Consider the following 101,859-nt stretch of genomic DNA (forward strand, 5'->3'; position numbering starts at 1 on the left):
CCTTTTGATGACGCAAAGGAAAATTCTGAAGAAGAGGACGGGCCAGAATGTCAAGAAAGAGGCATAAGAAGGCCAATACTACCCATGGCCTTTGGACACTTATCAAGAGGGGAGGAAACATCAAAAACTTCCCACAAAGTCGAGACGAGCATGAAAGACATCTAATGGTCGCCATGAAATACTTTAAAAAATGGGGAGAAACTTCAAACCAGCAGCATGTCATAAAAACCGACGCCATCAACTCCCAATCCATACACACAATGCAGGATAAAACCATGCACCTGGCATGTAATGACCCAGGAAAATCCACCTGAGAGATTAGGGGAATAGACCCATTTTTCCCAATAGCTGGCACAGAGACGATCCCAAAAGCAGAATCCAAGGATCGGGTAGAGGCCTTAATCTCTGACATGTTATCCGCAAAGTCGGACGAGCCAAACGAAGGGCGAGATGACCATCGAAAGGTGACTCGGAAAAAAAAACGAACCCATTAAGCTAAAAGAATTTAGCTCAGGCAATACATCCCAGCGCGAGATCCCGCCATATCAGCGCGAGTTAGGAAAGTCTGCTCCCACTAGGGAAGGCCTCCTCACAGTGATCACAAAATTAGGTGACTGAGCATGAAGATTGCTCAAACCAAATGGCGAATAACTAGAACGCCCATGAAACATCAAACGCCCACAAACATACAATGCTTAAACGACCTTTAAAATAGAAAGTTAGATTTTTAAGACAGGGTTCGAACCCCTACTTGTAAAAGGTCATAGAACCTTACACGAATGTACTCGGGGTTCATAAACTCTCTTTTGAGAATAATAAAATTACTCCTTTTGCACACTTATCTCTATTTTTCTTTGCTCACTTATTTTTATTTTTAATCGATGATTTACTTATTTTACTTACTCGCTTGTCTTTTTTAATTATTTGCTTTATTTTTTCTTTTTGCATTTTCATATAGCATAATCATACCACATTCGCATTACAACAAAAGCCTGTCAAGATTATGGCGGTGCTAGCCACACCTTCCATTCTACAACGATTGATGCGGGTAAAAATATCTAAGCTGCCTAATACGGAAATAGACCTAAAGCAATGCCATCTAGCCTTAAGATAATTCCATCACGATCATGAAGTCGGATGACGTCCTGCCATAACAGGAGATATCCAGATTTGGGGTACTTACCTTTGGCTAAGAAAAGAATCACCCAGCCGAGATATTTTCCTCCAAAGAATGGTTAACAAGCAAGTGACTCAAACATCTGATCACTAAACAAAATGGGCAAGTGTAACCTAAACTGGACACTAATAAACAACAAGCCCACGAAGGCATTAAATAAAGGCAAGAAGGGAAATATACCATCCTCAAAGTCAACCATTGTAAGAGATGCCCTATCCAATTAAGGGATTGATCACTCCTCGGCTTTGTCACCCATGGTTGGACCAACAATATGAACAAGACCTCCCACAAGGGCCACTGAATAAACAAACCGTACAACATAATTTAACAAAGGAAATTCTCCTCAACATAAACATTGTTTCTAAAAAAAAATACTATTGCCTCCCACATACGATGACTTATCAAAATACCAGTAGCAAAATAATGCCTCCAAAAAAAGGAGGAAGGATTTGGTTAGCATACTGACTAAGTCAAACCAGTTAAAGGCCTCCCGTAATGAGCACAAAAGGCTTACCAAACAATGTTTTCTTATGACATCACCTCGGAAAAAACACGAGGTTTCAACCCAAAAAGTGAGAAAAAACAAGAAGTCCTCGAAAAGACAAGGCCTACACGAGCCTAACAAGCTCATACCTCCTCTTTGCCAGGAACACCTTGATCAGTGTCCATCCGATCCTCGCCCTCAGCATCATTAGGAGCAACTTTCTCGGAATCAGATTCAACAGGCGGAGGTGGAGCCGTAATACTGGCTGCGGAAACTCTTTGACTCTCGTGAAGGACGACGGTTCTACAAGCATTTGTTATCATAACCTTGTACTCCGCATGAAGATTACTCATCTTCTGGTTCTTATCAGCACGTTCAGCCTCCAACTCTTCCTCATGACTATTCACCATCTCATTAAGCTCTTCATCAAGACTTTTCTTTGCTACCTTTACTTCTTCCAACTGCTTCTCCAATTCTGCATTGCGCGTACGAGCCTCTGCAAGACACACAAATGGAAAAATTTAGCATGAAAAATACTTGACAAAGATAAAATATATATAAAGCAAAAGATGCTAATAAGCAACCTTCATGGTCAATTAAAACATATGCCAGGGTCTGTTCCACTTGGGATTTTTGGCTATCTAACGCACTAATCTGTTCCTCAATAGGCGTGATGGCGGCATCACCTGCTGGACACGATAGAATATGCATATCACGATCCTTTTCAAGTTGAATGAACTCTCGTTTAAGACGAGCAAGTTATTTTATATCATCTTCCGCTTGCGCCAGCTGGGGCAGGTGATTGGACTGCTACTCGATAAGCTCGTCCTTCTGAGCTCGGAGCAGCTTGATCTCATCCAAGCGATCTACATCCACCTGCGTAGCCTTATCTAACATCACACGAAGTTCGACAATGCGATATCGATGAACATCCACATATGTCTGGAGTTGTGCATTTTCATGTTCCATGGAGTCAATCTTGCACTGACGAGAGCTCACATCAAGCTTTAGGTTGCAAAGTTCCCTAGCATGCCTATCACCAATATTATCTATCTTCTCCTCCAAATTTTTGACGATAACTATCAATAGAGGGACTTATTCAGAACTCTAAAACCTAATATGGAGTCGTAAAGTTTACGCAAAGAAGAGAGAAAATACCTTCCAACTCCTTATCCTAGCGATATGATAAGGAATCCTGCTTAGCCATTGATAGACACATTTTTGTGTCCGATTTGTCTCGATTCTATATGTTGTTAGGGCTCATGTTTGTACTTATTATGGTGTTTATTTGTTTGTAGGTATTTTTGGCCAATAAACATTTTTGGAAAAAATTGGCTCGGAAAGTTGTCGGAAAGCACCCGGAGGACATTTGCTATTCGGACTCTCACTTTGGATAAGGGGTAACCTAATTACTAAGGGGCATCCCATTTCCAGGAAGTTGCTAATCGCACCCCTACTCTAGATAAGGGTCAACCATCTTCAACATTAAAAAATCAGGTTTTTGGCGGGAAAAAAGTGCAGTTAAAGAGCAGTTTTGGAAATCGTGATTTGAAGGAGTTTGAGGTCGATTAAACCTCTGATTTTCATAGGATAGACTCCTTATGGGTCTAGGAATCTGATATGGGTGTTTAAATCGATTAGAATGGGCTCAATCGACGGATTTTTCTCACAAAAATAAAATATGGAAAGTCACGTGTGTGACCTGTTTTAGGGAATTTTAGAGAGATTAAAGCGCCGTAAACCTTCCCAAAGATTTGTATCTATCTAAGGAAGAGTTTAGAATAAAAAGGAAAGCTCAGAAACGCATAGAAATCATAAAACAAGAAATTGTCGCAACTTGGCCGTGAAGAGAAGGAAAGAGATTTTGGAAGATTTGGGAGATATTTAATCGATATTTTTTATATAAATAGATGTCTTGGGTCATATAGAAGAGGTGTCGAGAGTTTGGGAACCTAAGGAGAGCCAGAGAAGTAGAAATCAGAGCTTTACCAAACTCTGTTTCTTCTGCTGCTGCTGATGAAGAAGAAGAACACGAAGAACATTGACGCTCGGTAAACAGTCGCAGAACAATGTCGTTATTTAACAGCTGAAGAACATTAAGCTGTTCAGGGCAGTCTTATTTTAGGGTCTTAAAATCAGCGACAGAGCGACAGTTTTTCTATAACAGTTCCATTGTAACAGCTGTTTTGCAACACCAATACACTGTTGCAAACAGTCTGTGTTATTACTTTTCACTCTTTTAATCATCTTTTGAGCAACAAACACACATTTTGAGATCATGATTAATATGAGGAGCTAAACCCCATTGCTGAGGCGATAGAGGAAGCTATTTTTCCAATAAAAAGTGGTATATTTTATTTTATCTTTTTATTTGCAATAATTATATGATTATTTGCCTTGAACTATTATTGAATATGATTTTTATTTGAGTGATTGTGATCTATTTTGATGGAGTATGCTTAGTTTTAAGACTTTTGATGCTTCATACTTGGTATTTACAATTATTACTTTTTAAAATCTACTTGTTGCAATATTTTAGAATCAAATTAAACAAGAAAATTGCATAAATATAAGTATTGGTTTAATCACTTTGAACTTGGAAAATAGTGAAATCTTAGCCTCAGTGTTTTTTTTAGTATTGATATCATCCTTGATTGAGTTTGCTATAATTTTTAGTGAGTTTTCTATTTTAATATTAAAATTTAAGTCTAATTAATATCCTTCACAAGTCTGAGAATCGAACCACTTTTACCACTATCTACAAATCACATCAATTTTTGGCGCCGCCGATGCGGACTTGTTTTTAGGGTTTTAGATTAATTTTTTTATTTTTTTCCTTTTTTATGTTTTTGGTATCTATCTTGTGTCTACAGGTTCTGGATCATAAAGAAATTGAGCCAACGAGTTTGGTGATTTCATAAAGACTTGGAGCTAAAGATTAAAGCAAAAAGAATAGAAAAGAAGAAAATTTTATTTTATACAATTTTAGTTTAGAGTTTGTTTATTTTATTTAAAAAAAAACTGTATTAGGGTTTATTATTTTTGTAATTTTTCTTTATTTTTTTGGATTTTTGGACTTTGGGACATTATTTTTTTTTATTACCCTACGGAAGGGTACTTTAAATATAAACTGTTTGCAGAGAAGGAGGAAAATTACGATATTGTCTTTGCACCTTGGGTTCGTACACTAGACATCGGAGTCAGTGGCCCGAGTCGACTACAACCGATTCCTCCCCGTCTGGAATGGGAGGTAAGATTCTAAACACTCGCGAATCCCCTGTCAGCGAGTTACTGGACTCCTTCGTATGCATATATGTTGAGGACTGAATACAGACATTTATTTTTCTAGTAAAGGGCAAGGCCTGGCCATACAAGATAAGGGTTCGGATTCCATCACCGTTCTCTTCTTGCCCGCTTTAGGAACACGTAACCTACGCGAACCTAAGCCTAAAATTTTGACTAGAACGAGACCGATAGGGTAACGAGCTTAACAGGAAAGTCATTCGAAAAATATTGGTTACTCTTTTAAGCATACTTCGAAGTTCTTGACGGTTTCTGTAAGTTGAATGCGTGACTGCGCCACCTTGTAATACCGGTGAGTCCTTGGGTATCAAAGCTCCACCAAGCTTCCCTTGCCTCTATTCAACTTACGTTAACTCGGATTGATTCCATAGGGGTTTGCTTAAATTGTAACGAATTCCCGTTCGAAGGATTAGAAGCTGGTCTAGAAACAATCTAAGTGGATCCATCATGTTTTTTGTTTGCTAGAAATCAATAGGTTTGATTTGGTTGAGTCGGCCTTGATCTGTGTTTGCTTACCCTTCCAATTTAGAAAATTCTATTGTATGCCTGAACGTAAAAGAGACGCACTAGGTAGATTTGTTAAAGAGAAACCTAGTAGTTCGAAGTGTCTCGATTACCTTAATCTAGAAAGTCTGGCTTTTGAAGAGTCTGTTTTTGAACGTTCTTTGACTGAGGAGAGAATCCCTGTTGCTCTGATAGCGCCATAAATGGCAACTTTGAAAGCTTTGTTGAATCCAACTAGGACTACCCGTCCTTCGTGTATTAAGTTAGCTGAAATGGAGGCACCCTATGAACTGAAACTTGGGACCTTACAGATGCTCCCAATCTTTTTAGGGAAAGAAAATGAAAACCCTTATTACCATGTTAGGTATTTTGAGGAAATTTGTAGTACTCTAAGAATTAGAGGCTTAGATGATGATGCTTTGAAACTTAGGTTATTCCCATTTTTCCTGAAAGATAAGGCCAAGTCGTGGCTGTATAGTTTGGACTACGAGTCAATTGAGACATATGAACAACTTACATCTGCCTTTTTTAATAAGTTTTTCCCTAGGCACAAAACATCGTCTATTAGGACGCAAATATGCACATTTTCACAACAAGAGGGAGAATCTCTATATATGTATTTGGAAAGGTTCAATGATTTATTATCCCAGTGTCCTCATCATGGTTTAGAAAAGGTTAGGCTAGTTCAGATCCTTTATGAGGGTTTAGATTATTCCACAACGACCATGGTTGAGTCCCTATGCACTGGTGGGTTTTAAAACCAAACTGTTGACGCGGCGATGGAATTTTTTAATGAAATCGCCGAAAAAATCCAGCAACGGGAAAATAGTATGGCACCCCAGAAAACAAATCTTTTAAGTAGAGGAAACGTTAATAGGGTAGAAGGAGGCTATGAATCAGATGCCAAAATTGTTGTTATAGCAAAAAGGTTAGAAGCCTTAGAAGTGGGCCAGACTAGTGGTACAGTGGAGCCTTTTTGGGAAGGCCAGAATATTGAAGAGCAGGCCAATGCTCTTTATAATAACACTAGATTTGATAACCGTCAAAAGATTGACCCATATTCAGAAACCTATAATCCTGGTTGGAGAAACCATCCGAACCTTTCATGGTCTAAGGGCCAAAGTCAAGGTCAGTTTAGTAATTCTAATGCTCCCCCAGGTTTTGGCTATACTAAGAATCCCTCAGGACTAGATCAGTTTCAGAATCAGTATGATAAGAAAATCCTAAGTTTAGAGGAATCTCTCGCCTTGTTAACTTAGCAAACTGCAAAATTCCAGTTATCCGTAGAACAGAGTCTACAAGCTAGTAACAGGATAGGACAAGAAAATAGTCAGGCTATTTCCGAGTCAAAAACCCAGGTTGGTCTGATAAGTGATTCTTTGAGAGAAAAAGGTAAGTTTCCTAGTCAAACACAACCCAACCCTAGAGGAGTTCATGAATTAGGTGCAAAACCATCGAATCAATTGAATGCTGTTAGAACCCTTTGAAGTGGTAGAGTTGTATACAATAAGGTAACCATGCCCGATAGTGAACATACTGTAGTTCACTCCTCAGGATCTCACCTCTCAGGACCAGTAGCTGAAGAGATTGATAAAGTTTCTGTTGATGTGAATTCGGTTCCTGAAAGGTCTGATTTTAGGCCTAGAGCCCCATTTCCTCAACTATTAGTACAAAAAAAGAAGGAATCGAACTTTAATGACATAGTGTAGGTTTTTAAGCAAGTTACCATAAACCTTCCTTTATTAGATGCAATTAGGAAAATTCTTGCTTATGCCAAGTTCCTTAAGGATATGTGTACGCGAAAGCGAAAACTTAGCGTCCATAAGAAAGCTTTTTTAGCTAGTCACGTAAGTTCAATCATTCAGAACACCACAACTCCAAAGTACAAAGACCCAGGTTCTCCTACCATTTCTTGCATAATAGGTAACTTCCGGGTAGAAAAAACTTTACTTGACTTAGGAGCCAGTGTGAACTTACTGCCATTCCATGTATACTTACATTTAGGACTTGGTGAAATGAAACCTACTCAGATGACACTGCAGTTAGCTGATAGATCTGTTAAAATCCCTCGAGGTGTTATCGAGGATGTTCTTATTGAGGTCGACAAGTTTATTTATCCAGTGGATTTCGTGATCCTAGATACCCAACCTGTCCCTGACCCAGAGAACCAGATACCTGTGATTTTAGGTCGCCCATTTTTAGCTACGTCTAATGCGATGTCGAAATGGTGTGATGAGTTTATCTTTTGGCAATATGACTATGGAGATGAACATTTTTAATGCCAGTAAGCAACCTCATGAGATGGATGACACATGTGTTGAGGAGGTGAACATGATACAATCCTTAGTTCAGGAGTCATTACCAAACATCTTGTCTGAAGAACCATTAGAAAGTTGTCTATCCCATTTTGGTTTAGATTTTGACGACGATAGCACTATTGAACAAGTGAATGCTCTATTAGATTCTACCCCTGTGTTAGACACTGATAGATGGAAAGATAGGTTCGAACCGTTACCAGTTTCTGAGACCACCCTAATTCCTTCTTTAGAAGAGCCCCCAAAGTTGGACCTTAAACCACTACCCGATACTCTAAAATATGTGTTTTTAGGCCCATATGAGACTTTACCTGTAATTGTAGCTTCCAATTTGGATAGTGATCAGGAAAGTAGGCTAGTAAATGTACTTCAAGACAATAAGGAAGCTTTAGGGTGGACAATAACAGACATTAAGGTTATAAGTCCTACTGTGTGTATGCATCAGATTCATTTAGAGGAAGACTCCAAACCTTCTAGGGAGATGCAACGTCGACTGAACCCTAACATGAAAGAGGTAGTTCGAAAAGAGGTGCTTAAGTTGTTAGATGCGGGTATTATTTACCCAATTTCAGACAGTAAGTGGGTCAGCCCTGTTCAGGTTGTCCCCAAGAAATCAGGTATCACTGTAGTCCAGAATGATAATAATGAATTAATCCCAACCCGAGTGACCACGAGATGGCGTGTGTGTATTGACTATAGGAAATTGAACAAGGTCACAAGGAAGGATCACTTTCCCCTTCCTTTTATCGACCAAATGCTAGAGCGATTAGCTGGACATAGTCACTATTGCTTCTTAGATGGCTACTCCGGTTATAATCAGATCGTTATTGCCCCAGAAGACCAAGAGAAAACCACTTTTACCTGTCCCTTTGGTACCTTTGCGTATAGACGCATGCCTTTCGGGCTATGTAATGCCCCTGCAACTTTTCAACGTTGTATGATGAGCATATTTTCTGATATGGTAGAACGGTTCATAGAGGTATTTATGGATGATTTTTCAGTGTTTGGTTCATCTTTTGATGAGTGCTTGCATCATTTGACATTAGTGTTGACTAGGTGTAAGGAAAAAAATTTAGTGCTTAATTGGGAAAAATGCCATTTCATGGTTAAATCAGGAATTGTATTAGGGCACATCGTCTCTTCAAAGGGTATAGAGGTAGACAAAGACAAAGTTAACCTTATTAAGACTTTACAAGTCCCAAAAACCGTAAAAGATATTAGGTCATTCCTAGGGCATGCAGGTTTTTACCGTCGATTCATTAAGGATTTTAGCTTGATTTCTAGACCTCTTTGCAATTTGCTTGAAAAAGATGTTAAGTTTGTCTTTGATGATGCTTGTTTAGAGGCTTTTGAGAAGCTTAAAACTTTACTCACTACTGCCCTGATAGTCCAGGCACCTAACTGGAACCTACCCTTTGAGATTATGTGTGATTCTTCAGATTATGCTATAGGCGTCGTTTTAGGACAACGAGAAAACAAATTACTCATGTGATTTATTATGCTAGCAAAACTCTGAATGATGCCCAAATGAACTACACAACTACCGAGAAGGAACTTTTAACCATCGTGTTTGCCTTGGATAAATTTAGGTCCTACCTATTAGGTTCTAGGATCATAATCTATACAGATCATGCTGCTTTGAAATACCTTTTATCTAAGAAGGATACCAAACCTAGATTGATTAGATGGATCCTATTGTTACAGGAATTTTCCCCAGACATTAGAGACAAAAAGGGTGCAGAAAATGTAGTAGCAGATCACTTGTCTAGGCTAGTTGTTAGTTCCCCTAGTGATTCCCTTCCTATAAGGGATAGCTTTCCTGATGAACAATTGTTCTCTGTTTCCCAATCACCTTGGTATGTAAATATAGTGAATTATCTTGTTACTGGTCGAACCCCTCAACATTGGGGTAAGCAAGATCGTTCTAGGTTTTTAGCCGAGGTTAAGCATTTCTTTTGGGACGATCCTTATCTGTTTAAGTATTGTCCGAACCAGATTATTAGGAGATGTGTATCTGAGAGTGACCAGTCTAGTATTATCTCCTTTTTCCATGAACATGCATGTGGGGGTCATTTTAGTGCTAAGAAGACTGCTGCTAAGATTTTGCAGTGTGGATTTTACTGGCCTTCGTTGTTTAAAGATTCTCATAGTCATTGTGTTTCTTGTGAGCATTTCCAGAAGTTAGGAACCATTTCCCGTAGAAATATGATGCCTTTGAACCCTATTTTAGTGATTGAGGTCTTTGATGTGTGAGGCATTGATTTTATGGGTCCATTTCCTATTTTGTTTGGTTATCTTTACATAATTGTCGCTGTAGACTATGTGTCTAAGTGGGTTGAGGCGGTTCCGTGTAGAACGAATGACCACAGGGTCGTAGTCCAGTTTTTGAAAGAGAATATACTTACACGTTTTGGTACGCCGCGAGATATAATTAGTGATGGAGGTTCACACTTTTGTAATAGACTATTTTCTCTTTTAATGAAACAATATGGTATTACCCATAAAGTAGCAACCCCATATCGCCGTCAGACTAGTGGTCAGGTAGAGGTTTCCTATAGGGAAATTAAACGTATTCTAGAGAAAACAGTTAATCCAAATAGGAAAGACTGGTCGTCGAGGATTACTGATGCCTTATGGGCTTACCGTATGCGTTTAAGACACCCATTGGAATGTCACCTTGTCGGTTGGTGTTTGGAAAGGCATGTCACCTGCCTGTTGAGTTAGAGCATCGAGCCTATTGGGCTATTAAGAACTTAAACTTTTCACTTGACAAGGCAGGAGCTCAAAGAAAGCTTCAGCTCAATGAGTTGGACGAGATTCGTAGAGATGCATACGATAGTGCTAAGGAGTATAAGAACAAAATGAAACTTGTGCATGATAGGAATATTTTACGAAAGTCATTTTCTCCAGGTCAAAAAGTTCTTCTGTATGACACTCGTTTGCATCTATTCCCCGGGAAGTTGCGCTCTCGGTGGACCGGTCCTTATGTAGTCCGTACTGTTTTTCCTCATGGCGCTGTTGAGATTGAGACACCAGATGGTAGTAGTTCTTCGAAGGTTAACGGTCAGCGACTGAAGCCCTTTTTAGAGCCTTTTCCTACAGGTGATGTTGAGGAGGTCCCTCTGGAGGACCCTGTTTATCTTGATTGACCATAGAGGAGATTTTGTATGTTGTATAATATTTTTGTAGGTTTTTGGTTACACTTCACCCAGGTACTATCTTTCCGACTTCTCTCTTTACTATTTCCTCTTGTTACTTATATTTTTGGTACTGTTCTTTGATTAGAAACATTGAGGACAATGTTAGATTTAAGTTTGGGGGTGGGGTAGAACTTTTTGTTACCTTTTCGTTGCAATAAATAAACTCCAGAGCCTAGAAATATATCCCAATTAAGGATGGCACTAACCAATCTAAGTGGATGGAAGCATTTTGGTTGTATGAGTTGAGGAACCAATCTGACTAGATGGCAACATCTAAAGAGTCTATTCATAAAAGCACAGAGCTCAGGTGTTAGAAATAACATGATAGTTTCACCATATCTCGTTGAGTCCTTTTCACTTCTGTTTTTATTTTGTTTTGTTTTTAAACTATGTTTCTCTAGGTGATTAGGTGGGGCTCACGATTCAAGTTGTTACCAATGCTAGGGTGAATTAGAGTGATTGAGATGCAAAAAAAAAAGAAGGGATTGGAGCACAGCTTGTTGCCAGGCTTCCATCAAATAATTGTAAACTCCTTGTCGTTAATGATGATTAATAAACTTGTTTTCTTAAAAAAAAAAAAGAAGAAAAAGAAAAAGAGACCAGACCATCAGACCAACTGGAATAAATTCAATAAAGTCGACCACTGGAACCCTTGTATATGCCAGTTGTGTTGACCTAGAGTTAGGATTATCAATCACTGGTTCCCTTGTATATGCCAGTGTGTTGATATTACTCAGACTAGTATCTCAGTCCATTAGGATAGGTTCATTTTGGCAGAGGCCTTCAGACAGATATGAGAAACACCGTTCACCTAGTAAACATCAAAACCATCTATGTTTTTCTATATCCATCTTCTTGATCTATCCATGTGATTAGTTTTGACTCCGGATATTGATGTCCATAGTACGACTATCTGAGTAGAGCACTGTCACTTCATATGAATTTTAGTATGCTTGAGTGCAAACTCGTGTACAAAAATTGGAATTTCGCATCAGGGTACTTCCTCCTGTAGTCAATAAGTATGCCAACCAAGGAGATTCTTTAGTGCCTTCCAAGATTCTGTATAGATAGCTAGGGTCTGGAGTAAAAAGGTTTTGTGGGTATACCTCTGGTAAGCCCTCCGGAGACAACACTCTGTCACTAGGGACACCTAGGGGTTTAAAGTCTTATTGCATACGCTAAATGCAATCGACGATGCCTGCAACAGTGAGTTAGGATTTTATTTCTATTTTATTTTTGCTTGAGGATTAGCAAATAATAGGTTAGGGCTCATTTTTGTACTTATTATGGTGTTTTATTTGTTTGTAGGTATTTTTGGCCAATAAACATTTTTGGAAAAAATTGGCTCGGAAAGTTGTCGGAAAGCACCCGGAGGACATTTGCTATTCGGACTCTCACTTTGGATAAGGGGTAACCTAATTACTAAGGGGAATCCCATTTCCAAGAAGTTTCTAATCGCACCCCTACTCTGGATAAGGGTCAACCATCTTCAACATTCAAAAATTAGGTTTTTGGCGGGAAAAAAGTGCAGTTAAAGAGCAGTTTTGGAAATCGTGATTTAAAGGAGTTTGAGGTCGATTAAACCTCTGATTTTCATAGGATAGACTCCTTATGGGTCTAGGAATCTGATATGGGTGTTTAAATCGATTATAATGGGCTCAATCGACGGATTTTTCTCACAACAAGAAAATATGGAAAGTCAAATGTGTGACCTGTTTTAGGGAATTTTAGAGAGATTAAAACGCTGTAAACCTTCCCAAAGATTTGTATCTATCTAAGGAAGAGTTTAGAATAAAAAGGAAAGCTCAGAAACGCGTAGAAATCCTAAAACAAGAAATTGTCGCAACTTGGCCGTGAAGAGAAGGAAAGAGATTTTGGAAGATTTGGGAGAGATTTAATCGGTATTTTTGATATAAATAGATGTCTTGGGTCATATAGAAGAGGTTTCGAGAGTTTGGGAACCTAAGGAGAGACAGAGAAGAAGAAATCAAAGCTTTACCAAACTCTGTTTCTGCTGCTGCTGAAGAAGAAGAACGCGAAGAACATTGACGCTCGGTAAATAGTCGCAGAACAATGTCGTTGTTTAACAGCTGAAGAACATTAAGCTGTTCAGGGCAGTCTTATTTTAGGGTCTTAAAATCAGCGACAAAGCAACAGTTTTTCTGCAACAGTTCCATTGTAACAGCTTTGCAACACTAATACACTGTTGCAAACAGTCTGTGTTATTACTTTTCACTCTTTTAATCATCTTTTGAGCAACAAACACACATTTTGAGATCATGATTAATATGAGGAGCTAAACCCCATTGCTGAGGCGATAGAGGAAGCTATTTTCCAACAAAAAGTGGTATATTCTATTTTATCTTTTTATTTGCAATAATTATATGATTATTTGCCTTGAACTATTATTGAATATGATTTTTATTTGAGTGATTGTGATCTATTTTGATGCAGTATGCTTAGTTTTAAGACTTTTGATGCTTCATACTTGGTATTTACAATTATTACTTTTGAAAATCTACTTGTTGCAATATTTTTGAACTTGGAAAATAGTGGAATCTTAGCCTCAGTGTTTCTTTTAGTATTGATATCATCTTTGATTGAGTTTGGTATAATTTTTAGTGAGTTTTCTATTTTATATTAGAATTTATGTCTAATTAATATCCTTCACAAGTCTGAGAATCGAACCACTTTTACCACTATCTACAAATCACATCATCCATATCCAAGGCGAGGAGCGGATTCTGATTCTCTTCCTCAACAACTTTAGCTGGCTTCCTAGCAACACGAGCCTCGGACAACATCCCAATCCTCAAATTGTTGCTCTAGCAAAACAGACAACGACACCAGTTAGAAACTCTTCAATTAAGACAATCATAGACTATAAACATAGTCAAAATTTCACACATACCGCTTGCACAAGATGATGTTGAACGGTCTTAGACAAATAAGTTAAGATGAGAGCTTGCTCGTCCTCGCTCAACCGAGCATATTGGTCCGAGCACAAAGTTATCATCTCCTTGGACCAACCACCAAAAACATTGGGAGACGAACTAGAAGGAACCTATGGAGCATATGGAGAGCCACTATCAAAAGTACTTGGCACGCCAGTACCCCCACCGCGAAGAGAAGTCGCAGGAACAATATCGCCAGCACCACCCCCAACCCGAGCACCTGAATCGGGATGAACACCCCTGTCAGTGAGATTACTCGCCTGGGGCATCGTTACATTAGATATGATAGCATTACCATTGGGATTGGTAGGACCATCCAACATAACTTGGTCCAAATTATCAAAGAACGCATCACCAAGATACACAATCTCATTGTCACCAAACAAAGCACCAATATCAACTTCCAATGCATGCTCTGCAACAAGAGAAGTGGATGGGCCAGAGCCATCAACAACCCTTCTCCTCTGCCCATACAAAACTTCAAATGCTAAGGCATAAAACAAGGGCAAGGTATATATACGATAAAATAATAAAACAATATTTTCTACCTTAGCATCCTCAATAGCTCGGGCATCCTGCGATGAACGTCTTCGAGAAAGGACCCATCTAAGTTCCCAGGGCCTGTAAGGTGGCAGATGACTATGCATTTCAAGATACGCGGGAAGAACATTTCCGATCTCATCCCAGCCAAAGATGTAAGGCCCCGCAATAGGAAGAGGAGCTAAATACCATTTGATATCATGAGTCTTACGAAGTGTAAGATGGGTGGGATTGGAAGGATCCAAATCGTACATGATAGGATGACCTCGAAGAGGACGCCGAGATCTAGAAATACCAACCCCAAAGCCCTCAACATTATCGTACTGCTGGCACCAATAGTTCTCCACGAAAGTATCAGAGGTATACAAATCCTTTTAAGAAGGGACGAACTCATTCAACTCGTTCTCAATGATCTTACCTTGACTTCACCGAGAACATTTTCGGGCGATCCTATAAAAGTTTCCATTGGGATGGAATATGGATCGTTGGGGATTAAGCTTACAAAGCACCTTGTACTGGATAAGATCTAACGGGCAGTACAAGGGAAGGCGAAGGCCAGCATCGAGTTGACCCACCGCAACGATAATTTCGTTGGGACCACAAGGATTCTCTTCAAAGAGTCTCTTTAATAAGATGCCGGAATGACCCTCTGGAGTAGCAAAAGTGACTTGGAATCTCTGAAAACGATGCTTAGTCTTCGTTAACTCCAAAAAAGCGTCGTCATACATACCGGAAGAACAACCGGTACCCGAATTTCTCATCGGTCTCTTATCAGAACAATAAAAAGTAAACAGAAGGAGAGAATCAGAACAAACACCGGTGAAAACCGGCGAAAATGTCAAAAGGGAGACAAAAACGATAACGATGAACCCTAAAGGAGTTTCACAAGTTGAAAAACAATGGCAAGAACTATTGATGATCACACAAGAACTATAAAGTTCACAAAAACGACGTAAACCTTAGATGAAGAACAAAAGAAAAAAAAAACAATGAAGAAGGACCATACCGTCTTGGAGGTCGAGATGGAGAACTTCTCCCAGACATAATAAACTAATTCTTCTTTATAGGAGATAAGGAGTTAAGGAGGAACAACAAAACACAAAGACGAAAAGGAATGAAAAAGTTCTGAAATCTGAGAACAGATAATAAAGACATCATTCTCTTTTCCCAAAATATTTTATAAGAAACCAATGGACAACCAACCGGCGCCTCAAGTCCAACAGATAAGAGCGCAATAAAAGTGCAGACGTGGCAAAAATCACGCACGTGGTGATAAGGAAAGGGTGGTTACAAAGTTTTCTTCCCATCATGCCCTTGTCAAGTTTCAAAGAAAAGGAGAAAAATGTGAGGGTAAATTACCCAATGGCCATATGTCAACATCTCAAGGGATGACATCATGATAAGGTGTTAAGAAAGAAGCACCAGGTCATACTCCATAAAGTGGTTTCTTCTGAACCGAGATAACTGCTACAATGTTACATTGATGACGCGTGTAAGGAGTGGTCCAATCAACTCAGACGGTCATGTCTAAAAAGGAGGACTTCATTTAATGAAGGATCAAAAGAGATATGGACGAATCTACATCGTATCATAAGACTCGGGCGATCTATACTATATCCCAAGGATGAGGCATCACGAGGTCCCCAAGGAAGAGCAACCCGATGACATACAGGGCGAGGTACCTCGGAAGGAGAACCAAGCAGACCATCACGAGGGATAGTATAAAGTCCGTCTGAAGTAACAAGAAGATGTACGATAGATCCATCAGCTCAGTGAGACCATGCCTTCACGAGTCTAATTTGTATGTAAATACCATTCCATGCAGAAGGAGATGGACAACTTATGTAATCTTAGATGGTCTTTCTACAGAGAAATCCTGAGAGAGATCTAGATAGAGAGGGAGTTAGAAATCTAAGTGATATTTGTAGCTCTTTCAAGGGTAAGACCTTATAATCAATAAAGAAAACATCTTCTTTCCCGTGGTCATAGGTCTTCATGGACGAACCACGTTATATGCTTGTGTCAGTCTTTACTTTCATGCGATTTACATCTTTTTTATCGTTGAATCTTGAATGTTAGTAGTTTTATAGTCTTTAGATCTTCTTGGGTGCAGTCATCAGAAAAGATGCAACTAAAGTTATGATTCACTTGCATTATGAAGCAAAGTAAGTGTGAATTACAATGGTATAGCTTTTAGCGTAAAAAGCTAGGGTTTCATTGTGAGGAACAAGAAACAAGATTATCGTCTCGGGTAATTGTTGCGGTATAACCAATGATATGCTGGCATTCAGACAAAGTTGTAATCGTTTTTCTTCATAGTGAATTTGAGTTGGTGCGGCTCAAAGTGGACGTAGAAAATATATACACGTTGTATGTATTGTTGAATCACTATAAATTTTGTGTTTTGTTGGCTGATTTATCTTTCTCGTATTATTATTATTATTGTTTGTGCTTGATTTACTTATTATTCATTTTTATATCTCAAGATCTTGTTTATTCTCTGCGGTTGTCAGTGATCGATATAAATCATGACAGTATCTACTTACGACGATTCTGAAATCTTGATTAGAAACTGTCTAAATTATGATTATGGAAATAGAATTGGATACACACCGTATGTCCATCCTCCTCCTCTATTTATCCATACGTTCTATGTAACACGCGTTAGTTCCAGTGCCCAAAATGACAGCAACTTTCACTTCACATCACTGTCCATGTATATTGCTCCAAACATGCAAAGATGTGCAGTAAGCTACAAACATACGACCAACGACAGAACTTACCAGCGGCAGTTACTGAAAACATATTGAGGTCTAATCTTACTAGACCTTCTTCCAAACATGCAACTACATTTTCTCCTACCTGCACAAATCGCCGGTTTTTCGTCCATTAAAACTGACAAATTATAATGCCATTTTTACGCTAGTTGGTTAATTATTCAATAGTATGAGTTTGATGAAAGAAATAAGTAATGCGCACTGTATCTGAGATATGCAAGTGGTTTTACTACAATAGCTTCTTTCAAACAGGCAACTACATCTTTTCCTATCTGCACATTTCATCAAGTTTTTGATCCATTAAAACCGACAAATTGTTTAAGAACATCCACAGAAAAAATAAGCGTAATACGCACTGTATCTGAGATATTGAACCCTTTTGTCCATTCGATTAATGGCCCTTCATTAATAGCCGTCTGGTTAATAGGGAATCAAAATGTAAAACCTAGCTTCCTTCTCGTATCTCGTGGAATGTTGTATTTCTCATCGGCCTAATCATCGTTCAATTTACGAAAAAACTACCCTCTCTTCGGCCTAATCATCGATCAATTTACAAAAAAAAAAATATATAAACAAAATAGATTATCAATATAGGATTTCATGTCAACAGTATACTAGTACAACCGTTGTCACGGTCAGAGGTTCGACCGAAGAAGAATTTGAATATGGAGTTTGTCTGTGACTACTTTCTTCCCGTTTCAGAAAAAATTATACTTTCGTCTTGTTTCAGAAAAAATGATACTTTGGCGCTGTTTCAGAAAAAGTGATACTTTTGGCCCGTTTCAGAAACGGAGCGAAAGCATCAGTTTTCCTGAAACGAAATGTGAAAATATCACTTCTCCAAAAATTAGTCGATCCATAAACCAAAATATGGGTGCATGATGTGTTATGCATCCTTTATGGTGGTTTGCACAATGACTATGCATTCAATTCTTGAAAATTGTGCCTGAAAGTATCACTTTTCTTGAAACGGAGGGACTACATACATTTTTTGTCTTATTGATGCATGTACATACGTTCTATTAGTTGCAACGGAAAATCAGTTGATGCATTAATCAAAATATGACTACATAAAGTATTATGTATTCTTTGTGGTGGTTTGCATAATGCATGTATATTTAATTTTTTCTAAAATTGTTCCTAAAATGATAAGCACCTCCAAATTTTTGGTAAAAACTTTAAATTTGACATTGTTGTTTGTACTCATTGCGTAGATTTTTTTTTATAACCTTTCAACGAAATAAAATTTATAAAATTCCAAGACACGAATTTTTAGATATGTTATATTAAAGTTTGCTTTCCAATTATACCCCTGAAAAGATACTATACATAAAGAATTATAATACGTAATTGGACTAAAAGGAAGGGTATTATTGGATTTTCAGGTGCACACTATTAAAAAAACTCCAATCATTTTGTGTCAATTGATGACTTAGATTTTACAAAAAAAAAAATGGCCACATAAGGACCGACCGAGCGAACAAAGGTCCTGCTATACACGAAATGTCGAACAATATACGTTGAAGTTTAAAGTGACATGAAATACCAAATAATCCGAGCATAAGCAATCAAATGTTGGAATTAGAACATACCCTGTAGAAAAGCTATTAACATAACTGAGAAGCATCTTAAGATCACCTCCACCAGCAACTGAAAGTCCACCTCTCATTTGATCAATTATTGAATATGCAACCGTAAAAAGTACAATGAGAGGAGTTGCACAATCTGTCTGTAGCTTTTGGAGGATCGATTTATTGGCCATCCTTTATCTGCTTTGACCTTGTTTCAGGATCTAAAAACTGAACGAATTAGTGATTGTGCTGACAATGATCTTCTAGGTATGATCAGAATGAAGAAGAAATAGATTACTGGTATAGTCGATGCTTGGACAGAAAATTTTATAGATAAAATACATTTATTTATTTAACAACGTCAAATTATAGATCGTGGTTTGATAGTGCATGGACATAGTGCCCGCAGTTCCTTATAATTTACCAACATTGACTGTTGTTTAGTTTATGCATATCCATATGTTTAGTGTATAAATTTCTTCGTTAATTCCCATATAATCTAAAGCACGATATTTTTCGGAGATGCTCATGCCTGGGAGAACCACTTTGACTAAAGGAGACAACTGATCTGGTCAAATAATTCATTTCATGGCCGTTTCGATTCTTTCGAACCTTAAAGGCTTGAACCATCCACTATACAAGTCCCACGATGCCTGATAGATGTGTAGGTCAAATCTCAAACATTTCTAACCGTTGGTTACCCCAAAAGTATACCCAGCCGTCTATGAACTTAAAACCTTTTTCTTTCCTCGCGTTCTTCTTTTCTGGTTCAGATCTAAAAATTTTCTCTCTACAAAATTGTTCAAGAATAATGTTTTACCTTGGTAGTTTAAACACCATTCTTATCACCACTACTCTCATAATTCCTATGAATCTTCCAGAAAAAGAAGAGGTTGAAGCCCCTATCTTGTTTTTTCTGGTTCCGATCTAATAGCACGGTTATTTCTCCTCTCAAAACATAGTTTTTTTCCCTTTACAATTGCCTTGTAAGGAACTCTGCATCATCTATTTCACTGGTGACAGTTGCTGTTAGTTGAGGTAAACTCTAAATTTTTTTATTTCTTTTTAGAGTTTTTAATCTTTATTACTTGTCTGTTGTTTGATTTTAAGATTTTTGTGCTAAAGTACAATCTAATAATTTGCTGACTTTAACTTGTTGGACTCTATAATGATGCAGAAAACTCGTTGTGTGATAAAAGAATATGCCTTTTCTATTCCTCGTCTTTTCTGGAAATTTACAATCAAATTCACTGCTTATCTAGTATGAAAGTGGTAATGAAAGTGAATGGGTCTGTCTGTGGATGCTAGTATGCTACTTCATCTATTAAATATGGATCAACCAGTAGCAAGGTAAACTCTTCCTTTTCCTTTTTTTTTAAGGGTTTTTGATGTATAATTGCTTGTTCTATTTATTCAATTATTTGATTTTAGAGTTTCTCCAAATTTTGGTAGTGCTTATTAAAGAAACGATGGTGTTCTGGCCTACAATTTGAAGATCTTGAGCTTAAGATGAGGTTGTTGTGTGATGAATGTTGGTATTTAGCAGGAAAAAATAAAATTTATTGTCTTATATTGGTTTGGTTATTTTGTTTGGTTTTAATATGCGTAAATTTCAGAAAAGTTTGAAGTTATTTTGGTCTGTTATTATGATATGGTGATCAAGATTGTCTGCCTTTATACCTTTAGACGAGGAAACAGTGTCTCTCACTTCTTTATTTTAACATCCTTGTTTCGTAAATTAGACTGTATAGTGAAGATTAGAGACGCAAGATGCTGCTCAATTTTTTGTTTGCTTTGTGTCCTACTAGTTTAGACTAAATGCTGAAGGGTATGCTGTTTGATTAGTCTTTTCTTCTGGACCAAACAAGTCTTAATATTATCTAAAATCTTTTGAATTGCAGAACCTTAAGCAACGATGTTATACGCAAGGAACTTTTGGAGGCCAGCAACAGGGAGCGTGAGAGCAAATGATGGAGTGTGTTTACAGATTGGCATGGAGCTCTGAGCAATTTTTGAAACCACTGCTGGAACTTTTCAGACCTCAGTGGGGTTGTGATCCCGACTCGTGAGACTGTTACTTTCAATAATAATCCCCAGGGGCTGTTTCTGCAAGAATTCAACTGATTTGTGGATTCTGCAAACAAAGTAAATAAGACATCTTTCATATTATTTATGAGTTGTATGTTTCTTGGTTCTATATTACTTTCAGATTCTTTCTTTTTACTTGACATTTGTTCTGTTTTCAGTTTTGATTGTTGAACTTTACCGTAAACAAATGTTCAGACTTATCCATCACCTAGTGGTTAAAATGTTTGATTGTTGTGTTCCTTCCATTCTCATCCATCACATACTACTTTTCCTTAGCCTTTGCCTGTAAAAGACCCTTCATTCAAAATGAGAGCTTAATTAAAGAGGAAGTTTTTTGGCTCCCCAAGCTGGTCAACAACACAAAATGCTGCTATTAGAAATTGTTGCTTGCATTAGGTTTGCCTCAGCTATCTGCTGAGTGCAAGAGAAACTCAACTATATGCAATTGGAAAGAGTAGAGGAGTAGGTTACAAGTTCGTTTCTTGTGTTTTTATGCACTGATTAGTTTAGAATAAATGCTGAAGAGTATGCTGTTTGATTAGTCTGCTCTCCTTCAGTAAACAAGTCTAACATTATCTGGAATTGTTCGAATTGCAGATCCTAAAGTGACAACGTTACACACAAGGAACTTTCGGATGTGAGTAACAGGGAGCGTGAGAACAAATGAAGGAGTATGTTTATTGATCGATTTGGAACTCTTAGCAATTATTGAAACCTCTGCAGCTGCTTTTCAGACGTGTGCATTGTAGAACTGGGAAGCGAGTCTTGCCAGCAGAGATGCTGAATCCCTCTTTGATTTGTGGATTTTGCAAACTGACGTAAATAGCGAAACTTGCATTTTCATATTATTATGCAGTGGCTTATGAGTTAGTGTAAACAAATGTTCAGGCTTATGTGAGTCTCTGAATCCATTTATATATTTTTCCTAGTGATTGAAAATTTTGATTCTTGCGTTCATTTTATTCAGAGTTATCTGAGTCTAGCGTCAGGACTTATTGTGATATGATTCCTAGCCAAAATGTAGCACCACATAGAAGTATTTACTCTTGGTGGTGGAGAACAACCGAAGCTATGTTTGACTAGCGATTCAGCTGCACTTGGAGACTTTTATATTTGACGCAAAACTAACATCCGAATCTAGGGTTCATTTAAAAACAGATCAGTGATTTTTTAAAACCAACAGTTCATTTTATACATTGATAACCTTTAATTCGTAAATATAAGGTAAGTAAAATACTTAGCAAGTTCTGAATTCAAACTAGCTAAATTCACTGGTGAAACACTCCTGAAATTCTGAAGATTTACATGTGTTGCATATAATGCACCTAACAGGAGAACATGTCGGGATTATGTACTCTAGTATGACTAATGAAAATATGCAGCTGCTTAACAAGTAAAAACATGCATTTGTATAGGTCACAGTAAGGAATGATCCCATACCAATTTCACGAGTCGTCTTTTAATTCCAGCATTACTACTTCCTTGCCAACTTCACCTTCGGAAACCCAGAAATCAAATCCGCCAGCATTTCTAAGCCGTACCTTCAATTGCAAATTCTTAAACGCCTGCACATTTGTGTGCCAAACACCTACAACCGCATATCTACCATCTGAAGAGTACTTCTTTCCCAAAAACCACCTTTAACATTAGAATCCAATATTGCACACTCAACCAATTACCTTAAGCTAGTTAACTTCTCAGCATCGCCCTTCACCGATGCTGGAAACATGTGATGTGGAGTAAAATGAATGAAAAACTAATAAAAGAAGAGTGCACCAAGTTGATACTTCTATGCTGTAGTAGTAGTATTTAAAATGAAAAGATGGATACCAATCTCTTTAACTTCCTTCGGAAATTCTGTCAATACAACTTCCCAATAATTCTGGCGACCGGCATCACTTTAACAATTACAACTGCAACTAGTGATTTATTATTGACTCAGCTTTTTTACCCGTACACTTATCACTTATGTATCCACTAGAGGACAAAAAAGGGTCACTAAAACTTAATTTGAGTCACCCCTTATCCAAATATTTTAAATGGCTAATCTACCCTTATATAATTATTGATGATCTTAATTAGTTAGCGATAATCTTACTTAATTAGAGTTTAACTGTTTTTCTTTTCAAATTTTTTTTCTTTTTTTTTTTGCCCAGATTTTGGATGAAAAATCGTCATGGTATTGAAGTGTTAAAATGACAACACTAAACAGTCGTTAGCCTTTCAATGAAGACTCTAAATAGTCATCATGGTATTGAAGTGCTTAAATGATGACTCTAAACAGTCGTTTTGCCTGTAAAAGAGTCGTTATCTTCTTCGAAGAGTCACTAATGGCGGACCCTGTACGACTGTTTAGATTCGTCATATGTATAATCAATTCCCTAACGACCATTTGAAAGGGTTTTTAAAGCATCATTATTGTTTTAAAAGGGTCGTAATAGTATTGATTACGTATACGACGACTCCGAACAGTCGTTATTGTTTTCGAAGGTCGTTACTGACAGTCGTTAGTCTCTAAAAAGATTCGCTAATAAGGGTCGTAATAGTACTGAATACGACCATGACAACCCTTCATAGTCGTTTTTGTCTTTAAAAGGGTCGTTAATCAGAATCGTTATTTGAAGAAAAAAATTTAATCGAGGGTAAAATAGTATATTCACTGCATTTTATAACGCTCCCAAAAAAATTTGGGTGGGAACAAAATGGGTGAGGCCCCCAATTAATATTCATGGCCCCCAATCAAACTAGGTTATGTATCTCCCTTTTGATCGTATAATAAGAAAAATGTCAAAACTACACTCCTGCATGTAATGATTTCTTTTCTGGCCCATTAATGACATTTATGATAAGAAAAAAACTAGATTAATATTGATAAGAGTTAGAAACTTAGCATACATCCCATTAGCCCTCGACATAGAGTTTAGGGCAAAATTTCTGTCCATAAGGATTTCAAAAAAGAAAACTAGGCGGACAGCTATGACCGGTTGGTCAAGCAACCTAGCAAATGAAGCTACATTACCTATGGGAGCCGTGGGGATCCTGTCCTAAATACATTATAAATGAAAATTTTGATCTTATATATGGGAGGTTTGAGTATCCCATATGATAATATTTTAGATGTTTGATTCTGTCATACTTGTTGCAGAGTAATATTAGTTGTGAAGTAGCGGTGGAGCAAGATTATTTTCCCTCTTAAACTTGTTGTTTTTATTTATGTTCTTGCTCAAGTTTTTCAAGTGATACTGTTTGTACCCAGAAATATTTCCAGGCACAAAACACGATTAAACTGGTGTTCTTGACGAAACAGGATAAATAACAGGAAATAATCAAGAACAAACGACACTCGAATTTTAATGTGGTTCGGTATGATTTTCCTACATCCACGGACGAATCCCCGTAGGGAGAGATATTTTATTCATGTATGGATTACAATAATTTCTGATCTCTTTTTGATTTCTCCCCCTCATCAGGGTTACAATTTCCCTTATATATACAGTTGCGAATTTTCTGACCTCTTAATTGCGAAGTAGCATAAATTGAATTAAATTTCCCTGCACGCATGTTGTATTAATTCTGCACTGCATGTCTTCTGCATGCCTCCTGGAATTAATCCGCATGAAACTGCCCTTGCATGCCTCCTGGCATTAATTCGCATGAAACTTCCCTTGCATGCCTCTTTGAATCAATTCTGCATGAATCCTCCATCCATGCCTCCCTGTGTTAATTCTGCATGAAACTTCCATCCATGCCTTCCTGTGTTAATTCTGCATGATGGACTGACTAGCTGACATGCATAGTGGGCTGGCAGACTGGATTGACTGGCTGACATGCATAATGGCTGGCAGTATGGATGGATGCTGGCTGGCAGCACAGCTGGCAGCATGGGTAGAGACTGGATGGCAGTGTGGTATAGTACTTAACTGAAACTTGTTAGAAGCGCGACTGGCAACTTGACTTCGACAGTTGACCAATGGTTGACTTTGACCATTGACCTGGCATTGACTTCGTGAAGCCCTGGACTTGCTGGTAGCTACTTCAGTGGGTAGGCTGGTGGTAGCTGAATAGTGGCCCAAAACAATATTCTGGCCCAATATGTGGTATTTTTACTCATGGTACAAGCATCGCCCCCTCTTAACCTGCAACTTGTTGGGAGTTAAGAACATTTCATTTCCCTTGATCAATGAAAAAATTCTCCCCTAAGTGTGGATTATTGCTGCTAAAGTGATTGGCAACCTTCTCTTGCTGTTTGTGGAAATCAATATGCCCCCAAGAGTAAATTTCTTTTGTTGAAGCGTAAAGAAAACTGTCTTTGTTGATTGTGGAAATCGTAATCAAGTCACCCCCAAGTGAGGTTATTGTGTTTCGAAGATCGATGGGAAAAAGTTGAATATGAACCATTGTTGTATGCAAAAACAGGACTGAAGGCACTACACCAAATCAACGGTTTTGAGACATTTATATCCGTTGTTATGAATTTCAAAGACACATATAAGTGTCTCAAATCATGCATCCGGAATCGTTTGAGAGCCTAAAGCGACATTAATAAGTGTTTCTTAATTAATTTCAGCGACACTTATAAGTGTCTCTTAAAAATTTTAAGAGGCACTTATCAAAATTAAATTAGCTTTAAAAAATATCATAATTTTCCCGTTGGGAATTCCTAAATTCAAATTATTTCCTGCATATTGTAATATTTTGCACCCCAATAAAATAGTAATTCCATTCTCAATCAAAACACTAACATTTAATATCATCAAGGAAATAAATAAAAAACTAAAGCTGAAATACAGATGTTGAAAATGACTCATGCGACTTATCAGGAATAAAATATGTTGAACATAACCAGTAACAAAAAACTTAAATGCCAAAGACTTGACAATTCTCTAGTTTGGAACCTTGGTAGAATGAGAAATCCTGGATGATACATTGAATTCCTTGTTATCTCACAGCTTCCATACCTGAAAAAACAATGGAGTTCTATAAGAAACAATGACAAGTATGATTCATGGGCAAATGGCAACTGTCAAGAATCAACTGAAAAGAAATGAAGGGCGCCTGCTACAGTAAGTTTGACAAGATTTTAAGGGACATTTGCACGAATAATATCCTGATCCCTGAAGCCTAAACATCTATATGAAGATTCCTTGCAAGTTCATAGACCACGGAAAAGTTGTGAAGATTCCTAGCAGCTAAAGATACTAAAGGTAGAGGCGGTGCTGATTCGTTAACCTGTTTCATATAAATGTTTTGACAAGATTTTAAGGGACATTTAGTTATGTTTACTTACTAATTTTTATCCCACCAGTAGTAAGTAAAAGAGATTTAGGGATGAAGGTGCACCTGCTTCTGTTGACACACACAATTTATAGGAAAAGAATAAGTGGCTATATCAAGTCATATACATGTAGTTTACCTTGAAGATTGTTGCAGCATAATATAACAAATTTGGTTCCCTGTGATCTACATGTGAGAGTCATACATGAATATTATTGAACAATCAGGCCTTTAAAACTACAGAACATGAGTTAATGATGGTACCTAACCAAACCAGCACCAACAATAAGTGCTTTCAAGCATTTTCCTTCGAAAATGGCTCCACCCTCAGCCAACACAAACACCATATTGCAGTTTATCTTGTATTTCCCTTTCCCTGTATGACGCATAATAACGACCATCTTGGTGATGGGCGCACCACAACATTCCGATTCCATTAGCCAAGTATAATACTCCTTGGAGATAATCACACAAACTAAGAATTTATGAGAACTTGTAAAGTCATCTCCTACTTTTGTGATAGCAACAACTATATATGTGTACTACTAAAGACTAAATACTAAATAACTTCAAAAAATCAAGAAATGGCAAAAACAAAAGCAAACTGAATTCATATTTTGAGCGTTGGGACAAACAAAACCCAAGACGATATTGTTGACAAACAGGACAGACTTGAGAAGTTCACCTTTGTCCAGTACTCTTCTTCCACATTTCCTTTTGTTCATTCTTGCTTCTTTATTAGACCTTCCTGCTCATCTCCTCATCCGCCTATAAATGAATTATGTGAGCAGAGTTCAGCTCAGCAGTATGCAAAAATGAAAAAATTATATACGCCAAAAATAGCAAAAAAAAAATCAAGCTCACTGTAAATGTGTATTGCTACTTAGCAGAACCATAGATTTCTTTCAAAATACGACCTGCAACAGTTCTAGTTCCAAATGCAGGGCCAGTAGCACTCCTAGATGTTATGATAAAAGGCAGTGTAATCAAATTACAACATTTTGTTCAAACATTACGACATCCCCAGTGCAAGTATTACCTTCGCAATTACACACAAAGCTGGATACCAGACACTTCTGTACTCCACTACCATTTATGACCCTGAAATTACACAGTCAATAACTAAATCAGATTAAAACAACACCAAAAAAAGGTAAAATTAGATACCATGTTACCATTACCATCTTCATTGATAACTACATGGTACCTCAACTCTTCTCAGTATAGGCCATTATCCAGGTTGAAATCATGATACCCATGTCATGAAAGATACAAAAATTCAGTAAGGACCTGAATTTTTCTTGCATCTCACAAACGAAAACTGACAAATTTGGTAATAGACTAACTGGGACTATTGAATAACTGATTAAAGAAAGCTGAGAGTAACACTTCATCGTGAATGCATACCTCACGCATTAAACCCTGGACGAATGAAGCGAGTGCATAAGAAATGCGACAACTGAATAGTTCCATAATATGTAAGGATGAACAAATCAGGGGGACAATGAGGATTACAGGTGATTAGTCTCACTTGGAAAAGAGCGGACGATAACACTCCATGCCTTGACAACACAAATCCTGATCTTTTGTATAATCGCAAATGTATGTTGGTAATTGTTATTATCCTATACCAGCAAGCAGAGATATAATTTAGTTATGAAGAAAGAAGAAGCAATATAATTTGTATGCTAATCATGTCATTAAACTGTTAGGACAAGAGGGACCAAGACGTACGCAGAAAGAACATTTCAAGTAGATGCCTACAAACGAAGAAAGTCCTTGCTTGACGAAAACGACATAAGGTATGAACGAAGGCTCGATCCTCCGCAGCGCATAGAAGCAATCAACCTGAAAAGTAAACCAAAGCAAGCAATAAAAACATGTGTATAGGTATCCACGAAAGAAAGCATACAAGGATTAAAATAGAAAAGTTTCAGTACCACGAGCTAAAAAGGATATAGTTGAGGGTGGGTAAACTATATGTATAACCACCTATTTCACATGACTGGAAGAAAAATAACTTACACATGATAAAAGGACAATAATTACAACAAAATAATACCTGAAATCCAATTTTATCAACACCAATATCACCTTCCATGGACTGCTAAAGCAGAAAAATCAGTTTTCAGTTTCAAAAAATATTTTAAGACTGGTCTATACTGAAAAGACATCAATATTAAGTTGAAGCTTAATATATTAACCTCTTTCTCAGCTCACAAATAAAATCCAAGACTCAAAATCTTCAATGACAACACAAACAAGAAAAAATCAAAACAAATACTACCATTTTCAGTTGAAAAAAACGAAAATTAGATATGTAAACCCTTCAGAGACAGGACAGAAATTAAAAATCTCAGTTCATAAAATTGAAATTATAAGAATACCCATGCTCCAGAACTCTATGAAATCAACTAAACAATCACAGAAATTGTAAAATCTTGAGAGAAACATATCATACGAACTATATTTTTAACAGATTAAGCTAAAATCAAACTCAATTAATAAGGTTAGGGGTTTATACCTGAATCTTCTCTGAATCTTCTAGGTATTTGTAGCTCAATATTCTTCTGCTATTTCAAAATCAAAAGTTAAAAATCAATTTCTAGGGTTTATAAATCAGAATACACAGGTCTGTAAAATGAGTCTCATACCTGAGATTAGGTAATTCAAACTTAGTAAAAACGGGTATTCATTTCTGGTAACATGCTTAAGACGATTTTTGGTCGATTTAGGTTTGGAATTAGAATAAGAAGAGAGCTCTAGTTGGAATTAGAATAAGAAGAGAACTCTAGCAGGCTTAAAGCAGATTTTCGGTCGATTTAGGTATGGATCTGGCTTTGATATATGCTAAAGAGAGGCTTTGTATCTTCGTTTTTATCTACTTCCTCACTCGATTTCTCTCTGTTGGTTTTGAGTGGAGTAAAATGGAATATGAGATGGAGAGAAGAAGGAAGAAGATAAAAAAAGCCTAGCGTTTTTAGGGGCCACCCCAAAGGATTTAGGGGCCATCAATTTATACCCAGCCAAAGACTCTAGTTAAGGGGTACCCTATATGATATTGAAGTTACATAAATGCCCTTATGGTAAAACTGTATAAAAACCAAATCAAAAACAATTCTACTCATTTCAACTTTTCTTCTTCCAGTTTCCTATTATCTTCCGATTGTGGAAGAAAAAAAAAATTTCCACTCCAAAGTCAAATGGCCCCAATTAGGTAAGAATCTATCATTTTTGGGGTTTATTTCGCTTTAATTCGACGAATCGAGAAAAAATAATTCTAGGGTTTTCGGTTATTTATCCAGATTCGGGCGATATTCATGCTCCTTTACTTCCGAATGTAGTCGTGTTCTTCATTTCTCAAGAACATCAACAGTATTCGGGAGAAATATTTGATGGTTATCGGCCGAATATTGTTGGTCATATCTTTCTGGATACAAACTGGTAATAATCGGTAGTTTAATGAATTTTTTGGCTCCCGAATATATTTAAGTAGACACACAGTATTCGGAAGTACACTCACTACCGAATATATATATATATATATATATATATATATATATATATATTTTGAAAAAATCTCAAAATTTCTGATATAGGAAAAATCCCATTTTGGGGCCGGTATTTATTCGGAAGACAATATAATGTTATATACTTCCGATTATTTCAATTTCAAAATTTGAAAAGTATAAGTTTTTCCCAAATTCTGATTTTTGGGCCATCGTACATTCGGGACTTTACAAAACAATTATCATATGAATATAGAAGTTCAAAACAAACCACGCCTTGGCTCTAGGTGGTTCCAAGGTCCAATATAGAATGTTAGACAACCCATATTCGGAAGTTTGGGTAACTAATTATACTTCCGATTATTTCAATTTCAAAATTTGAAAAGTATAAGTTTTTCCCAAATTCTGATTTTTGGGCCATCGTACATTCAGGACTTTACAAAACAATTATCCTCCGAATATAGCAAGTTCAAAACAAACCACGCCTTGGCTCTAGGTGGTTCCAAGGGCCAATATAGAATGTTAGACAGCCCATATTCGGAAGTTTGGGTAACTAATTATACTTCCGATTATTTCAATTTCAAAATTTGAAAAGTATCAGTTTTTCCCAAATTCTGATTTTTGGGCCATCGTACATTCGGGACTTTACAAAAAAATTATCCTTCGAATAATATAGTCGTGTTTAGAAATACCAACTTAATCGGTAGATAAGAATTTAAGTTTGCCACCGAATGTCTTATTCGGAGGGAATACGTGTATCGTTAACAACCGATTGTAGTGCACCAATGATACGAAACCTCAACGGCCATATTTTCAGAAACCTCAACGGCCATATTTTCAGAAACCTCAACGGCCATATTTTCAAAAATTAGATCAGTTGGAACTCTAATCTATATAAGGAGGGTAACCCCTCTCAGTTATTATTGAGTAACAGATCTGAATGAAAAACCTTTTCAATGGCAAGTCCATCATCAATCGACAACATACTTCGAAGATGCAAGCGAACAACTACATCAATTGCAGCAAGGGAAGAAGAAATACAAAAAAGGAACAAACAACCCAAAAAAATTAAACCATCGTTAGTGGCAACGGAGGAGGAGGAAGAGGAAATCAAGGCTAAGAAGCGAGGTCAAGAACAATTCCATCATAGAGAAAGATTAAAACAAGTTGAGGAAGAGACGGAATGGATAAAAAATTATTACATTGTGAAAGATCTACCCAAAGAACAGCAGGACGATCGTATATTTTGGATTAACGTTTCATTGGGTCCTTTTGTTGGTAAGTACAAGAAGCCACGCCACAATTATGAGCCATCCCATGTTTCTTCAAGGGTGCACCATGTTATAAAATTGTGCACCGAGTACAACCGTATTCTTGCTAGGCACAGAGACGACAGGTTTGCGCACAAGATGCTTATTCCAAGTGGAGAGGAGAGTAATTTCTACATTTCGAAGCCGCGTTGATTGTTGCATCTCGGACTGGGAAAAAAGAATAACATGTGATGTTTGAGTGCTGTAAATTCAAATTTTTAATATTAATCGGCGGTTTGATAAAATATGGAATTCCCGAATATGATTAATCGTATTGAAGTGTTATAATACTGTTGTTCCGATTACATAGTTTCAAAAAAAATTATAATCGTGCCTCGAAAAAAAACGATCAAACATCGTCATCATCCGAGAGGATCAATTCGAGTAACTCAGTGGGAATGTTGTTGTCCATAACACGATCCCAATCAACCATGTTGGACTCATATTGTTTCACCCAATCCTTGCAATGGTTCATCGGGAAGTAATCGTGCCACTTACTCAACGGAGATAACGGACAATCTTTCTTTACTCTTAAACCGATAAAATGCATTTCATTCACAAATGCCATTACGATTCTTCTATCTTTAACCGACTCGTCGCAAGCCGTTCTTGTGGGTGCAAACGTGATGCTAAGTCCATACATAGGAGGAACAAAGAAATGTACCACGCAATTCAAAACGTCCGCTAGGAGATATCCAAATTTAGGCATTGTCATCCAATACTTGGATCCGATTGTCTTCAATCCCTTTCGACACTTTACACGCGCAACTAAGTCTTTGAACTCTTGTTCTTTGTCTTATCTATCTCCTCGCCTCATCATCTCCATATAAAAACCCTTGTCCTTCACTAGTTGTACCTCCATCTTATTTCTTAAATATTGGCATTGGGTGACATCTTCGATATCCGCCTCTCTAAAGTAACCCATTTGTTCCGTAGCAACGTGAAACCCACAATTTCCATCCCCATCAACCTCGTCGATCGACAAAACAAATGGAATGATAAGTGGAGGGAGTTGTTCCAAATACTCTTTGTATATTGTATATGTGGATCGATTTGGTCTTCCATTAAGATCTCTAGGGAAACGAAAACCTTTGTCCTCTTTTATAGTAAGAATTTCCATTGGTTGGGTTTGTTGCGAGGCGTTCATTTGCTCAACAACTTCTTCGACAACATTGGGTTGACTTACTTGAGAAGGCTCTGTAGAGATCTTTGGCCTTACTTGTCGGGTGGTTAGTCCACTTTGATCATTTCTTGGACGACCTCTTTTCTTAGGTTCCGGCTCATCTTCAAATTCGGCTTCCGAACACTCGTGCCTAGACAATATTCTTTTATTAGACAAATACTCCTTCAACTCTTTTCTTTGAATGGTCCTCGACACTTCGGTGTTCGGCCTACCGGTGTTCTTTTGCTTAATAGGTTCATCAACCTCCCTTAAACAAGGGTGAAGGGCTTCCTCCTTTTCTTCCCTTCTCAAGGTGTAGCCGTGTAACTCCGCTAACCACTCCGATTGTTGCATGACCGTTATACCATCCCAATCAGTCCTTTTGATCGTAGTTAGGGCCGACTTAATTGTAGACAAAGAAGACAAGTTGTGGGATCGTCCGCCTTTATTTTACTTAAGATCGCACTCGCTTTTTGGATCCGCATAGACCTCACCATCTGCATTTGATGTGGTTTTAACTTGGCAACCATTACATGTCCAATTAAATCCAACGAATCATCATGGTTGTGACAACCGTTATCAACTTTATACATTTTATACTCTTTACCTTTAATACCATCGGGCTTATAGAAGACAATCTTAAATGGGCATCCTATCTTCTTGGTATTGCTTCGGTATTTCCTATTCGTCTTCCGTATGTACTTACTATTCTTTCCCTCGTGACTCTTTCGCGTCCCACCTCGCTCACAAATCATTTCAAATCGAGTGTCACTAACATGATTATTTTGAACTACCACGCACATGTTATCTTTTGCCTTGTTCATAAGCCATTCCTTTGCCTCCTTCTTACTTCCAAATGTCTAAACGTGCATAAAACAAAACAAATCTAATAAGCATAACCATTTAACATATAAATTTTGAAAAAAAGAAAAAAGTAGTAATGAGTATACCAAATCGTTTGCATAGTATAGGGAAGTGTCGGGCCTCAAATAGAAGTCATCAACAAACTCTTCAACAGCCTGCATATGAAAGCAACAAGTTATTATACAATAATCGGAGGTTATTAAATAAGTCAAGCTTACGAATATTCTATATTCGGAATCCTATCGTTTACCCAAAACACCCGATCTATGCAAATGAATGTACATAGTTTACTGAGTGAAAAAAATGATATAATCGGAGGTCATTAAATAAGTCAAACTTCCGAATACTTTATATTCGGAATCCTATCGGTTACCCAAAACACCCAATTTATGCAAATGAATGTACACAGTTTACTGAGTGCAAAAAATGATATAATCGGAAGCTAAAATATATAGTAAACCAGCCAAATATAAATAACCGGGAGATAACTTTAATCGATAAACATCCTATTTTCAAGTTTTCGGAAATTTTATTTTGAGGCCACTGTTATATTCGGCAGTCAAATAATGTTAAACTATTACCGATTGTAAAGGATAAGAATATTGAGTTTTGAAATTTTCTGAGGAATTCGTTTTTGGGGCCATTCGGAGGTAAATAACTCTACATAACTACCGAATGTAGATATTTTTGGAAAACCAGTTTGGGGTTTATCTCATATTCGGCAGTAAACTAGTATCTTGGAACTACCGAATATACATATTTGGTACTCAGTGTGTTATATTCGTAAGTTTAATCTAGAAATTATCTACCGAATTTGGGTAGTTCATGGCATTCAATGCATGGAATAATCGGTTTTTCTTGTTTACAAAAGCACACAAACCATGCAAATCGAGTATTTTAGTTTCTTAACACAATACCTGTGTTTTACATGCATCGTTAGCTTCAATATCATGTGATTCTCCATTTTCTTCCATGAAAGAGTCGTCTAGGTTTTCCTCTCCACAAAAGTTTGGATCATTCAACATATACCCCAAATCGTCTTCTCTAAACGGTCGTGAACCCTCAACATTTTGTTCTTCGTCATGATTCTCACCTTCTTCTTCATATCCATCCATTTTTGTAGTGAAAAAAATGGTTTTTCCCTTTTTTCCTTCAACCTCCTCTCTATAACTCTAATAACTCACAAATGCAAAAGAAATGAAAAAATGAAACAAAAATCATTCTAATACTGCACCGACCACAATCGAAAGTATGGGAAATATTTTGGCTTCCGATTGCAATCGGAGGATAACAATGTTATCATATCCTCCGAATATATAAGGGTAATTTCGCCATTACGAATTACGCGAGATAAGGGCTGGCTACATTTTCCCTTTGGGCGACCTTTTTTGTTTTATTTTTGGCCCCTAAATCCTTTCGAGTGTCCCCTAAAAACGAGAGGTAAATTATGGGAACTAATTCTACTCATATGAATTCAAGTTTGAAATAATTCGGTATGAGACAAAGCTATGGGGGAAAGTGAGAGGAAGTAAATGTCAGAGGGACTAGAAAATCAGAAAAAGAGAGAATTTGGAGATTTGGAGGGAAATAAAATGGAATTAAAATGAAAAAGAAATTATAAACTATATAGAAAATAATAAAAGGTCTTATAAAATTAAATAATTTTAAGACACTTATATTAAGATTGAGACACTTGTAAGAGTAGTTGAAAAATAAGAATTAAAGCAACTCATATGTTTAGATTAAGACTCTTATATGAGTGGAAGCACTAAAGACATGTGTAAGTGTCTCGAACCCAAAAATCAATATGTCTCAAATCCGGCCATATGGTAGAGTGAGGCTGAACTGGTCTGCAATGGAAGCGTGATGCTGGTGCGAAATGGTGTTGAAAGTGAGTTGCAACTGTTGATGTAAAACTGAACTGTGGTAGTTGCGTAGAACTTGACTAGTAACTGTTGTTTGAAAAAGATGAGCTATATTTGACGTCACTCAGCTGGAATCTTTGTGAGCTGTGATTGTAAACGAAATTTGAATTTGCATACTGTCATTAATTTCCGACCAAAATAGGTAGTAGTAGCTGTTGGTATTAAGCTGCTTTCAATTACGGGTTGAGCTGCGGTAGTTGCGAGCGAAAGAGTGTGATCCTTTAATAGTTGAGATGGTAACAGACTTTGCATGTTGTTGGACCTCCAATGGTCTTGGTTTTGCTACTTGATATGACATCAATTTTTATATGTTGTCAATAGTTATATGAATCAGGATAGCAGCGATGTAGGTTAGATCGCAATAGTTGCCGCGGAATTGGATTGCAATGTTTGCGGTAAACTGGATTGCGACGGCCACAAAAAACTGTCCTCTGCATTCATGAGCAAAACTGGGTTGCAATAGCTTTGAGCAAAGCTGGTTTGTAGTAGCTGCGATCAGCTGGATTGCAGGAGCGGTAAACAGAGCTGGACTGCAGTAGCTTCGATTAACTGGACTGCAGCAGCAACGAGCAGAGATGCACTGTAGCAGCTGTGATCAGATGGACTGCAGCAGCTGCGAACATAGTTGGACTACAGTAGCTTCGATCAGCTGAACTGCAGCAGCGACGAGAAAAGATGCACTCCAGCAGCTGCGATCAGCTGGACTGCAGGAGATGCGAAGATAGCTGGACTTCAGTAGCTTCGATCAGCTGAACTGCATCAGCGAAGAGCAAAGTTGCGCTGCAGCACCGGCTAGAAAAGATGCACTGTAGCAGCTGTGATCAGCTGGACTGCAGGAGATGCAAACATAGCTGGTCTGAAGTAGCTTCGATTAGCTGGACTGCAGCAGCGGTGAGCAAAGATGCACTGCAGCAGCTGCGATCAGCTGGACTGCAGGAGATGCGAACATAGCTGGACTGCAGTAGCTTCGACCAGCTGGACTGTAGCAGCGGCGAGCGAAGATGCACTGCAGCATGATGGTATTTTTAATTGAGTTGTAGTAATAGGTTCGTTGAGACTTGTGAAAAGAATAGATTTTAGACTTATAAAACTTAAAAAATAAAGAAAACTTATTTCAAAATTGATTTCAAGGTATTAAAAATAACCAAGATACTGATTCCACTATTACACATGAATGAATGTGGTAAATAACCACAAACTCTAATTATCTTTTAAGTCCCTTTATTTCTTAACTCACAAATAATCAGGAAAAATTCTCAAATATTAATTGTATTTCTAAGCATATATTATAAATTGACTAAACAAAGTATAACCTATCAGATTGAATCACAACTAATTAAGAAAATTACGCAAATAATTTAAAACTCTGCAAAAGCAGTGATTGAGTGAATTATAAATTATAAATTAGAGAGAATAAAAATAGTTACCAATTATTCATGTGTGAATAGCTTCCTCATTGCCTTGTTTGTGGGAGAATTAGCTCATCATCATGTTGGAAACACACTCAAAATTCATTTTTATTGCTCAAAGGGTGTTTACAAAGATGAAATGGAGAAAAACTATTAAAAACCGGGTTTGTAACAGTTATAAGTGTTACAAACCGAACTGTTACAGAGAACGATATATATGAACTGTCACTGATGCTGTAGCATACGACCCTCACCCCTCTGTCTTTGTCACTGTTGATAAAAAACTGTCTCTGTGCATCTAAAGTTCTTCGTTTTCTTCACAACAGCAGAAATGGTGATTTCTGCAACTTGATTTTCTCGACTATGTGATGCTCTGTAATCTCCCCAAACTCTCTGTACCCTTTTTGCTCGACCCCAGCAACCTATTTATACACCTTTGTACCAAGAATAACTCCTCATTAATCCAAGAAATCTTCCCATTACTCGGCAGTCAATGAAAATATTCCCGAGAAGTTTTCTTCCCATTTTTGTCTTCTTCATGCGTCTGTTGTAGTCAACCTCCATCCAAACACTCTTCCACACATCCCAGCATGTATCAAACACGCTCAGGCCACAAGAACTCTTCCCAAACATAACCAAAAATCCCGTGATATCCTCGAGTAAATATTCTTCCCCTATTTTGCAAAGTCCACGTATACAACCCTTTTTTTTCACGTTTCTAAGCCTCATACAAATCCTGTTTTGACTAAACAAGATTATTCCAACTCATTCCTCCTAAAAATTCTCAACAGAACTCGTCAAAAATCGAAACAGGGAATAACAAGTTAACTGCATTTTCAAAACCATATTTCCCGCCAAAATCTGTGTAACCGTGAAGCAGAGGGGGTTGTCCTCAATCCAGAGGTGGGGTGCAAATAGTAGGTGCCTTGAGGGGTGTCCTGAGGGTGCCCCTTATCCAAACTGTGGGATTCCGAATATCAAATGTCCTACGGGGGTGCTCCACGTAATTTTTCGAGCCGTTTTTTTCCAAAAATATTTATTTCCCAAAAATACCTATAAACACACAAAACACCATAATGCGTACAAAATCGAGTACCAACAATACAGATAAATGAGGACAATTTAGACACAAAAATGTGTCTATCAAATACCCCCAAACTTATTATTTGCTAGTCCTCGAGCAAAAATAATCTAGAAAATAAAATGACTACACTTAGCATGTGCAGCAAGCCGTTAAACCGCTAGGCGGACCTAGCGGCTGAGTGTTGTCTCCGGAGGGTTTACCAGAGGTGTACCCACAAAACCTTTACTTCAGACCCTAGCTATCTACGCAGAACCTTGGAAGGCACTAAAGAATCTCATTGGTTGGCATACAAACATTGAATATAGGAGGAATTACCCTGATGCGAAATTCCAATTGTTGTACATGAGTTTGCACTTAAGCATACTAAAATTCATATATAAGTGACAGATCTCTACTCAGATAGTTTCTGTACATCATAACCGGAGTCAACCAATCACATGGAAAGATTAAGAAGATGGATAAAGAGAAAAATAGATGGTTTAAAGTGAATGGTGTTTCCCATATCTGTCTAAAGGCCTCTGCCAAGATGAACCTATCTTAATGGACTGAGATACCGGTCTGACTAATATCAACACAACTGGCATATACAAGGGGACCAGTGGTCGATAAACCTAACTCTAGGTCAACACAACTGGCATATACAAGGACACCAGTGGTCGACTTTATTGAATTTGTTCCGGTTGGTCTGATGGTCTGGTCTCAATTCTCAATTCTCAATCACCCTATTCCACCCTAGAAAAGGTAACAACTTGAATCGTGTGCCCTACCAAGTCACTTAAAAGAAATAAAAACAGAAGGATTAGGATTCAACGAGATATAGCGAAACTACCATGTTTTTTTTTTAATTCTAACACCTGAGCTCTGTGCTTTTATGAATAGACTCTTTAAATGTTTCCATCTAATCAGATTGGTTCCTCAACTCCTACAACCAAGATGTTCCCATCCACTTAGATTGGTTATTGCTAACCTTAATAAGTATAAATTTCTTGGCTTTGGAGTTTATTTATTGCAACTAAAAGCTAACAAAAAGTTTCTTCCCCACCCCCAAATTTAAATCTAACATTGTCCTCAATGTTTCTAATGAAAGAGCAATACCAAAAAGTAAGGTAACATGAGGAATCTGTAAAGAGAAAAGTCGGAAAGATAGTACCTGTGTGAAGAAAGAAATCAAAAACTACTATACAACATACAATCGCCTCGATGGTCAATCAAGGGTAAACAGGGTCCTCCAGAGGGATCTCCTCAACATCACCTGTAGGAAAGGGCTCTAAAAAGGGTTTCAATATCTGACCATTAACCTTCGAAGAAATACTACCATCCGGTGTCTCGATCTCAACAGCTCCATGAGGAAAGACAGTGCGAACAATAAAAGGACCCGTCCACCGAGATCGTAACTTCCCAGGGAAAAGATGCAAGCGGGTATCATACAGAAGAACTTTTTGACCTGGAGAAAATGACTTTCTTAAAATATTCTTATCATGCACAAGTTTCATTTTGTTCTTATACTCCTTAGCACTATCGTATGCATCTCTACGAATTTCTTCCAACTCATTGAGCTGGAGTTTCCTATGGGCTCCTGCCTTGTCGAGTGAAAAATTTAGCTGCTTAACAACCCAATATGCTCTATGTTCTAACTCAATAGGTAAGTGACATGCCTTTCCATACACAAGTCGATAAGGTGATATTCCAATGGGGGTCTTAAACGCAGTACGGTAAGCCCATAAGGCATCAGTAAGCCTAGACGACCAGTCTTTACGATTAGGATTAACTGTTTTCTCTAATACACGCTTTATCTCCCTATTGGAAACCTCTACTTGACCACTAGTATGTGGGTGATACGGGGTAGCTACCTTATGTGCAATACCAATTTCTTCATCAAAAGCCTAAAAGGTCCATTACAAAAGTGCGACCCTCCATCACTAATTATAGCTCGCGGTGTACCAAAACGTGTAAGTATATTATTTTTCAAGAACTCAATCACAACCCTATGGTAATTGGTTTTAACCGCCTCAATCCACTTAGAGACATAGTCTACAGCGACAAGGATGTATAGGTTACCAAAAGAATTAGGAAACAGACCCATAAAATCAATACCCCACACATCAAAGACCTCAACAAATAGAATTGGGTTCAAGGGCATCATGTTCCTACGGGAAATGGTTCCTAATTTCTGGCAACGCTCACAAGTAACACAGTGACTATGGGAGTCTTTAAACAACGAAGGCCAATAGAATCCACACTGCAATATCTTAGCAGCAGTCTTCTTAGCACTAAAGTGACCCCCACAAGCATGATCATGACAAAAGGAAATAATACTGGACTGGTCACTCTCAGGTATACATCTCCTAATAATCTGGTCTGGACAATACTTAAACAAATAAGGATCATCCCAAAAGAAGTGCTTCACCTCAGCTAAAAACCTAGAAAGATCTTGTTTACCCCAATGTTGGGGCATTCGACCAGTAACAAGATATAACAAAGAACAGTTGTTCATCAGGAAAGCCATCCCTTATAGGAAGGGAATCATCAGGGGAATCAACAATTAGCCTAGACAAGTGTTCTGCTACTACATTTTCGGCACCCTTTTTGTCTCTAATGTCTGGAGAAAACTCTTGCAACAAAAGGATCCACCTAATCAATCTAGGTTTCATATCGTTTTTAGACATTAGATATTTCAAAGAAGCATGATCCGTATATATTACGATCTTAGAACCTAAGAGATAGGGTCTAAACTTGTATAATCCAAACACAATGGCTAACAGTTCCTTCTCGGTATTGGTATAGTTCAACTGGACATCATTCAGAGTTTTAATAGCATAGTAAATCACATGAAGTAATTTGTTTTCTCGCTGACCTAGCACAACACCAATAGCATAATCTGAAGCATCACACATGATCTCAAAGGATAGGTTCCAGTTGGATGCCTGGACTATGGGGGTGGTAGTGAGTAAAGTCTTAAGCTTCTCAAAAGCCTTTAAACAAGCATCATCAAAGACAAACTTAACATCTTTTGCAAGCAAATGCAAAGAGGTCTAGAAATCAAGCTAAAATCCATAATGAATCGACGATAAAAACCTGCATGCCCTAAGAATGACCTAATATCTCTTACGGTTTTTGGGACCTGTAAAGTTTTAATAAGGTCAACTTTGGCTCTATCTACCTCTGTACCCTTCGAAGATACGATATGCCCTAGAAAAATTCCTGAACGAACCATGAAGTGACATTTCTCCCAATTAAGCACTAAATTCTTTTCCTTACACCTAGTCAAAACTAATGACAAATGATGCAAGCACTCATCGAAAGGCGAACCAAACACTAAAAAATCATCCATAAAGATCTCTAAGAACCGTTCTACCATGTCAAAAAATATGCTCAGCATACAACGCTGAAAGGTCGCAGGGGCATTACATAGCCCGAAAGGTATAAGTCTATACGCAAAGGTACTAAAGGGACAGGTAAAAGTGGTTTTCTCTTGGTCTTCTGGGGCTATGAAAACCTGATTATAACCGCAGTATCCATCTAAAAAGCAATAATGGCTCCAGCTAATCTCTCTAGCATTTGGTCGATGAAGGGAAGGGGAAAGTGGTCCTTCCTAGTGACCTTGGAAAGAAGCTTCAATTAGTGAAATGGATTCCGTTCAAGAAAACGGTACTTTTGAACTTGTAGATTTACCTCCAGGGTCTAAGGCCATAGGTTGTAAATGGATTTTCAAGAGAAAACATAATATAAATGGAACTATTGAAAAATACAAGGCTAGGTTGGTAGCGAAAGGCTATAAACAGATAGAAGGTATAGACTTCTTTGATACATATTTACCAGTAAGTAGAATTAGCTCCATTAGGATGTTGATTGCTATAGCTTCTGTCCATAACCTACAGATACATCAAATGGATGTAAAGACAGCGTTTTTGAATGGTGAATTAGATGAAGAAATTTATATGGAACAACCCGAAGGCTTTGTAGTTAAAGGTTGTGAGAAGAAGGTTTGTAAACTGAAGAAATCTTTGTATGGATTGAAACAAGCACCTAAACAGTGGCATGAGAAGTTTGATCATGTGATGATTTCTAGTGGTTTTAGAATTAATAAATCTGATAAGTGTGTTTATACTAAACTTGTCAAGGATGCCTGTGTGGTTGTATGCTTGTATGTTGATGATATGCTTATACTAGGTACAAACATGGATGTTATTAATACCGCTAAGAAAATGTTGAATGAGAACTTTGACATGAAAGACTTAGGCCCCGCTGATGTCATATTAGGGATGAAGATTAGAAAAACTTCTAATGGCTATAGTCTGAGTCAGTCTCATTATGTTGAATCCATACTTAAGAAATATAATCAGTTTGACTGTAAACCTGTCTGCACTCCATATGATTCTTCTTGCAAACTCATGAAGAATAAGGGTGTAGGTGTTAACCAACTTGAATACTCGAGAGTCATAGGAAGTCTGATGTATTTGATGAATTGTACGAGACCATACATTGCTTATGTTGTGAGTAGGTTAAGCAGGTATACTTGTAATCCAGGGCAGAAACATTGGGATGCACTTAATAGAGTGCTAAAGTACTTGAAGTACACAATGACCTTTTGTTTGAATTACGAAGGGTATCCGGATGTCCTTGAGGGATTTTGCGATGCGAACTGGATAGCATACTCAGAGGAGTCCAAGTCTACGAGTGGATATGTATTCACTCTAGCAGGTGCGTCTGTATCTTGGAAGAGTTCCAAACAGACATGTATAACTCGCTCAACTATGGAGTCGGAGTTTATTGCGTTAGATAAAGCAGGAGAGGAGGCCGAATGGCTAAGAAACTTTTTAGAAGATATTCCTCTCTGGCATAGGCCTTTGCCAGCTATATCTATACATTGTGACAACAAATCTGCAATAGGTAGAGCTAAGAATAGCTTCTATAATGGAAAGTCTATACATATGCGTAAAAGACATGATTCTTTGAAATTACTAATCTCCACAGGCGTTATTTCCATAGATTGGACAAGGTCCAAGGAGAATATCGCGGACCCTTTGACGAAAGGTTTGCCCAATGAGATAGTTAGTAAAGCATCGAAGGGGATGGGGCTTAGGCTCAAATAATTAAACTTGCCATGAAGGATACTCAACCTTGCTGACTGGAGATTCCAATAACAAGGTTTCGAATGAGACAACTAATTTATGGTGGGTAAAGGTAAACACTATAAGAGAATTTCATTCTCTGTCCCTTCCCTATGGTGTTGATGTGATAGTGTGACTGCATGTGGAGGATGACTTTTAGTTAAGTATTAATGAGTTCTATTGTTTCAATTTAAGATTGAAGTGGGGTGTAGCAATAAACACTCTTGATGGAACTCACCTATATGAATGAGGAAGTGGGTCGCTTCCAATAAGAATGGAGCCGATTCTCTAAAGCATTTTGAGAAACAGGATATGTCCAGGGCCAAAATGGACAAAACGGCACAAACTTAGCAACACTTGGAGGATATCATGCATGGATGTTATTAGAATTACACCAAACGCTAGCAGTTCAAGACATAGTTCACTGTCTAGCTAGTAGTTCCGGTAACTTCTCTCTAAGCAAGGTTCAAGACCTCATGGACACCTTTTCCTAAATGGTATTTTCCGTACTCTGATTTTTCGTTTTTTACCGAGATTTCATTCATGTGGGGGATTGTTGGAGAAAATGAGTTATTTAATAAATGATTTTTTGGTCTTGGTATGGTTTGATCTCATGACCTAAGGGTCTAAGGATACTCACTCATTTTTGAGTGAATGAAATGGAACCTTTAGTCCCACATTGTGGAAAACTAAAGAGGTGATCCACTATATTACCATGTTCTCATGGATATGTTGTAAAACAATGTGGGTGGAGCGGGTGGGGCGAAAAATACATGTTTCGACCCATGCCCATGCGCGTGTACCAAGCACCAAGTCCGTGTCTACTTGAAATTATTTTTTGCAAGTTTTTAACTTGATAAATAATTTATTTAAGAGTTTTATTTATGGAAAAATTTATTTTTTGTGTTTAATTGTTTTACAAGAAACAAAACTCGTTTTATAAGAAAAAACCTAAACCTAACTTGATTTGCAAGTTAATTTTCCTATAAATACAACTCGAAAATCTCTTTTCAAAATACACAAGCAGCGACCATCTCTAGGTCTTTTCTTCATCTTCTTGCTTTTATTTTCGTGTGGCGTTTTACTTCCATCCCCGTTGCTGAGTTTAAGAGTGGGTAACTTGTATTGTGCTAATACAAGTTATATCGGGCAGTCTTATCCTGGACACATCTTCACACGTTGGGGTTTAGCATTACTTTAAAGTATACCCGCGAACTAATGTGTTAAGGACAGCTTGTTGAACCTGTGATTCTGCCCTCATCAATTTGTTCGTGGTAGAGTTGTTTTATTGTTTGATACATCTGACATTTTTTCTATTGTTGCACGACACCAACAACACCTACAACCTTATACCTACCATGTGAAGACTACCTCTTCCCCACATCCCATTTCAAACCACCTTGTACGTTGGAATCCAATATTGCACCATCAACCAATTGTCTTAAGGTACTTAACTTCTCAGGGTCGCCCTTCACTGACGTCGTCAATCCCCTCTTGGTGGATAACATCAACCTCAGGTCCAAATCTCTATCAAGGCAAGATACATCCACTCTTAGGCACCTCTTCTGGTTTGCTCAAACTTGTGTATCGTAAGTTGCCCGGATATAACTCGGCATTTGATTGAAATAGATGATTTCGGATTGCAGTTGTCAAATACCTTCACATGGTAGTACTCCTTGGTGTGCTCAGAATCAACTCTGATTTTTGGAATAACTGTAGCAAGAATGGCTTCCATGTAAGAGTCAGGAAGGTTTGTCCAAAATGATCTTCCAACGCGACCAAAAGCCATTTCAGCATCTGCCATAGGCTGGTTACACCGCCTGAAAATTTCTTTCCATGAAAAAGGATTTTGCCGATTCTGACTATGAAAGTAGGCTTCAGTACTACACCAACCTCTCCTGAACTCATTTATTCTCTAAAATTTCCAAAAGAAGCAAGTAGCGCAGACCTTATGTTCTCAGTTATGGATACCCATGGAGTAGTTTGAACAAATCCTCCGTGTCCGATGGAGTTAGAAGCCAAAACAAATGGTTCACCTGAGCGTTTCCACTGAAGTGACTTGACAAGAGGAAATGGCTCCATCCGAAATGATTTTGCAGGGAGCTCATCACCATCAGATGTCGCTGAACCACATTCTATAAACCATTTAGATATGGAATCTTTCGCATAAATGATTATACCACCCTTTCGAGCAGTATCATTTTTCATCTTTGATTTAGGACCAGTTGCTGAAGACCCCAAGTTTGATTTTTCTTTGAACCGAGGAAGAAGAAAAAAAGGTGTTGGAATAGGATGACTATTATCATTATCTTTAGACTGCCGTTTGTGCGGAGGTATGTATGCCATTGAAAGACCTGAAACTCGGTTTCTGCAACTTCTCAATGTGTTCCGCAAGAGAATGATCCCAAGTTTGATCAAAGACTAACCAAGTAAATACCTGTAGTAGGAGAGTATCTAAAATGACCAATCTCTTTAACTTCCCTCTTTGACTTACGCACAAGTATAAATTTCAGCTTTTTCCAACAAAACGCTCACCTCCCCATTAATTTCTACCACCAATCTAACAAGAAGTAGTAATTACTGGTAATTATTATTGACTTTTTTCTTATTTTTTTTTATTTTTTTTTTGCTAAGAATTATTATTGACTTACCTGTTACCCTTATCTTCTCTTGAACGTACAACAAGAAATATGTCAAAACTACCACTGGTAAGAGTAAAGGCTACGGGTAGTCTCCCCATGGAGATTAACTCTTTCATATGAAAGACTACTCGTCCATATGAACGAGTGAAGCTACCATGGCCAAATACAAAAAAGAACACTACACCAGACAGTCTCCCGTTTAGTTAAAAAAAATTGGATTTTGAACCAAACGGGGACTGTCTCCCGTCCAAAAAAAAAAGAACAAATCTTCTTAGACTGGGGACAATCCCCCGTCAAACAAAAAAACCTAAAAAAAGGCTTCATAGACGGGGATAGTCCCCCGCCAAAATAAAAAAACGAAAAAAAAAAAGTTTTTAACGGGGGACTCTCCCCCATTTTGCACTAAAAGTTTTTTTTCCTGACAAGGAATAGTCCCCGTCTAGTATGAAACTCACAACCACTCATTCAAAATGAAAGGGTAAAGACTATCCATAGCAGCCTCTAATTAGACCAAATTGGTAGTCACTCTTTCAAAATGAAAGGATAACACTATCCATAGGATTTGCTCCAAGTGTAGTGACTTTTTACCATTTTTTTGTGGCCCATCACCAACAAGTTAGAACACATTTGGCTACATATCACTAGCCGGCTCGCGGAGATATTGAATGTTTTGTCCCGATGATAGTTTTCCAACTGATTTGCATTCAACTTAACTTGTGGTAATAAGAAGTGTTATGTTTTGAGTACGTAAGCCCAGTCATCGTCATATGCTTAATAGAATGTAGCACCACACAAAAGGGTTGCAGTTGGAGTCTTATGATCACTTGACACAAAACTAAAACCCGAGATTTAGTAATTAGTATCCTTTTTTTTTTTTGCTTGGTTTCCATTTGAAACCAAATTAATGATTTGTTAAAAACAAAAGTTCATTTATTAGTAATAATCTTCGATTCAAAATTTAAAGTTCGTCATTCATGATAATATTAGTATTTGATATATCTTCCCCATCATCCTGCAAAGCAGCTTTCTTGTTGCACTCTTCATTGGCACTTATATTTGCCAACCAAACTTCATCACTGACAGATGAATTATGGTCGTCGTTGTTCCGATGCCATGTCCAGTGGGCATGCGTTTGATTCACTATTCTCAATCGTCCATGTCCAAAACTCGCTTCTCGAAACAACGATAGAGGAGACGTCGGCTTCTTAAACCTTCACCATGACAAACACACAAATGATGCAACCTTAGTACTTAAAGCACCAAGACTAACACAATTTTGCACCCCAACAAAATGTAAATAACTTGAAAATGAATCAGTGACTTACATCAATGCAAGACCTTCTCTATTTCCACCATCTCCTACCGTCAAATGCATTGGACCGCAAGGGTTAGCTTGATTATCGTATACCCGAGCCTAGAAAACGTCATATCGAAAAGCAAAAATAAGCAAACCATACATAAACACAAAATTGGTTAAAAAGATCAAAATTAACAATTCCTAGGTGAAAAGGACATCTAGATTTTGATACTGTTTAAATGGACAAAAATGTAAAAATAGCCAGGATGTAAACAGTTTCATCCTACCCATTTTCAAATACTTTTTCTTATTTTTAATTTACATCAGGATGCATCCAGTTTCATCCTTACTATTTTTTTAAATTTAAATCAGAATGAATCCAGTTTCATCCTTGCTATTTTTTTAGTGTCCATTTCACCCATACTAATTTTTACTCGTACATTTGAACCATGTTTTAAAAATATCTGGACAAATAACCCATTTTCTGAAAAATATGAATACCAAAACCAGTGACGCTCCCGACCAAAACTACAAAAAAAAAATGTATAAGAAAGAAAGAAGACTTACAAAGCGTTCGTAAGCATGTACGTGACCAGCAAAAACAATATCAACTTTAGCTTTATAAAGCAAATCCTCCATTGCTTTTCTCATTTTCTCTCCTTCACCTTGATGAGCAATATTAGTATTATACCAAGGCACATGAACCATAGTAATCACCCATGCTGTTTTCTTTCGATTGATCTTAACCAAGTCATTTTGAAGCCATTGATATTGAGGTGAGCCAATACCAAATTCAGTATATGATCCTAACATCACAATGTGGACACCACTTACATCAAACGAATAGTATAGATTTGAATGTGACCCACTCTCTTGATAAGGCATGATCCATCTAGTGTTGTAAGCTTTGAATGATTCGATTTTGAAGAGTGGAAGAAATGCTTCAACTTCGTGGTTTCCTTGTGTGACCATCCATGGACGTTTACTTGCATATTTTTCTACAAAACGTCCAAATGTATCCCATAGGGGTTGTTGACTATCGGCGTATGATAAATCGCCGGGTAATAAAAGGACGTCATAATCTGTTTTATTGACGTGAGCTAGTGTTGATGCTGTCCATTCTGTTTGCCCTAGATCCCCTGGCAATTAACAAAGAACCCATTACTTTAGGCACCATGTCTTTTTACAATCTTGATAAGGTAGGGCTCCAAAAGTCATTTATGGTTAGAAGTTAGTTTCAAGCTTACGCTTCAAGCAACGACCAACTTTCACTTCCCAACAAACAATAAGAGCATCTCCAATATTGGGAGGATGTTAGGCTTCTTTTTTTAAGGCTTGTGCTATTTTTTCCTAAAAATCATCTCCAATGGAAATGTGAAGAGATATTGTGAAAGGTGATTTGGCAGGTAGTTAGATTAACATCCTCTAACAGAACATCTAGTTTCAAAGGATTACCTAAGAGCATCTCCAACAGTGGGTACTGCTAATCATATGTGGAGTTTTTATTTAGATCCTTATTTATGAGGTTATATATATGTAGCAAAAAGAGTAGTGTTTTTCTCGTAAATCATCTCCAGTAGTGTGGGGTGTTAGTTTTACGATTTGTTTTTTTTGATAAAGATAAATATGATTCCTTTTTTCCTATTGGTTTAGAAATTTTTATTTAATAATAATAATTAAAAAATAATCAAAAAGATGACATGAAGGTCATTCCCAAGGTCTAAATAAGACTTTCTCTAAGACCTTCATATTTATTTTGACACTCTTCCTACTTTATAGGACCTACTGTTGGAGATGAATTTAATTTAAATGAGGGTCTAAAATCCTACGTGTCAAAAAAAAAAAAAAAAACTCTCACCCTTTGTTGGAGATGCTCGAAAGGATGTGAAGATATCTTTCTAAATTTTTAAAAGGTATAATTAGTTATTTGTTCCACAAAATATATTTTTCAAATTAAAATGATATAATGGTAGCAAATAAAATTGTTCTAACTAGATTCCCAAATAAAACTAGACTCCGTGGGTTGGAGATGATTTTCTTGAACTTCCTCTATTTAAGGAAATTTTCAATACAAATCAACAAAGGATGTTTACTTTATCCGTCCATATACTTAGGATAAGGATGTGTCATTGGAGATGCTGTCAGAGAAGTTGTTATATGAAAGTCTAAAGTGAACTGAAAACCAAAACAGCGGGTCGGATCTTTAAAACCGACAGGGAATTTTATACACTTTTGAGAAGCGTTGTTGGGCTGATATATATATATATATATGTGGCAGCAAAAACTTAAAGAGTAAATAAATTTACATGTAAAATAAATTACCTGCAAGAGCAAATTCAATGGGAAATTTTGAAGGAGGTGTTCTGAAACTAAAATCATCGCCAACACCACCGCAGCGGTAGTAATAAACAGTGTTGGAATCTAACGGGCCGATTTTTACATGATGAATTTTCCCGGAGTTATAAAAAAAGTAACGGTACGTTGTATGTTCCCCAGTACTCGACGATGCATTATATTTCCCTGGTACTTTACCATATTCAACTATGGATGGAACACTTTTATCATTTGTAATCCATGAGATTCTCATATGATCCTTCCCTGCTATTGATATATGAACCTGTTGAGGATGTGAATCTGGCCGGTTGTGTGAAGTGGAAATGATTTTACCAGGTGGTGGTCGAACATATTCAACGCAAGCTACTTGTTGGAAATGAAGCAGTAGAATTGAAAAGAAAATTGTTGAGATCAGTGGAAGAAGCTCGTTAGAGCAATAGAAAAGTTTCATTCTGAGATTGATTTTAAGTAAAGATCAAATGATGAATGTATTTATATATATTTCGAAAGAGAGAAATCTATGGCGTCAAGGAAGCACTCACTGTTGGATATGCTTACAGCAATGTCAAAAATAATCCATTTACTTTTACTTTTCCGGCTGCATTATATTCTTTGACTTCTAACTTTTACTCGCGTGTACTTTAATACTGTGTGCAAACTCTAAACACACAATTGAACTTGATTATAACGTTGGACTGAAATTACGGTAGAAATGATGGAGATCTTATATATATATATATATATATATATATATATATATAATTTACATAAAATTGGTCAAAAAGACCAAAACCAATAATTCCTGGGTGAACTAGATTTCTAGCTTTTGATACTGTTTATATGGACAAGAATCAGAAAAATACTATTCAATTAGCCAATTTGGATATTTCACCCAGAATTTTATTAATTAACTGAAATGGACCAATATGTCATTGTCTTCTCTAATATTGGTTGAAAAAAGACCTTCGATGCAAAGGAAAACAGGCTTCTTCATCCTCAAACAACCATACTCTCCATCAGAATTCGAAAATTCCATTGAGATCTGAAGTTGAATCAGGGAGATTGAAGTGTTGTGGAACCAATTAAAATCTCTTTTCATCGGTATGTTTTGGATTTCACTTCATCGGAAGAATCATGGTGTGGACTGTGGGTATGTGATTTGAATTCAAGATTTTTATTACACTTGAAATCTTCTCATATCTTCTAGCTCGATCAGGGTGATGGAGATCGACGTTTTTTTATTTGATATGATTTTTATTGATAGATCGATTTTTGATTTATGACTAGTTTGATGCATATTCTTTGATTTATTTTGATTTGATATAGATCAGAGTTTTATAAGTGATTGATGAATTTATTTTGTTGATTTTGGGTTTTTGTTCATAACTTAAGTTTTCAGATTTTATTAAAGTGTAATTTGGTTTTGAGTTAGCTTTTAACTTTCGCAGTGATCTGTTTTCAATTGAAAAAGGAGTTGTATATGAACTGGAAACTTTGAATTTGTAGAGTATTCAGATGAATAAAGTATACGAATGGGGACTTGTTTTTCCAGTTTTTTAAAGCATAAATGAAACCAATTTCATCAATTATGAAATTCAGTGTGTGCTTATGTACTCTAAGCATTCTTGTTTCTTACGGTGTCAATATGAAGGAAACACCTGGTTCATTCTTTATTGCAGTGGCGAAGATGTTTCTCGGCTGGTGATGTTGGTTGAAAAAGATAAAGTCTGTATGGTTTTAAGATTTGAATGGAATGAATTTGGGGTTGCAAGGTTAATTTGCTAACCTATCAGTGGAGGATGGTTAGGATGGTATTTACTACCATGGTTGCAATAGGTGATTGGTTGAGCTGAGTGTAATCATTGAAATGGATGGTTGCAGGCTTTGGCATTTGAAGATCAGGTGAAGACATCCAGAAGTTCAGGGAAGTGGACAGTGGTTAATTCATATTGCAATAGTGAAGATTGAGAGTTGGACGTGTCTAAGATGGTTTGAATGGGGCTTGTATGTAGTTGTTGAAGAAGGTGTCGTGGTTGATGTGAATTGAGTATACAACAGGGACGTACATGAACATGAAAGCTAACACTCCACTAAATGATCATTTATATTGATGAAACCAGTTTATCACCTAATAGGAGTTCGTTTATATTGATCATTTATCACATATTAAACCTTGATGAAACCAGTTTCATCCTGTTATAAACCTGGATAAAACCATGTACATCACAATTAAACCTGGATGAAACTAGTTTCATCCTACGTGTAAACCTGGATGAAACCAGTACACTATATATTAAATCTGGAAAAAACCAGTAACATCCTAACAATAATACATTTATATCACATATTAAACCTGGATGAAACTAATTTCGTCCTGCACATTCTGACAGAAAACATATTTCTTATGGATGTATCTGGTTTCATCTTGTACATTTCAAACAACAAACACATCTTCTCCACGATGTATCTGGGTTCATCATGTGCATTTCTCACAAAAAAAATAATTTCTTCAAGATGAAACCAGGTTCGTCCTGAAAACCGCTGACAAGATTATACAAAGCATATGCGAATTTAAGTAAAGTTTTTGTATAAACTCGGGCAGCAATTGCGATAAGTGTAAATCTATAATGCAAAGATAAAGTTTTACAATCAAAAGACTTAAAACATACATACATCTGTAGTTTTTTTTTTTATTATTTTTTTTTTGCAGTAAAAAACATAATTAAACCACATGTTCTTACTTCTTATACTTGTCACATCACATGTATTCTTTGTTCTTGATTCACCGACAGACTCCTCACGTTTTTTCTTCTTTCAACAACTAAATCATATTTCATTCATATTAATCATTTAAACCTAGATGAAACTAGGCTCATCCAGTAAAAACACATGAACCAATTTCATTCAGTAATAGCACATGAACAATGATTTTATATAATATAAAGACATGATCAAACTGTGTTTCATCCAGTGCTAACACATAATGAAATCAGTTACATCCAGTAATAACAAAGGTTTTTATAACTAGGTGTAAAAGTAAAGTAGACTCGTTTTAGTTGTAGTAAAGTCAGCCACATGATATATGCATACCCTTTCATCTATTTCGCATCAAATTTTATTTCACAAGGAGGGTATGAAAAGAACGCCTAGACCTGCTTCACTGTGGATCAAAAAAGGAGACAAAGGAACTAACCAGGATGCTATGATTGTTTGGAAGAATTTTTCTTAACATGTATGGGAAAACAGAAGATAAAACCTTGTTTTATTCATTGGAAAAACATGTTGAAACTAGTTTCATCCAGTAATAATCCGAGATGAAACCAATTTTATCCAATGTCAATACATGATAAAACTAGAAAATGCATCAATTTACACAAAGATTAAAAAAAATCAGCAAAATGTAAACAAGTATCTCATTAATTGCATCAAATTCGATATCAGGATCTAAACAATTTCAAGGAACTAAACTAATATGTATACGAATTGATCAAAAAAAGAAAAACTTAGGGTTTAATCAAAACAAAAAGTAGGCTCGGAAATCTTACTCACCTTACGAAATTGATGGAAGACAAATCTTATTTATTTTTCAATCAATCTGAGAAATCTTGATTTAATTAGGGTATTTGAACAAACAAATAATATTATCGATATGGTGGTGTTGTCGACGATGGTATTGTTGTTGATGGAAAATGACATTGAAGGAGTATAATATTATTGATGGTGGTGTAGATGTCGATGACGATTGTTTTGATGTCTGTTGTGATGGAGAAAGATAGTGGAAAGATATGATGTTGTCACCGGTGATGGAGGTGATGTCGATGACGACGGCGTTGGGGTTTATGGTGGCGAAGAAGCAATGAAAACAGTAGTGTTTGTTGATGGTGTTGTCGGTGTTTGTGGTAGCATAGAGGATGGAGGTGATGTTGTTGATGGTTGAGAAGAGGAGATGATGTATCGTTGGGAAAGAAGGAGTTTCTAAAGATAAAAATGTACAAATTGTTATAGACAAGAGATACAATAGTCTTTTTCAAATAAAAATATGTCCCGTCCATTTGATCCAGACGGAAAACCTACCCGTCAATTTGACCCAGAAAAAATATCATTTTAGCTATATAGCCCATTTTCTGATTAATTTACATATATAATTTACGTGCATGATCTCAAAAATCGATTTATTGAACAACAGATCTTCTTATAGTATAATACAATAGAAACAAACTTATATAAAATATTCCAACAGATCCCTTGGAGTATTTCCTTGGCCCTGCTGCATGTTAAAAATTTCATCTATCACAAGTCGAATTAGTCTGAGCCAATAAAGCAGCTCCAACTCCGGAAGCATCCTGGAATCGTTTTATTACCACGTCTGGACCAAGTAGCTCGGTGACTACTTCTTCGAGATATAATTTGAACTGATAATATTGTTCGTACAAACTTCCATCAATGGCCACCACGGTGCTCTTTCCATGAATAAGTCCGGGAGTATCTTGTTCCATTTTCTGAAGAATTGCGAGGATGCCTGCACCAGCTAAACGTGCTGCTCTTTGGATAATAGTATCAATCACCTGTACAACAGTTGTTCTCAAGTCCAAGGTGGTCTCTACCTGTTTCACAAATTAAAACATAACACAATTCAGTTTCATTGATTATCTGATACCAAACAGACAGACTAGAGAACTTACTTTAAGTCCTAGTCTTTTGCTTAATATTGATCCAACAGTTTCGAGTCCATCTGAATTGTCACTGTGCATATGATTTAGATCCTCCGCACTGCAAAAAAAATAAAATAAATATATAAATAAATAAATTGTTTTCGTATCAAGGTCGCATTTACATTTTCAGTTTTAATAACATTTACGTAAAAAAAAAAGAAAGAAATACTACATGCCATGGCTTGTGCCCTATAACCAGAAAATTGACTAACTATGCAAAATAAGGGTTTAGGAATTAATATATGCCTTAGAACAGGAGCCGTGTAGTCTTCACCGAACAATTTTTCTGATGATTCAGCCATCTTGAGCAAAATTTTGCTCACAATTTTTCCTAGGTAATAACCAGATATCATCTTCACAAATATCTGTTTAGGGAAATTGAATATATATTGGTAAAGGAATTAAAAGAGAACTCGAAACATGAAATACTGCAACCAGAACACGAGAACTCATCTTGAATAGGAACGCTGGGGATTTTCTTACTGGTTTACCCTTGTCATGACTGGCCGTACCCAGCACATCAAATTCTGTATAAGGAAGTACTCCTTGATCAGAAAAATATCCCCACTCTGTATTAATGATCTGAAATTAAATGATGACATTCTCGTTAAGGAAAAGAGTCCAACCCAAAAAATGTATAGAGCTCAAACACAAAACATCCATAACTGATCTACACCCTCCTGCTCTGGTTACACACCGTAGTTCCAGACAGGGCAGTCAGGGGGTCCTGATCACCCTTCCTTTGTATTTTGGAAATAGCATCCATACGTTCTATGTAACAGGCATTACTTCCAGTGCCCAAAATGACAGCAACTTTCACATCTTGGTTCATGTATATTGCTCCAGCGAGGGCTCCCACAGAATCATTAACCTGTAGTCGACAAGGCATCATTGACTTAAAACAAACACGGACACTAAGCTACCAATCAATCGACCAACATAACTTAATTACCAGTGCAGTTACTGAAAACATATCAAGGTTTGCTTTTTTCATAGCTTCTTTCAAACAGGCAACTACATCCTTTCCAATCTGCACAAGTCACCAGGTTTTCGATCCATTAGAACCGAAAAATTGTACTGCAATTTATGTCGCTATTTGGTTGGTCATTCAGTAAGATCTGTATAGGAACATCAAAATACATCAATGAAAGAAATAAGTATGACGCACTGTGTCGGAGACATTGAAACCTTTGTTCCATTCGAGTAATATCCCTTCATTTATAGATGTCTGGTTTACTGGGAATGAAAAGGTAAAACCTATCTCCCTTTTCGTTTCACGTGGAATCTTGTGATGCTCATATTCCTCTTGTACAAATTCTGATAGACCAGAGGCAATAAAACCAAATAACCCCTACCATAAGAAAGATGTTAGTATGAAATCGAAACAGAAAAAGAAGAAGAAAGATTCAATAGCATTATAGGATGACAATACCAATGACCAGAGTTCAAAACGTTAGCACCAAATTCTTTATTTTTCAAATGAAATAAATAAAATCCAAAAGCAAAACCTATGATAATATGTTACCTCTTTAGTACCAGTCTTCAGATCTTTAGGTATCACCCAGGATCTTCTTTGAATGTCGACGTTATTTCTCCCATCTAAACGTACCCGTAACACACGGAAATTCGTCCCTCCAAGATCCAAAGCATAAAACAACCCCTTCTCCTGCCTAATCACCATTCACAAAAAAAAAAAAAAAAAAAAAAAATCAACCGGCCATAATGTAAATTCCTTCAAAACTATGTTTACTTTACAAAAAAATATTGAACTGAAGTTTGAAATGACATGAAACCAGCAGATACGGCCAAAAGCAATAAACTTATCATACTGGATTAGTTGAAGAACATACCCAGTAGGCAAGTCATTAACATAACTCAAAAGCATCTTAAGATCACTTTTTTCACCAGCAAGTCCATTACTCATGTGATCGATCATTGACTCTGCAACGCGCCTAAGCAAATCATCAGGAGTAGCACAACTGGCCTGTAGGTTTTCGACGATCGATTTTTCTAAATTACTGTTTGAACTATCGCCCATCCTCTGTGTTTGACCTCGTTTCAAGAAGATAATGTACGAATTAGTAACTATTCTGTCTATAATCAGAATTAATAAGAATAGTTTGTATAAAAGTCGATGCTAGGATATAGAGTAGTTATAGATAACGCCAACACAGATACACGATGCAACACGCCAATTTCTTAAAAAATTAAGACCGGACAACTTGTGAAATTTAACGATACATCATCTAAATGATGCCACTTCTCAATATATTTTTTTTTTGAAATAATTGCCACTTCTCAATAATTATTACTAATATTGTTGATAGTTAAAATATTTTTGAATAAATAAATAAGCGTATGTACTATTATAACAAATCGAAAAAACCAGGCTTTATTAATACATATATATTTCCAGAAAAAAATGATAACAAAACAAAATTCATACATTTTAACAGCATTTATAGTTGTCTTGTTTTTCCGGATAACTTTAGCTAACTCAGCAACGATGTCAATATAGATAAACAGGAAAACAATCATTAAAGATCCACTATGTCAAAACTTGACAAGAAAGTTCATTTGAAACATTATGTAACGGACTATGTCTTGTTTTGAATTAAGTAATGAAAGTCGTATTTGAAAGTTTACCTAAAACTTAACCCAAAAGAAAACATTGTCATGGAGATAAAGTTCCAAAGAAACAGTCTCTCAACTTGTGACTTATTATTAAGATTTTTGTTAAAGGAAGAGTAAAAAGCGATTTGAGAAGAGCAAAAATTATAACTAACTCGCTAACCAGGACCTATTCAATATATTGTTACTATTATGACCAGGTTACCCTTACTACATCTACCCATTAATCACACCTAATTTCTCCATTTTCCAGATAGCTCCTCCGCCGTCCCATAACCAGAAAAACGTTCTTTACCATTGCCGTCACTTCTTTAAACATATGTATGAATATATATGACATCGATTATGCCTTCCTCTAATTTCCATCTTCTATACAAGTTGTTGTCAATAAGATTTTTAACTGATTTTTTTTAAACAAAATGGTTAATTGAGCTTTGTTTAGTTTTTTGAGTTTATTATTTTAAACCGTGAGAACTTTATTAGGTCAAACATTGGTGCAAAATCCGTTTGGAACTTTCAACTACAGTTGTTGCAACAGACCCAAATCAAAAAGAAGTTGTTGTAAAAACAAACCCTTCTCTCTTGATTTGATTATAAGTAATAAATAAAAACTTATATAGTGTATAATCAAATTTTATGATTTTTTTTTTTGTTTTCTCGGTTGATTTTGTTTCTAAAGGAATTGAATGGATAAAAACAGAAGATGGATAAAAATTGATCACAAAAATATGTTAAGAAGAGAAGAGGAACGATCTAGACAAGGAATCTGATTTTTTTTATCATCATCATGGGTTTCAATGCTGTTGGAGCTGTCTCGAGGATGGGTATAAATAATGTGGCATTAGTGGGTGTAATTAGGAAGGATAGTTTGGTCCGAGTTATGAAAATTGAATAGGTCCTAGTTACCGAGTCAATCACAATTTTTGCTCTCCTCGAATTTCTTTTTGTTCTCTCTTTAACAAAAATCATTATTAAAAATAGTTAGAACCAGATTAGATCTCTATAGCTTATGATTCATATTTTATTTAGCTAATAACTCAAATGTGCCGCCTACTAGCACAAACTAAGAAACAGTAATGTCTCAAAAAGATCGAGTCTCCTTCGCGATATTTCATTCCCTCCATCTTAAAACATAAGTCATTTATTGACTTTCTCGATTTCCTTACAGTGGGATAATTATTTATTTTAATTTCTTTTTGGGGCAAAGCTCACTACAATAATTTATTGAGATATTAGAGAATTAGAGAAACAAGAGGAAAGAGGATCCAACCTCAAAAGAAGAAAAGAAAGAAAAAAATAAACAGAAAAGATAAAAGAAACCATTGATCTCTAAGAGCATCTCCAATAGAAGGTGGAAGATTTACTTTTTAATGACACGTAGGATATTAAACCTTCATTTTAACAAAATCCATCTCCACATTAGGTCCTACGAAACATGAAGGATGAAATAATAATTTTGAAGGTTTTGAAGAAAGTCTTATTTAGACCTTCACAATGACCTCCATGTCATCTTTTTCTTTTTTAATAATTAATTAAAGTATAATTAAACGGTTAAGATTTCACCATATAAGATTTTATAAGGGTCAAACCTCTATACTATTGGAGATAGTTTATTAATTATGGGGTCCTATATTTATTATGTGTGCAAATCCTCCTAAATAAGGGTCTTAATAAAATTTCCCACGTATGATTTTTAGCACCCACTATTGGAGATGCTCTAAGAGAACCATCCCGAAAAATCACTGTAGCCCCACCCAACGAGTAAGATAAATTTTTTTCTTTCAAGGTTAGATCTAACCTTGAAAGAAAAAGTTAGCTTCAATATCACACTACAGTACATGTATGATTACGCATGTGTCTAAAACAAATTATCAGATATACTTAGAGATTAACATGCTTAATCCTTTGAGTAATTCTTAAATCCATCACCAGATATACACCATGTGAATGCCCATATTGTTATAGCTCATGCTTTCAAGATCGTCCACATTCTTGATACTATGTGTAAGCCACCAAGAATACTTTGACGTAGTGTGCATAACTTCGAAGCATTGTTAGACTTGCTTCTACGTGAGACCTCGTAGACTCATCCTTTCTTCAAAATGTATCCCTTTATTTATAGTGTGTTGTTACTAACACCCTTCAAGTAGCATAAGTGTATTCAAAATTACTCAGCCTTATTGTGCATCCCATACTACATCATAAAACAAAATGATTATTGCGCACAACAACGGGGTGCCATAGTGTTTATGTTGCCGTTCTATATGACCTCAAATCAAAATATGTTACAAGACACGGTTGTGATCGTAAAGCTACAAGACACGTCAACAGTTATATTTCCCCGAAATCACTTAGAAAACAAACTACATATGCCTTGTTGTTAAAGGACTCAAAATATGACGATGGCGGGAATGAGAACTTCCCAAAAAACACTGCAAAAGCAAAAAATCAGGAAAAAGATGATGAGAGTGGTCCAGAATTGGCAGAGTATCCAGGGGCTGGCCAAATCTTTGGTGAAGGAAGTTATAACAGCAAAGTTGGTTTCATCGAACACAATGACTTTGAAAATATTGGAGGCTTCAGTGTATTAAAAACCCAAGCGCCACTATATAGGCAGATATGGTTGAAATATAGTCATATTCCTTCTACCGATGTGGGTGCAAAATACCGCACAACCGTTAGTAGCATGAAGGAATACATTTGGTAACATGCGAAAAAGAACGCATACAATACATTTCTGCTGACGAATGAAATGACGTCACTAAATCACACCAAAAGCGTGAAGATCAGTGCGGTAGTTAAAAGGTTCTCGCAGCAACTATGAAGCAGGGCGACTTCCACTCCCAGGTCCGAAAATCAGGACTTTATTAGCTATCCTCCACTATGTAAGCCCATGTAAAAGGGACAAGAAGCCATTGTAGAGAGAGATATATTTTCTGGAGTACTTAGACAAGAAATTTAGGAGAGAGAAAGTTGTATTATTTTCCAAGTTAGGGTTTTATTCCATTTCACTTGTATTAGCTTAACTTTTAATAAAATGATTTAGAATATTACTCCATGATTTCTTATTATCATTTGATAGTTTTACTTGGTTGTTAGTTGTGGGAATTCCTGCAACTACATTTTGGTGCTAGCAACAGCTTGGACGAGTGGGAAAGATATTCCTTGGTAGTGAAAATCTCTAGAGCGGTTTCTAAATAGTTATTTTGATTTTATCTTCAAAAAAAACATTTCGCTGTTGTTTTCGTCGAATTCTGAGACTTTCTGAATTTTTGATCTGTAAAACGAAGCAAAAGTTTTCATCTCAGAAAAGTAGTTTTTGTTGATAACCTTTTTCAGATCTTTGAAGGATGCCTTTTACTTTGTCAAAAGATGATATTATTTCAGGTACAAAAGATGGTGAGGATAGCATCCAGAGAAAAGGACATGATTGCAACCAGAAGTAGTAGCAGAATCGCAGGAAGAAGAAGAGGCGAAAACAAACAACCAACCCCGGCAAGTTCAATCTTAGATCCAACAGATACAAGTAGAGAACAACCACAAAAATTATGATGAGGTAACTGTCCATACAACATATACAGACACCGCACAGGAAAACGAGAAAATAACCCAAGAGAAAGGACTAATTTAACAAAGCGAAGAAAACATGACGACATGTGAACTCAGACAAAGACTAGATGAAGAAAGGAGAAGAGAAGAAGAAGCACAGATGAACCTAACCCTGCAAAATGCAGATCTAAGGGAACAAAAAAACAGGTTGCAAGAGCAAAGGTCAAGGACAACGTCTAGGACCACACGTTCGGCTTAGACATCAAGAACAAGCAGGAGCACGTCAAGACATAGCCGATTCAACCATAGAGATAACCACATAGAACAACTATTATACAAAAATCTTGTTGAAAATATTTATGTAGGCGACAACATGGAGGGGCGACGTGGCAATGACCGCATGGAGCAACATCGCCGAGATGATAAATACGAACCCCAGGGAGAACATGTCCGATATGTTGATGATGGAGAAGAAAATACAGAAAAAACGAGGAGAATACTACAAGGGAGAATACAAAGGCCATATCGGAACTTGCATCTTCACTGCGTAGAGGAAAATGAAGGCAATAATGACGCACAGGTTAACATTAGGAATGAAATGCGCAGAAGAAGTAGGGAAGATACAGAGAGCAGGAATTTCAAGAAGCAATGCGGCAAAGTAGACATGAAAACAGAATAAGACAGGCGAATCTGAAAAGACCAATGCAGCAGATGAGGATCAAACCACCAATGAAACAATATTAAGATAATTAACAGAAGTAAGATCAATGATGACAACAAGGAGACAGTTAGAGGAGGCAATAGAAGAAGTAGGAAAATCACCATTCGCGTGGCAGGTACAACTTGCAGGAATACCAACAAACTGCATATTACCTGTATTTACTAATATTTCTGATGGAACTTCATGTGCAGTTCAGCATATTAAGTTGTATAACCTAGCTCTATTACAATGGGAGGATAATGATGCGGTATTATGCAAGTATTTCCCTGCCAGTTTAACAAGGGAGGCTCTAAAATGGTTTGATATTTTTTCCAGTGGGATCAATCTGATCATTTCATCACCTACATGGAATATTCTTGGGAGCATAGATCAGCAACAACATGTTACTCCCGGGAATCGAGATGGTATTCATCTTGAGGAGAAGAACCAATGAAAGATTATGCAACTTAAGCACGCGCTTGAGGACCATGTGTAGTGAGATGGCAAGAAGAGTGGAAGAAAGGAATTTCATCCTAGCATTCATTGATGCACTTTTTACAGCCGATTTGTTGTACACGCAGATATTCAGGTTCAAGGATACAATAAAAATGACTGTACTGAGGGAGTATCAGGAGCAGTATATCTCCCTCGAAGAGAAAAAAAGGTAATTGGAATCATATCATGTTTTTCTTACAAATGAAAATGAAGGAAATTCAAGAATACTACCAAAGACAACGATTGCGGTTACAAGCACCTCTCAAGGAAGTTAGGAGAAGGCAACAACAGAGGATAAACATAAGTAAGTAGAAATGAGTAGTATAGGTCAGGAAATGTACGAAAGAGAATATAGAGAAATACAACACAACAATCATGCAGATAGTAACAAGATTCCAAGGCTTGATAACCAAAGAGAATGGTATGGAGGACAAAATAGATATTATAATCAGGGGACAAAAGGAAGCAGTAGAGTTTGGGAAGAAATCAAAATGCCGAATCTAAACACCGCGATCGACAAAATATGGGAGGCAGTGTTTTTAATGGAAGAAATACAACAAAAACCAAATCCTGGGGTAGAACCACCATCAGGAAGAAGGAGTCGAGAATTCTGCACATATACTGCTTTCATGGACACGGTACAAACAATTGTCGAAATGTGCATAGAATTATACTAAGGATGATTGATCAAGGGAAATTAAGCCACTTCCTAGTTGTACATCAGCCAAACATACCTCCACCAGCTGAGGGACCAACACCAGGAATGGAAGCAGGAAAGAATACATATCCGATTGAAGAATGAGCAAATGCGAAGAACCTATACTGCAATTTAATAATTCACTCATTTAGAAGTATGGAGGATTTCCATGACAATGTATTCATGCCAGAGATGATGAAGGAAAAAAATATTCAACTTGGAAAAGATGTCACCGCTTAAAGATTGGCAGAGGCAATCCATTTCCTTCAGTGTGGAAGAAGTACCAGGAGGAGGGGAATTGCATCAAAGCCCATTGGTTGTCAAACTAGAATTTGTACCAAAGTCAAGGATGAAAGAAAAAGAAGATAATGATGCAAACGCATGGGAAATAAACTAATACTGATAGATTCTGGCAGTTCAGTCGATATCTTATTTTATCATGCATACAAGATTACGGGCGGTAAAGATGAAGATTTTTCATCCCTTCCACGTATAAAATTTATGGATTTAATGGATCATCCAATAAACCGAAAGGAGAAATCACAATGTGAATCCCTCTAAAGATCATTACTATAGAATTCATGTTTTGTGTAGTCGGTTTTGAATGTCCATATAATGCCTTGATAAGCAGACCTTGGCTGCACATTATTCTGGGAGTTGCCTCCACATTTCACTGATGCATCAAATTTCCCTTGCCTCAAGTTATTGGAATAATAAAGGGAGACTCTACAAAGGCGAAAACCTGCAATGATATAGATGTTGAGAAAAGTGAAGGGCGTGCACAAAAGAGAAGAAACTGGAAAGAGGAGGTAAAGGCGGGTAAAATGAAGGAAAGATTAATGGTTGATTTTTTTACCAAGGGCGAAGAAGTAAATCAAATTTACACTAAGGCGGCAGAATTGACTTCAAGAAAAGAAGGAAAAGTTACCGCAAAGGAAGATGAAGGCGTGACAAACATCTTCCTTTGATGGGCGTTGATTAAGAATGGAGAAATAAATACAATGAAAGTGGCAGAGACACAACAACTCTTGGAAGACTAATTTACTTTGAGAAGAAATATGTTTAAGATAAGTAGTTATTACGTAGAAGAATAATTGAAGAAGGAAGAAATCAGTATTGTATGGATCAGAAATATGAATGAATAAGAAAGATTTTACTTCTTTAAACAATCAAATATTTCGTAAAAAATACAAGTGGAAGAAACAGAAAAAATAAGACCTTAATAGGAGGAAATGAATAATAAAACCTCGAATTACGGAGACTAAGCATCCAATTGTGGTGTGTACCCTTGTTCCAGTAAATGCAAGAGGCAACAATAAGACCTAACGCGCGTCATAATTGGGGAAAACCTAGTAATGCATGACTCGAGGGAAAGCTATACCAACCCTGGAACCTGAGTCATGGAGAATTGGGGCGAAGCGAAATCCTATCCACCAGAGACTCCTAAGTCGAAAGATTAAGGTACTAAGCTCTCTCCTAAGGAGTGTAGAAACTCGATCATGGAGCCGCAGTACACGATTGAGTCAAGAGTGCTGAGGCGTCTGGAGCGTACCTGGCCATTCATGGAAAGTCCTGACTATGATACACTCGGTCCTCAAGATACCCCACTTACGGTGTGATCACGAAAACAACTGATTGTTGGCATAACCGTAGAGGAATAGCCCAACCTAACCCGTTTGGGGTAAGCTTCTTTGAAGGGGCAATCAGGGGGAAGATAATCATGGCACCCTCCATTAGGGAGATGAATTGTGTCAAAAGACGTCAATATCATGGGGATATTACTCAACGGAAAGTATAGGTCTGTCGTATTGACGCGTCCATGTATCCTGCATCAATAATACAAAAAGATGATAATGCGAAATCAATGGGTCATTACTTGAAAGAGTAAGGACCGCTTGCAATTTCGTCGCCCGACCATAAATAACACTTGGAGCAAACATAATACCTATCAACAAGGGGAGGCAAAATAAGACCTCTACTTTGGGAGGCGCAATAAGACCTCACAAAAAAAAAAACACAAAAAAACATATACATGTGCTACTAACACCATTTTACACCATTGTGCAACATAAATAAAGGTAGATGCACACAAAGTTAAAGAGAAAGAATCGCACATATAAATATAATACCAATCAAAGGAAAATAAAAATGCTTATATGCGAAAATGAAAGAAATAACTGAGGTAGAAAACAACAAGGATACAACAACAGACAAAATAGCAGAAAAAATGCAGCAAGAGGTACATGAAAGCGAAAATATACGGGTATGATATTGAATACAAAGTGAAAATTACGCGTAGTAAGTATCTCATCCATATTATAAACGTTCCTATAAATATTTTCGACCGTTTGCATAACACATCAATATAAAGGCGGATAACAGAGCCAATAATGGGAATACAAACATGGGCGGAGAATGTAATTATCCGTCTTCATATGATAGGGTTTTGGATTAATTTTAACTATTAGAAGGAATAGTGTTTTACTTTCGAGTAGTAATCAAGTGCAGGATTAGCATAAAAATAAAACACGAAAGGATATACATTGAAGAAAAGGCCCCAAAGCTTGGGATATCCATCATATACAAGTGAAGAAGGAAACATGATACAAGGAGAAGACATGAACTTCATAAGCAAGAAAACATGATAAACGGACGTTGTTATTTCGCGACTTTAGATGGATTCCTGATGTGATTTGTAGATAGTGGTAAAAGTGGTTCGATTCTCAGACTTGCGAAGGATATATATTAGACTTAAATTCTAATATTAAAATAGAAAACTCACTAAAAATTATAGCAAACTCAATCAAAGTTGATATCAATATTAAAGAACACTGAGGATAAGATTCCACTATTTTCCAAGTTCAAAGTGATTTAATCTAATATTTGTATTCATGCAATTTTTTCGTTCAATTTGATTCTAAACTATTGCAACAAGTAGATTCTCAAAATAACAAGTGTAAATCTGAAGCACATCAAAAACCTAGGTCTAAGCATGCTCTATCAAAAGAAATAACAATTGCTTAACAAGAATCATTCAAACAATTTTCACTCAAGGCAAAACAATTATAAAAATAATTGCGATGAATAAATAAATAAGAATATACCACTTTTTGTTGGAAAAATAGCTTCCTCTATCGCGTCAGAAATGGGGTTAGCTCCTCATATTAACCACTTGCTCAAAATACATGTTTGTTGCTCAAAAGTTGATTAAAAAGAAGAGAAGGTATAAAACAGCGTGTTTGTAACGGATATAATTGTTACGAACCACTGTTACAAAGTACCCTAACACAGAATTTTTGCGAACTCTGAGTAATTGTTACAGAAATTGTGACAAAGTGATTGAATTTGGAAGAAAAGGCCACGGATTCTGTGACCGTCTCTTACTGTTGTTTTGTGTTCTTCTTCTTCCTCTCGTCCGTATCTCTGCAACTTGGTGTTTTTATGCTCTGCTATGTTCTAAACTTCCCCAAAGTGTACATAGGTCTTCTATGAGCTATTAGCCCACAGGTCGATTGAACTTTAAGAAATCTTCGGCTATTCTTATCTTTCCTCCACCTCAATTCTTGGGATTTCTTTCCCTGCCAAGCTTCTCTACGAGGTTTTGTGAGTTGTAAACTTCTCAAATAAGGTAAGATAGAGTCCCAAATATAGTTAACCTCTCCATAATCTCTCCAACTCCCATATATATAACCATAAAGTCCGATAATAACTTCACTTCCCTGTTTCGCTCAAACCGAAGATTTGTCACTGTTTTATCGAATTTAAAGCTCATACGAATCCTGTTTTGACTCATCAACTAAATTCCAATCCATCTCCACGTCAATCTCCGACTAAATCTCCTCCTAGTCATCAACAGAACTTCGATAGACATCCATCTCCCCTGTTTCGCTCCAACATGGTTTTTCAGCCCAAAATACTTGATCCAAACATACACACCAACCCTGTTATGATTTAAGAAGTCCAGCCCAACAAAAATATGCAGCTGAATCACTCCAAATCCGATTCATGAAATCTCAACAGTCCCGTGAAACTCCACACCTCTGATTTCTTCTTCCAGCTTATCTAGTCCAACTCATTCGATCCAATCACACCTACCATCCCTGTTTAGTCATAACAGGATATATCCAATCCAAAGAGCCCATTGAATCCGGGCAAAACTCCAGCAAAATCTCGCCTGAAAATTCTGCTGCAAAACTAAATTTGAATTCAGTTTTTCCGGCCAAAATTCTGGTGAAGATAAAGGGTGCCCCTATCCAGAGTAGGAGTGTAGATATCAGCTCTCATGGGGGTGCCATGGGGTGCCCCTTATCCAATATGTGGGTGCCAATATCATTTCCTTCAAGTGCTTTAGACAACTTTTCGAACGATTTTTCCAAAAGATCAGAATTTGATTGATAAAATTTGTGATTCTGACGAGTTTCAAGTTCACGTCATTGATATCGTCATCTGATATCTTTATCACTCGAAAAACCATACTCTAATTTAGTAACCTAGTGATGAGATTTGTTGCAAGAATCATTTATCTTGAAACCTATAAATCTATCTAGATCGATATAGGGATATGTCTCGATCCACAACAAATGACTAAATTATTCCTTGATAAAATAATATTATTATGTTATCGTACCCCTTAATTAAATCTAAAATTATTTACTATTCCCAAATAAAACCAAAAACTACAACAACAAAATGAAGAATTCATCAATCCAGTATATGGGTAAGAACTTTCCTTTATTGATCAAAAAGAAAAATTTATCAAGAAACCCATTTATTTTAAATGGCTGAAATAAGTTATACTCGTTCAAAATTAAATTCCATTTTCATTTTCAAGTGTATTTACGTCTAGGTTGTGGTTATAATTTCCTAGTCGTAAAACCTTATACGGTTAGAGAATGATTGTAATATCCCGATTTGGAAGGTAGGGTTCACCGAGTGGAATAAAAGTAGTGTTTTGTCCTTTACTAACACAGAGGCCTTTTGGCATAATTGGATCCAGAATTGACAAAAACTCTGTTGTTAACCGTGCTTTGGAAAGAGTAATCCAGGAATGGTGGACTTCTCGGGAAGCGGCTTCTGCATGACCATAGCGGTGCCCGTTGAAGACGCCACACTGCCGGATAAAGTCAATGGCTAAGTGGGAACAATACCGGTGGAGGGTCAGGCATATCACCGGCTAAATCAGCGTCTAAGTGGAGGCAATACCGGTGGAGGATCGGGTCATTACAAATGCTAAAAGAGTCGAAGAGGGGTCATCTTCCAAGGGTGGGAAGGTATACTTGACATGGTTGGTATAGGTGCATGTCTCATTAGAGGCAGCGAACGTCGAAGATCTAGTCTTGAATATATATTGTGGAGCCGAGGACTGCTCTAGTTTAAGGTGGTGGCATTGAAATTCCCCGCCTCGAAAGTTAGAATTCTCTAAAAGGAATATAAGTAATGGTTTATCCTTTCTTAACACCGGGTCCTTTTCAACACAGTTGGATTTAGAGTTGGCAGAAAAATCTGCAATTAAGCGTGCTGAGGAGAGAATAATCTAGAGATGGGGGATCTCTCGGAAGCCTCTTCTAGATGACTGCATGCAGTGCCCGTTGAAAACCCGACACTGTCGGATTACTTTAGTGGATAAGTAGGGACAATATCTATGAAGGGTCGGTCATTACAATAATGAATTTCTTTAGTAGGGATAATATCTATGAAGGGTCGGTCATTATTGTTACAGGTATAAAATGATGAACTTCTATCCTTAATTAAGATTTTCAAAATCTAATTTTTTTGTCGCAAAAAATCCTAACCATAAGTAGTTACTTCTTGACCTAAACTTATGTAGTCGCAACTTGTTTAGTTATACGGCTGGGCCGTAATGTTCAAAACCTAGTCGTACGTGACTTTATAATTTCGAAATATTTCCAAGTTTTTTTGCGGCCGGGATGAATATTCAAAACCTAGTCATAGAAAAGGCTATTAAAAATACCTTTAATCGACAGTTTAATTAACAATATGTTTAGGTATTCTTCAATATTCGAAAGTCTAATTAAAAATATTCCATACAATTGGTTACATTAAAGATAATGTCGAATATTCACTAGTGCTCTGCAGTTATATTAACAGTTCTTCTAAACAATAGGTTCCTTATGATTTTATTAGTAATAACTCCAGATATATTTTAATTTTCGCCAGTTTTATTTTTCTTGAAAATTGGCTCCTGGTCAAATTAGTTCAGGAAGAACCATGTATTTTAACAAACACCATGCCTACCGAAGGCTAGGTCGAATGATGACATAACCTAACCGTTATAATTGAAAAACTTATTTACCCACAAGGAGTTCATGATTTCCTAGATGTAGCTGAGGTTTTCAGTTGCTACGGTTCATCCAACAAGCCGTAAAAATAGGAAAACTAAGCATGGCTAGTTTTCATCATTTCATATTCGTGGAAACTGAAAATGTGGGCTATGGTTGGAATTTTTCTCTCCAACCTGGCCGATTCTAGACATTAAAAGGGGCATTTTAACCATTACAAAACTATTTTGGTACGAGGATTACTACCAAACAATCATATTCTATCTCATTATTGAGCCCTTTCAAAATTCCAACAATCCTTAAAATATGTTCCTTCTTCCTCTAATAGGCTAAGATCAATCAGGCCCATAAACATAATGGGCCCACAATTTCGTGTTTAGGGAGAAAATTCGTTTTTGCATTCAAATGTTTAAAAAAAAATTGGTCATGATATCGATGACATGAGTTTGAAAATCATCAGCATCAAATGTTTTATTGATAAAAAAAGTTTGTTGAAATTTTTGAAAAAAAAAGATTTATATATCATATACCAAAGAGAAATACAAATAGAATTTCATGCTCCTCGCCAAGCTTTTAATATTCAAGGATTGGTAAGTGTTTTTCCCTAGCTACTCTAGTAACTCCACCGTTGTTACTACTTAGACTGGCCATTACTGATATATACGACTACTATAAAATATTGCAACCACGACCAGCAATCATCTTACATCTTGGAGAGAAAAGCAATTTATTATACGAATAAATTTGATGAGCCTGCTTGGAATATGTCAAAATATCAAGCTCATGTGCCTTCCATGACTTTCACCATCCGAAATAAACTAGCAACATAATTGCGTGTCAAGGATGGGGTTTTTGTTTTTTTGGTAAGATAGGTTGGTTCCAAATATATCAATGCAAATAATGTATTCATGCTCTTGTCAAGCTAGTACCTACTAGGTATATAGCCAACATTTTTTACTCCTAGAAAACTCACCCTTAACTCAATCCTGCAACTAGAACAAACTAAACTAGCTAAGGTTTCTTTAGTAACTTGGTTGACATTATACTAAATTATTGTCGATGATGCAAGAGGAAAATAAGATTTATGATAGGAAAGAGCTAAATCAAAAACAGTCATAAAAGAAAAGAGAATTACTGAATTAGACAACCTTTTTCTTTTTCTCTCACTATATAAAATCACACCGACAAAACATCAGTCCATCACATCACACATCTCCTCTCCAATCCAACGGCCCAAAACAAACAACAACTCATTTTACTCAGAAAAATCATTTACTTAAAGATATCAAATTTGCAATTAATGAGCTATTAATCAAACTTAGTTTCTATAAATCCAATCCTTAATCAAAAAAATAATAATTCTCTGGTTTTATCACAAAAAGAGCCCCTCATTTTGCTCCTTAGAGAGCATCTCCTTTATTCCTGGGGAGTACCAACGAAAAAAAAATCTCTCTGGTTTTATCACTTTCAGCTGTAAAGAGACTGAGAGAGAAACAAAAAATGGCAAGATTTCCACTTCAAGATCTATGGTTCATTATTCTTCTCCAGAGCTAGGCCCCAAAATCAGCATTTTGGATTAACAGCAAGTCACATTCCGGCAAGCAATAATAGATGTGTAAGTATGAATTTACTAAAAATAGTAGTGATTGATAAAGTTGTTAGGATCTGTTGAAATGTTCTTGATTTTCTTGATTTAGTAAAAAAAAAGAATCTGATGAAGATTTCATCTATATTAGAAATGAAAGGATCTCTAAGATTAGTGTTTACTGTGTTTCTATTCATCGCTATTGCTACTTCAATGAGTTGTAAAATCGCAGTTCGTAGAGTATTCAGTAGTTCCAAATCCATTCAGAGATTGAGATTACAGCAAGGAAATGAAATGAACAAAACATTGATTAGATATGCAGAGATTGATATAGGAGAAGAGAAAACGAAAAGAGAGATTGAGAATTTGTTACAGGGGAGTTATGGGGGAGGGAGACATAGATCGATTTCTTCATATAATAATCGTATTAGAGGGAGTGAGTATAGGTCGTCTACTCGTGGTATACCTGTTAGTTTCCGTGCGCCGAAGTATTATAGACATTGGTTAGAGTTTCGGAGAGTTCTGAGGGACTGGTTTAGGAATAAGAGGTTTGAAGGTGGTGATGTTATGGGGGGATTGATTAGTCAAGTGAAAAGGCCGGTGGATGAGCATTACGGTTTGGGGAATTTGGATGGGAGGAAGTATGATTCGTGTGCGGTGGTGGGGAATAGTGGGATTTTGTTGAAGAATGAGTACGGGGATATGATTGATAAGCATGAGTTTGTGATTCGGTTGAATAATGCGAGGACTAGAGGGTATGAGAAGAATGTGGGGTCCAAAACTAGTGTTTCGTTTGTGAATAGCAATATATTGCATCTGTGTGCTAGAAGGGAGACGTGTTTTTGTCATCCGTATGGTGAAAAGGTTCCGATTGTTATGTATATTTGTCAAGCAATACATTTGATGGATTATACGTTATGCAATTCTACGCATAAAGCTCCGTTGCTTTTTACAGATGCGAGGTTTGATGTTTTGTGTTCTCGAATTGTCAAGTATTATTCGTTGAAACTGTTTACGGAGGTGACTGGGAAATCGCCTGAAGAATGGGCTCCTTCGCACGACGGAAGTATGTTTCATTACTCTTCTGGTATGCAAGCTGTAATGCTTGCGTTAGGGGTTTGCGATAAAGTTAGTATATTTGGGTTTGGGAAATCTGTCGTAGCAAAGCACCATTATCATACTAATCAGAAGGTGGAGCTTCATTTGCACGATTATCAAGCAGAATACGCTTTCTACCGCGATTTGGTGGAGAACCCAGAGGTAATTCCGTTCCTTGCCAACAAATTCAAAGTTCCTCCGGTGGTTATATATCATTGAATTCATTATATGTCTGATATGTTTAGTGATATGTGGGATCAGTTAAGTTGTATTTTGGCTCTGGTTTCTTTCTTTTGGTGTTGTAAATTTCCACGAAATCTGGAAATGCAAAAGAAAAAAAGGAAATTGTTTAAAGATATCTCATCTTTTTGGAGATCCTATACTAGCATAGGTAGTATCGGGCACTAGTTACTGTGTAAGCTTGAACTCTAGAAATGTAATGCCATCATTCTGGCTTCGATATTGAAATGAAAATCTCTACATTTGAAACTTTTGCGTCCTATTAGTTAGTTGTATGCTTGAATTTTTTTAAATTTGATGTCAGATGTCAAGATTTTGCTTCTTTTGAGTCTTCGTTGAAATGTGCATTATACTGAAACTACTTGGTTTGAGTTATTATGACATTGTGGGTCATAAATATCACCACATGATAAACTAGCACTTATTGTAGCTTTATCCTTTAGACTCGATATGGAATATGAATGGCATGTGTACGGAAAGTTGTGGCATACTTGATGGACATGAAATCAAATTTCTGTGTAATTTATTGTTTGTGAAGCTGAACCTGATTATAATGTCTCTTTATTTGTTCTTATCTTTATGAATATTCAACAACTTGTATCCAAATTGGAATCCATGATTAAAGTGGGTTAATTTGTGGCGTTGTTCTGTACTTTGCTGTTTTGTTAAAGTTTTTCTGCAATAGATACTCTGTCTGGCAAGCTTAATATGAAAAGGTAAGACCGATCTGTCTTCGGTGGATATGGAAGGAGGCGAGGAGCTCGATATATCCAATTTTCTATGCTTAATGAACAGATTGTTGTGCAGCTTTTCATTTTTAGAGTTCATAACTGACCAGTTTTTCAATTTTCCTGACAAGGTGAAAATCATGTATCATGTTAAACTTGTTGTAGGTTCCCATTTGTACAGCTTCTTGTGTATGTATGTATATCCAGATACTACTAGTTTGTCCAAGAGTTCTCGGTATCAATATTATTGCTGTACATTTTGAAGCTCTGCAGACCTGAAAGATTCATTTTTATCAAGAGTTCTGATGCATTTAAGACTTTAATGAAATTCTGATGTAATATTGACTGAGTTCCGATGAATGCAGATTGAATAATGTTGTTGCGCTTTTCTTTTTTGCCGGTCCTGTTGATAAGTTTTATTGTATTAGTACTTCAGAGTCCCCACTTCGCTAGAACTAGAAAAACCCTGACCAAATTGAGTTTGCAATTGTCTGTGAAACGTCCTAGTTCCAGTTGAACTACTGTTAGATTTTGAGGTCTCTACTTTTTTTTTTCTGGTCCAACTCTAACCCTCTCCTCAATGATGCACATTACGTCCATCTCCATCATTATCTCCCGTAGGAGATGGTATGATTAAAATTTATAATAATAATGACTACCCATCCATCACTAGAAACAATGACTTGCAGCTATGGTTTGAACTTTGAACTTTGGAAGGTTGTTAAGTAGAAGTTAAGATGTTAAAATCTGTCAATATCTTTCTTTTTTGTTGCACTATATATGTCTTAAATTCATCTTTACTAGGGTTAGGTAAATAGTAGAAGTTGAATGCAACCCCATGTACAAATTGTCCAAGTGATGAATAGCCTATTCCACACCCCTCTCAAAGCCTATAAGAAAAATCATAATAACATTTAGAGATCATCATTCATCATGCCCATCTTAACCGTAGTTGATGTGAACATGTTTTTCAAGATCAATCACATTGATGATGAAGAGTTCACTTGCCCATCTTGAATATTTCTGTACAGGATTTGCAAGAACAATCTGGTTAACCCATAGCCAAGAGTAGACCTTGGCCCATAAGGTGCCCAAAGCTGTTTTTTCGTTTCGAAAGTGGTATTGAAAAAGTATACCGGACACATAACAAAACAAGGCAAACCAAATGCCAACAGGTTATAATTTTGTTGAAAAAGCAGATTCAAGCTTTGGTATCTCCGGCTCAACTTTTATGACTGGTGTGCATGAAATTATACATTCGTACGTGACAATATGATAGCTTATTTGTATGACTTTTTTTTTTCTTTTTTGACTATCATAATTATATCTAAGAATTTTATTCCAGTTTCATATCTATTGGATATGAACTTGGTATTAACAATGAAACTTGGTGGAGTAAAAAATTAATTTCGATTTTAAATTAAAGACCATAAAATCAATCTCTTGTACATATATATTCACATACGACTCGCATATTTGGTTCGGTTGGCCAAAAATTCACTTTCTCGAATTAGAAACCGATTTCTTTTGCACCGAAAACAACAAACCATTTAAAAAGAACCCATTTCCAACATAAACCAGTTCAGTTTTTTTATTTTTTTTAAAAAAAATTCTTTATCAACAAGACTCATTTTGTTAGGGAGATGGTGCGGAAGATAACTAATTCCTCCTCTCTGTACTAGCCATTTATGTTGTTTCATCATATGGTTGGCACATACGTGAATGAATGAATGAAGAAAAATGATTATATGGGACAAATTAACATGAATATTAAGAAATAATGATATCCCATGACATGGTTTCTAATGCTGCATTGTATTCTCTTCACAAGTAGTAACTTCTAGCTATTGGATTTGTTCTGAATGCGCTTGCGTTTTTTCTTTATTTCTAGCTGCAGCCTTATGATAATAATTATTAGGTCTGCATAATAGTAAATTATTTCATGGTCTTGTTGTTGTTCACGAAACCCATAATCATGGATATTGTCTTATATACTGATCATCATTTTGAAAAATAAAAGAAACTTACAAAGATAAATAAATTTGTGAATAGTTTTATTAACAGCCCATTGGTATTAAGCTGCTTAATCATGATTATGACTCTAGTAAGTAACTCAAAAGTAACCAAATGTTAATCTTGTTTCTACCTAACATTTAAGACCATATTAACCCTTCATAACCATCATTTCGATATAAACCTAAAGAATGTGATTATGTGCAGAATGAAAAAACTATGAGCTTACTTAATCATCTCTCTAATCTTAGTTATTTTGATTAAACGAGTTCTTCATGAACCCATCATCATGTCATTGCTGCCATTGGGGTGTTCATTTTTCACTTGGAGTTTCAAATCATTTCATTAATTTTTAATGGGGGTTCTTAAAATTGATGTTTTTTTGAAAAAAAAAATAGAAATAATTAAAGCTTAATTTTTTAATAAAACTTTTAAACACGGATTTAATGCACTCTTAATTAAAACCTCTAGCTATAACCTAGGTTATAGAGTTCCCTTATAAGGATATCTAGAGAAGGATAAAAAGAAAAATGTAATTATTGTTTTCAGTCTTTTAAACTAGATTATGGGCAGTGTTACAAGTAACTTCTTATACAGAACAAAAGATAATTACCATCATTATAGTCCCAAGGTACATAAACATAAATTTAAAGCTTAAATACTAAAGTTACTAAAGGAATGTTTGTTCTTGCTATATCCAACTCAACTTTGACACAATAGTGATTCAAGAAAAATCACACTTTAGTGATTCTTAATAGGGTTTTGATAATATATCACTTTTAAACTCCCTTCCATTAACGATGATTAATTTTCTTTAAGAAAAAAAAAATAAAAAAAAAATGAAACTCAATGGTTCCATGCACTTATCATTGCATTGAACCAAAAGAGTTGGATTAAGACTAACAATTCAAGAAACACCAAACAGTGCCTTAGACAAGAAGAGGGGGTGAGATAGTGAAGAAGAGCCATAATGATGATGATAAATGAGGTGGTGGAGGATGTGGTGGTGGTGGATGAGGAAATGGAGGGGAATAGTGCGTGGGATATGTTCGAGCCCCATCCCAAACCCTCTCTGCTGCATGCATCATTGCAATTTTTCTGCGGACGGCTCTGTCTCTTCCCTTCTCTCAGTCATCATTTACAAAATTTTGGAAACATCACACTCTTTTTAATTCCTAAACTACCCTTACAACTTCTGCTCACCCCCTTTTTTATTCCAAAACTATCCTTGCACAAAAAGTGATTATTATTACCGAAAATACCCTTGTAAAACTTCTGCACACAAGATCATTAGAATGACGCCATCACAAAATATAATCATGTCCCAAAACATTTAAAATCTTTCCTTGTTACTACGAACAAAACAAGAAGAAAGAATTAGAGTTATTGCAAAGGAGAATATGCATGATTGTTGTGTCTGCAACAGTTGTCTTATGGAGTGACCATGCAAGTCTCTCTCCTCCCTCTCTTTCTCTCACTACACCATTGCCCTCCCTTCTTCTCTCTTTAGAAAAGAAAATCCTCTATAAATTGGAATAAACAAACCCCACCTCCTCACATCCCATTTTCCTAGTTTTAGTCATTTGTCAAGCTCTCTCTGCTTTCCAAGTTCTCCTTTGTTTACAGTTATTCTTAAGCTCTTAACCACCTTAAACAACAACAACAACCTAAAAGGTGACATTCTTTCTTCTTCTTCTCTGTTCTTCCTTTTTGTTTCAGTTTATGGTTGTTTTGTTTTTTGAGGTATCCACCCCCCATCTTTGTTTTCTTTCTTTCAGTCTATCCATATATCTCTTTCTGTCTCCTCTGATTCCAAGTATCATGCATGCTATGGATCTTAAATTTTGTACTTCTTCTTTCTCTGTTTTTGCTCTGTTCCATTGAAGCTTCTTCTTCTATCTTTTCTGATGAGGTTTGTGTTTCTTTCAGGGAGTCATGGAAAGATTGAATGCAAAGCTATACTTGCAGAACTACTGCATAATTCAAGAGAATGAAAGGCTTAGGAAGAAAGCACAACTTCTCAACCAAGAGAATCAAGCACTGTTATCTGAACTCAAGCAGAAGTTATCTAAAGCAAACCAAAACAAAACTAAGTCGAGCCCCAACAAGAACAATTCTACGTCTACTAATCAAGGCTTGACTAGTTCTAGCAAACCCTGATCCTAGTCAAAAAGTGTCATCAAAGTGGTAGGAGGAGGAATGGAAATTAGGTAGTGGGAAATGGGAATAGTCTTAGTCTATACAACATGAAGAACAGTAGTAGCAGTAATAGTACTTAGCTAGTATTATGTGTTTCACTTTACTTTTTGTTTCTTATTTTGGGGTATTTTGGGGGGTTGTTAATGTAATCATCAAGTTAAGCTGACCTACAAAGATGTTATCTAAGAAGAAGACATAGAAATGAAATATGAAGTGTTTTATGTAGTCTTTTTAATTAATCAAGAACACTAAAAATGGTTGAAAGATTTAAAAAGAAGAACCAGGGAATTAATCGACGCTTAGCTTCTTGTCGATGCTAGAAAATGTCTGGTAAAATGCTTTGAAATGCTTGTAAGCAATATCAACATCTTCTTTTCCACATACTTCTCTTACACTGCAAACAAACCAGAAAAAGGAAAAAAAAATGCCAATATCAGTTTGTATCTTTAAGCAAACTAGTTATCTTCTTAACTGAACGGATACCAGATCAAGAAACATAACTTTGCTTTTGTTTTTTGTTGAGATTGAGTTGCAATGACAGAATCTTATTTCTACCATTTAATATTTGTGTCAGCAGGGCAATGAGCATATACTTAGGTACAAAATCGATAACACTGTAGATTTACAAAAAGGTCAAATTTGGTTTCAATTTAGTTTGAAATTGGAGGGAACACAAGGACATCACCCCCTCTCTATAGACATGACAAGGTATTTGACAAAAACCTATAGTGTAGTACTTCTGGTCCCAAGTTTCAAATACTACCAGTGGCCCATAATCCATATCACTGCTACTCTTCTAGCTCAATATCATGCTTTTCTGTATGAGTGATGATACACACACCGAAGAAGAAGAAGGTGTGCACCACGATCTGCACCGCAAACAAATCCAAGGGCTGTTAGGGCAGCCCGGGGGGAATTTGCAGGGGGTGGGGCCCTTTTTTTTTTCCTCTCTCACACGGTGCAGCCGCGGGATTTCCTCCGCGGTACACCAATCATTTTCGTTTCTGTATTCATACAGACCATCTTTACACTGAATAAGTCAAAAAGGGGAAGAAGCTGAAAAGAGGACTTGGCCATGACAGGGATTCTGAACATTGGGATCAGAGTTGAGATTTGAAACTATGACAAGATCTTGGGATCTGTGACGAGATTATTTGGGTATGGAACCACTGCAACACCCGGATCCTAGAACTTAGCAAAAGATGATGCATTTGAGGGTTCACATGGTAAGACCTCAGTTTAGGATTAACAGGGTAATAGGTAAATTTTCAACAAGGTGCGAAGAATGGGTACCTGTGCATCGAAAGCTGTGGAATACCACAATCTACAGTACGGATGCCAACCCCTGAAGCAAGTATGGGGCCAATAGTTGAGCCGCATCCCATGTCGTTCCTCACCACAAATTCCTGTACAAGAATGAAAGAGTTAGCACAATCTTATTTGTGAATTAGCTTAGTAACGCATATTTCTAAGGCCCAAAATTCATATTGTGAACCTGGGTAGGAAGGTTTTGCATCTTAGCAACTTCTTTGAATAGAAAAGCTGTTATTCCACTGGTGGCGTAGCGTTGATTTGCGTTGTGTTTGATGACAAGCCCCTTGTGTAATTCTGGCCGGTGGTTTTCTTCATGTTTATCAGCAAAATTTGGGTGAACCCCATGAGCCATGTCAGCAGAAACTGCAAAGAAACAACAGATGGGATGAAATTACTACATGCAGGATGAGTCCAACATAAATATCTTAATCAAGTTACAATAACTGTAAATCACTGTCCTGCTAATCAAAACAAGGAACATTAAAAAACTTGACAATAAACACAGAAAAACTTGACAACAGCTCACCGAGGAAAGATCGATGAAGTGCACGCTCAAAAACGCCCTCACGCGCACACTCGTTACCCAAGCAACCAACTATACGTCTCATGGCCTGAAACATTGTAGGTGCACCAGCTCCTTGTGCTGAATTAGATCCCACCTGGACAAAGATGAGATGACAGTATGAGCTAATATGTAGTTTCGCAATAAGCCAATAACATATGAACGTTGATGAATAGGGACAGCCATTAATTCCAAGCTATGACTCTGAATGGAGAATACATGGAAAAGGCTAAAAATTTAACACCACTTGCAAGGAAATGTAAACTAGCTAACGGAACCTACCTCTTCATTATCAAATAAAGCAACCATCCGGATAGCCTGTTCACTTGCCAAAGATCCAGGTGACACGCAAGAATCAACTAGAGCTCTCAATGCACAAAAACTTGAAGCAAGGTTGTCCAGTCTACCAGAAAAAATAAATTCATCGTTTCCACCTCCAAGGCAGCTGGGCTGGGTATCACAAACATTCAACTCCATGCCTAAGATTTCTTCAACTCCACAGCCCAGCTCATCTGACAAAATCTGGAAAAAGATGGGTACAATGTTAGGAATAGCTCTTACAGGCAGCAGAAACCACACCATTAAAATTTACACTTGTAATTTGCAAAGTTGAAATGTTAAAAGGGTGTATACACAAAGAAACGTAAGTACTGTAGATGAAGTTCGCCTAGAGTTTGTAATACCACCAAAAGCAGAAGTTGCAGTAACTGGCTAACTAGGAGAATAACCATCTTTTTTCTGTTTTCAACCATCACCAAATTAGACGAATGACCAGATATACAAACTAAACACATATCCTTGTCACCAAATGATTAACTAGCTACTAGCTAGATGCAAAAACCATATTATTTGAATGGTCCCAGCATGTGCTTGGCTATGCAATTAGAGGCCATGAGCCGTGGAATTCAAATTATTCAGCAACTACATTTTTTTCTGTAATTCACAAACTTGACATGCTGAGAGGCTCTCGAAATGGTAAATGCACCTAGAAGGTGCATACCGCTTGCCAATGACGTAGCCCACTGCCCACATGTCATCAAATCAGTTACCAACCATAATGTTGGTAGAGGACCAACCATGTGTGCTTTGTTTTCTATAGGTAAAGATTTTGATAAATGGCAATACAGATATAACCAGACACATAATGTTCTCACAAAAGGATTGACTAGCATGACGCAGGAATTATCTAATTCTGCATTTTGAATGGTTCCAGCATGTGGTTCTCTACGCCATAAGCAAATCTTCTTAAGGTTTACAGGACAAAGTACCAATGGTTTTACTTCACAGTTGATTGAAAAAGACCAAGAGAAGAAACCTGCATTAGCAGTGGATGATGATACACTTTTGCCTTATCCTTGGACTCCGTAGATGGCTCCTCCAACTTTGTTGCAAGAAGTGGAATGAGCTGAGTCTCTAGGTTTATTTTGAACCCATCCTTGTTTACTGTGCTACACAAAGAAATGACAGCAGACGGTGTGAATCAGAATACTGACTTAAGGAATATTGAAAACAGGATTACTCCATTTGAAAAAGAAACTAAATGAGATGAACAAGGAGCTTAAAGTTCAAATCAAGATGATGAAAACCATATTGCCCAAAATTTGCATAGTGAGCATACGTAAAATGGTACAGAAATGTATGCAATTTTTTGTTCTCAAGGTTGGAACAGAAATGCCTCATCAGATTATAGCCATACTAGTATGTGGGAAATTGGTTCTAAATGCTGGCAAGGCATTTAACCATGAAGTTCGCACACCAATCTAATTATCTATGCGTCATCCGTTTACCCTTCCATTAATAGATAACGAGGCATAAAGAAAAAGTTAAAGCAACATGTAGATATTGATAGAGTATTCGTTTAACTACATCAAGCGACTTACTTGTCAAGATGGATAGCTAATGTTGGAACTCGTAACAAAGGCCTCTTAACTTTCACAAGCTTCTGCTCGTAGGACCCATCACCAGCTTTGACTATAACCCTTCCAGCGACACTTAAATCCCTATCAAACCATGTATGCCATAAACCACCTCCATAAGTTTGTACATTGACCATAAGATATCCCGATTTCAACGATGCAGACTTGGGCTTCAGTTTCAGACACGGGCTATCAGTGTGAGCAGCAATTGCATGAAAACCATTACCTGCAGTGTATCTGCAAAGCAGTATTAGCTATCAAATAGCTATCGATTACTTTGCCACCTAATTTTTCGCCATACAAATACCAGTCAATCACAATCCATCTCCCACATTTCGATCCATTCTCAATTGAATTACCGAATTTAAATTTTCTAAAAGATAAGGATGCTCAACTCACTTTTCTCCGACCGCAAATGCAACCAAACAAGACATATTCCGAGTAAAGAAGTAACGACCACCAGGTTTAAGGTCCCATTCCTCACTCTCATTTAGCAAATGAAACCCAGCAGCTAATAGCTGTTTCTTTGCTTCAGCTGTAAATGACATGCTAAAATTACTTCAATGAAACAATAACAATCCTGAACCCTGAACTCTATAACTACAATAACAATCCCGAACCCTAAAATCTGTAAGTACAATGACAAATTGATAATGAAATACTAAAATTTCATCAATTTAAGGTCCAAAACAAACAAAATACTGGAAATGGTGGAAACCCCATGTTTGAATTAAGAGAAAGCTATCAAATTTACACATACCAGTAGCATGGAAATGAGTCCATGACTCGTTCAGATAATCCAGCAAGTCCCCAACTATAGACGTCTTGTTCTGCACCACAACCTCGGAAATTAGGTCTGAAGAAGATTTGGAGCAGAACAGAGGGGTAGTGGAGGTGGAGAACTGGCGATTGGAGAAGAACTTGAGTTGATGATGATGATGATTCTTGTAAGAGCAAGGAGGAGTACGGCGAAAGAAGGAAGAAGAAGAAGGGTATTTTGGTAATAACGAATAACTGAGGATTGGAGATGAATTCCTCAAGATTTGAAAACGATGATGCATCATCATCGTTGCCATCTCTATCTATCTCGCTCTCTCTCTCTGTAGAGAGTTTGAAAACTTTGAATTGAAGAGAAGAAAGAAAACAATATCTGTATAGTTCTTTGCTGTCGGATTTGAGGAACCGACTCTTATGTACAGGCTATGCAACACGGATGGTTCAAGTCTCAGCTTTCAGGGTTCACCCAGCATGCCGGAACACGGATATACTGCGAGGTGGCAGCATCTGACCTGTAACCCCTCATCTGACTTGAAGTTTACCTGATTTTCTCTTCAGATTAAAGTTTTTACAGCTTAACTGACAAGATCGAACTTTTGAAAGCTGAAGAAACAAGAAATTGAACAATTCATTTGCAAGTGGAAAAAACCAACTTAAATTAGTAGTACAAAGGACATGGGCATCTTTTTGTCCAAACATAACTTGTTTTTGCAATTTACAGATTTTAACTTAAAGTGCAATATCCATGCCAGCACAGGCAATTATCGGTTCGGTAATTATACAGGCTGGAATTTGTTGCTGGAAACAGAAACCAGATAAAACCCAAAAATCCAGCTACAGTTGCAGCAATTGATAATCCTGAAACAATATAATAACAAACAAGAAACTGAGGTCTCTTATGATTTGAAGGTAACATCTGAATTTAACAGTAAATATTATGTGGGTACCTTTTCTTTGTGATGATAGCATTGGCAATCCCATTATGTTACAAATTACATGAGCGACAACAGGAGCTATCAGATGTCCTGCACACACAGATCCAAACTGTCTTAGATATAGTTCAACTGAGCAATTATTTGACACAACCACACAGTAGCTAAGGAAATGCCCGTTTGCAATCAGAACTCTAGGATAAATATGTCAAACCTGTTCGAATGTAGAGAAAAGATGCATATGAACCAAAAAGTACAGTGTACCCAAGTTGTAGACCTGTCAAACAAACATGAATAAACCATTAGCTCATTCTGAGTGGCCCATCATCAGTATTCACATTAAACTGGACCGACATATACAGTTACTTGAGAAAGCACCATAACACTAAAATAGCAGCCTAGCTAGCTGCACCATAGCTCTACACCATCTAAATACACCATTCAATTGAGAGAGACAATGATGGAAAAACATACCTACGATCAAGGAGGCTTTGAGAAAAGTATAATTTTGCTGAAAATATAGCTCCAGAAAATGATTCAAATGTGCTACAAAAATGGAATGTTAAGACTGGTCAGATTTCATGTAAACCCAACTTCACGCATATCACATGTCTAGAAAATATAATGATACCATTAGAAAAGGTTCCTATTAGTTTATAAATTTACATTGATTAACCAACTAGGACAATAGGAGGATAAACTGGACAATGTTGATATTATAATGCCCACTCTGAGAATTCACTACATTAAAGATGGGGAAATTCAATAAAAATCTATACAGGTCACTGAGGTTTATAAAACCAAGTAGATAGAGAAATAAATAAAGATGTAGGAGCTAAAGAAATTGTTGCGGAAAAATAGGATAGTACATGGTTTGGATCCACCAAAGACAAGCAAAGGTACCGCGTCTGGTAATTATAAAATCACCACAGTCGCCACTACAAAAGGTTCCTCCTTATAGTGATAAACCAGCTAGGAGAACAGGTAGATAAACTGGACAAAGTTGATATTGTAGTGCTCATTCTGGGAACATTCACATTTTCTATTTAGATGTTATCATTCTACTTCTACTACATTTAAGGTGAGTGGGCAGATATTCAACAAGAAAATCCGTACAAGTCATTCAATTTCGAAAGGTTAAGTCGATACAAATGATAAATGAAGACTTACCCAAGCTAAAGAAAATGGGGCTGAAAAATATGATCGTATAAGGTTTCAATCCTCCACAAAGAAGCAAAGGTATCATACACGCCCTGAATACCACCTCTTCTGTCAGTGGCGCCTGTATAATAAGAAATGGTCAGCAATTCAGATGTCACCTTAATGCAAAAACAAAATCCTGCATCTCACTGAGAAGAACGTCCACACATAAACCAGCTTACAATCCAGAACCAAATATAAGGAGAAATAAGTTGCCTACAACATAATCAAGCAAGACATTATGAGGAAGATAACAAAAGAAAACATACGAACCACCACATAATTGCGCCAAGCCAAAACGTTGGAAGTTAATGAAGTCATGCCCTCAAGAAATCCCCAGATGAAATTTTTCAAACACCAGAATAAATCAGCATTTTCATTATCTTCTTTCCTTGATTTCTTTGGAGATAGAAGCATTGTAAAGAAGGACCCAATGTACAAGAGAGAAGTCAGGCAGAGAGGATAAACCACCGCATTCCACTGTATCATACATAAAATTGCAATTCAGTCACCCTTTTTCCAATCTGCATATCGTTAAAAGGCGTAACACAAAAATTATTATCTGCTCAACACTTTGAACATTCAATCCTAGAACTAGTTTACAATAAATTGATATAAACTAAGAATATTCAACTCACCATATGATCCGCCCGGATGCCATAAAGTCCAAACAAAGATGACAAACCCCATTTTCCCATCTATCAAAATCATCACCATGTATACAATCAGCATCGATTTATGATAACATACACAAATAAAGAACTAAAGAGTAAATGGCAAGAAGAACCACATCCTCAAACTGGCTTGCAAAACACAGTAGCATCTCATGACTAGAAAGTCATGATGTCTCCAGTCTCCATTCTAGTCTATAGGTGTTCCTAGTACAGTAAAGACTAGAGAATAACTCATGACTTCCTAGTTTCGTAGTAAATGATTATTTTGCTGCTCCAAAGCATTAAGCATTTACAGGTAACATGTTCTTCCGGTATCAACTACCACATTATGTCATAAACTAATTTGGTCAACAAATATAACATTACTCCTTTAATCAACAAACATACTACCCAGATATCATCAAGAAATGAGGACAGTACTGAAAATTCAAGCCTTCAAGCTTCATAGCTAATACTGAGTAACTCAATTGACCCAAAAAATTAGACTTTTATTGCAATTTCTAGAGACCCATATCTAATAACAATCAAACCTTCAGAAAAAATCAAATCAAATATTTAGAACCAAATTAAACTTTGAAAGTTAGGGTTTATTATTACTTACAGGGATGAGAAGGAAGGCACAAAGAAAAATTGATACAACAGAAGAAACAGCAGCACAAATAAACCTTCGGATCATGAAACTGTTCAAAGTAGATGGATTCGGAAGACGAAGAATCAATGTTGGTGAGTAAAGTATTGCAACATACAAGATTGACATTGATGTACATGCAATTATCGCCATTGTTTTAGATATTGATACTTCTTCTACGTTTTCCATTGGTGGGAACCCTAATGAATCAACAAGATTTGATGTTCCCATTAAAATTGAAAATCAGAGTTCGGAGATCTCATTATTGAGTCCAGAGAAGACTGTTGTGGTTGACTTACATTGACAAATCTAACCCACCACAGAGATTAATAGATCCAAAATAATGGGCCGGAGTTACCGGGCCTCGAACCCTCGGAACTCTGTATGGCACGCGATTTGAAAAAACGGTTATTTCAGTTGCCTTAATTAGGAAGTAGAGAGTCAGAGACCCAAAAATCATTCCAATTCTCTCGCATCAAACCACTTCCTCAATTCTGATTCTTCACTCCATACATTTAATCAGATCATATATAGTTTTGTTTTCTGATCGTTTCAGTAGGATCTAGGTGGTGAGGAGTTTTATACTCGTTGGAGCATTTGCAGTACCATTATAATGGCAAAAGAGTTTAATGTTCCACCAGTTGTATTTCCGTCAGGTGGAAACCCAGGAAATGGCTTGAACCATAGACGTGCACCGGTTGCACCATTTACACCGCCAAAAAATCCTAATCTTCCATTCATGTCGTTTGATATTGGTGTGGCAGCATCTTCTTCTTCGTTCTCTGCTCCACCAATTGGTATTGATAATGGATCATTTGATGATGAACTTCCTTTGTTAGAAGAACTTGGTATCAATACACGTCAGATTTGGCGTAAAACGGTATCCATTATGAACCCGTTTAGAGTTAATTCAAATCTTTATGAAGATTCGGATTTATCAGGTCCATTTATATTTCTAATGGCATTTGGTTTATTTCAATTACTTGCCGGGAAACTACATTTTGGGATTTTGTTAGGATGGGTTTCGGTTGCTTCGCTTTTCTTATATGTCGTGTTTAATATGTTAGCGGGGAAAAATGGGAATTTGGACTTGTGTCGGTGTTTGAGTCTTCTTGGTTACTGTATGTTTCCGATTGTGATACTTTCAGCATTCTCACTGTTTATCCCACAAGGTTGGAATGGTATTTTTGTTATTACCGGAGTGTTCGTGTTCTGGTCGACTAGAGTTTGTACGCGACTGCTCGTGGAACTTGCTTCTTGTGGTGATGAACATAAAGGGTTGATAGCGTATGCTTGTTTCTTGATTTACATGTTGTTTTCTTTGTTGGTAATATTCTGATCATATCTATGGGTTTGTTGTACTGGCAAAATATTCGAATCCGATGTCTCTTCATGAGAATATTGTAAGCGTAAGCTGTAGCTTTCCTTGATGTTCCTCTTTCTTTCTTTCTTGATGTAATCAATTATGTAGAGGCTGCTAGGTGATAGATTCCTATAATATTTCTGTTATTCAATGTACTACTAGTATTTGTTTTACTTGATCTCTACTTATTTCCTGTAAAATTTCAGTAAATGTAATGTAATCGATTGATGGGTAGCTGTGAATTGGCTACATGGGACAACTAGTTGGATCATAGTTGAATTAATGCTGATAAGAAAGACATATAGTTGGATCATAGGATGCAACGCAGAGGCCGACCGAAGCTAACTTGGGACAAGTGCGTAAAGAACGACATGAGAAATCGAAATCTTTCACCAGAGCAGGTGTTGGACAGACAGAAATGGAGGGCGGCAATACGCGTGGAAGAGGTGGGTTTTCAGGTATGTAGACTAACAACCCCTCCCCTTTATTTCCTACAAATTTCTTTACAACTCAATCAGCGAACACGTAAAGGCAACCCCGTAGTTTTGTGAAAGGAGGATTCCCCCTGTAGCGTTGCAGTTGGAAGGATTGTGAAGGGGAAAACACCCCGTAGCTTCTGCAACCGAGACATGGTGCAAGTATATCCGCATTAATGGTCGAGAATTCGTAATCCCTTTAACACGATGACTACTTTCCATCTGGTCCAAAAACTAAAACAATCGCAAAGCGGATAGCGTCAAGTATTCTTGCTTACCGTAGTGCAAGTTGTGTGAGGCTCGGACAGGCCGGCATAAAACCTATGTTCTACACTTAGGAGATATTCTCTAGTCGACCCGGTACTTACTACTGGAAAAAACTTTGGATTTGGATTCGAAGAAAGACATATAGTTGGTATTTGATCTAGCATGAACCAGTATAAGATATATTTGGTCAGTAATAATATATATACTCACACTCTGACCATGCAAGGACTAATAGCTTAAGTTCTACGGGGTACAATGGTTGTTGTTTTCTTTTCTGTCAAGTAAAGGAAAAATTTATTAAAAGATCAATGTGTCACAAATAAATCCGTGACAAAAGTACAAGAAAAGAAAGGAAACCCAATGAGTTAGATGTGTAATACAGCATCACAGTTACAAATGATAGTTGAAAGCGAAATATCTTAGAACAAATCAGTATGCATAGACCAGTTGAAGAGAGAACACTTAACACCAATTATAACTTGCTTAGCAGTCCTAGCTCTGTTGTTAAAAGCTCTGTCATTTCTCTCCTTCCACGCATTCCATCAGATCGCAAAAGGCACAATTCTCCATAATTTTCTAGCTCTTCTACTGCTTTTTTTGGAACCCCATTCCCAGATAACATCTCTAACTCGGTCCGGATGCACCCACCTAACACCAAAACTGTCTAATCCCGCACTTGTTTAGTGTAAGTGCAGTGAAGGAAAAGATGTGAATTAGATTCAGTCTCTGACTGACAAAACATAAATGCCGCATCTTGAATGGTACCACCTCTATAAAGGTAATCCAAAGTTGGCGCACCTTGAAAACTAAAGTCCATACTAGAAAAGAGACTTTAAGGGGAATTTTTGGATTCCAAAGATGTTTATGAGGGAATCTCAAATAATCATCAGTATCTAAGAATTCGTACATACTGGCTACAGAAAAATCTGTACCTGATTTCCAAACTCCTAAGTCTGCTCCTTCTGAAATTACCGTTGTTGGGTCTCCCAATAGTTGCAGAAGTCTGACTATCTCCCCAAGCTCCATTTCACTTAAGTTCCTGCTAAAACTGAAATCCCACGCTGAATTAATAGAAAACATGTCTTTTATATAGTTGTTTTCTTGTTGCGAGACAGTTTAAACAAAGAAGGGAAAAAAATCTTGAGAGGATCTCACCAATCTAAGAGTCTAGCCAAAAATAAACCCTTGCACCATCTTTAACTTGTAAAGAAGTATTATTAGTCATTACCCCTTTGGAGTTAAGAATATCGCTAGAAACTAGAACCAACTGTCATTTTACTGTTACTTGGGAAAAGAGCACTAGTATCACCTCCAAACTTTTCTCGAATGATTTTCCTCCATAAAGCCTTCTTCTGACTGCCATAACGCCAAATCCACTTGGCGTACAATGCCTTGTTAACTAGATTCAACTTCTTGATCCCAATTTCACCCCTACATTTAGGAACAATTGCTTTAACCAATCTGACCTAACTTTTCTTCTTTTTAGAATTTGTAGATACCCAAATAAAATCCCTCGTTATCTTTTCTAACTCCTTTAACACTGACATTGGCATTTCAAACATTGACAAGGATATGTTGGAAAAAATACAAAAAATTCACACAATAAGTAAATCTCAAACAGCTGAGTCGCGTACTAGGTCGCCATCTTTAAGGTGTTTCGCGACTCTGCCTCTTGATTGTGCTAGCAGTCAACTTTTGTCGAAAACCCTATGGGATAAAACAGTTGATCACTCTCTTTTTCGATTTCTCTGCACTATGAGAAATTGAACTAACAAATACTCTCTCTAACACTTGCTCAGAACTCAAAATAGATGAAAAAACAATGTCTTTATCTTCTCCAGAAACTTTTCTTATATAACTCAAAAAACATCAATACGGTTTTAATGAAAATAAATTTCGCAATAAGTCCGCACTGAAAATGCTCCATAACAGTCATAAAACGACAACATTATAATTACCAAAAATTAATAGAATTAATTAGGGAATATTAAAAATTAATGGAATTAATTAGGGAATATTAAGTTGAAAAACCGTTTTGGAAATCAAAAGTTAAAACAACAAAAAATAAGTTTTTGGATCAGAAGACCTCCCAAGACTCCGAAGCCACGCTCTCTCGGATTTTAATAAATATTATAGATATATAAATATACATATTCAAATGCATGGGTGAGACTTGAACCCAAGTCTATAACGTGGGAACCCAAAATTATACCACCACATTATTTCTCTAAGTTGGATATAATATTATAAAACTATGTTTTTAAATATATATCCCAACAGAATATATATTGGGAGACTTGAGGGCACACTGTTTATCATGATTAACCTTCCACCCTTTGATAAATAAGATCTTCTCCAAGAGGATAATTTTTGTTGAAATTTTTGAATGACATCCTTCTACACTTCCTTGGATTTATATTTTCTACCTAGAGGAATCCCCAAGTAATTTATAGGAAGTGATGTAAGAGCACAACCAAAAGCCTGAGCACAAGCATCACCATTATGCATATTGCCAATACCTACAATGACGCTTTTTCTAAAATTAACCCTTATGCCTGAGATAATTTCAAAACCTAACAATTACATTCTTCAAATTCTGAACTTGAGCCTCATCATCATCCAAAAATACGAGTAAGTCGTCTGCAAACTGTAGATGCGTGATCATAGTTCCATTAGTTATCACATTGAAGCCATTAATAAGACCATTATTAGCCGCCTTCTTAAATAGCAAAGAAAGAATCTCAGGAATTAATATGAAAAGAAATGGTGATATAGGATCACCCAGTCGAATTCCTTTCCGACTTCTAAATAATCCAGTTGCTTCGCCTTTTAAAACTACTGCATGGGGTGCAATGGTCAGGAAATCATTCTAAATTAATAAGTGCTCCAAAAATTAAGCGTCAAGAAAAGTAACTCCCCGCGTTAAAGAAAATGACGCTTTAAGTTGGATTTGAAGCTATCTTCCATAGAATCTTATTAATAGCTTTGAAAAACTTATTTGGAACCAAACTTGAAACCATTAGATTTAATATTCTAGATTTCTTCTACATTTTTTACAACTTGAACTTCAGAATTTTACTTGATTTAAGTAGGTCCAACCTTCTACTTTACAACTAGTGTTGTTGGAACATTTGACCTTTAAAAATGAAATTGCATCTTAGTAATATCCCCCGTAAATAAATCACTTGTGAGATATCATCAGAATTGAACCAGACGACATTTTACCTTTACTAACTAGTGTTTTGGTTTAAGACAAGTATTATAAAAATACTAGAATAAGTAATCCTGTCATTGACTCATCGCTTCGTTTTACTGATGCACTAATCATGCTTTAGGTACAAAGACTGGTTGAGATATTGTTATGTTCCTAAATGTGAGGTGTTATTATTATTATATCTTTATACAAATTTAGGTATTTTGTTTCTTTGTTTGTAAAACCAAGAACCAAGATGATTTTTATTTAAACTTGTGAACGGTTAACAAACCAAATTTTTCGAAGTTTTTTATCTTTTTTTGTTTTGATCTATTCGGCTTGAAATTATCATATCCTTACTAATGTTATTCCCTTCTTTATAAATTTGTTGTTTTATTGTGTTCCCAATTTTGATAAGTTATGTTGTTCAAATTCAAAAAGATGTTCATATGAAGACATTGTGTTCTTAATCCCCACATGAAACTGATGACTGAGTTAATATTTAACACACATATATAGGATATAACTATTATATTAGTATGCTAAAAGTAAATTTAACATTATAAAAGAAAATTTATATGGAGAAAATATATTCATTTGCTTATACGCAAAAAAAAAAAAGAAAATTCATATCACAAGTTTCAAGCGTATCTTGCTTGCAAATCTGTGAATCAGCCTTTAATCATTTTAACGATTGTAAAACAAGTTGCGGCAAAACTAAAGAAAGAGGAAAAAAATTATTTTTGTGGATACAAAATTATGATTGAGTCTTATTTTTTATCAAAAGAATATCAACTTAAGTTATTTTAAAGTTTTAAATCATAATATCCGTTTTCATATAAGGTATTCATTGCATGTGAAAGAATTGGATTATTCGACATGTCTTCTCTGCAACAAGGTTTTCAAAGTATATAAAGATAGTATCTTGGCGAAAAGATTGTTGTTCTCGGCATAAATGATCTTATTTTTATATCTATTATTTCTCATGCTCCCGAACTTATTATAACGGTAAATGTTTTTATACAAAACTATCAATTGACAAAAATTTCATTTCCGAAAAAAATTTGATAGTAAGTAAACAGATAACCATTCCATACAAGAACCATCAATTGACCAAAGTTTCTTTTTCGAAATAAAGTAGATGGTAATTAAACAGATAATCGTTCGTGGTATGGAATGTAAAGGTCTATTTTTAATACTACTAATTATATACAGTTTACAAACAATTGTATGTACGCCAAAGGTAACATATCCGAATGTTATTTACAGAACAATTCATGAGGTGTGATATTTTCTATCTATTATTTTCTCATTGTTATAGATATCAATCCTAATTTAAACACCGTCTTCAAAAAAAATTCTTGTACGTACAACTCGTACCAAATATGTTAAAGCATCGTTCGGTCGAACTCGCGAGTTTTGCCATCTCAAGTTTGTTGTGAATGTTAGATGTACAAAATTATATCTTGATTTATAGTCTACTAAAATCAAGTTTCGGACTAGGATTAGAGTAATAATATCAAACATCACTGAATAACCCTCGAATATTGAAGACTAAAGAACAAACAAAGACATTTGAAAACATCATCAACAAAGAGGTATGTGAATACTGACCTATCCTCTTTACTCTTGGCACCATTCTGTCTTGTGAAACTACGTCATATGCTTTTAGTATATTTGATATATATATATATATATATATATATATATTACAAAAAGAATTTCGAGTTAAAGCTTGTCTGGATTAAACTCTTAAAATATGATTCAAGCAATGGATCTTCATAGATCCTTAGAAATCTTAGTTGGAATAGTTTTTTCAAAAACTATTTTTATTTCAAGTTGATCATTTGGAAATTTCCTAAATAAAATTTTCAAATTTGAGAGATTTAGAACTGTGTTGCACAAGGTACACATACTTGTATTTATTACCTAAGTCAATCTGAATTCCCCATACCGTATGGATTTACAAAACTGATCTGCGAACCCTTTACATATGAGTTGGGGAATGGAGTAGGTCTGTAAACCCGGTTTTGTGTTTTTTTGGTTGTATTTATTTTCTACAATACTTCCATTAGCACTATCAAACATAATTGTGAGCCTATGATAAGTTGGGGATGAGAAAATATATATCAATATCCAGCTGTTGAATGGCATGTTTACAAACTTGTTTGTCTGCCTGAACATAATTTATTGGTTTCTTGTATAATTTTTTATATGAAGGGAGCATGTATAACTAAATAAAATTATAAGATTTTCAAGTGGGATGTGTTCTACATACAACAACTAATAACATTTCTATGTGATATATTATGTACTAAGTGCTTCAGATATTCTTTTTTTCTCTTGCAGATAATAACTAATCTAGAGCGTCGCACATACAGATCCCCAACATGTTCAAGAGCACTATGAGGTGGAAGATATGCCTGTCTGGTCTATGCAACTAGATGAGATTTATAAGATGTATAATTTTTTAAAGACAGCTGAGGAACGGTGTAAGATAGCAAGGGTAGACAATCAATGTGAGGTTACATTTGGACTTGGTCTAGAAAATCGGCGCCAAGATTTTTATGTTACAAGAAGAAATGGTAATGATGACTATGACATCGAGATACAATTAAGTATAGTTGTTAACAAATTTACACGGCTATATGAATCCCTCCATGTCCCAAAGCTAGATCTTTACCATGGCGCGAATCGTACGATTTATATTAGAATGAATACTCATATTTGAAATGATTTTTTTCTTTTCTTTTTTGGTTCTTTCTGAAATATGTGGGTTTATAGGTGGTACGAGTTTGTGGAAGAGATGGGAATCGGTAGTGGTGACCTTATTGCGAAAGCTTGATACAGACTCGAGGTCCCTGATGATAACTTATATGATGTCTGATTTTCTGGACGTGTTTCTGTAAAAAGATAGTGATTTCACTCTACTGAGTGTTCACATTTAGGATGTATCTTCTGGTCTTTCTTATAAAATTTAAAATAACAGTGGTTTTTGATATCATACTATTAGCTAAATTCATCTCTGAGAAGAAACTTTCTGAAACTTTTTTTATATTATGTATTTGTTTTAATGCTCTACATGACCTCTACACTACCTTTGTGCACCATCTTATCGAATCAGAGGAAGCTGACTTTTGGTTTTGATTAGTGCTTATTAATGTAATTGGTATCACTTGTGGCAGATAACAACTCTTTATTTGTACTGGTTGTCTGTATCTTCTGTTTGTTGGTTATTATTTTGTTATTATGAAAAATGTTTTCTCTTTTGTTTTTGTTGTTGTTGTTGTTATTGTTGTTAATCGTATGTTTGTTGTCAAAGATGTTTCTTCTATCGATTGTGTTGTTATTTTTGATGATATTGCTATTGTGGTTGTTATTGATGATTTCTATACACTGTGTAATTTGTTTGTTACGTTGTTGAACAAGTATAGTTGAATTCCAAAATCATAAGTTAATCGGAGATGTCAAGGACGATGCCTTTCCCATATTAAGGGAATTATGAGACCGATTTGTCTGTTTTCGTATTCCAAATATATAACAGAAGAGCATATGTACCTGGAGACCTTGATCTAGTTGTTATCAAGGTTGAAGGACTTTCACCTGTATGATCAACATTTCAAGTGGAGTTGTATTCCACTAATCTTTTAGAAGACTTTATATTAAAAGGACCAAATGTTGACTTCAGTAAGCACGCTGACCAACTTAGCGAAGCATTATCAATGGTTATAAACCATATGCACTAAAACTCGATAAAAAAATCTACATCCTTCTGAAATATGGGATACCTAGGCTAACACTCTTCAAATGGGTAATTGATACTACTTTTTCTTTCGTTGTGGCCTCCCTGCATATACATTTATATACCTTAGTCTTGATGAATTGTATATGTTAATTGTTAATGTCATCGAGTTTTTTAGATTATGTTTACCCGTTTCTAGAATTGGCTTTGTAGAGTTAGAATTTGAGGTTAATGGTTTACATACATTCAGTCCTGTGGATTGTGCAGTAAAATGTGTCAAGTTTGAGCGTTTCTGCTCATATCTTGACTAACTTAGAAAGATAAAATCAACTTCTATTTACAGTGTAATCTTTCTAATTGTTTTTTTATATACCATGTTAAAATGATGTATTATAATTGATATTTAAAAAGATTCTTAAAAGTATCTTATTACCTGCATTTTGAGATGGCAAGGATCTAGTCACTATATTTTTTTTCTATTGCTAATGCTTCTTCTATACGAGCCAATTGCCTCGAGTAATATACAACTCTAAGTTTCCTTCCTAGCTAGTGTTTGTGGCAACAAGGTATGGGTGCGTATGCTAGTTCAAAGTATAATAATATGCCACTAAGTCTTCTTGCATTGGTCGTAGCAAGGTATGTTTTTGTATGCTAGTTCGGAGTCTTATATGGGAATATATGTTTTTAAAACATTATTGATTTCCAAAAAAAAAGTGTCTCATTTAAATGGTTTTAATGTGAAAATTATTCTCCATCTTAATAAATAAGTTTATTTTGTGTTAATGTGAAAAACCATTTTTTGTTGAATGATTTAGTGATATTAATTAACATCTTAATAATGTCTTTCATTTAAAGTGTATGATCATCCTTGGTTTTTGTAACATCACAGATATTTTTGCTTTGGATTTGAGCCCTAGCCCAACCCATTTAAATGTTTGTCATCCCTTAGCAACATAAGTAAAGTTTAATTAGTGTTTCTTTGGAGTTGACTAAGTCTGGAGTTGACTTGCTTGACACCTTAGTGTATATGTGTCATCAGTAGAAGAGCTCAGGGGTGATGCGGTTTTTTTTTTAATCCCAATGGTTACTCTCCAATCTTCTCTTCCACTTCTCCATCTCTTTAAAGAAACCAGAAATTAAAAGGGGTATTTTTATTTTGAGGAAAGTTTAGTACACCCATCTGTGAAGTTGTTCATTTCATCGAAATTCTGAATTAAGGTGAGGTTTTCTACCATTTTCAATTTTCACCAAAATTTCGGTAGTGATTAATTTTAAATGTGTTTGGTTTCATATTTCAGAAATATGTACTTGTTGTTTTACACGAGGTGCTTGATATCTCAATTGTATCGGTGTTGCTATTGGTGATAAGTTAGGGGGTTTTTATTTCCCTTGAACTTCTTATTAATCAAACTGATTTGGTGGATTCTTCCCTGTTTGCATGATTCTTGAAATTCATTAAATGGGTATTTGGTAATCATATTGTTCTCGTGATTTATCATTTTGCATTATGGTAATTTCAATTTTCTTAGTAACCTTACTTGAATATGCTGAGGGGTGATTTCTATTTGATAATGCTTGCTATTGTTAAGTGGGTTTTATGTGCCATCTTGTGTTGTGAACTTTGGAACTGTGATTACTCTCAAATATTTGTATTTTGATTTTCCTAAAGATTCAGTAGGGTCTGAAAATACACAAGTTCTGATCAAATGTTGTAGTTTAGTTTCCAAAGTAACATATTACATGTTTGTAAAAATGACTAAGTGAACTACGTGTTTTCGAGACATGTAATGCAATCTGAAAATTTACCTTGTTCATCTTGTTTAATCCTAATCCCTTTTTTTTCATTAAATGGATATTTAAAGTCTCTCTTCAACTGTACTATTTATGATTGATTGTTGAGAAATTAGACCATTCTTTCATATTGTGAATTTAACTCCACTGACAGAAATTTTAAAGTGTCTTTGCCCTATCTTATTGGGACATTTTCGAAACATCCATATGCTTTATTTCTTTTGAAATCAATTTTATGTCAAAGATAGATTTCTCATCTTTGCAACGATACCAAATTTTCTGAAATCCAACACTGTATGAATTTTAAGTAAAATTTTGAATTAAGGCTCCCGAAACTGAATTCGCTGAAACGATTATCCCTGTCCTGTTTATTTTGGGACTTTCCGACTCAGTTATATGCCACATTTCTTTTGGTTATCATTTTTATGTTGAAGAAGGATTTCTTACCTTTCCAACGAGACGATATTTGACGAATTCCATCGTTTAATGAATTCTCTACCAATTTTTGAATGAACACTGCCGAAACTGCAATTTCCTGACAACGTTTTCACTGTCCTGTTTTATTGAGACTTTTCCACACAGCTTCGTACCTTATTATCCTGGCGTTTTTAGGGGCCACCCCAAAGGATTTAGGGGCCATCAATTTATACCCAGCCAAAGACTCTAGTTAAGGGGTACCCTATATGATATTGAAGTTACATAAATGTCCTTCTGGTAAAACTGTATAAAAACCAAATCAAAAACAATTCTACTCATTTCAACTCTTCTTCTTCCGGTTTCATATTATCTTCCGATTGTGGAAGAATAAAAAATTTCCTCGTTCAACCGAAACATCGCCGCGAATCGTAAAATCAAAACATCGTCGATTCGATTATAAAACAATGGATAAGAGAAATGAAACCCACAGACCTAGAACCAAAAATGTTGCTCGGGGTATCGATCCAAGCATTGGAATTTTAGCAAGAAATAAAGAAATTCTTGCTGCAAATGAAGAAGAACGCGAAGAACGCGAAGAACAAGTACCCGGCAATGTAGTCGGTGGTGGCGATTCCGAGACTCAAACACTTCGTCAACTTCAAATGGCCCCAATTAGGTAAGAATCTATCATTTTTGGTGTTTGTTTCGCTTTAACTCGACGAATCGAGAAAAAAAATTTCTAGGGTTTTCGGTTTTTTATCCAGATTCGGGCGATATGCATGCTCATTTACTTCCGAATGTAGTCGTGTTCTTCGTTTTTCAAGAACATCGACAGTATTCGGGAGAAAGATTTGATGCTTATCTGCCGAATATTGGTGGCCATATCTTCCTGGATACAAACTGCTAATAATCGGTAGTTTAATGAATTTTTTGGCTACCGAATATATTTAAGTAGACACAAAGTATTCGGAAGAACACTCACTACCGAATGTATATATTGAAAAAATCTCAAAATTTCTGATATAGGAAAAATCCCATTTTGGGGCCAGTATTCATTCGGAAGACAATATAATGTTTTATACTTCCGATTGTGTAGGATAAAATTTTAGAGTTTCTGAACTCCAGTTGATGAATATTCGGTTGTAAACATGTTTAGTTATATTCCGATTGTTTTTCATTCGAAAAAAATATGTGTCTTCTTACTTCCGAATTTGTACATTCGGGTTATAGATGTGCACTTTGTCTTCCGATTGTGTAGGATGAAAAATTTACAGCTTCTGAACTCCAATTGATGTATATTCGGTTGCAAATATGTTTAGTTAGCTTTCGATTGTTTTGTCTTCGGGAACAATATGTGTCTTCTTACGTCCGAATGTGTACATTCGGGTTATATTTCCATACTTGGTCTTCCGATTGTATAGTTTGTAAATATTGTTCCTTTCTTTGTTGTTTAGACAAAATCGAGAAGGGAGGAAGAAAGTGACAGCTAGTGCTAGGAGGTAAAGGAGTGCCAAAGATAATTCAGGTGCTCAACAAAGCGAACAAGAACAAAGCAGTCAACAAGGAGTGCAACCAACTGTTGAACAACAAGGCAGTGAACAAGGGGTGCGACCAAGTGTTGAACAAGCCGCTCAACAAAGTGCAGGACCAAGTGTTGAACCAGTTGATCCAGTGGCAAGAGTAGAAGAAGAAGGACAACCAAGTGGTACCCAAAAAGCCAAAAAAGGAAAAGATGTTGTAAGGAAGGATATTGCTAAGAAAGCATCACATCTTGTCCCTCAGCACTTGAAGAAGAAGGGTATTCCAGCAGGCACAATCCTTGGACTACCAGCGGATGGAGGAAAATTGCTATTTGGATACAAAGACTCATGGGCCAGAGAAATATATGAAACCGAGGTAATAAAATTACTATTTTTTATCAATGTATTGTCTATGTGTTATATCGTAATACTTGTATTAAGGATTTTTTATGTACTTTAATAGGATCATCAAGATGCGGTCCGTCTACTCAAACCTACCGCCGCACCAAAAAAAATGCTTGCGTGGCCTTTATCCGGTGAATGTGAAAGGTTCAAGACAATTGTTGCCAACTCGGGGTTAGCTAATGCCGCCGAGAATTCATTGTTGGAACATGATCGTGTGGCCATATCGGCGTTCGTGGAGAGAATGTATCCTGAGACCGATATTTTCCATATGCCGTTTGGGGAGATGACGATCACCCCGGATGATGTTGTGCAGATTCTTAACCTTCCCGACCAAGGCACAGCTGTGAAGTTTAACTACACAAAGCAGTTAAGTTGGGAACAACTTTATTCTCTAACTAACAAGTGCTTAGGTTGGGATGAAGAGACAACAACAGCAGAGTTTAGGAGGCATGCCAGTTATAGAACAAGACAGATCAACATTACATCTTTGATGAATATGTTCCGAGGCACCTTGGAGAAGAAAAAGAACGGAACGTTAACTGATGAGCAAGTGAACCACGCTGCCACTGCATATCTCCTCTGTGTATTGGGATGTGTCATATTCCCCAATACTTCTGGCAACCGGATCGACGCCAACCTTATACAACTTGTGGATCCTCTCCATGAAGTCGGTGACTATTCTTGGGGCACGGCATGCCTAGCATTCTTGATGGAAGAGTTGAGAAAGGCGTCGAGGCTAGGAACCTGCCAAGTTGCCGGGAACATGGCTCTATTGCAGGTTTTTTCTTTAACTCTATAACTCACTCTATAGTTATTCGGTAGACAATACATATGATGCATATTCATAACTCCAAAGGACGCATATTCATAACTCCAAAGAACGCATATTCGGTAGGAATTGATCCATATTATTGTCCGAATATTTGTTATTCGGTGGCTAGGTACTTAGTTTTATTTACGATTATATATAATCGGAAATATGTTTTTGATATTACTACCGAATATACAGGCCAGAAAAACTAGAGGTTACTGAACTCCAAAGGACGCATATTCGGTAGGAATTGATCCATCTTATTTTCCGAATGTTTGTTATTCGGTGGCTAGGTACTTATTTGTATTTCCGATTATATATAATCGGAAATAAAGTTTGGAAATTACTACCGAATATACAGGCCAGAAAAACTATAGGTTACTGAACTCCAAATGACTCATATTCGGTAGGATATGATCCATCCAAATTTTCGTATGTCATTACGTATAAAAAACAGGTGAATAGTTTCAAGCGTGTTTCCAAAATGTTAACTGCATGCCTGAAGAGCGGAGATCCCATGCCAGCTGAGAAGATCAAAGAGGCTAGAGATCTAGTTGATAATATGGATAACGAAGATTATGCTGCCCAGTTTGGGGAGAAAGTCACGAAGAGGCATCAGCCCAAGGTGGCAGTATCAAAGACGGGTAAAAGAACTCGAGCTTCATCGAGCGCTGAAGATGCTCCAACTGAAGCTGCTCCAACTGAAGGTGCTCAAACCCGTGGTCGTGCAGGACTGGGAGGTAGTCACGGTCGTAAAGTAAAGAAGAGCAGATAAATGACAATGATTTTTGTTGTACATTCGGAAATTTGTTTGGGTAACTAAGTTAGAAAAGTTCAAATGACAATGATTTGTGTGGTATATTCGGAAGTTTTGGTAACTAATTTAACTTCCGAATATTTCAAAGACAAAATTTGAAAAGTATAAGTTTTTCCAAATTCTGATTTTTGGGCCATCGTACATTCGGAACTTTACAAAAAACCTATCCTCCGAATATCACAAGTTCAAAACAAACCACGCCATGGCTCCAGGTGGTTCCAAGGGACAATATTGAAGGTTAGACAGCCCATATTCGGAAGTGTGGGTAACTAATTTAACTTCCGAATATTTCAAAGACAAAATTTGAAAAGTATAAGTTTTTCCAAATTCTGATTTTTGGGCCATCGTACATTCAGAACTTTACAAAAAACCTATCCTCCGAATATCACAAGTTCAAAACAAACCACGCCATGGCTCCAGGTGGTTCCAAGGGCCAATATTGAAGGTTAGACAACCCATATTCGGAAGTGTTGGTAACTAATTTAACTTCCGAATATTTCAAAGACAAAATTTGAAAAGTATAAGTTTTTCCAAATTCTGATTTTTGGGCCATCGTACATTCGGAACTTTACAAAAAACCTATCCTCCGAATATCACAAGTACAAAAAAAATTGTTTCCTGGAACCAAACAACACCATAATCGGTGGCTAGGTTTACTCATAACATAACCGAATATTACAATCGGTAGGTTGTTTAACAACATATTCTACCGATTTCGTATAATCGGCTAGTTTTTATATTAATAATACTCCGATTACATCCATTACATAAAGTTCAAACGGCCTTAACCTTACAATTTCGTCAAAAGCACCTAAATCCATACTCCTAATTGACCATAAAAATATTAAAACAGATCATAACTTCCAGTGACCATAGAAATTGTCCCTCTTGATTTTGTAGCATCCTTCATGTTCAAATCGTTTCCCGTAGAGGTCCACATACCGGCGATCCGCAAGATTTCTCTGAAATTACGAATGAGTAACAAGTTAGTACTAACTTTTGTTAATGTGAGTTGGAGTTACAGAGATACTTACTCGTATTTCATACGTCCACCAAGTAAAAGCGTTCCTAACAAACCATTCCTCATCTTCAAGTTTGTCAATCTCCTTATCGAGCGCATTCTTTCTCATCTTAATGTCATTGGATGATCTTCGAATTCGATTACCATCTAAGGCCTCAAAATACCATTAAGATACGGTTCCATATCTGCTCTTCGGATTCCGATTTGTGGAGCTTGTGAACACGATCATGAGCTGTTACCACAACCCACGCTACATAAATAGCACAATCTTCTTCTTCGGCAAAAGCAATATCCATGTTTTTTGTTATGAAAATTAAAACTGAATAGAGGAAAGAGTTTGGTGCAATTGGGGTGATAGATATGAGTTTCTTCATATAGGTTTAGGGTCCAGCGGCTCTTTTTGTTTTTCCCAAAAACTCCAACGGCTAATTTGACGAAAGTTAAATGTGGAGAAACCAATAATCGGTAGGTATTGGATTTAGCATATCTACCGATTATGGTAGCTTTGAAAATTTGAATTTGCGGAAACTTATAATCGGTAGGTTTTGTAATATATTTAACTCCCGATTAACGATGAATCCAAAACACGAACCAAGAAATACTGCACCGACTACAATCGGAAGTATGGGAAATATTTTGGCTTCTGATTTCATTCGGAGGGTAACAATGTTATCATATCCTCCGAATATATAAGGGTAATTTCGCCATTACGAATTACGCGAGATAAGGGCTGGCTATATTTTCCCTTTGGGTGACCTTTTTTGTTTTATTGTTGGCCCCTAAATCCTTTTTAGGGGCCACCCCAAAGGATTTAGGGGCCATCAATTTATACCCAGCCAAAGACTCTAGTTAAGGGGTACCCTATATGATATTGAAGTTACATAAATGCCCTTCTGGAAACCAAATCAAAAACAATTCTACTCATTTTGCTTATCATTTTTATGTTAAGGATAACTTTCTCAGCTTTCTAACGAAACCAAATTGGCCTTATTCCATTTCCTAACGATTTTTATATGATTTTTTTGATTATAGAATATGCAAACTGCAAATCCTAGAAATGTGATTTCTGTTATGTTTGGTAGAGACTTTTCGGCATAGCTATGAAACCATTTACTTCTTCCTATCATTTTTATCTTGAAGAAGGGTCTCTAAGGTTTCCAACGAGACCAAATTTGCTTCATTTCATCGGGTAATGAATTTTGGAAAATGGGTATGCAAACTGGAATTTTGAGTGTACCCATTTCAGATTCTGTGTCATACAAGTTTTGCCAATTGCGTTTCAAAGAGAGTTTTACAAGTTTTATTGTCAAGCACTTACATATGATTTTCAGGGCAAAGGAAATAATGGGTTGTATTATTACTTTATTTTGAATCATTTTCTTTTCTTATTCCTCTCGGCAATCAAGGATAAGTTAGTTCTGTTACGTTTTAATAATATGGGAATCTTACATAATTTGTGAGTTCTGCAATGAATGCTTTACTGAGGTTACTTGTTTCTTTGCATATTGTTTGCATGTTGAGTTATCGTGACTTAGTAAGAACTTATTTGCGAATGCTGCCAATGCTTATGTTTGAGTAAGTTTTCAGTTATTGATTTACGAGGTTCTTCAGAACTTGGTTTGATGTTTCCCCCCGTGATAACTGGATTTGGAAACTAGAGAACTCTACTATAGGATCGTTGGGCCTTAACTGGCATCCCATCTACGGATGGCAACCCGGAATACCGTTTGTTTGATAACGGTGGATGGTATCGGACTACCCTGACGTTGGCTACGGCCATGTAATTAGTAGATTAATTTTATCTGAATTTAATTGAGTGGCAGCTTACAAATATTTAAGAACAAATACTTTTACTTTTGCATTTCAGATTGAAAGTTTGATGCTTTATTGTTGCTTTAAGCTATTGGAATTTTATTTGTTTAACTCATGGCATTCGAACACCGTTATATCCTCCTGCTGGGTTGTGGGCTCACCCCGTTTTGTTTTGTTTTTCCCCACATAGTTAGAATTTGGCCTGGGAGAGTGAGCTACGAGAAGCTTGCGGCAGCGAAGCTGGAGACACAAAGTTGGTATTCACTTTGTCGTCCTTATATATATATGTATATATCATGGCATACTTAATAGGTGGACTTGAGAGTGATTTTAGGACACTGTTCGTGTTTGGTTTGTTTAAAATTTCCGCCATTAAGTACTTAAATGTCGATGCAAATGATGTTAGTTTACAAAACACCTATTTTATTAATGGAAGCATTA

At 36.5% G+C, this 101,859-nt stretch overlaps 7 protein-coding genes and 1 long non-coding RNA gene across 10 annotated transcripts; 2 read left to right on the forward strand and 6 right to left on the reverse strand.

Moving 5' to 3' along the window:
• Positions 1-25,606: 25,606 nt before the first annotated feature.
• LOC113321693 lies at positions 25,607-29,088 on the reverse strand. 3 transcript variants are annotated; one of them, XR_003346840.1, is made up of 10 exons: positions 28,842-29,088; positions 28,712-28,757; positions 28,250-28,291; positions 27,922-28,035; positions 27,719-27,812; positions 27,227-27,609; positions 26,873-26,955; positions 26,452-26,588; positions 26,201-26,259; positions 25,607-25,871 (listed from the first exon to the last, which is right to left on the reverse strand). It is a non-coding gene; the product is annotated as an uncharacterized LOC113321693 (long non-coding RNA). The 3 variants fall into 3 exon arrangements; XR_003346843.1 differs by lacking the exon at positions 28,250-28,291; XR_003346841.1 differs by lacking the exon at positions 28,250-28,291 and having other exon boundaries at positions 28,712-28,760.
• A 14,840-nt stretch (positions 29,089-43,928) lies between these two features.
• Positions 43,929-45,301, reverse strand: LOC113323916. The gene is made up of 5 exons (XM_026572266.1): positions 45,213-45,301; positions 45,097-45,121; positions 44,533-44,982; positions 44,219-44,476; positions 43,929-44,126 (listed from the first exon to the last, which is right to left on the reverse strand). Exons 1-5 carry the CDS (start codon positions 45,299-45,301, stop codon positions 43,929-43,931), a joined length of 1,020 nt encoding a protein of 339 aa, XP_026428051.1.
• An 815-nt stretch (positions 45,302-46,116) lies between these two features.
• LOC113320925 (purple acid phosphatase 22-like) lies at positions 46,117-49,285 on the reverse strand. Its single transcript, XM_026568830.1, has 4 exons — positions 48,823-49,285; positions 47,068-47,639; positions 46,529-46,617; positions 46,117-46,414 (listed from the first exon to the last, which is right to left on the reverse strand). Exons 1-4 carry the CDS (start codon positions 49,283-49,285, stop codon positions 46,162-46,164), a joined length of 1,377 nt encoding a protein of 458 aa, XP_026424615.1. The 3' UTR covers positions 46,117-46,161.
• A 3,711-nt stretch (positions 49,286-52,996) lies between these two features.
• On the reverse strand, positions 52,997-55,608 carry LOC113320791 (hexokinase-4, chloroplastic-like). The gene is made up of 9 exons (XM_026568683.1): positions 55,397-55,608; positions 55,072-55,216; positions 54,715-54,897; positions 54,499-54,576; positions 54,244-54,417; positions 54,030-54,128; positions 53,793-53,911; positions 53,517-53,604; positions 52,997-53,438 (listed from the first exon to the last, which is right to left on the reverse strand). Exons 1-9 carry the CDS (start codon positions 55,582-55,584, stop codon positions 53,118-53,120), a joined length of 1,395 nt encoding a protein of 464 aa, XP_026424468.1. The 5' UTR covers positions 55,585-55,608; the 3' UTR covers positions 52,997-53,117.
• Positions 55,609-69,256: 13,648 nt separating this feature from the next.
• On the forward strand, positions 69,257-71,089 carry LOC113323426 (beta-1,6-galactosyltransferase GALT29A-like). The gene has a single exon (XM_026571738.1). It carries the CDS (start codon positions 69,632-69,634, stop codon positions 70,817-70,819), a length of 1,188 nt encoding a protein of 395 aa, XP_026427523.1. The 5' UTR covers positions 69,257-69,631; the 3' UTR covers positions 70,820-71,089.
• Positions 71,090-75,911: 4,822 nt separating this feature from the next.
• Positions 75,912-80,683, reverse strand: LOC113322636 (probable aspartyl aminopeptidase). The gene is made up of 9 exons (XM_026570764.1): positions 80,333-80,683; positions 79,972-80,107; positions 79,537-79,809; positions 78,972-79,104; positions 77,939-78,178; positions 77,621-77,753; positions 77,276-77,457; positions 77,074-77,186; positions 75,912-76,174 (listed from the first exon to the last, which is right to left on the reverse strand). Exons 1-9 carry the CDS (start codon positions 80,646-80,648, stop codon positions 76,069-76,071), a joined length of 1,632 nt encoding a protein of 543 aa, XP_026426549.1. The 5' UTR covers positions 80,649-80,683; the 3' UTR covers positions 75,912-76,068.
• A 275-nt stretch (positions 80,684-80,958) lies between these two features.
• On the reverse strand, positions 80,959-84,070 carry LOC113323180 (CAAX prenyl protease 2-like). The gene is made up of 8 exons (XM_026571455.1): positions 83,757-84,070; positions 83,120-83,179; positions 82,755-82,961; positions 82,452-82,563; positions 81,756-81,827; positions 81,496-81,558; positions 81,297-81,374; positions 80,959-81,207 (listed from the first exon to the last, which is right to left on the reverse strand). Exons 1-8 carry the CDS (start codon positions 84,012-84,014, stop codon positions 81,074-81,076), a joined length of 984 nt encoding a protein of 327 aa, XP_026427240.1. The 5' UTR covers positions 84,015-84,070; the 3' UTR covers positions 80,959-81,073.
• Positions 84,071-84,297: 227 nt separating this feature from the next.
• LOC113320416 (protein YIPF5 homolog) lies at positions 84,298-85,330 on the forward strand. Its single transcript, XM_026568331.1, has one exon. The coding sequence runs from the start codon at positions 84,397-84,399 to the stop codon at positions 85,120-85,122; it is 726 nt and encodes a 241-aa protein (XP_026424116.1). The 5' UTR covers positions 84,298-84,396; the 3' UTR covers positions 85,123-85,330.
• Positions 85,331-101,859: the final 16,529 nt, after the last annotated feature.

This window comes from Papaver somniferum, chromosome 11 (genome assembly GCF_003573695.1).
Source record: "Papaver somniferum cultivar HN1 chromosome 11, ASM357369v1, whole genome shotgun sequence".
In the NCBI taxonomy this organism is placed as follows: Eukaryota; Viridiplantae; Streptophyta; class Magnoliopsida; order Ranunculales; family Papaveraceae; genus Papaver; species Papaver somniferum.

Bases quoted from the DNA above. Each gene is read 5' to 3' on its own strand.
- LOC113323916 (XM_026572266.1), bottom strand. From the start codon at position 45,301: ATGGGGAGACTACCCGTAGCCTTTACTCTTACCAGTGGTAGTTTTGAC. The intron at 45,122-45,212 runs GTAAGTCAATAA...ACTTCTTGTTAG, and splicing joins AGAGAAGATAAGGGTAACAG to ATTGGTGGTAGAAATTAATG. The intron at 44,477-44,532 runs GTATCCATAACT...TGGAAATTTTAG, and splicing joins TTGTTCAAACTACTCCATGG to AGAATAAATGAGTTCAGGAG.
- LOC113323180 (XM_026571455.1), bottom strand. From the start codon at position 84,014: ATGGGAACATCAAATCTTGTTGATTCATTAGGGTTCCCACCAATGGAA. The intron at 83,180-83,756 runs GTAAGTAATAAT...TGATTTTGATAG, and splicing joins GTGCCTTCCTTCTCATCCCT to ATGGGAAAATGGGGTTTGTC. The intron at 81,559-81,755 runs GTATGTTTTTCC...TTTGTTTGACAG, and splicing joins CAAAGCCTCCTTGATCGTAG to GTCTACAACTTGGGTACACT.
- LOC113320791 (XM_026568683.1), bottom strand. From the start codon at position 55,584: ATGGGCGATAGTTCAAACAGTAATTTAGAAAAATCGATCGTCGAAAAC. The intron at 53,912-54,029 runs GTAAGAAAATCC...TTCCCTAAACAG, and splicing joins GTCATGACAAGGGTAAACCA to ATATTTGTGAAGATGATATC. The intron at 53,439-53,516 runs GTAAGTTCTCTA...TTTGTGAAACAG, and splicing joins GCAAAAGACTAGGACTTAAA to GTAGAGACCACCTTGGACTT.
- LOC113320925 (XM_026568830.1), bottom strand. From the start codon at position 49,285: ATGAAACTTTTCTATTGCTCTAACGAGCTTCTTCCACTGATCTCAACA. The intron at 47,640-48,822 runs GTAATTTATTTT...GTTAATTGCCAG, and splicing joins CATTGAATTTGCTCTTGCAG to GGGATCTAGGGCAAACAGAA. The intron at 46,415-46,528 runs GTAAGTCACTGA...GTCATGGTGAAG, and splicing joins AGAGAAGGTCTTGCATTGAT to GTTTAAGAAGCCGACGTCTC.
- LOC113322636 (XM_026570764.1), bottom strand. From the start codon at position 80,648: ATGGCAACGATGATGATGCATCATCGTTTTCAAATCTTGAGGAATTCA. The intron at 77,458-77,620 runs GTGAGCTGTTGT...GTTTCTTTGCAG, and splicing joins ACTTCATCGATCTTTCCTCG to TTTCTGCTGACATGGCTCAT. The intron at 76,175-77,073 runs GTACCCATTCTT...GTTTGTTTGCAG, and splicing joins CCACAGCTTTCGATGCACAG to TGTAAGAGAAGTATGTGGAA.
- LOC113323426 (XM_026571738.1), top strand. From the start codon at position 69,632: ATGAAGATTTCATCTATATTAGAAATGAAAGGATCTCTAAGATTAGTG.
- LOC113320416 (XM_026568331.1), top strand. From the start codon at position 84,397: ATGGCAAAAGAGTTTAATGTTCCACCAGTTGTATTTCCGTCAGGTGGA.